Source organism: Pristiophorus japonicus, chromosome 3, assembly GCF_044704955.1.
Source record: "Pristiophorus japonicus isolate sPriJap1 chromosome 3, sPriJap1.hap1, whole genome shotgun sequence".
NCBI lineage: Eukaryota > Metazoa > Chordata > Chondrichthyes > Pristiophoridae > Pristiophorus > Pristiophorus japonicus.
The window spans coordinates 156,147,176-156,291,354 of record NC_091979.1 but is presented as its reverse complement, the minus strand read 5'-3'; the positions used below and the strand labels follow the sequence as shown (position 1 = coordinate 156,291,354).

The following is a 144,179-nucleotide window of genomic DNA, read 5'->3' as shown; positions in this document are numbered from 1 at the left end:
TGGCCCAACAGGCTGACACTCCCCTGGGGCAGGGCATCATTATCTGCAGAAATCTGGATGAGCTCAGATTCGTGCCCTGGTTCGACAAGGTTACATCCCTGTTCAACTGATGGGGTCCCAGACCAGATGTCAGCGGTCAGTGCATCTGTGAATCGATTTGCCTCTGCATTAAGAGTGTCTGTGACTGCAGTACACCAGAGAGCTGCCTCAGGACACCACGCACTGATGATATTTGAGTATGGAGGCCTACAATAGAATTGGCCTGGTGCTCAATAGCTACTGCAACATCAGCCATAGCCTGTGCCACCATGTCTGGGACCCCATGGTCATTGTTGCATCCAGCATCCATTGGTATCTACCACGGATAAATTTGGTGGGCTGCTGAGAGGCATGAGCAGCAGTTGAGGCGGACTCCTCCATCCTCACAGCTCGTGCATCAACACTCTGTGGCACCCTTGCTAGTGCACCCAGCAGATCACTGCGCAACTGCAGGGATTGTCTTGCAACAACCTCTAGTCAGGCTCATTGTCAGGGTGCTGCTGAGCATCACTCAGGCACGCACTCACCCTCTGGAGAGCTGGCCCCTGGGCTTCCCCTTCCCCGTGGCATTGCTGGAGGCCACTGGGTCCCAGAACATCACCCACCTACGACTCCCCCACCACTCCTTGGTCAGCAGCGCTGCTGGCCCCGCTCTCAGATGGCGCAGCCTCCTGCGTGAGGTCAAAGGAGGTGTTGTCTTCCTGTTCCTCCTCGTCCTCTTGGTCGTCATCACCAATTGCACCTGTGAAAGGCGCTCGAGAAGGCCCCCATGGATCTGGCCGGTCATCTGAAAGCACATACACAGAACAGCGGTTATCTGCAGGGGATGCGGCCAGGAGTGGGAAAGGCATTTGTGAATGCCAGTCTTGTGGAAATAGCTGCACATTGATGGTGTGAGAGACAAGTGTCCTGCAGGTCGCTGCAAAGGAATTCAACATACTGTCACTGTCCCGAGGGGGGTCGGCCGTACCCACCGCCATCGCATCAACTTGCACATCCATCAGTGCAGCTATCCGTTCCTCCAATGGACTGAGCAATAACTTGAAGGTCTGGCTCCCCTCCACCAGTCCGCATTTGCTCCAGTCAGTTGTGTGCGAGCTTTGCCTGTAACATTAAAGAGAAAGTCAGAGTTAGAGGCCTTCTATTAATGTGGCCCAAGTGCCTTACATACTTTACTACATTTCACTCTATGAGAGTCTTCACAGCTCAAAGTAACTACCATTTGCGGCGTGGGCTTACTGTGGCAATGCTTGAATTAAGGTGCCAGGACCTAACAGGAGGCTACCATCTTCGAGACGCTTATGAAGTCAACAACCTGAGGGGTGGGTCTGCAGAACCAAGTAGTAAGGTTAACAGCACATGCAGGCCCTTGCAGTAGGTGAGGCTGCAAATGGGAACCTTGACTGTGGCTTCTCCCACTTAGAGCATGGATTCCAAAACACTACATTGAGCAGAGAGTGCACACTGAGGTCAGAGCATAGCATGTTGAAGTTTGAAATTAAAGATACTCACCCTCACTTTCTGCGTCAGGTTGTTCCACTATTTTCTCCATTGCATCGCTGTCCTTGGCACCGTGTCACTCGCTGACACTTGCCCTGCTATCTCCCTCCATAGCCTTTGCTATGTTTGGGGTTGTGGTCTCCTCCTCAGTACCTGCTGATTCCTCTCCAGGGCATCAAGGAGTGCATCCTATTTGGCATCCGTGAACCGATGGGCACACTGACGAGCTGCTGCTAAAGGTCTGCCATGAGGCATTGAGGCACCCAATCCAAGTGGCGTAGCTCCAAATGCTGCCTAAGTCCTGGATGTTGAGCCCATGCTTAATGGCCCACTTAGCGCAGCGTAGCACATCTAGGTAAGTGTGCAACGCCATGATTTTACGGCTGCTATCAATTCTTTAGGCATCAACATTGAATTTCGCATTTGGGGACCGTGCCTGAAGCGGGACATTAAAAATTTCTCTCATGCGGTGACACCGCCTCAAAAATGGTGGTATTGAATTTCAACCCCTTTATTTTTACAGTCATAAGAAACTTTGGGTTACCTGTACTGACTTCTAATATGCCACCAAACTACATAGAGGACATCTGATGAAGCTGACACAGGCAAAACTTTGGCCGCTGATATTTAGATAATGCTCATTTTAGGTTTTATTGAATCAGAGTGCTTTCAGATCACAATACGTCAGAGAATTGATTCAGTCACTGACCTCTAAATTGATATGCAATACACACAATTTAATTGTATTTTTGCCAAGAAACATGCTTGAATCAGATGGAGAATACTTTGCTGATTAAAAAAAGACACAATGTTGCTGCTCGTGTTTGTGTCAATCTGGTCGAACCTCATGACACACAAAACACTCTGCTTATTCTATTCTGCATAAAACTCAATGGAGACAAGACCAAACAAAATGAAGGTACCTTAGAAACTAGTTATGATTTCTGGCTGAAACAAACATTGCTTACCTGATGGAAATCTTTCAGATATTTGAGAGGGTTCCTTATAATCCCGATTCCCTGTGTTGATCTGATCCTCATCTTGTTTCAGCTGATTTTGTGGTTATGAGTGGCTGACTGAGAGTTCTGTCACCTTACTACCTCGTTACAATATCCTGAAGGACCTAGAAGATATGGGTCTACATAACAATATTGGCCTAGAGGCCTTCAACTAATCGGTAGACATTTCAAAAGGGTTCTTCCAATCACAATTAGCATGGAGGTTTGTTGGTTGCAAACCCGCTCTCCCAATATACATCAAAGACCTTGCATTAGCAAGTTCAGCGAGCACCTGAAGCTGGTTCTGCTACTGGTGGCTGTGACTTGGGTGCATGTGGATCTAGTACAGCAGCAGAATGAGTTGCCTCACTGATAGGACATAAGAACATAAAGAACATAAGAAATAAGAGCAGAAGTAGGCCATTTGGCCCATCGAGCCTGCTCCACCGTTCAATAAGATCATGGCTGATCGGATCCTGGCCTCAACTCCACTTCCCTGCCTGCTCCCCATAACTATTGACATGCTTATCTTTCAAAAATCTGTCTATCTCCACCTTAAGTACATTCAATGACCCAGCCTCTTCAGCTCTCTAAGGTAGCAAATTCCATCGACTCATGACCCTCTGAGAGAATAAATTTCTCGTAATTTCCGTTTTAAATGGGCAACCCCTTATTCTGAAACTATGCCCCCTAGATTCCCCCACAAGGGGAAACATCCTCTCTGCATCTACCCTATCAAACCCCTTCTGTTATGTATGTAAACAGTACCAATGTGTAAGACTTGCCACCAGGGGGCACACCTGTGGGAGACCCAAGGGTCACCTGCACACCCTGGGCAAGCAGGTATAAAAGGCAGTCTACCATGCTGCTTCCTCACTCTGGAGTTACATTAAAAGGTCACAACAGTTTGAGCTTACAATATACAGTCTTGTGGAGTTATTCTGAACATAACACCCTCAGAATGTTATGCGTTTCAATAAGATTATCTCTAAGTCTTCTAAACTCCAATGAGTATAGGCCCAACCTGCTCAACTTTTCTTCATATGATGACTTGGACTTGAATGTTGGGGGTATGATTAAGAAGTTTGCAGATGACATTAAAACAGCTGTGTGGTTGATAATGAAGAAAAAAGCTATGGATTGCAGAAAGATATCAATGTACTGGTCAGGTGGGCGGAACAGTGGCAAATGGAATTCAATCCGGATAAGTGTGAGGTAATACATTTAGAGAGGGTTCACAAGGTAAGGAATACACATTAAATGGTACGACACTGAAAAATGTAGAGGAACAAAGGGATCTTGCAGCGCAGGTCCACAGATCCCTAAAGGTAGCAGGCCAGGTAGATAAGGTGGTTAAGAAGGCATATGGAATACTTGCCTTTATTGTCGAGGTATGGAATACAAGAGCAAGGAGGTTATGCTTGAACTGTATAAAACACTGGTTAGTCTGCAGCTGGAGTACTGTATACAGTTCTGGTCACCACATTACAGGGAAGATGTGATTGCACTGGAAAGGGTGTAGAGGAGATTTACAAGAATGTTGCCTGGACTGGAGAATTTTGGCTATGAGAAAAGATTGGAGATGCTGGGTCTATTTTCTTTGGAACAGAGGAGGCTGAGGGAAGACCTGATTGAGGTGTATAAAATTATGAAGGGCCTGGATAGAGTGGATAGGAAGGACCTCTTTCCCTTGGCAGAAGGGTCAACAACCTGGGGACATAGATTTAAAGTAATTGGGGGGAGGAATAGAGGAGATATGAGGGGAAATTTCTTCACCCAGAGGGTAGTGTGGCTCTTGAACTCACTGCCTAAAAGGGTGGGAGAGGCAGAAACCCTCATCTCATTTAAAAAATACTTGGATGTGCACTTAAATGACCCAAGTTTCGGATACCCAGTAGTACAGCGCACCTCTGAGAGGCCCGCCTATTTTCTAGAACTCAAAAAGTACCTAAAACTTACCTCGCGATTCTCTGCTATCTGTAGGCCCGTTTCCAGCTCAGCGTGGCACAGCAGGAGCTGCTGGGGGCAAAGCAAATGCTGTTCTGAGCCGGCGGGGGGGGGGGCTAGGGCCCAGCGTCAGTTTGAGAGCCGGCAGCGTTGCGCATGCGCGTTGGAGTGTGCGCGCATCCGCAATGGCACACAAACATTGGTGATCAGCCATCTTTAAAGGGACATGCGGATCATTGATTTCTGGGTGTGTGGAGCTGTGCAAAGCTTCTGACTGATTTTTTCCTGAAGGCATGCTGTTAGCAGTACTGTGGAAGAAATCAGCTGCTGGAATAAGTGAGTGCTGTTTGTTGCTGCTAAACTTCCAGAAGGAGTGCTGCATAGGTGCATGCAAAATAAGGACTGTGTGTTTTGAAAAATCACTGACTGTCAATTCAATACAGCAATGGAACAAAGTCCACCAAGAACGAAGAATTTCTTGTATGAGGAAGTGGAGACACTAGTTAATGTGATTGAGCAGAGATGGCAGGAGCTGGATACCAGCAACAGAGGTCGCACAAAAGTGCCACCCAAAGAAATGAAAAAACACTGGAACCTAGTTGCAGAAGATTACTGCGCAGTGGTGCATGCCAGGAGATCTGGAAGCCAGTGTAAAAAGAAATGGCACGACCTTGGTCAAGTAGTTAGTGTAAGTAATATTTTCATTTTTCAATGGAATCTCAGTTGTAAATGTGACCATATGTATATGTCCCACCCTGCAGAAAGATGCACTCTGTAAAAAGTTATATTTTAATTTTTGCAGAAGAAATTGGCCCACAACTAAAGGAAAAGAACTCGAACAGGAGGAGGCGTGCCAAATCTGCAGCCACTGACACCCTTGGAACAGAGGGTCGCTGCTTTGATGGGTCCTGCCTGGAGAAAAGCAATCAGTACTGCACAAGCTGGGCCCACATGCGAGGGAGAGAGTAAATCCTGAAAATGCATTGTGACCCTTCAAATCAACCTGCTGCCTGTCCTGCTATGTGTGAGACTACTCATACCACCCATTCCGTCCCCTCCTGTGCTGCTAACCATTTGACTGTTCTGTTATATTTTGCAGAAGATGATGCCAATCCTGAAGATACAGAAGAAGAACCAGAAGAACTAGATGCAGACGATCCAGACCAAGGGTGGGTGCAAGGATTGACTGAAATGTCTTCCGGGGAGACTTTTAAACTTAATATGTATCAGTCCACATTAACGGACATCAGTTTTTCAAACACTGGAAAAGGTTCTGGTCCAACATTCGCTGGTTTCACAGATTCCCTGGCCGAATGGCCGAAAGATCGCAGCTCGATGCCTGCTGCCGCTGCTTCAATGGTGAGATAGGAAAATGTAATTTTTTATTTATTGATTTATTTATCATTTATCATTGATGATGGCTCTTTATTGGTAAAAGTGAAGTGTTTAATGCTTTGTAAAACCCCTAACTTCCCTCTAACTTCCCTTCCCCACCACCCCCACCCCCGTCCCATCTCTTGCTACCTGCGCCTAATTTCTAAAGTGTAGGCAAGGTTTTTCTGAGCGTACAAAAATCGACACTTACTCCGTTCTAAGTTAGTTTGGAGTAACTTTTCGCTGCCTAAACTTGCAAAACAGTCGTAAGTGGCTAGTAATGCCCACTTTCGAAAAAAAACGTAACTAAAATGAAACTAAACTAACTCACTAGAACTGGAGCAAACTAAATGCCGAGAATTGCGATTTCTAAGATACTCCAAAGTAAACTAGTTGCTCCAAAAAAATAGGAGCAACTCCGCCTGAAACTTGGGCCCATAGTGTCGTAATCCACAGCGCTACAGACCAAGAGCTGGAAAGTGGGATTAGACTGGATAGCTCTTGGTCAGCCGGCACAGACACGATGGGCCGAAATGGCCTCCTTCCATGATGTAAATTTCTATGATTCTATGAACCCCTTCATCTCAGGAATCAACCTCGTGAACCTTCTCTGAACTGCCTCCAGTGCAAGTATATCCTTCCTTAAATAAGGAGACCAAAATTGTACTCAGCACTCCAAGTGTGGTCTTACCATTGCCCTTTACAGTTGTAGCAAAACTTCCCAACTTTTATACTCCATCACCCTTGCAATAAAGGCCAACATTCCATTTGCCTTCCCAATTACTTGCAGTACCTGCTGCTAACTTTTTGTGTTTCATGTACAAGGATCCCCAGATCCCTCTACCACCGCATTTTTTAATCACGCCCCATTTAAATAATAATTTGCTTTTTTATTTTTCCTACCAAAGTAGATAACCTTACATTTTCCCACATTATACTCCATCTGTCTAATTTTTGGCCACTCACTTAACCTATCTATATCCGTTTGTAGATTCTTTGTGTCCTCCTCACAAGTTGCTTTCCCATCTATCTTTGTATCATCAGCAAATTTGGCTACATTACACTCGGTCCCTTCATCCAAGTCATTAATATAAATTGTAAATAGTTGAGGCCCCAGCACTGATCCCTGTGGCATTCCACTAGTTACAGTTTGCCAATCTGAAAATGACCCATTTATCCCGACTCTCTGCTTTCTGTTAGTTAGCCAATCCTCTATCCATGCTAATATATTACCCCAACCCCGTGAGCTCTTATCTTGTGCAGTAACCTTTTATGTGGCACCTTATCGAATGCTTTCTGGAAATCCTAATACACGATACCTACTGGTTCCCCTTTATTTACCCTGCTCGTTACATCCTCAAAGAACTCCAGCAAATTTGTCACACATGATTTCCCTTTCATAAATCCATGCTGACCCTGCTTGACTGCATTATGATTTTCTAAATGTCCTGCTACTACTTTCTTAATGATGAACTCCAGCATTTTCCCTATGACAGATGTTAGGCTAACTGGTCTATAGTTTCCTGCTTTCTGTCTCACTCCTTTTTCTATAGGACCTTCTACAATCCAGTTAACCTTCGCAGCCACTTACCTTGACACAGACTGAGGAGCCATAACAGCAATAGCAGAAAGCACACGAGGTGATGCTTATTATCACCAAAGACATTCATACAGAGATAACAGATGCCAGAATTAGATGGTGCACCACTAGTGGAAGGCATTTCTATTATCGATGTGTCCTACCAGTTAGAGTTCTCATGGTAGTTGGATGAAAGAACTTAGAAAAGAAAACCCTCCTTTCTGGCAGAGGGGTGAGAATAAGGAAAGAAAGCCTTCCCCCATAGCACTCATGAAAAGTTTCATGATGATTGCTTTCCTTTTCACATGGTTTCCATTCTGACCACAGTACCCGCTTCCTCTGGCACACAGCAACTGGATTCACTTTGTGGCTGATAGGCATTTCTCTTAACTCCTCTAGCAAAATAACCTGAAACAATATGCCATTTATTTGTTTAGCGTTACAAGCAATATCTCTGCCAAAAGACTTTGGGTAACATGTCTCCTCCACCACCTAGCAGTATTCATGTTTTGGCAAAGAGGGGAGAACAAGGCTGAGATGCGCAGTATTTCTTGATTAAAAAAAACATTGGCTCTGAAAATCCATAGCCAGAGACGCCAACATTTACTTTGTGATTGTGCCAGCTGAGAATCTCCACCATTGATCGCAGCGAACCTTTTGGGATTATGGGAGATTATCTAACTAACCTGCAAATGCCGGGTGCCCATCTCATCAGGGTATATGTAAGATGTACATTATGTGAAAAAAGCCGGCAAGTCCGGCATAGGTGCCTGAGCTGGGGGATGGTGTTGGACCCCCCTCAACTACTTTACCCAACCCACCAGAAACAAGTCATAGATGCCTCTGTCAGCCATAACCTTGGCCTGGACCCCCCAAACCACTGGTTAGTTAGCTGATATGCCTGGTGCCGACCTTACGTCAGGTCCCCGTGAAGGCCCAGAGTACAGGGACTCTGACATTTGGAGTTCTTACCCACCCTTACAAAAATGGCCTTGTAAGGGGAAAACAGAGGCTACACCCCACAAGACCATCCTGGACACCCGAGCAAAAGAGCCAGGCCTGGTGTTTCTGGCCATTCCAGTAGACTTACACCAAAGTTATGGATTGAGTCCATGGCTTTTTGTGGACAATAACTTTTACTCTTGCTCCCGACGAATGCTTTGAATCTCATTAAGTACTCACTTAGTAAATGCACTGTTTGATGTGGAACTGGGCCATACAGGCAGGGAAGGTTCCATGTTTAGTTTCTAGTCTGTGATGAGTTAACTGATCTCAGCTAGAGTAGTGGTGCATGGCAAAAATTGACTTCGGCACTCTAAGCTAAAAATGGTAGATAATCAGGGGAAAAGGTTACTGCTATCTAATGACTTCTTTGGATAGTGTAAAGTGTCTGGATATTAGACAAGGAAATCATTCGGTTTTTTTGTGATATCCCCCATGGTTGAGCCTCAGTATCTAGGCTCAATGAAGAATGTCCTCTTAGACAAAATACCAGAGCAGTGGTGTGGTATCTGGAACAATACCCGAGCAAAGTCAGCACCTTCAGGAGGGAAAGGGGGGGGGGGGTGGTGGCGGGGGGTCGTTGGGCAGGGAGGGAATACTGTTGAGTTTGTAAATGAAATAACATAACAGTTATAAGGCAATGAGCCAAACTTAACCACTGGTGAAAATAATCATTATCTTTCCAGGCACCTTGGGCCAACTCGTTGGCTACAGCAACTTCCTGTTGCGACGTTAACTGCTTTCAGAGATTCATGCTGCTTCTCAACATTAAGTGAGCTTGAAAACCAAGAATGCACTCTGGCACCCGTGTTTCACTTTTAAGTTGAGCCACAGATGTTTATCATTCTTCATAAATATTTAACTTCCCTCTGATAAAGACTGTGATCATTTAGTTAGAATTTAAAATTAAGCTGTGATCGTATTTTTCTTAAATCATACTTTGGTATTTGATTAAACTGTCATTTTCTTGATAATTCTTTTTACAAAATAGTTACACCAAACACTAAAAGCTTTACAGTATATTCCAGGGTGCAAATCTTCCAAGCCTGTCCTGAACTCTGGGAGATACTCTAATCAGTAATAGTTATAACATAAAGAATCACTGTGTAAATCAAGAATCAATTTTGATAACCCATTTTTTTGAAAACCTCTGGAGGCACTCCAACATTCAGAACTGCAAACCATTATTGACCAACACCCTATTAATACAAAATGTAAGCCGAAGAAAACAGTTATTTAACTCTCCCTGCCAAAGAAAATCTGCTTCCCTCATCAACCACTTACATTGTTGTAGTGCTCCTCATGTACAGAAATATGCCTCCAAGTGCTTTACAGGGCAGTGACAATGACTGGATACTGAGCAGGAGGGAGAGGAGCAACAGATGGATTATTAGGAGGGGCAGGGTGGGGAAGGGGGGGAAGCACAGTCGAAGGGAAATCTTTAGGAAGTATTTGAAAGCAGTAAGAGAGGTGAAAAGGTGGAAATGCTGAGGAAGGGAGTTTCAGAAGTTGGGAAAATAGTGCTTGAAAGAGTGGCTAATGGTAGTGGAACAGAGGAAGTGAGGAATGAGAAATAGACCAGAAGAACAGAGGATGCACATAAGGACATACAACTGGAGGAGAGCGTGGAGGTAGGGAAGTTCAAGTCTATGGAAGATTTTGAAAGTTTGGATAAGATTCTCTGGGGCATGGGGAGCTAGTGGATCTCAGCAAGAATGCAGGTGCTGGAGATTTGGGTCTTAGTGTTGGTGATAATCCAGGCCATGGAATTCTGGATGGTGTTGATGGAGAGGCCAGCAAGAATAGCAGAGAAAAAGTCCAGCTTCGAGGTGATAAATGCATGAATTAGGATTTTGGCAGTAAAGAGGAACAGGTATGGATGGAGGCTGGTGATGTATCAGAGGTGAAACGAAGCAATCTTGCCAATGAATTGGATGCAGAGGAGGCAGCGGAACTCAGGATCAAGCAGGAAGCCAACATTCCTCACCTCTGGACATAATCTAAGGTGTCAGCCCATGAGGTTGGTGGGACTGAGGCTAGAGGCATCTATGTATTTCCACAAGCTAAATAGGAAGTTTTGGCTTATGTAGGTCTTAATGTTAGATAGGCATTTGCAGAAAGTGGCAATAACCCTGGGGTCAATGGAAGAGATTGAAAGGTAAAGCTGAATGTGTCAATCTACAAGTGAAAGCTTGTTCTATGTTTCTGAATGAGGTCGCTGAAGGAGCACAGATAAGTTATGAAATGGAGGGGGATAACAATGAAACCATGGTGGGGGGCACAAGAGGTGGCCAAGCAGATATGAGGAGAATCCATTGAAAGTGATAGTGTTTATGAGGCCACAGATAGGAGTGCAACCATGAGAGAGCACTGCTACAGAGCTGGACTGGAAGGAAGACATTTCAGGCAGAGGGAATGACCGACAATGTTGAAGGCAGCAGAGAGGCCAGGAAGGATGATGAAGCACAGCCAGCTGCAGTCACAGTCACACCAAATGTTGTTGGTGAGATTCATCAGTGAGGTCTCAGTGCTGTGAGTGGGGCTGAAGCCAGGTTGGAGAACCTCGACTAGAGAGAGGTGGAAGCATTATTATGAGATGACATGTTCCAGAACTTTAGAAAGAAAGGAAGGCTGGAGATGGAGTGATAGTTGGAAAGAATGGAGCAATTGAGGTTCTTTTTTTGAAGAGTTACTGATGACCACATGTCACAGGAAAGGGGCAGGTTGATAATATCAACCAGCACGGTACCGAGGAGGAAAATTGCATGGTCTACAGCTGAGATGTGAGGAGTCAAAGGAGCAGATATATTTAGTGATGGGGAGAGAGAGAATAAGAGGGACCAAGGATTTGGTGGGAAGTGGGCAAGGGGAAAGGCTGGGGAGGGATAGTGTCAGAGGAAGCAGAGGCAGCAGGTTGGATGGCTTCAATGTTGAGCACAAGATGTCTATGAGCTCCTCGGATTCGATGTGAGAGATGGGCTTGGAGGGTGCAGTAGGAAGTGGTCAGAGGAAATAGTTAATATAGTACTGGAGAAAAAGAGTTTGAAATTACTTCTGCTCTCAGTGGTGATCTTAGATCAGTATAAATACTTAGATGTAGCGAGGGAGTAATTATAGAATTTAAGGTGATGGGCCATATTTGACAAAGGACAGACAGTCCAGTCAATCACCAAGTGTACTCAAGCTTACGGCTTGCGTATCCAAGCCCACAGAGGTAGCTGTTGAACAGGTGGGAGAGATGGGATGGGAGACTTTCCAGAAACAAATGGCGACAAGGGTGTTGAAAGAGTTGATGCAGTTGTGGAGGAGATGGGCGGAGGCATTGACATCATCCTGACTGTTGGGCCAGAGATTGGAGTGTGAGCGGCCATGTGTAGGGGAGTTCATAGAATCATAGAAATTTACAGCACGGAGAGCGGCCATTTCGGCCCATTTTGTCTGCGCCGGCCGACCAAGAGCTATCCAGCCTAATCCCACTTTCCAGCTCTTGGTCCATAGTCCTGTAGGTTACGGCACTTTTAAATGCACATCCAAGAATTTTTTAAATGTGGTGAGGGTTTCTAACTCTACCAGCCTTTAAGGCAGTGAATTCCAGACCTGCATTACCTTCTGGGAGAAGAAATTTCCCCTCAAATCTCCTCTAAACCTCCCCCCCAATTACTTTACATTTATGTCCCCTGGTTGTTGACCCCTCTGCCAAGGGAAACAGGTTTTTCCTATCCACTCTATCCAGGCCCCTCATAATTTTATACACCTCAATCAGGTCTCCCCTCAGCCTCCACTGTTCCAAAGAAAACAGACCCAGTCTCCAATCTTTCCTCATAGCCAAAATTCTCCAGTCCAGGCAACATTCTTGTAAATCTCCTCTGCACCCTTTCCAGTGCAATCACATATTCCCTGTAATGTTTTGACCAGAACTACACGTAGTACTCCAGCTGTGGCCTAACCAGTGTTTTATACAGTTCAAGCTGACCTCCTTATTCTTGTCATGACTAATATAGGCAAATATTCCATATGCCTTCTTAACCACCTTATCTGCCTGGCCTGCTACCTTCAGGGATCTGTGGACCTGCACTCCAAGGTCCCTTTGTTCCTCTACATTTTCCAGTGTCGTACCATTTAATGTGTATTCCCTTACCTTGTTAACCCTCCCCAAATGCATTATTTCTCACTTATCCGGATTTAATTTTATTTGCCACTGTTCCGCCCACTTGACCAGCACATTGATATCTTCCTGCAATCTGCAGCTTTCTTCTTCATTATCAACCACACAGCCTATTTTAGTGTCATCTGCAAACTTCTTAATCATACCCCTAACATTCAAGTCCAAGTCATTGATATAAACCACAAAAAGCAATCACTGAACCCTGCGGAACCCCACTGGATACAAACTTCCAGTCGCAAAAACACCCATCAACCATTACCCTTTGCATCCTGCTTCTGAGCCAATTTTTAATTCAACTTGCCACTTTGCCCTGGATCCCATGGATTTTTACTTTCGTGAGCAGTCTGCCATGTGGGACCTTATCAAAAACTTTGCCAAAATCCATATACACTACATCATATGCACTGTCCTCAGTGACCCTAATGGTTATCTCCTCGAAAAATTCAATCAAGTTAGTCAGACACGACCTTCCCTTAACAAATCCATGCTGACTGCCCTTGATTAATCCATGTCTTTCCAAATGAAGATTTATTCTGTCCCTCAGGATTTTTTCCAATAATGTTTCCACCACCGAGGTTAGGCTGAATGGCCTGTAATTACTCGGTCTATCCCTTTCTCCCTTTTTAAACAAAGGTACAACATTTGCAGTCCTCCAGTCCTCTGGCAACACACCTGTAGCCAGAGAGGACTGGAAAATGATGGTCAGAGCCTCTGCTATTTCCTCTTTTGCTTCTCAACAGCTGGGATACATTTCATCCGGGACTGGGGATTTATCCACTTTCAAAGCTGCTAAGCCCCTTAATACGTCCTCTCTCACCATGTTTATCTCATCTAATATTTCACACTCCTCCTCCCTCATTGCAAAGTCTGCATTGCCCCTGTGAAAACAAATGCAAAGTATTCATAAGAATCATGCCCACATCTTCTGCCTCCACAGATTTCCCTTTGTGGTCTCTAATAGGCCCCACTCTTTCTCTAGTTATTTCTGGGGTAGTTATTTCTAGGACTGGAAGGTAAAAGCACAGGGATTGGCTCAACAATACAAAGAAGAAAGATAAGAAGTGACAGAGACCTCAGAAGTTTTGAGGCTATTCGTCTTGATAAGATCCAGGGAGTCAGAGTGGAGCAATCAATGTGAAGGGTGAGAGAGCTGAGAAGGTTAAAGAAGTCAGTTGTGGGTGGGGCAGGATGAGTTAACATGGAGATTGAAATGACAAAGTATAAGGAATCGCTCAGTGTAGAGACTGATGGTATACAGGACGGACGAGAATTAGGTGAGGAAGACACGAGGGGAAGGGGAGAGGTGTAGGAAGTGGGATAGATGAGAAGGATCTTGAAAGAGAGATGGGAGGGATAGAAGAAATCTAGGTGTTCAAATTTGAAAAGGTAGCTGGAGCAAAGAGGGAAAGAGACCAATGTGGGATTTGGAGATCAATGTTGTGCATATTGAATGTAGAAATGAACAAACGAGTTCAAAACATTTCTTCTGGTTCCTTTTTAGTCATCTGTCTCAGCATAGGAATGGTTATTAGAAAGCTTGCCACCCAAATCCACACTGTCTCTAAAGTAAGCCTGATAATATTGATTTAATGATCCTGCATGATTGTTTCCACTTTGGACCCCAGGAACTTTGATCAGTTAGACAAATATTTGTTGTTGTTGAAAAAAGTGAGTAATGATAAGTGATTTTTCAATAAATCCATAATTAAGCTTAAAACTGGCACTCTAACACAGGGGTATTCATCATCTCATAGTACAAAAATGTAGTTAAAGCCTCTTAGTTCAGATTGCCTAATGCTAAATGTCCCATTTATCAGATTATCCCCATTAAGAAAAGCATATCAGTACTGATTTCAGTGCTTTGTGAATCAATTCATGCCTGAAAATGCCCTGTGTTAAAAATGTATCCGTTAGCATGCCCCATTTAACAGGCATCAACTGCATAATATAAGTCTCAAGGTCTGATAATTCATTTTTTATTCACATGGATCATTAGTGCAGTTATATATCCAATAACAGTTGGATTTTAAAAAGGACATGTTTAGCTATTCTCACTTCAGGGTTCCTGAATAGATCCTAGAAATCTCTCATTTTAGGCACAGATTTAGCATTGTTGTTGCCTAGCATCAGGCATGGAGATCTCCAGAGAACGCATATGATGTTCAACACTGCGTTTGGTGGAGCTTATTTTATCTGTGGTCAGGAGTTGTTATTTTATTTTTGAGCTTCTCTCTTGATTATCAGAGAACACAATAAAACTTCTTTCTGTGTCAATGTTCCTCTTCAATTCTTAAAAAATATATTACCTTTGGAAATCGATGAAGAAATGCTAATTACAATTTTCCATGTCAAGTGCTGTTGGCTTTGAAGCATATCTATGAGTTAGAGGCTTCTGGTACATTTTCTTTAATTGAGAAATTGAAATGATAGGCTAAGATCCATTGTTCGAGATACCACCAACAAAGAGGTAGGCCAAAAAGTAGTGACCGGGTGACTAGGCAGGATTCAGTTCACAAAAGGAAAGGAACTCTAAATTCCTGGATCCTGGAGAACGCATTAGGAGACTGCACAACAATCCTTAATTTCAATGCAGTGAAGAGGAAAGGTGTGTGGGAGATGCATTTAGACTCCAGGAAGAAAAAGGAAGGAGACTTTAAAGGGGCAATGACTACAGTAGCATTGATATGATGGAGATAGACAGGAAGGTTGCAGTGGAGAAATCAGGGACTGGAGATGAGAGAAGAATAATTTGTCAGAGAACAAGCTTGTCAATGCAACCTCTCCAGGGGCATGAGAGAAGTGCTAGAACAGTCTCCTTAAACACAGGAACAATATTCAAGTCTTAGGGCGAGAACCTCCACTTTTGTGCTTATCGCCCAAAAATGGACATTATTTCCGGTGTGGGCATTAAAAAAGGGTTTTCAGATTGCCGGTTTCTCGCCCATTCTCAAAACACCTAGTTTCCATTTTTGAAAATGTGTGTTACCGCGAGCGAGATCAAATGGGCAGTAGCGTTAAATTTTTTTGACCTTCTGCCATAAAGTGTGGCCATCTTTAGCAACGGCATGGCAACGCTCAATTCCTGCGATTCAGGAGGTCAAGGGTCATCATGACATGCACAGAAGAGGAGACAGAGCGAGAGGGAGCTCAGAGGCACTGAAAGCGTGTGTGGCTGTGGTGTGTGCTTGTCTGGCTGTTGTAGGAGGCACGACAAAGATACACCAGTAGCAAAAAGCCTACTAAGCCCATAGTTGGCACTGAGTTTTTGTCCAACAAATAAGATATAACATGGAAGGGATGGAGGAGGCCCTGGAGCTGGTAGCCAGGAACACTGATGGCAGAGGGCTCCCAGTGGTCCCGGAGTGCTGCACTGCACCCCAAAGTGACACACCCCCATTGCCAACCCCATGAGAGCCAGTAGCAACATCTTGCTTCTGGCTCGGAACACGTTCCCACCTCGGGATCGTCCTCTCCCGTATCCGTTCAAGCAGCATTTCGGCCATCACACCCCCCCCCGCCCCCCCAATGAAGCATCGCCTGAGCACCTCCTTGGCCAAGCGGCTTGGAGTCAGAAGGGAAGGGGAAGGGGAAGGGGTAGAAGGAGAAGGAGAAGCTGGGGGGGGGGGGTGTGGGGGCGGTGGGAGGAGGGTTGGTTTGCACAGAAATACTGATGATTTCAGACTAGTGTTTGGTTTAAATGATTTTTATTTAACAAAACCTTGTAGCACATTGGCTCAGATAGCTGCACCATTACATGCTGGTGATTCCTTAACATCAACAGGTAAAATCACACTTAACTTCAATCAACTTAAACCTTAACTGACACCAAGGTGTATGGGCACCATTGATATCGGAGCTGCCCACACACAGCAGTGTGTCAGCGCTGTCACTCACATCAGCGCTTTTTCAGACAAATCTTTCAGATATCAGCTCCTCACGTAACAGTGGGATTTAACAAATGGTTTTTTGAGCGAGCGATATTGTGGGTGATATGTGTGCGAGGTGGTGAAATTGATGATGGCCGATCTCCATGGCTGCTAGTTTGGGTAAATATGCTCTTTACGACAAAAAACAGTGGGCAGGCGTTAATATTGAATCTCGGCATTAATTCCGTGCGGAAAGTAACGCTGGGCGATATGGGCGTTGATTTCGCCCATTCTGCTGATCCCACCCAAAAAAAGTGAACGGACGGTAATATTTTTGCTCGGCGTTAAGCACATGGGGTAAGTAACACTCGACAATAAGTTTCCTAAAAAAGCCCGTCAGTTTCCATTTTGTGCCAAAATGGGCGATCTATGTGCGTTATACGTCATTTCAGCGGTAAAATGGGCGTTAAGTGGGCGTTAAGCATGCAACAAAAGTGAAAGTTCTAGCCCTTAGACTTTATTGAGAGCTAAACGTTATTGAGAGGCCAAGAAAGGCTTGTCATCAGAGGCCGATTTAATGTTTTAGATTAGAAGAGTTAGTGAAACTAGGAATGTCAATGATATATCTAAGGGCTCAATGTTCCCCAATTACCTGCGCCGTTTTTTTGGAGTAAATAAAAATCTCCAAGTTTCCCTAAAGTTGTTGCGCCAGGGTAACTCAGTTAGTTACGATTTTTTTAGGTTATGTTTTTTTGCGTCATAAGAGGCGTAACCTGATGTCTGCTCCAGATTTTCAGACTTAAGCAAGTTTGGCCAACTTACATTTTCCCTAGGACAGTGTATGTGACTACTCTCCAAAAACCTTCTGGGCACTTAAGAAAAAGCAACGCACATTACAACATCGGCGCAGAAAGGCGCCATTGGTTTGAGCTGAAGTTTTGGAGTGAGTGACGAAGGCAGAGAATATGCATCATAAATGTTCATTTTTTCAAAGTCAAAGTTTTCATCCCCCCCTGCCCCCCCGCCCCCCGCCCCTGCCTCCCGGGCTTCTTTTGAAGCTGCTGAGGTGGAAATATTCAGGATGAAAACAGAGCTTTTAGGAATTGATGATTTATAGCCTATGGGTTCTCATAACTTTTCTAAGAAATATAAGTGGCTGGCAGTTCAGTTCGGCTTCTACCCTCTCCCACCCCCCATCTCGGGCTTCTTTTGAAGCCGAGAGCCTGTGTCTGGGCGAGGGTGTAATTCTGCCAGCCGACACTCCGACCCTCGAGCCCGGTGAGAAGAGGTTCGATGGTGGGGTGGTACTTTAAAAAAAATAATTAATTCAAGAATTGCATTAGATTTTGTTGCCCCAAATGTCTTAATTGAATGCCTAGCTTCCCATTCTAAGCAAGCCTATTGTGCATGCGCGGACCAGGGTGTGGTCCATACTAGGGCATGCACCTTGGAGAGAAAGAGGAAAGAAGGGGTGTGAGTGCTTTGTCCTGCTGTTTTGAGATTGTTGCAAAGCTACAATTTAATTATGGGGACAATATTGACAATGCCACACCTCATGCAAGCCTTCTGCATGGTGCTGCGGAGGAAAAGATTGATTAGGCAGCATCACCTGAGGAACCTCAGAGTACGTAGGATGATGGGCAGGAGGCCTTACCCACATCGGGTGTATTGAGACAGGCGTTCATATCTGCACCTGAGTGATGCAGACTGTGTGAGAAGGCTGCGTTTCCGCAAAGAAGTTGTAACTGAGATCTGTGAGTTAATAAAAGCAGACCTGCAGACCTGTCAGGAGGACTGCTTTGTCAGTTGAAGCAAAGGTTACAGCTGTACTTTCATTTTGTGCATCTGGATCATTCCAGGCCACTACTGGGGATGTGTGCGCCATTTCTCAACATGCAACACATATCTGTTTCCAGCAGGTGACTGCTGCACTAAATGCCAGGAGGAATGACTACATAAAGTTTCCCATGACTGCCCAGGCAATGTGTGACAGGGCTGTGGGCTTCTCCAGGATTGCTGGCTTCCCCAAGGTACAGCGCTGCACCTTTGGAGGATTCCGAGATGTACAGGAACAGAAAAGGCTTCCACTCCATGAACGTGCAGCTCGTCTGTGACAACATCCATCGCATCATGGCAGTCGATGAGAGATACCCTGGGAGCACCCATGATGCATTCATCCTATGCCAGAGTGCTATATCTGCCATGTTTCAGCAGGAGTCAGAAAGGCAGAGCTAGCTGCGGGGGGACAAAGGGTACGGCCTCGCCACCTGGCTCATGACACCCCTACAAGTAACCCGGACGGAAGTTGACCGGGAATACTACATGTCGCACATTGCAATGCGCAGCATAATAGAGAGGACCATTGGCATCTTGAAGCAGCACTTCCGATGCCTGGACCATTCTGGAGGCGACGTGCAATACTCCCCTGAGATTGTCGGTCAGTTTATTGTTGTGTGCTGCATGCTGCATAACTTAGTCATCATGAGGCAGCAGCAGCTGGTAGTAGAAGACCCACCTGAGGTGAGAGTGGCTGATGATGATGAGGAAGATGCAGATGACGAGGAGGAGGAGGACGAGGAAGCTATGCAACTACCTGAACCCGGAGTACAACAGCGAAGGAGGGCGGGCCGTCGTGCCCCTTTAATGATGGATCATGTTTACTGTTTGGACCTGTTCCGTATGTGTTGTGTTAATAATGGAACAAATACTGTAAATGATTCAGTTATAATTTAAAATAGATTTTATTCAAAATTTTAACAATTGTTTGTTCTTAACTTTAATAAAAAATATTCTTACATCAAACTTTAAACTATTCAGTTAAGATTACTTACAAACTTTAAGATCACTTACAAACTTTTAAACTTGTAAATTTACATCACTTACAAAAAACTTTTAAGTTGAGAACAGTTACCACAATAACAACAACAACAGCAAAGAAAGGTTGCACCCATCTCTCCTCCACCTTATTCTAAGACCGCCCGTAGCGCTTGATCTTGTTGACTCCACCCCTGCTCACAGGCGGTGGCACAGCGCTTCTCGGGTTGGGTACCAAGCTTATTCTTTCGAGCATCTTGAGTAATGCGCACTTCTTGTTGGGGGTCGTTGGCAGGCGATAATGTGGCAGGCCTGGCTTGGGCCTATTCAGAGGTTGGTCTGGGGATTGGAGTGGGAGTGGCAGTTGATTCCGTCAATGGCCGCGGGGTCTGGGCGTGTTTCGTTATTGCAGCAGCTACCTCCGACATTCCCTCCCTCATGTGCACCGACAGTGTATCAGCTACCTGCGACATTCCATCCCTCATGTTCCAGGACAGTGTTTCCATTTCTCGCAAGAGTGTTGTTACTTCTTCTGACAGTCTCAATAACTCATCATCCACCCCACTGATGGTGTCCAGGAGTGATTGCATAAGGTCAATGCTCTCTCCACTCATTGCCATCATCTGAACCACATCTGTTACATCCTGCATCTTAGGAGAGCGCTGTCACGCTCTCCTTCCTCTCCTCACCCTGGGTGTGACTCGCTGCACCCCACTGGGATCCGCAGCCTCGGACAGTGAGGCACTGGTTATGGCTTGCTGCACTCCACTGGAACCCGCAGCCTTGGACAGTGTGAAACCATAAAATATCCCAACACTCGCACCACTCAGAAAAGGAGTTGGCACCTCAATGGGTGGCACCAGCACCTCCTCCAGAGTGAGTACAACAGTGGGGGCTTCATCCTCCCCCTCCCCCTCACCCCCATGCTCTTGGTCTGGAAGGTCAGATTGGAAGATGTTCTCCTCTTCGGGCTCGTCCGCGTCTGAATCTTCTTCTGCATCGGATTCAGCCTCGTCGGGGTTGGCTTCAAGTTCAGAAGTTCAGAAAAATATAACAGAACAGACAAATGGTTAGCAGCAGAGAAGGGGGCAGGGTGGGTGGCATGAGCAGGCTCACACAGCGCAGGCAGCAGGCTCATTTGAAGGACCACGATGAATGATAGCACATTGCATCAATCGAAGCGTAGCTGACGGAGACATCCCCATGAATCGAGGCATGGCTAGCCTGTGCAGTACTTAACATTTAACAAAGCCAGACTGTGGAATTTGCAGGACTTACCCTCTCCCTCAAGTGTAGGCCCAGCTTGTGCAGTGGTGATTGCTTTTCTCCAGGCAGGACCCATCAAAGCAGCGACCCTCTCTTCCATGGGTGTGAGTGGGTGCAGATCTGCCGGGCCTCCTCCTGTTCGAGTTCTTTCCCTTTTGTTTTGCAAAGATGAAAATATAACTTTTTAGAGAGGGTGTCTTTTTGCTGGGTGGCACATACAGATGGTCACATTTACAATTGCAATTCTAGTGAATAAATGAAAATATTACTTACACTAACTGCTTGACCAAGGTCCTACCACTTCTTTTCGCACTGGACTCCGGACCTTGGGGTGGTCATCATTGCACAGTAATCTTGTGAAAGTTGGTTCTAGCATTTCTTCATTTCTTTTGGTGAAACTTTTATTTGACCTCTGTTGGTGTCCAGCTCGTGCCATCTGGCCTCAATTACCGTAACCAGGGCCTCCACTTTGTCCTGCGAGAAATTCTTGGTCCTTGAGCCACGTTGCATATTGCAGTTTTGATTTTTCCCACTCAGAATTAAAGTTCTCACACACAACTCGCTTTAAAAATGCAGACCGTGAGGTGTACTGGGCATGTGCGCCCATACCAGTCACGTAAAAAATGTCTTCTTTTTTTGGCGCATGCGCAGAAGGGGGCGCCATCCTTTTTTCGACGCAGACATTGGGCTTCACTCCTCAAAGCTAAAGGACAGGCTATGCGGCGCCAATTTCAAAAATGAAAACGGGGAAACTTTAAAGTTATTTTTGGCATAGTCGGGCCCCCAAAAAATGGGTGTAACTCTTCAAATACGCCAAAAAACATCATTGGGGAAAATTGAGCCCTAAATATGTGCAATACACTGAGAAGCAAACAATTAAGATCTGCCTTTAGAACGTCACAACTTTGTAATCAAATACTGCTGCCAGAAACAATATAATAATGTGATATTTGTGAGAGGATTTTTCCATTTTACCTCTTTCAATAACATTATTGGTTAGTAGAATTGTTCAGTTAACTCATGGGTAGTTTTCAAAATTATCTGATGTTTCCCAGTTCAAAACTGTCATGTATTTCACCAACTGTAACTCATGCACACTGTACCTGTACCCTTGAAATGCACACCCTGACCACAGGGGGTTAGATTGCGGGAGACACTCCTCACCTGGGTTTCCAGGTTTAAAAGGGGAGGTCCCATCCAAGGTCAGCACTCCTTGGTCCTGGGAATAAAGTGAAGGTCACAGAGTGACCATGTCTGATATATACATGCCTCGTGTGAGTTTGTAACAAGGTGCAGAGACACTACATTTGGCAATGAGAAACAGGAATCACCGAACCACGAGGATGGTCACCGGTGGCACAGAGGAATGCTACTGTGTGGGTGAGGACTGGGACGACTTTGTGGAAAGACTCCAGCAGAGCTTTGCCACAAAGGACTGGCTGGAAGAGACAGCGGCTGACAAGCGGAGGGCGCATCTACTGACCAGCTGTGGTCCACAGACGTATGCACTGATGAAAGACCTGCTCGCACCCCAAAAGCCAGCGGACAAGTCCTTCGAAGAGCTCAACCAGCTGATCAGTGAGCATCTCAAGCCGGCAAGTAGCGTACACATGGCCCGGCGCCGGTTCTACTCTCACCGGCGTCGGGAGGGTCAAAACGTCTCGGACTTCGTGACGGAACTGCGGCGTTTGGCCAGTCTCTGTAAGTTCTCCGATGCCTGCAGGGGGAGGAGATGTTAAGGGACTTTTTCATCGAGGGCATTAATCATGCCGGCATTTTCAGGAAGCTCATAAAGACAAAGGACTTGACTTTAGAAGGGGCGGCGTTGATAGCTCAGACCTTTATGGCAGTGGAAAAGGAGACCAAGCTAATTTACGCACGCAACCCTGGTTTTCACGTTGCGATGAACCAGGGAGTTAATGTTGTAAAAGTGATACAGAACCCCGCAGGCAGGCAAGGGCAATTCGACACTGCCCAGGCAGCAACAAGCTCCAGGGTGGGCCCGCAACAGGGACAATGGAAAGGGGATCGGCAATTCACGCCATCATGAGGAACAATGCATCCCGTGATGGGACCATTAACACCCTCCATTAGAGTGCTTAGAAACAACCAAACGGGCCATCAGAGAGGAATGCCTTTTGTTAACAGCACTCTCAGCTCATGTTGGAGGTGTGGGGGTAGACACACTGCCAAAAGCTGCAGGTTCCAGCTTTATACCTGTAGGATTTGTAATGTCAGTGGACACTTGGCCAGGATGTGCAAAAGGGCAGTAGCGAGGCTAGTCTGCGAGACAGAGGAACCAGACGATGGGTCTGTAATGCAGGATGAGGCCTGGGGAACAATCATGGATGCTGAAGTTCAGAGAGTTCATGTGGCTGACGTCCACAGCTCATACACTAAAACACCCATACTCATGATGATGAAAGTCTTACTGAATGGCATCCACATGGAGCTGGATACGGGAGCTAGCCAGTCACTCATGAGCGCCCAACAATTTGAGAGACTATGACCACAAAGAGCTAGCAGGCTCAAACTGGAACGCATTGAGATGCAGCTACGTGCGTACACCAAAGAGATAATCCCAGTGCTGGGCAGTGAAAACTTGGTAACGCACAATGGATTACAGAACCGGCTGCCACTCTGGATTGTTCCGGGAAGTGGCCCCGTGCTTTTGGGGAGGAGTTGGCTAGCTGAGATTAATTGGAAATGGGGGGATGTGCACGCCATTTCATCCGTGGAGCGAAGTTCATGCTCGCAGGTATTGCAAAAATTCGAGTCACTCTTTCAACCCGGTGTCGGAACGTTCAAGGGCACTAAAGTAGTGATACACATCACTCCGGACGCCAGACCAGTGCACCACAAAGCCAGAACGGTGCCATACGTGATGCGTGAGAAAATTGAAAGTGAACTGGACAGGCTGCTCAGAGAGGGAATAATTTTGGCCGTTGAATTCAGCGACTGACAAGCCCCTTGTTCCCGTCCTCAAAGCAGATGGCTCGGTTAGGATTTGTGACGACTACAAAGCCACCATCAACCGAGTGTCGCTGCAAGACCAATACCTGCTTCCGAGAGCGGAGGATCTCTTTGCCACGCTGGCAGGTGGAAAGCTGTTCACGAAGCTGGACCTCACTTCAGCCTACATGACTCAGAAACTGGCTGAAGATTCCAAGCTTCTGACCGCCATCACGACGCACAAAGGATTATTTGTCTACAACAGGTGCCCGTTTGGCATTCGTTTGGCAGCAGCTATCTTTCAGCGAAACATGGAAAGCTTGCTCAAGTCCATCCCTGGAACGGTCGTATTCCAAGACGACATCCTTATAACGGGTTGAGACACCGAGGAACACCTCCGCAACCTGGAAGAGATGCTATGCCGATTGGATCGGGTAGGCTTGCGGCTGAAAAAGGCCAAGTGCGTGTTTTTGGCCCCAGAGGTCGAGTTCCTGGGCAGGAGGGTTGCCGCAGATGGGAAAACTGAGGTGATTCGCCGGGCGTCCAGGCCGGGCAACACGTCGGAGTTCTGCTCATTCCTGGGACTTTTGAACTATTTTGGGAACTTTCTGCCGAACCTAAGCACATTGTTGGAGCCGTTACAAATGCTCCTCCATAAAGGGCGTGAATGGTTTTGGGGGGATTGTCAAGAACGGGCTTTCAATAAGGCGAGGAACCTGCTGTGTTCCAACAAACTGTTGACTTTGTATGACCCCTGTAAAAAACTGGTTTTAACATGCGATGCATCATCCTACGGGGTTGGGTGTGTGTTGCAGCAGGGTAATGATGACGGCTGACTCCAACCGGTGGTTTACGCCTCCAGGTCACTCTCCCAGGCAGAGCGTGGATACGGCATGGTCGAGAAGGAGGCACTCGCGTGTGTGTACGGTGTGAAAAAGATGCACCAGTACCTTTTCGGTAGACAGTTCGAGCTAGAGACAGGCCACAAGCTGTTAACATCCCTGTTGTCCGACAGCAAAGCTGTCAACGCTAACGCGTCAGCTCGCATACAGCGATGGGCCCTCACGTTGGCTGCGTATGACTACACCATACGGCACCGGCCAGGCACCGAAAATTGCGCTGACGCACTCAGCAGGCTCCCACTGGTCACTACCGAGGGGGCGTCGGAGCAGAGCACCGAGATGGTCATGGCTGTCGAGACTTTTGACACTGCGGGCTCCCCCTTCACAGCCTGACAGATTAAACTCTGGACCAACAGGAACCCCCTCCTATCCATGATAAAGAAATGTGTCCTGACTGGGAATTGGGCGCCCGCACACAGGGCGTGCCCCGAGGAAGTCAGGCCATTTCAGAGACGGATGGATGAACTCTCCATCCAAGCTGACTGCCTGTTATGGGGCAGCCGGGTAGTCATGCCCCAGAAAGGAAGGGAAGCGTTCATCAGGGAACGCCACAGCGAGCACCCTGGCATCGTGTTAATGAAGGCCATTGCCCGGTCATATGTATGGTGGCCGGGGATTGACTCAGACCTGGAACACTGGGTTCGCAGGTGCACGACGTGTGCCCAGCTGGGCAATGCCCCCAGTGAGGCTCCACTCAGCCCGTGGCCCTGGCCCACCAGGCCATGGTCACGCATTCACGTAGACTATGCGGGCCCATTCGTGGGGAAAATGTTCCTGATCGTTGTCGATGCATACTCGAAGTGGATCGAGTGCATCATATTGAACTCGTGCACGGCATCCATCACTGTGGAGAGTCTGCGTGCGGTTTTCGCGACCCACGGCTTGCCGGACATCCTGGTCAGTGACAATGGCCCGTGTTTTACCAGCCATGAATTCCAGGAGTTTATGTTGGGATCAAGCACGTCCAGACAGCGCCGTTCAAGCCGGCTTCCAATGGCCAGGTGGAACAGGTGGTCCAAGTCATAAAGCAGGGCATGCTATGCATCCAAGGACCCTCCCTTCAGTACCGCCTATCGCGCCTCCTGCTGGCCTACAGGTCCCGGCCGCACTCGCTCACGGAAGTCCGCCAGCGGAACTCCTCATGAAATGCATGCTCAAGACGCGGCTGTCCCTCATTCACCCAGCCCTGGCAGACATTGTTGAGGGCAAGCGCCAGTCCCAAACCGAGCTCCATGATCGAGGCTCAAGAGGGAGGTGTATAGAAATAGATGACCCGGTATTTGTTCTTAACCATGCTTTGGGACCCAAATGGTTTGAGGACACTGTAATCGGCAAAGAAGGAAACAGGGTCATGGTGATCAGACTAAACAATGGGCAGATATGCCGCAAACACTTGGACCAAGTAAAGACAAGGTTCAGCATAGACACAGAGGAACCGGAAGAAGAGCATGATGAGATAGCACCCACACCACTGCCAGCATATGAGCAACAAAGACAGCCCTCAGCATGCACAGTCCCGGCGGCAAGCCCGGACAGGCCGGACAGGCCGGAATCACCTCAAGTGACAGAGACGCGTGCTGAGGCTCAGCCATCAGAGCCACAACTGCGGTGCTCCATGAGAGAGCATCGTTCACCCGATAGACTTAACATCTGAAACTAAAAGACTTAAGGGGGGAGGTGATGTCATGTATTTCACCATCTTGCAATGACAATAGTTATGTAACTGTAACTCATGCACACTGTACCTGTACCCTTGAAATGCACACCCTGACCACAGGGGGTGAGCTTGCGGGAGACACTCCTCACCTGGGTTTCCAGATATAAAAGGGGAGGTCCCACCCAGGGTCAGCATTCCTTGGTCCTGGGAATAAAGTGAAGGTCACAGAGTGACCGTGTCTGATATATACATGCCTCGTGTAAGTTTGTAATAAGGTGCAGAGACACTACAAAAACCACTGTATTTTACAATTAATTTTACATGTGAAAACATTTTGTGCAATCAATTCCAGACCAATGAAACAGCAAAGCCACAAAGCTGCTTTTGTCCACTAAAGCTATTGGAATGTTGTTACCAACCGAATGTTCACAACAGAGAAATATTACACACTCCACGATAGCGTAGCAAAGCCTCGAACTGAAAAGTGAGTCATTTCAGTTACCAGTGGGCAGCATGATTAAAACCAGCTATTTGAAACAGGATCACTTTATATAGTGTTATCAAATGTTACTTAACCACTAATCATCTTACCTCATAACTTCTTGGGAGCTATATCTCAGTGGATTCCGTAAATAGTCTGACTTTCCTGGGGGAGTTTTTCTTTCAGAAACAGCAAAAGATTGTAAATTATCAACATGTTTCTTTCATTATTTGAGGTTTCTTTACCAGAATTATTAACCAGTGTGGCATCTATTGGGAGTTTTCCTGGCGCATAAGCCTAAAGAATGATATTGGAGAAATTATTAATTATTGATGGAATATTATTGCAGTAAGTTTACTTAAATATTAGCAGATCTCATGTGATGTTATAACGGTAAGTCAGATAGTACAATGGAAGTGGTATAACATGTGATATAAAATACTATTCTGCTGCAAAGCTGCAGCTGTGTTTAATTAGGTTTGTCCTGTTCAGCCCACAAAGTCTAATTTCTCTGAACAAGAGAACTTGAGGTGAACTAGAGGTTATTTGCTATTGGCGAGGTAAGTTTGCAGATCGGCACATGCTGTAAAGTTCCAGCTTCAGGTCAGAAACATAGAAACATAGAAAATTGGTGCAGGAGTAGGCCATTTGGCCCTTCGAGCCTGCACCATCATTCAATAAGATCATGGCTGATCATTCACCTCAGTAACCCCCGCCCCTCCCCTCGCCCTCTAGCACACCCCCTGATCCCTTTTGCCATAAGGGCCATATTTAACTCCCTCTTGAATATATCTAACGAACTGGCATCAACAACTCTCTGCGGTAGAGAATTCCACAGGTTATCAACTCTCTGAATGAAGAAGCCTCTCCTCATCTCGGTCCTAAATGGCTTACTCCTTATCCTTAGACTGGGACCCCTGGTTCTGGACTTCCCCAACATCGGGAACATTCTTCCTGCATCTAACCTGTCCAGTCCTGTCAGAATTTTATATGTTTCTAATAGATCCCCTCTCATTCTTCTAAACTTCAGTGAATACAGGCCCAGTCGATGCAGTCTCTCCTCATATGTCAGTCCTGCCATCCCGGGAATCAGTCTGGTGAACCTTCGCTGCAGTCCCTCAATAGCAAGAACGTTAGTCTAATACACTCCAGGAAATCCTCCTCCACCGTATTATTACCAGTTTGGTTAGCCCAATCTATATGTAGATTAAAGTCGCCCATGATAACTGCTGTACCTTTATTGCACGCATCCCTAATTTCTTGTTTGATGCTGTCCCCAACCTCACTACTACTGTTTGGTGGACTGTACACAACTCCCATTAGTATTTTCTGCCCTTTGGTATTCCGCAGCTCTACCCATACAGATTCCAGATTATTCTTTTTTATATATATACTTTTGGCACATTGAAAAAAATGTTGCAGACTATCTATCTCTCTGTGATTAAAAATGGATTTTAAAAACTTGCATTTTATATCTTAGAAGTTGCATGTAAGAAGTTAGCACACAAGGTCACACAGAGTATTTCTCAAAGAAAAGCTATCTGCTCAGAGACCAGATGGTTAGCCACAATCAGCTTCATAAGGTGTGAGTTACTAAGAAAGCACAATGGGATGTCTGAAATGTCAATTATCTAAATGGCCAAGGGCATCGCCTTCAATCTTTCTTGTCATTGTCAAACATTGGTTTTCCATTCAATATTGATAATAGAACTGCAGTCTTCTGTGTATGACTGTTTATCTAATGTAACTATGGGATACAGTCATCTATTACCTGTTGTTTCTCTATAGTTTCAAAGCGGTTGGAATTGTATGTGTGGGAAACATGTTTTACTAGAGAAAAGCAATTTTATGGCATTAGCAGAGGTTCTGTGTTTTTGTGCCTGTGCAAGTTAGCAAAAGAGCTGTGTTAGCAAAAGAGCTGGGTTAGTTTTCAGCTTGTCCCACAGCGTAGGAAATGATCTTGTGTTTCACAAGATCACAAGGTAAAACAAATGAGGAAGGCCATTTGACCAATCCTAGGTTATCCACTCAGAAGATCCTAAATTCACCTCATTTCAACATCCTATTGTTTCTTAAAAGTTTCTATGGTTTTTGCCTCTTTTTAAAAATCTGTTCATGGGATGTGGGCATCGCTGGCAAGGCCAGCATTTATTTCCCACCCCTAATTACCCTCGAGAAGGTGGTGGTGAGCTGCCTTCTTGAACCGCTGCAGAGATGTGGTGAAGGTACTCCCACAGTTTTGTTAGGGAGGGAGTTGCTGGAAATTCGATTCCATATATTAATTACTCTTTCTGTAAAGAAGACTTTCCTGATATCAATCCTAAATTTACCTTTTAGTAATTTGAATCTATGTCCCTCCTGTCTTGCTCTCACTATTTACTGTAAGTTGTATTAAGTAGTATTCCTGGTTTACCTTTCCCATTCCCTTAACTATCTTGTATACCTCTAGAAGATCACTTTTCTGACACATCATTTGTAAGCTAATAAGCCAAAGTTTCTCCAGTTTTTCCTCATAACTCAGACTTCTGCCATGTTGCTCTGCTGTGCTTTCCACACCTCTGGGGCTTAAATGTCCCTCTTGTGTCACAGCGGCAAGAATACTCCAGGTGTTGCCAGAGCATGATGATCACGAGTTCATCCGACTTGTATTCTGTTGTTATGACTTGGTTGTTCAATATTCTATTGACTTTGTGGATTGCTGCTCTACTTTGGTTGGACATGTTGAGCATCGAGTCTACTAAGCTTCCTAAGCCTCTTACAGCTGCATTCTTAGCTTTTTCAACACCATTCATGAAGTACATGCGTTGCTTTATTTCTTCTTCTTATGTACAGTACTTCACATTTGTCAGCATTAAATTTTTGTCCACTTATCTATTTTACTTAGCTCGTTCTGTAATTTCTGAGCTACCTGCTCCAATTCTACTGCACTTCATACTTTGGTATCATCTGCAAATTTGACCACTTTGCATTGAGGTTCTGAATCTAAGTAATTTATGTTAATTATGCAAATTTATGTAAAGAATAGCAGTCCCAACACTGAGCCCTGGGGAATTCCAGTGAGCACTCACCCATCACAGTTTAGTTTAGGGGCAGTTTAGCAGTCAGATCCTGCCAAATTTAAAGGCAGGTCCTGATTACTATTTTTGAAATCCATTTTCAAGCTAAAGCCAGCCAGACTGAGAGCCTACTGGCTGTGGGGCAGGTACGCCTGCGGCGCCAGACCTCAGCGTAGAGGAGGGAGTAAGAGGTCGGGCGGTAGGGATATCGATGGAAAGCTCAGAGAAATCAAAGGTTGGGGGGGACATCGATGGCAGGAGCACCCATAGAGATTGGGGGTCAGGAGGGGCATCGATGGGGGCCCAGGAGAGATCGGGGTTTGGAGGGAACATCGATGGAGGGTCAGGAGGACATGGGGGTTGGGGAATGGTGCCAGGGAGGACATCGCAGGTGTGGAGGACATCGGGAGGGCATCAGATTGCAGACTGGGGGGGGGGGGGTGGTCCAGATCGCTGGGGAGGTTAACAAGGTAGTTTGATGGGCAGGGTGGGGAAAGTATTCCTGCTTCTCCTGGCCCACAAGCAGTGCTGTAAAGGAAATTACCTGTTCCATTCAGCAGTCTGCGCCTCCCATCAGCTGTTTTGTTTCCTGAGGCCTGGGGAACCCAGCCAGCTAGCAATAAAGCTGGAAGAGAGAAAATCTGAGGCACGCAGCCTCATTAAAATATTTAAATGAGTGACCTACCTCCTGAGAGTGGGTTGGCCACCCATCCCCAGTCCTGCCTCCATTAAAACTGGAAGTGGACGGGTTTGAGCCAGGTTGGATTTGGGTCTGAAATTTTTAACATTATAATTTCCCACCCGATCCAAACCCACCCAATTTGGGGGGTTAAAATGAACTCCATTGTATCAGTTTGAAATAGAGTCTGAGCTTTGACATTCCACATTCTGGCCTGTTTGGCTTTGATAGGTATCATCAATGCTTGCAGTTTGTGACCTTTTTATAAAGCCTGTGCAAATTCCTTTTGTTTTGAAACACAGTACTTAAACATATCTGAATCGCAAAATTTCTTCAATGAAGAAAAAAATGATCAAAAATCCCAAAATATACACCTTGCCCTGACATTATGAAAGGCATCACCCAAATTTAGGACCGAGATGAGGAGAAACCTCTTCACCCAGAGAGTGGTGAACCTGTGGAATTCTCTACCACAGAAAGTTGTTGAGGCCAATTCACTAAATATATTCAAAAAGGAGTTAGATGTAGTCCTTACTACTAGGGGGATCAAGGGGTATGGCGAGAAAGCAGGAATGAGGTACTGAAGTTGCATGTTCAGCCATGAACTTATTGAATAGTGGTGCAGACTCGAAGGGCCGAATGGCCTACTCCTGCACCTATTTTCTATGTTTCTATGTTTCTATCACCCCAACATTACTCCTCAAAGTAATCATTTTCTAAACATCAGCTAATTTTTTAATTCATTCCCAAGGTTACTTTGCAACACTAATGCTTTTGAGTTTAACTGAGCCTTTACTGCAGAACTCTCAAACGCCTTTTGGAAGTCAAGGTACATCATGTCATAGGGCTCCCCATAATCCTCTTGGTTTGTCACTCCCTTGAAGATGTCAGAGGTTGGTCTGGCAAAATCTTCCCCTTCTGAATCCATTGCTATTTACAGAGGTTATAATTATACAGATAATCTCAAGTTTTTTCTGGATGATTGATTCCATTAATTTACATGAAATTGTAAGTAAGACTGTTAAGATTGCAGGTCTGTGTTTTAGTTTTGTTGCCCTTTTTTGAATATGGGCAGTACAATGGCCTGTTTTCAATCTATTGGTACCTAATGATAGGCAGTGCCTCAAAACTTCTTCCCTAATATCTTGGGTTAAATACCCTCTATCCAAATTGATTTATTTGTTTTGAGCCCTGTTAGCCTGTCTAGGACTTTCACCCTCATTTTTATTGAAGTCATTAATTTGTTATTGATTATGTCTGTTTGGGAGTGTTGCTTATGCCTTCCCTTGTGAATACTTGGAGGAACCAGTTATTCAGAACATTTACTATTTTATGTTTATCCTTAGTTATAAACCTGTTTGCCTCTTTTAGGGTTTTCATCTTTTCTCTGCATGCTCTCTTACTGCTGCAGTAGTGAAATATTTTTTTGCTGTTGTGTTTAGCCTCTCCTGCTGTGCTTTTTATCCACCAGGCTCCTCTGATCATGCTTCTAAAGTATTTCTATGTTCTCTTATTTGCATCTCATTGAGCCCCTTTTCCCTTCTCCCTGCAGGATCTGTGCAGGCTATTTATCCTCTTTATTTCATTCAATTAATTTGTTAATCCATTTAAGATCATATTTGTTTAGACTCTACTTGTTAGTTTTAGAAATGTATTTGTCCTGCATTCTAAGCATTATACTTTGAAAGGTGTTACACTTGTCCTTTATTGAAATGTTGAACAATCTTCTTCAAACCATTTGTTTTAAATGTTTCCTTATTTCTTTGAATTTAGCCCTTTTAAAGTTATATACCTGACCTACATATAGTTTAAAAAGAGGCAGCTTGAGAAGAGCAATGAGTACAGCAACAAAGAGTGGCATTCGTGAGTTTGGTAAGTGGGTGAGTTCGGGCAAGTGGGGGTGGCAGGTGCTGATTTGTCTTGTTTTTCCTACCAGTGCTGACACTAGAGCAGCTGATAAGGAGTGCGAGAGTAGGAGACGGAGGCCCAGAGACCAGCCCAACCAGCTGCAGACAAAGATAGAGGGGTGCGAAATCAAGAGGTGACATCACAGCCAAGCTGGTAAGTGGTTGGCTGTTCGACTGGTAAGTATAACTCTCTTTTAGACTGACTTTTAGATTGGTTTAATTGGCAGCGAACTACTAAGTAGCTGTTTGGTGTTTAAGTAAATTTTAGTAAGTAAGTTAATTTAAGGGTTAAATCACGGCAGGAGAGCTCGGACCCATGTCATGCTCCTCCTGTGCTATGTGGGAAGTCAGGGACACTTCCTGACTACTATGTGCGTGGGAAGTGTGTCCAGCTGTAGCTCCTGACAGACCACATGATGGCACTGGAGCTGCGGATGGACTCACTTTGGAGCATGCGCAATGCTGAGAATGTTGTGGATAGCACATTTAGTGAGTTGGTCACATCGCAGGTAAGGGTTAGGACAGATAGTGAAAGGCTGACCAAGAGACAAGGCAAGAGCAGGAAGGTAGTGCAGGAGTCTGCTGCGGTCATCTCCATCCAAAACAGATATACTTTTTGGATACTGTTGGGGGAGATAACTTACCAGGGGAAGGCACCAGCAGCCAGGTTCATGGCACCATGATCTACCAAAATTCTCTGGACTCTGGTGAGGTACCAGCAGATTGGAAAACAGCTAATGTAATGCCTCTGTTTAAAAAAGGGACAGACAAAAGGCAGGTAACTATAGGCCGGTTAGTTTAACATCTGTAGTGGGGAAGATGCTTGAAGCTATCATTAAGAAATAGCGGGACATTTCGATAGGAATAGTGCAATCAAGCGGACGCAACATGGATTCATGAAGGGGAAATCATGTTTAACTAATTTACTGGAATTCTTTGAGGATGTAACGAGCATGGTGGATAGAGGTGTACCAATGGATGTGGTGTATTTAGATTTCCAAAAGGCATTTGATAAGGTGCCACACAAAAGGTTACTGCAGAAGATAAAGGTATGCGGAGTCAGAGGAAATGTATTAGCATGGATCAAGAATTGGCTGGCTAACAGAAAGCAGAGAGTCGGGATAAATGGGTCCTTTTCGGGTTGGAAATCGGTGATTAGTGGTGTGCCACAGGGATCGGTGCTGGGACCACAACTGTTTACAATATACATAGATGACCTGGAAGAGGGGACAGAGTGTAGTGTAACAAAATTTGCAGATGACACAAAGATTACATAGAAACATAGAACCATAGAAAATAGGTGCAGGAGTAGGCCATTCGGCCCTTCTAGCCTGCACCGCCATTCAATGAGTTCATGGCTGAACATGCAACTTCAGTACCCCATTCCTGCTTTCTCACCATACCCCTTGATCCCCCTAGTAGTAAGGACTACATCTAACTCCTTTTTGAATATATTTCGTGAATAGGCCTCAACAACTTTCTGCGGTAGAGAATTCCACAGGTTCACCACTCTCTGGGTGAAGAAGTTTCTCCTCATCTCGGTCCTAAATGGCTTACCCCTTATCCTTTGACTGTGACCCCTGGTTCTGGACTTCCCCAACATTGGGAACATTCTTCCTGCATCTAACCTGTCTAAATCCATCAGAATTTAAAACGTTTCTATGAGGTCCCCTCTCATTCTTCTGAACTCCAGTGAATACAAGCCCAGTTGATCCAGTCTTTCTTGATAGGTCAGTCCCGCCATCCCGGGAATTAATCTGGTGAACCTTCGCTGCACTACCTCAATAGCAAGAATGTCCTTCCTCAGGTTAGGAGACCAAAACTGTACACAATACTCCAGGTGTGGCCTCACCAAGGCCCTGTACAACTGTAGCAACACCTTCCTGCCCCTGTACTCAAATCCCCTCGCTATGAAGGCCAACATGCCATTTGCTTTCTTAACCGCCTGCTGTACCTGCATGCCAACCTTCAATGACTGATGTACCATGACACCCAGGTCTCTTTGCACCTGCCCTTTTCCTAATCTGTCACCATTCAGATAATAGTCTGTCTCTCTTTTTTTACCACCAAAGTGAATAACCTCACATTTATCCACATTATACTTCATCTGCCATGCATTTGCCCACTCACCTAACCTATCCAAGTCGCTCTGCAGCCTCATAGCATCCTCCTCACAGCTCACACTGCCACCCAACTTAGTGTCATCCGCAAATTTTGAGATACGACATTTAATCCCCTCGTCCAAATCATTAATGTACAATGTAAACAGCTGGGGCCCCAGCACAGAACCTTGCGGTACCCCACTAGTCACTGCCTGCCATTCTGAAAAGTACCCATTTACTCCTACTCTTTGCTTCCTGTCTGACAACCAGTTCTCAATCCATGTCAGCACACTACCCCCAATCCCATGTGCTTTAACTTTGCACATTAATCTCTTGTGTGGGACCTTGTCGAAAGCCTTCTGAAAGTCCAAATATACCACATCAACTGGTTCTCCCTTGTCCACTCTACTGGAAACATCCTCAAAAAATTCCAGAAGATTTGTCAAGCATGATTTCCCTTTCACAAATCCATGCTGACTTGGACCTATCATGTCACCTCTTTCCAAATGCGCTGCTATGAAATCCTTAATAATTGATTCCATCATTTTACCCACTACCGATGTCAGACTGACTGGTCTATAATTCCCTGTTTTCTCTCTCCCTCCTTTTTTAAAAAGTGGGTTTACATTGGCTACCCTTCACTCGATAGGAACTGATCCAGAGTCAATGGAATGTTGGAAAATGATTGTCAATGCATCCGCTATTTCCAAGGCCACCCCCTTAAGTACTCTGGGATGCAGTCCATCAGGCCCTGGGGATTTATCGGCCTTCAATCCCATCAATTTCCCCAACACATTTTCCCGACTAATAAGGATTTCCCTCAGTTCCTCCCCCTTACTAGACCCTCTGACCCCTTTTATATCCGGAAGGTTGTTAGTGTCCTCCTTAGTGAATACCGAACCAAAGTACTTGTTCAATTGGTCCGCCATTTCTTTGTTCCCCGTTATGACTTCCCCTGATTCTGACTGCAGGGGACCTACGTTTGTCTTTACTAACCTTTTTCTCTTTACATATCTATGGAAACTTTTACAATCCGTCTTAATGTTCCCTGCAAGCTTCTTCTCGTACTCCATTTTCCCTGCCCTAATCAAACCTTTTGTCCTCCTCTGCTGAGTTCTAAATTTCTCCCAGTCTCCGGGTTCGCTGCTATTTCTGGCCAATTTGTATGCCACTTCCTTGGCTTTAATACTATCCCTGATTTCCCTTGATAGCCACGGTTGAGCCACCTTCCCTTTTTTATTTTTACGCCAGACAGGAATGTACAATTGTTGTAGTTCATCCATGCGGTCTCTAAATGTCTGCCATTGCCCATCCACAGTCAACCCCTTAAGTATCATTCGCCAATCTATCCGAGCCAGTTCACGCCTCATACCTTCAAAGTTACCCTTCTTTAACTGCTGGACCATGGTCTCTGAATTAACTTTTTCATTCTCCATCCTAATGCAGAATTCCACCATATTATGGTCACTCTTCCCCAAGGGGCCTCGCACAACAAGATTGCTAATTAATCCTCTCTCATTACACAACACCCAGTCTAAGATGGCCTCCCCCCTGGTTGGTTCCTCAACATATTGGTCTAGAAAACCATCCCTTATGCACTCCAGGAAATCCTCCTCCACCGTATTGCTTCCAGTTTGGTTAGCCCAATCTATGTGCATATTCAAGTCACCCATTATAACTGCTGCACCCTTATTGTATGCACCCCTAATTTCCTGTTTGATGCCCTCCCCAACATCACTGCTACTGTTTGGAAGTCTGTATACAACTCCCACTAATGTTTTTTGCCCTTTGGTGTTCTGCAGCTCTACCCATATAGATTCCACATCATGCAAGCTAATGTCCTTCCTAACTATTGCATTAATCTCCTCTTTAACCAGCAATGCTACCCCACCTCCTTTTCCTTTTATTCTATCCTTCCTGAATGTTGAATACCCCTGGATGTTGAGTTCCCAGCCCTGATCATCCTGGAGGCACGTCTCCGTAATCCCAATCACATCATATTTGTTAACATCTATTTGCACAGTTAATTCATCCACCTTATTTCGGATACTCCTTGCATTAGGACACAAAGCCTTCAGGCTTGTTTTTTTAACACCCTTTGTCCTTTTAGAATTTTGCTGTACAGTGGCCCTTTTTGTTCTTTGCCTTGGGTTTCTCTGCCCTCCACTTTTCCTCATCTCCTTTCTGTCTTTTGCTTTTGTCTCCTTTTTGTTTCCCTCTGTCTCCCTGCATTGGTTTCCATCCCCCTGCCATATTAGTTTAACTCCTCCCCAGTGGGAAAGCAGGTTGTGTAGAGGACACCGAGAGGCTGCAAAGAGAGTTAGATAGGTTAAGCGAATGGGCTAAGGTTTGGCAGATGGAATACAATGTTGGAAAATGTGAGGTCATCCACCATAGAAAAAAAAAAGGAAAAGGGAATATTATTTGAATAGGGAATAATTACAACATGCTGCGCTGCAGAGGGACCTGGGGATCCTTGTGCATGAATCCCAAAAAGTTAGTTTGCAGGTGCAGCAGGTAATCAGGAAGGCGAATGGAATGTTGGCCTTCATTGCGAGAGGGATGGAGTACAAAAGCAGGGAGGTCCTGCTGCAACTGTATAGGGTATTAGTGAGGCTGCACCTGGAGTACTGCGTGCAGTTTTGGTCACCTTACTTAAGAAAGGATATACTAGCTTTGGAGGGGGTACAGAGATGATTCACTAGGCTTATTCCGGAGATGAGAGGGTTACCTTATGATGATAGATTGAGTAGACTGGGTCTTTACTCGTTGGAGTTCAGAAGGATGAGGGGTGATCTGATAGAAACATTTAAAATAATGAAAGGGATAGACAAGTTAGAGGCAGAGAGGTTGTTTCCAATGGTTGGGGAGACTAGAACTAGGGGGCACAGCCTCAAAATACGGAGGAGCCAATTTAAAACCGAGTTGAGAAGGAATTTTTTCTCCCAGAGGGTTGTGAATCTGTGGAATTCTCTGCCCAAGGAAGCAGTTGAGACTAGCTCATTGAATGTATTCAAATCACAGATAGATAGATTTTTAACCAATAAGGGAATTTAGGGTTACGGGGAGCGGGCCGGTAAGTGGAGCTGAATCCACGGTCAGATCAGCCATGATCTTGTTGAATGGCGGAGCAGGCTCGAGGGGCTAGATGGCCTACTCCTGTTCCTAATTCTTATGTTCTTATGTTCTTATGTTCACCATGGTTGGCTCTGCTGCACAGAAGGGCGGGAAAAAGAGTTGGAGAGCTATAGTGATGGGGGACTCTATAGTAAAGGAAATAGATAGGAATTTCTGCGGCCGCAACCGAGACTCCAGGATGGTATGTTGCCTCCATGGTGCAAGGGTCAAGGATGTCTCGGACCGGCTGCAGAGCATTCTGGAGAGGGAGGTTGAACAGCCAGTTGTCGTGGTACATGTAGGTACCAACGATATAGGTAAGAAGCGGGAAGAGGTCCTACAAGCTGAATTGAGGGAGCTAGGAGTTAAATTAAAAAGTAGGACCTCAAAGGTAGTAATCTCTGGATTGCTACCAGTGCCACATGCTAATCAGAGTAGAGGGAGCAGGATAGTTAGAATAAATACGTAGGTTGAGCAGTGGTGCAAGAGGGAGAGATTCAAATTCCTGGGACTTTGGAACCAGTTCTGGGGGAAGTGGGACCTGTACAAAAGGGACAGTCTGCACTTGGGCAGGACTGGAACTGATGTTCTGGGGGTAACATTTGCTAATGCAGTTCAGGAGTATTTAAACTAATGTAGCAGGGGGATGGAAACCTATGCAGCGAGACAGGGCGAAGTAATATATAGTCAGAAACAGATGGTAGAAAGGTAAAAAGCAATAGTGGAAGCCGAGTAAACAAAGGCAAGAAACAAAAAGGGCCACACTACATCATAATTCTAAAAGGACAAAGGGCATTAAAAAAACAAGCCTTAAGGCTTTGTGTCTTAATGGAAGGAGTATCCGTAATAAGCTGGATGAATTAACTGTGCAAATAGATGTCAACAGATATGATATGATTGGGATTACAGAGACGTGGCTCCAGGATGATCAGGGCTAGGAACTCAACATCCAAGGGTATTCAACATTCAGGAAGGATAGAATAAAAGGAAAAGGAGGTGGGGTAGCATTGCTGGTTGAAGAGGAGATTAATGCAATAGTTAGGAAGGACATTAGCTTGGATGATGTGGAATCTATATGGGTAGAGCTGCAGAACACCAAAGGGCAAAACACGTTAGTGGGAGTTGTGTACAGACCTCCAAACAGTAGTAGTGATGTTCGGGAGGGCATCAAGCAGGACATTAGGGGTGCATGCAATAAAGGTGCAGCAGTTATCATGGGTGACTTTAATATGCATATAGATTGGGCTAACCAAACTGGAAGCAATACGGTGGAGGAGGATTTCCTGGAGTGCATAAGGGCTGGTTTTCTAGACCAATATGTGGAGGAACCAACTAGGGAGGAGGCCATCTTAGACTGGGTGTTGTGTAATGAGAGAGGATTAATTAGCAATCTCGTTGTGCGAGGCCCCTTGGGGAAGAGTGATCATAATATGGTAGAATTGTACATTAGGATGGAGAATGAAACAGTTAATTCAGAGACCATGGTCCAGAACTTGAAGAAGGGTAACTTTGAAGGTATGAGGCGTGAATTGGCTCGGATAGATTGGCGAGTGATACTTAAGGGGTTGACAGTGGATGGGCAATGGCAGACATTTAGAGACCGCATGGATGAACTACAACAATTGTACATCCCTGTCTGGCGTAAAAATAAAAAGGGAAGGCGGCTCAACCGTGGCTATCAAGGGAAATCAGGGATAGTAGTAAAGCCAAGGAAGTGGCATACAAATTGGCCAGAAATAGCAGCGAACTCGGGGACTGGGAGAAATTTAGAACTCAGCAGAGGAGGACAAAGGGTTTGATTAGGGCAGGGAAAATAGAGTATGAGAGGAAGCTTGCAGGGAACATTAAGACGGACTGCAAAAGCTTCTATAGATATGTAAAGAGAAAAAGGTTAGTAAAGACAAACGTAAGTCCCCTGCAGTCAGAATCAGGGGAAGTCATAACGGGGAACAAAGAAATGGCAGACCAATTGAACAAGTACTTTGGTTCGGTATTCACTAAGGAGGACACAAACAACCTTCCAGATATAAAAGGGGTCAGAGGGTCTAGTAAGAAGGAGGAACTGAGGGAAATCCTTATTAGTTGGGAAATTGTGTTGGGGAAATTGACGGGATTGAAGGCCGATAAATCCCCAGGGCCTGATGGTCTGCATCCCAGAGTACTTAAGGAGGTGGCCTTGGAAATAGCGGATGCATTGACAATCATTTTCCAACATTCCATAGACTCTGGATCAGCTCCTATGGAGTGGAGGGCAGCCAATGTAACCCCACTTTTTAAAAAAGGAGGGAGAGAGAAAATAGGGAATTATAGACCGGTCAGCCTGACCTCAGAAGTGGGTAAAATGATGGAATCAATTATTAAGGATGTCATAGCAGCCCATTTGGAAAGAGGTGACATGATAGGTCCAAGTCAGCATGGATTTGTGAAAGGGAAATCATGCTTGACAAATCTTCTGGAATTTTTTGAAGATGTTTCCAGTAGAGTGGACAAGGGAGAACCAGTTGATGTGCTGTATTTGGACTTTCAGAAGGCTTTCGACAAGGTCCCACACAAGAGATTAATGTGCAAAGTTAAAGCACATGGGATTGGGGGTAGTGTGCTGACGTGGATTGAGAACTGGTTGGCAGACAGGAAGCAAAGAGTAGGAGTAAATGGGTACTTTTCAGAATGGCAGGCAGTGACTAGTGGGGTACCGCAAGGTTCTGTGCTGGGGCCCCAGCTGTTTACATTGTACAGTAATGATTTAGATGAGGGGATTAAATAGAAACATAGAAACATAGAAAATAGGTGCAGGAGTAGGCCATTCGGCCCTTCGAGCCTGCATCACCATTCAATAAGATCATGGCTGATCATTCACCTCAGTACCCCTTTCCTGCTTTCTCTCCAAAACCCTTGATCCCCTTAGCCGTAAGGGCCATATCTAACTCCCTCTTGAATATATCCAATGAACTGGCATCAACAACTCTCTGCGGCAGGGAATTCCACAGGTTAACAACTCTCTGAGTGAAGAAGTTTCTCCTCATCTCAGTCCTAAATGGTCTACCCCTTATCCTAAGATTGTGTCCCCTGGTTCTGGACTTCCCCAACATCGGGAACAATCTACCCACATCTAACCTATCCTGTCCCGTAAATGATTGGTTGGTGAGTATTTCTCTCTTTTTCTCTAAAACTAGGGCATTGGTTTAAATTAAGAGCCGTGATTATAGAGTAAAAACTATAAATAGATAAGTGAGTGATATTTCAAAACTTAAAAAACAAATTAGTTAAATAAAATACAATAGGGATGGCAGGATAGGTGATGCATTGCAGCTGTAATATGTGGGAGCTGGTGAACACCAGTGTGATCCACAGCGACCACATCTGCAGTAAATGTAGTATCTCCAAGTTTGCGGATGACACTAAGTTGGGCGGCAGTGTGAGCTGCGAGGAGGATGCTATGAGGCTGCAGAGTGACTTGGATAGGTTCGGTGAGTGGGCAAATGCATGGCAGATGAAGTACAATGTGGATAAATGTGAGGTTATCCACTTTGGTGGTAAAAACAGAGAGACAGACTATTATCTGAATGGTGACAGATTAGGAAAAGGGGAGGTGCAACGAGATCTGGGTGTCATGGTACATCAGTCATTGAAGGTTGGCATGCAGGTACAGCAGGCGGTTAAGAAAGCAAATGGCATGTTGGCCTTCATAGCGAGGGGATTTGAGTACAGGGGCAGGGAGGTGTTACTACAGTTGTGCAGGGCGTTGGTGAGGCCACACCTGGAGTATTGTGTAGTAACTTGAGGAAAGACATTCTTGCTATTGAGGGTGTGCAGCGAAGTTTCAACAGACCGATTCCCGGGATGGCGGGACTGACATAGCAAGAAAGACTGGATCAACTGGGCTTGTATTCACTGGAGTTCAGAAGAATGAGAGAGGATCTGATATAAACGTTTAAAATTCTGACGGATTTAGACAGGTTAGATGCAGGAAGAATGTTCCCAATGTTGGGGAAGTCCAGAACCAGGGGTCACAGTCTAAGGATAAGGGGTAAGCCATTTAGGACCGAGATGAGGAGAAACTTCTTCACCCAGAGAGTGGTGAACCTGTGGAATTCCCAACCACAGAAAGTTGTTGAGGCCAATTCACTAAATATATTCAAAAAGGAGTTAGATCTAGTCCTTACGACGAGGGGGATCAAGGAGTATGGTGAGAAAGCAGGAATGGGGTACTGAAGTTGCATGTTCAGCCATGAACTCATTGAATGGCGGTGCAGGCTCGAAGGGCCGAATGGCCTAATCCTGCACCTATTTTCTATGTTTCTATGTTTCTATATACCTGACTCCCAAATCATGAAGAACAAGTTTATTCCGTGATCACTATACCCCAAGGATTGTATGACTTCCATTTTCTGTATATTGTTTGGGTCATTAAAAAATACCAGGACAAGATGAGGAACACCTCCAAAGGCTTCCTTGGTGGACTGGATCATGAAACAGTTATGCATTTGCCAACTCTGACTTTAATGCACTTTGGTTTCCAAGTTTATAATTAGTTGTTTAATGTTTCCTATTAGAACAACTTGCCTGTGCTCACATACCCTTCCTATCTTTTTCAGAGCAGAGCATGTTAGGACCTTTAGTTCTCCTTATGCTGACCTACAGATCTGTAGCATACTCTTAGTGTAAGCTTGGATGTTTTCATATTTGAGATGTCTAACTCATGTAGTTTATTTTGTAATTTTCGCACTCCCACAGGATCAACTTCATTTACCTCCCATGTGTCCATGACCACTCCATTTTGCTCACTGGATAAGAACATAAGAACATAAGAAATAGGAGCAGGAGTAGGCCACTTTCCTGCCTGTCACCACCACCACCCCGCCGCCCCCCCCCACTCCCGTAGATTATTTTTGTCCTTTTCATTTGTGCCTTCAGCTTCAAATACAGGCTCTCCTGAAGATAACAACCAGAATAATTTGTCATATCATCTGTGAAGGAAGCAAAATGGGAGGTCTCATTATTTCTAATATGTGTAAAACTAGTCCTCAAATGCCACAACGTTTTATCCTCATTTAAGTCTCTTCATAGCCCTATCTCTGTGGCTTCCACCAGCCATACAATCCCTTCCTCAAACTCTCCATTCTTCCTACTCTCAGCTTTTTTGCTTCATCATCATCATCATAGGCGGTCTCTTGTATCGAGGATGACTTGCTTCCAAGCCAAAAAGGGATGAGTTCACAGCTGTTTCAATGAAGGACCTAATATTCCAAGTCCCGAACTACATCCTGAAGGGTGGAAGATGCCTGTGCGTGGATTTTTTTAACGTGTGGTGGCCGTAGCACACCAGCCACCAGACGGGCTTGACAGAGCAAGATCTTGGTCCAGTGGCAAGGATTACCCAAGACTCCTGGAGACCAGCTCTGCTGCACGGATGTAGTGCGCACACATATCGCAGTGTAGGCTGGCCCGTGGTGCCCCTGGGCCCACACCTTTTCTGGCCCCAAAGTCACACCTCTCCTGGGCCCCGATCATGTCGCTCCATGATCACTCGCCACTGTACCTGCCCACACTCCAATCATTGACCTGGACCTTGATGATATCCAATCCAGTCGCTCTCTTCATTGCCATCGCCCTCCTGCACCAGCTCATGCTGTATCGTGCAGTGGTATGCCGCCACACTGCTCCAGGGTCCTCTCGCCGCTCGCCTTTTATGGCCCCGACCTGCCGCTGATGGTCTCTCGCTTCACCCCTACCTTTAGCCCACCATTGGCGGCCATGCCTTTGGCCGTCTCACAACCACACTCTGAAATTCCCTCCCTAAACTTCTCCACCTCCCTCTCCTCCTTTAAGGCCCTTCTGAAAACCCATTTATTTGATCAGGCATCCTCATAATATCTTACACAAAAGCAAAATACTGCGGATGCTGGAATCTGAAATAAAAACACTTCTCTTCTAGGAATGCTCACCTTCAAGAAGTTCTGCTCTTCCCTCAGACAGGATTTCCGTTTATCTCTTTTACCTTGTTCATCTTCTTTGCTTCCTGTTTCCCTTCTCATGTTTGATCAAGTATCTGCCCACTTGTCATAATATCGTATTTGTCTTGGAGATCATTTCTATCTGTTTACACTTCTGTGAAGTGCCTTGGGACATTTTTCTATTTTAAAGGCGCTATAAGAATATAAGAAATAGGAGCAGGAGTAGGCCATATGGCCCCTCAAGCCTGCTCCTCCATTCAATAAGATCATGGCTGATCTGATCTTGGTCTCAACTCCACTTCCCTGCCCGCTCCCCATAACCCTTGACTCCCCTATAGTTCAAGAATCTGTCTATCTCAGCCTTGAATATATTCAATGACTCAGCTTCCACAGCTCTCTGGGGTCGAGTATTCCAAAGATTCACGATCTCTGAGAGAAGAAATTCCTCCTTATCTCAGTCTTAAATGGGTGACTCCTTATTCTGAAACTATGCCCCCCTAGTTCTAGATTCCACCACGAGAGAAAACATCCTCTCAGCATCTACCCTGTCAAGCCCCTTGTCAGAATCTTACATTTCAATAAGATCACCTTTCGTTCTTCTAAACGCCAATGAGTACAGGCCCAACCTGCTCAATCTTTCCTCATAAGACAATCCCTTCATCCCAGAAATCAACCTAGTAAACCTTCTCTTAAATAAGGAGACCAAAACTGTACGCAGTACACCAGGTGTGGTCTCACCAATGCCCTGTACAGTTGTAGCAAGACTTCTCTACTTTTATATGCCATTCCCCTTGGAATAAAGGCCAACATTCCATTTACCTTCCTAATTACTTGCTGCACCTGTATGCTAACTTTTGATGTTTCATGTACAAGAACCCCCAGATCCCTCTGTACCACATTTTAATAATAATTTGCTTTTTTATTCTTCCTACCAAAGTGGATAACTTCACGTTTTCCCATATTATACTCCATCTGCCAAATTTTTGCCCACTCACTCAACCTATCTATATCCTTTTCCAGACTCTTTGGGCTGGATTTTCAGCTTTCTCCTTTTGGGGGCGCAAACAGAGGAGGGAAAATTATCGCCCAATTAATGCTACCGATTAATTGCCTAACTTTCGCCATTTGGGGCGCAAAGGGACGAGTTGCACTATTTTCGCAGCACAAAAACAGGATCCTCGCCAACTAAAGTGCGGGGCAGGGAGCACGCCAAGAGAGGCCTTGGGAGGGAGGGGAAAAAAATTCTAAAAAAATTCAAAAAACATTGCCAACACCCTTACCTGACAAATCGCTGCAAAATTATAAAATAAATTAAAATTTTAACTTATCTTTTTCAGTTTTTCCAACTTACCGCTGCTGGCAGGGCTGAACGGCCATGTTCTACTGGCGACCATCAGAGTGCGGGGTACGGGTCGGGTGAGTCTCGAAACTCGGACATTGTTGCAATGCGAGTCGTTACACCCCAGTGCAACTCTCCTCGGCGGTGCTTCCAAGCACCGCCACAAAAACCAAGTCGAGGATCGGGACCTGGCGCAACAGCTGAGCTCCTGATTTTTCGCCACGGATTGTCGAAACGCAGGGAAAAACCGGTCGCAAACCACCCAAAATCCAGCCATTTGTGTACTGCTCACAACTTGCTTTCCCACCTATTTTTGTATCGTCAGCAAATTTGGCTACAATACACTCACTCGGTCCCTTCATCCACATCATTAATATAGATTGTAAATAGTTGAGGGCCCAGCGCTGATCCCTGTGGCACCCCACTAGTTACTGTTTGCCAATCTGAAAATTACCCATTTATCCTGACTCTCTGTTTTCTGTTAGTTGGCCAATGCTCTCTCCATGCTAATATATTACCCCCAATCCTTTGAGCTCTTACCTTGTGTAGTAATCCTCCAAGTGGCAACTTATCAAATAAATGCCACCTGGAAATCCAAATACACCACACCCACCGGCTCACCCCCGCCCTGCTCCCCACCCACCCCCCTCCCCCGCCCATCCACCCTACTCGTTACATCTTCAAAGAACTCAAATAAACCTGTCAAACATGATTTCCTTTTCATAAAACCATGCCAACTCTGCCTGACTGCATCATGATTCTTCAAATGTCCCTCCACCATCTCCCCAATAATAGATTCCAGCATTTTCCCAATGCCAGACCAACCAGTCAGTGTCAGCTGTGGCTCAGTAGATAGCATACTCGCCTCTGGGTGTGAGAAGATTGTGGGTTGAAGTACCCTTCCAGGAACTTGAGCACATAATCTAGTTTGACACTCCGCTGCAGTGCTGAGTGAGTGCTGCACTATCGGAGGTGCCATCTTTTGGATGAGATGTTAAACCAAGGCCTCGTCTGCCCTCTCTGGTGGACGTTAAAGATCCATGGCACTATTTTGCTGAAGAGCAGGGGAGTTATCCCTGGTGTCCTGGCCAATATTTATCAAGAACAACAACAACTTGTATTTATATAGCGCATTTAACATAGTGAAATGTCCCAAGGCGCTTCACAGGAGTATTATGAGATACAAAATTTGACACAGAGCTGCATAACTTAGCGCAGGTGAAAGAGGTGTTTTTTAAGGAGCGTCTTGAAGGAGGAAAGAGAGGGAGAGAGGCGGAGAGGTTTAGCTAAGGAGTTCCAGAGCTTGGGGCCTCGGCAACAGAAGGCACAGCCACAAATGGCTGTGTGATTAAAATCAGGGATGCTCAAGAGGGCAGAATTAGAGGAGCACAAACATCTCGGGGGGTTGTGGGGCTGGAGATTACAAAGATAGTATGTTCCCTTAAAGATCATATAGCAAGTATGTTCCCTTAAAGAAAAAGGCTGTGACTAACAAATCTAGAGCCCACTGGATGTCATGGGGCACACAGGGTCGGATAAAGAAAAAAAGGAAGCTTATGACAGATACGGAAGGTACAATACTGCAGAAACCCGAGAGGAGTACAGAAAATGCAGGGGTGAAATTAAAAAGGAAATTAGGAAAGCAAAAAGAGCATAAAAAAACTTTGGCAAGTAAAATCAAGGAAAACACAATGATATTTTATAAATTCATTAAGAGCACGAGAATAACTAAAGAAAGAGTAGGGCCTATTAGAGACCATAAATCTAAACTGTGTATGGAGGTGGCAAACGTGGGTATGGTTCTTAATGAATACTTTGTGTCTATTTACACAAAAGAGAGGGGTGATGCAAACATTGCAATCAGGGAGGAAGAGTGTGAGATATTAGTTGAAATAAACGTAGTGAGAGTGGAGGTATTAAGCAGCTTTGAAAGTGGATAAATCCCCAGGCCCGGATGAAATGTATCCAAGGCTTTTAAGAGAAGCAAAAGAGGAAATAGCAGAAGCGTGACCATCATTTTCCATCATTTTCCTATCCTCTCTGGCTATAGGTGTGGTGCCAGAGGACTGGAGGACTGCTAACATTGTACCTTTGTTTAAAAAGGGAGAAAGGGATAGACCAGTCAGCCTAACCTCGGTGGTGGGAAAATTATTGGAAACATTTCTGAGGGACAGGATAAATCTTCATTTAGAAAGACACAGATTAATCAAGGACAGTCAGCATGGATTTGTTAAGGGAAGGTTTGGACTGACTAACTTGATAGAATTTTTTGAGGAGGTAACAAGGAGTGTCGATAAGGGTAGTGCAATTGATGTAGTGTATATGGATTTTAGCAAAGCTTTTGATAAGGTCCCACATGGCAGACTGGTCATGAAAGTAAAAGCCCATGGGATCCAAGGTGTTGTGTAAAGAAGAACTCCATGAGGCTGAGTACTGTGAGCTAAACTTAGTGTGACATTAGTCTTCTTTATTACAACTTCAGAGTGCCAAAACAACATGGCAGCCAACCTCTTATACTGGCCCTGCAGGTGACCATTAGGACTCCAACAGACGCACTCTCTGGTGGCAAGTATTACATAGTTACATACATAACATCACTCCCCCCAAAGTCTTCGGTACAAGTTATTTACAAGTTAAGGCGATCCAGAGCCTTTCGCTCCCTGGTTGATCGTCTAAGTTCAAACCCTGGCATGTGTGAGTTGGCCGGACTATTGCTGCACTGCACCGCGGCTGGTCTGACCGGACTGTCAGGAATGGTGGGTTCATCCTCGTGATTGACAGCAAGGTCGATTGCTGGTTAAGTGTGTGTTGGTGGATCGTCGATGGTGATGTCCTCTTCAAGTTGTTCCTGGTTGTCAGTAAATCTCAATTTGGTCTGATCTAAATGCTTTCTGCACGTTTGGCCATTTAACAGTTTGATTATAAACACCCTAGTCCCTTCCTTGGCCAAAACAGTGCCAGCATCCCACTTGGGACCATGACCGTAATTCAGGACAAACACAGGGTCGTTAACATCAATGTCACGTGAAACAGCCGCGCGATCATGGTACATGTTCTGCCGGTGTCGCCGGGTTTCCACATGATCTTAAGATCCGGGTGGAATAGGGAGAGCCTGGTTTTGAGGGCTCTCTTGCCGGGGGAACTCTGGTGAGCGAGTGGGGTCGTGTCCAGTAACTGAGCAGAATGCGAGACAAGTGGGTCTACAAGGAGCCGTCCGTCACGCATTTCATGCTCTGCTTGATTGTTTGGACTGCTCCGCTTGACCATTAGACATGGACTTAAATGGAGCAGACCTGACATGCTTGATGCCATTGCGGGTCTCAAACTCGTTGAATTTTGAGCTGGTGTAACACGCTCCATTGTCGTTGACAAGAACATCGGGCAAGCCATGGATGGCGAACATGGCCCGGAGGCTTTCAATGGTGGCTGTGGACATGCTGGATGACATAGTTACACATTAAATCGATTTGGAGTAATCATCCACAACGACTAAAAACATTTTTCCTAGAAAGGGGCCGGTGAAATCTATGTGGATCCTGGACCATGGTTTGGAGGGCCATGACCACAGACTCAGTGGAGCCTCCCTTGGTGCATTGCTCAGTTGCGAGCAGGTGTTGCACTGATGCACGCGTGACTCCAAGTCCGAGTCAATGCCGGGCCACCAAACATGTGACCTGGCAATTGCCTTCATCATGACAATGCGTGGGTGGATACTTTGTAGGTCGTGTATAAACGTTTCCCTGCCTTTTTTTTGGCAAAACCACGTGATTACCCCATAAGAGACAATCCAACTGGATGGACATTTCATTTTTGCATCGGCGAAATGGTTTAATTTCATCTTGCATTTCCCCAGGAACGGCCGGCCAGTTCCCATTTAGGACACAACTCTTTACTAATGATAGCACAGGATCCTGGCTGGTCCAGGTTCTGATCTGGTGAGCTGTGACGGGTGACCCCTCACTCTCAAAAGCATCCATGATGAGTAGCAAGTCTGCGGGTTGTGCCATTTCAACCCCAGTGGTGGGTAATGGTAGCCGTCTGAGAGCATCGGCACAGTTTTCAGTGCCTGGTCTGTGGCGGATAACATAGTCATAAACGGATAATGTTAGTGCCCATCTTTGGATACGGGACGAAGCATTGGTATTTATACCTTTGCTGTCTGAAACTAGTGAAATGAGCGATTTCTGGTCAGTTTCAAGCTCAAACCAAAGTCCAAATAGGTATTTGTGCATTTTCTTAACCCCATATACATATGCTAATACCTCTTTCTCGACCATACTATTGGCTCTCTCAGCCTTAGACAGACTTCTAGACACGTATGCAACCGGTTGGAGGTTGCCTGATACATTGGCTTGCTGTAACACACTGCCGACCCAATATGATGAAGCGTCACAAGCTAGCACTAAACGTTTACATGGGTCATAATATGCAAGTAACTTATTTGAACATAGCAGGTTCCTGGCCTTCTCAAAGGCTGTGTCTTGAGATTTGCCCCATACCCAGTCGTCATCCTTACTTAGCAATATGTGCAAAGGCTCTAACAAAGTGCTCAACCCGGGTAGAAAGTTACCAAAATAGTTGAGTCCCAGGAATGAACGCAGCTCCGTCACATTCTATGGTCTGGGTGCATTCTTGATGGCCTCTGTCTTTGAGTCCGTGGGCCTCATGCCGTCTACTGCAATCTTTCTCCCCAAAGATTCGACTTCTGGCACCAGGAAAACACACTTGGAGCATTTCAGCCTGAGTCCCACTCTGTCTAGGCGACTTCGAACCTCTTCCAGGTTGTGTAGGTGTTCGATGGTGTCACGACCGGTGATTAGGATGTCGTCTTGGAACACAACGGAGTGCGGAACAGATTTCAGCAAACTCTCCATGTTTCTCTGGAAAATGGCTGCAGCCAAGCGAATCCTGAAAGGGCACCTGTGATATATAAACAGCCCTTTGTGTGTGTTGATGCACTTCAGTCTTTTCGAAGATTCAGCCAGCTCCTGTGTCATGTAGGCGGAGGTTAGGTCCAACTTGGTGAACGACTCCCCCCCACCCCCCATCCACTCCCACCCCCCGCTAACGTTGCGAACAGGTCATCCACCTTGTGCAGTGGGTACTGGTCCTGTAGTGAGACTCGGTTAATCGTTGCCTTGTAGTGTCCGCAGATTCTGATCGTGCCATCGCTTTTCAACACCGGAACAATTGGACTGGCCCACTTGTTGAACTCGACTGGCGATATGATTCCTTCGCATTGGAGTCTGTCCAGTTCGATCTCGACTTTCTTCCTCATCATGTACGGAACCGCCCAAGCCTTGTGATGGATGGGCCGTGCATTGGGGCCGAGAATGATTTGTACCTTGGCACCTGTGAAGTTGCCAATGCCTGGTTCAAATAACGAGGGAAACTTGCTCAGTACTTGAGCACATGAGGTGTCATGCACTGAAGATAATGCTTTGATGCCGTTCCAATTCCATCTAATCTTTTCGAGCCAGCTTCTGCCGAACAGCGTTGGGCCATTGCCTGGAACAATCCACAATGATAGGTCATGCACAGCTCCATCATACGATACCTTCACTGCCGCACTTCCAATGACTGGTATGAGCTCTTTGGTGTAGGTACACAGCTTTGCATTAATCGGGCTCAGTTTGGTCCTTTGTGCTTTATTGTCCCACTGTTTTTCAAAAGCCTTCTGGCTCATTATTGACTGACTCGCACCCGTGTCCAACTCCATGGATATGGAACTCCATTTAATTTGACTTTCAGCATTATAGGAGGACTCTTGGTGGTGAAGGTATGTACCCCATACACTTCTTCCTCGGATTGAGTTGCCTGTGCTGCGTGATCCGCGCCGGATCGATCATCCTTTGCCATGTAGTGTGTCGCAGCATGTTTGCACATTCACCGGAGGTGCCCCATTGCTGCGCAGCCTTTGCACACGTAGTGCTTGAATCGACATTGATGGGCCCGATGATTACCCCTGAAACGCCAACATGGTGCTAATGGATTCACATTCACCCCCGATGGTGGACTCTAAGTCATCACAGGTCTTGCAGCCGCAGACGTATAGGCCCTGCCAAATGCAGTATGGCCTGCTAGTGACCTCATTTTATGCACAGTACTTACCGGTGAGCTTCAATGTTTGAGAAGATATCTGTTTGGTGTTATCGTCCGTGGCTATGCATGCCTGGCCCTGCTCAGGTCTAGGGTTTCGGCAGCCAGCAGCTTTCGAAGAATGACCTTGTGGCTGATGCCCAGCACGAAAAAGTCCCGTAGCATTTGCCCCAATGCAGCTCCAAAATCACAAGGTCCCAGGTCAGCGACATAATCGGCCACGTCCTGGCCCCCGGAGTGATGGTGCGTGTAAAAACAATATCTGGCTATGAGGATACGCTCCTTCGGCTTGTGGTGGTCCCGAACCAGCATGCACAACTCTGTATATTCCTTCTCCATTGGTTTAGTCGGTGCAAGCAGATTCTTGACGAGGCCGCATATTTTAGGCCACAGACGGTGAGGAGAACCGCCCTGTGCTTGGCCGCGTTAGTGTCTCCTTCCAGCTCGTTGGCCACGAAGTACTGGTCGAGACGCTCGACGAAGGCTTCCCAATCATCACCCTCTACGAATCTCTCTACTATTCCATTGGCAACCATGGTTGTGTGAAGATTCGTATTCTGTTACTCATCGCCAACTGTTGTGTATAGAAGAACTTCACGAAGTTGAGTACTGTGAACTAAACTTAGTGTGACCTTTGTCTTCTTTATTACAACTCTAGAGTGCCTAAACAACATGGCAGCCAACCTTTTATACTGGTCCTGCACATGTGTGCAGGGGACCATTAGGACTCCAACAGTCATGCCCTCTGGTGGCAAGTATTACATAGTTACATACATAACACAAGGCAAATTGACAAGTTGGATCCAGAATTGGTTGAGGCAGGAAGTAAAGGGTAATGGGTGATGGATGTTTTTATGACTGGAAGGCTATTTCCAGTGGGGTTCCGCAGGTCTCAGTACTAAGTCCCTTGCTTGTTGTGGTATATATATCAATGATTTTGGGCTAGATTTTACACTTCTCTGCAGATCACCCAAAAATGGGTGTTATTTCTGGCGGGGGTGGTAAAAATGAGTTTTGAGATCGCGGCTTGTCGCCCATTCTCAAAGCCCCTAGTCTCCATTTTTGAAATTGGGCATTACCGCGAGCGATATGAAATGGGCGGTAGTGTTAAATTTCACTGACCTTATGCCGTAAAGTGTCGTCGTCCTTACCAACATCATGGCAGGACAGTGCTGACCCCACGGAGGTTTCGTGGATGCGGCAGGTGTGTTCCACGAGCGCCACATGAGATCGAGAGATGGTACAGTTGTCCAGGAGGACTGTAGACATTGGTGACCAGATCCTTGATGCACTGGGTGGCATATCCCGACAGCTGGCCACCATGACTGAGTACATTCCGTGGATAGCGGAGGCCTTGGAGGTGAGAGCCAGGAATGTTACTAGCACAGGCCTCCCAGTGGTCCCGGAGTGCGGCACTCTACCCCTTGGTTTTGCACCACCACTGCCAACGACTGATGAGAGGCAGGACAAAGATCCTGCTTCTGGATCCGAGAATGGTCCCACCTTGGCACCCCCTGCTCCCGTACCCATGCAACCACTGCCGCTGCCTTCATCCCCCCCCCCCAATGAGGCACCGCCTGAGGAGCTCTTCGGCCAGGCGGCATGGAGCGAGGAGGGGAAGGGGTAGAGGTGCGGAGAAGAAGGTGAGGCGGGAAGGAAAGTGAGGTGTATGTCCGCAGGTGATGGCTGTGTTATATCTCCATCTGAGTGTATGCAATTTGTTGTAATGTATGGGGCAGGGGATGGGGAGGTGGGGTGGTGGCCACCCTCCTGCTTTGCATTTGTATTCTGTGTTGCTGGACATGTTGATCATTTGATTGATGTCAATGGTCGAAGAAGTGGGGTGGTGGTGGGGTGTTTTTGCCTGTGACACTTATGATTTCAGACCAATGGTCGTATAAAATGTTTTTTATTCAACATAACCTTGTTACGGATTGTCTCAGATAGCTGGACCGTTACACACTGGTGATTCCTTCACATGAAAGGGTTAATTAAAACTTAACTTGAATCAACTTAAACTTTAACTGGCACCAAGGTGATGCCCATCATTGATGTCTGAGCTGCACACACATAACAGTGTGTCAGCGTTGTTCATCATAGCAACGTTCTTTCAGGAAAATCGTTCTTCCAGGCTCCTGACATAAGAATCTTGCAGCTATATAGCCACCACAGGTCCTTTCCTGCGGTCTGGAGGGGGACATGGGTATGGTTGCATAGTCAGCCTGATTGCATGGCCCTAGGTCAGCGTCCAGACCCTCATCGTCCTCTTCCTCTCTCTCCTGAGGTGGAGCATCAGTCCCTTCTGGCAATTCTTGTCCCCTCCTGATAGCCAGATTGTGTAGCATGGAGCACACGACCACAAATTTACCTACTTGCTCAGGGTTGTATTATAGCTCCCCTCCTGAGTGCTCCAGGCATCTAAAGTGTTGCTTAAGCACAATTATTGTTTTCTGGACCACATTGTGTGTGTCTCTGTGGCTCTGGTTGTATCGCTTCTCGGCCTCGGTGTGGGTGTCACAGGGGGCGGGGGTCATCAGCCAGGTGGTTAGGCCATATTGCATATTGGTTGTTACCAAGCATCCGGCATTGTCCTTGTGGCTGACTCTTAAACATGCCAGAGATAGTGCTCTCACGCAGGATGTGAGCCTCATCGAAGCTGCCCGGACATTTCGCATTCACTGCCATTATGATCTGGTTGTCGTGACAACTAGTTGGACTTTCAGGGAGTGAAATCCTTTTCTGTTACGATAAAGCTCTGGGTCCTGAGAAGGTGCCCGCATGGCGATGTGAGTGCACTGTATTGCTCCCTGCATCCTGGGGAACGTAGCTATGCGGTAGAATGCTCCAGCCCTGTCAGTCTGAGCCTCCGTGGTCATGGGGAAGCTGATCAAGTCCATCCTATGCGCGTACAGGGCCTCTGTGATCTGTCTAATGCAGCACTGTGTGGCATGGTGAGACAGAGGGGAAATCTCGACTGCGGAGGCCCGAAAGGAACCGGATGCGTAGAAAGACACTGCCGCAGTAACCTTGACCTTGACCGATTGTGATGTCCTGATGGCAGGCTGCATATGTGGCCTGATGAGCTCGCATATTTCATTGGTCACCTCCTTGTGGAAGCACAGTCACTGAAGGCAGGTGTGCCCGGACACTTCGAGGCAAGACATCTTCTCCCTGTAAGTGCAGGGTGTGTATGGTCTGGACCTCCTCCTCATTCTGGCACGTCTTAGATTGGGCATGTAATCATGTACATTAGACGTTGTGCCATTTGTACTCTGCAGCATCTGCGTATTAATCAATGCTGGCTGAGAAATGGCTGGCCCCATTCCAATGGAAGTATAAATAGAGATTGATCAGAAGCAATAATTTGCACGCTAAAATACAGAACAGTTCCACTTTTTCTGAGCGGTGTTTTGGGGGAGCGATATTGTGGGCGAGATGGTGAAAGTGATGCTGGGTGATCTCCTGGGCACTAGTTTCGGCAAATTTGATCTTTACAACAAAATAAAGTGGGCGGTCGGTATTATTGAATCTCGGCGTTAATTACATGCCGAAAGTAATGCTGGGTGATATTATGGGCGGTTTCGCCCATTCTGATGATTCCGCCCAAAAAAAGTGGGCTGGTGGTATTATTTTTTCCCGGCATTATGTACACGGGGAAAGTAATGCTCGGCGATGTGTCCAGAAAATGGGCGCCATTTTCCATTTTGTGGCTAAATGGGCGATATCTGGGTGTTATACCTCATTTCAGCGGTAAAATGGACGTTATGCATGCAAAAATAATGGAAAATCTAGCCCGTAGACTTGAATGTAGGGATTATGATGAAAATATTTGCAGATGATACAAAAATTGGCTGTGTGGTTGATAGTGAAGAAAGCTGTAGACTGCAGGAAGATATCAATGAACTCGTCAGGTGGGCAGAACAATGGTAAATGGAATTAAATCCTGAGGTATGAGGTAATGCATTTGGGGAGGGCTAACAAAGTAAGGGAATATACATTAAATGGTAAGACACTGAGAAGTGTAGAGGAACAAAGGGACCTTGGAGTGCATGTCCACAGATCCCTGAAGGTAGGTCAGCTAGAGAAGGTGGTTAAGAAGGCATACGGAATACTTGCCTTCATTAGCTGAGGTCTAGAATACAAGAGCAGGGAGGTTATATGGTTGAACTGTATAAAACACTAAGTTAGACCACAGCTAGAGTATGCGTGCAGTTCTGGTCGCCACATTACACTGGAGAGGGTACAGAGATTTACAAGGATGTTGTGTGGACTGGAGAATTTTAGCTGTGAGGAAAGATTGGATTGGCAGGGTTTTTTTTCTTTGGAACAGAGGAGGCTGAGGGGAGACATTATTGAGGTGTATAACATTATGAGGAGCCTAGATTGAGTAGATAGGAAGGACTATTTCCCTTAGCAGAGGGGTCAACAACCAGGGGGCATAGATTTAAAGTAATCTCCTTCAGAGGGGATTTGAGGGGAAATTCTTTCATGCAGCGGTTGGTGGGCTCTGGAACTCGCTGCCTGAAAAGGTGGTAGAGGCAGAAACACTCACCACATTTAAAACGTACTTGGATGCACACTTGAAGTGCCGTAACATACAAGGATATGTACCAAGAGCTGGAAAGTGGGATTAGGCTGGATCGCTCTTTGGCAGCCGACGCGGACACGATGGGCCGAAAAGGCCTCCTTCCATGCTGTAAGTTTCTATTTCTATGATTATATGATAGGGAGGGCCGAGGCCACAGAAGGATTTGAAAATAAGGATAATAATTTTGAAATCGAAGCATTGCTTAACCGAAAACAAATGTAGGTCAGCGAGCACAGGAGGGATGAATGAGCGGGACTTGGTGCGAGTTAAGACACGGGCAGCCGAATTTTGGATCACCTCTAGTTTACGTAGGGTAGAATGTACTGAGGTCATGGCAGAGATGGGCGATGTTACTGAGGTGGAAATAGGCAGTCTTCGTTATGCTGCAAATATGTTGTCGAAAGCTCATTTCATGGTCAAATATGACAGCAAAGTTGCGAACACTCTGGTTCAGCCTCAGACAGAAGTTGGGGAGAGGGATGGAGTCAGTGGCTGGGGAACGGAGTTTCCCTCAATCAACATAACAAAAATAGATTATCAGGTCACGATCACATTGTTTGTGGGAGCTTTCTGTGCGCAAATTGACTGCCACATATCCCACATTACAACAGTGACTACAATCCAAAAGTACTTCATTGGCTGTAAAGTGCTTTGAGTCATCCGGTAGCCTTGAAAGACGCTGTATAAATGAGGGGGCTCGACAAGGTGGATGCAGAGGATATTTCCACTCATAGGGGAAACTAAAACTAGGGCTTATAGTCTTAAAATAAGGGGCCGCCCATTTAAAACTGAGATGAGGAGAAATTTCTTCTCTGAGGGTTGTAAATCTATGGAATTCTCTGCCCCAGAGAGCTGTGGAGGCTGGGTCATTGAATACATTTAAGGTGGAGATAGGCAGATTTTTGAGCAATAAGGGAGCAAAGGGTTATGGGGAGCGGGCAGGGAAGTGGAGCTGAGTCCATGATCAGATCAGTCATGATCTTATTGAATGGCGGAGCATGTTTGAGGGGCCAAATGGCCTAATCCTGCTCCTATTTCTTATGTAAGTCTTCTTATTTCATGCTCTCGGTCTCCCTCCCTTCTTGAATTGGGACATTACTTTTGCTGTTTACCAATCTGCTGGGACCATTCCAGAATCTAGGGAATTTTGGAAGATTACAACCAATGCATCCACTATCTCTGCAGCCACTTCTTTTAAGATCCTAGAATGTAGGCCATTAGGCCAAGGGAATTGTCAGCCCTTAGTCCCATTGGTTTCTCTAGTACTTTTTCTCTAGTGATAATTGTTTTAATTTCCTCCCTCCCTTTTACCCCCTGATTTTCTACTAATATTGGGATGCTTTTAGTGTAGTCTACCGTGAAGACAGATACAAAATATTTGTTCAAAATCTCTGCCGTGGCCTTCTTTCCCCTTATTAATTCCCCAGTCTCATCCTCTAAGGGAACAGCATTTACTTTAGCTACTCTCTTCCTTTTTATATACTTGTAGAAGCTCTTACTGTCTGTTTTTATAGTTCTAATTTACTCTCTATTTTCTCCTATTATATTTTTAAGTCATCCTTTGTTGGTTTCTAAAATGTTCCCAATCTCCTTGCCTTCCACTAATCTTTGCAATATTGTATGCCTTTTCTTTCAATTTGATATCATCCTTAACTGCCTCAGTTAGCCACGCATGGTTCATCCTTCTCGTAGAGTCTTTCTTTCTCAATTGAATAGATCTTTGTTGAGAATTATGAAATATCTCCTTAAATGTCTGCCACATTAAAATTTGTTTCCATCGTCTGGACTAAGTCATATTTGTTCTCACTTCATCGTAGTTTCCTACTTCTACTACAGCCTGCCGTGCTTCCAGCTTATTTCTAGTGTGTCTTATATTCATTAATATACATCTCAGATTTACATCCTTTCATATTCTTTTCTGCCTATTCCTGGTCTCCAATTCTTGTATGTCATTCTGTGTATTAAAATGTCCATAGGCATCTGTTGACTAACTTCTACCCTTTAAAAGTGTCTCATCTGAGATCCAGTTTTCTCCCTGCTCTTGCCTACTATTTACTTTAAATGATTTGCAATCGCTGTCTCAATGTTCTTCGCAAATCTCTATTCCTATTTAGTTTAGGTGCAGCCCGTCTCTCCTGTGCCCGTTCTATTTATTCTGAATGTGTTGCCAGTTATTTATGAGAGTAGCATTGTTGTTTATGCACCATGTTGTCGGTCATTCTTTCCTAAACCCAGAAATATCTCAAACATTACTTGGCGTCCCCTATCTTTAAGAGTTTGGGGGTAATCCTTGTACATGTGACTTTTAAGGCCCCTATATTATTTAACAATATCCCATCGACTTGAAACGTTAACTTTGTTTCTCTCTCCACAGATGCTGCCTGACCTGTGTATTTCCAGCATTTTCTGTTTTAATTATTTATCAATATGTTGTTTACTGTTCTGTGGACTGCTACCACCGTGCCCCTTTCTGTCTAACATTTTTTCAATATGTACGGTTCTGGCTCCAGGTAAACTATTCATCATCTGACAGATCTTTACGATGCACACAGCTATCTACTTTGAGCAAAGAATCATCTATGATTACAATTTCTCTATTTTTAAACCATGTTTCTAAGCACTACTCTTGTTTATTCTAGCTGTCTTTTCTTCTGAGACTTTGTTTCCTGCTGGCAAACAGTGAGTTCATGTAATTTCTTGGGTAGCTTCACTAACTTTACCATTTCTACCAACCTTAATCCATCCACTATCCGCATTTTCTTGGCTTCCCTCAACACTGGTCTTTATTTTATGGCAACCCTGGTCATGCTGGGTCCTAGCTCCATTCCCTGTTGGTTCAGCTCAAGGTTCAATGTTGTCCTGGCCATTTCAGACATCTATACTTGTAGCTTCCTCTCTGAAGCCATAACACTTACTTTTAGCTGATCAGGAGATGATCACATTACTTCACCCTTCCATTAAACCTGGCTTTCTCCTTGATAAATATCCTACAGCAAACACACCTTGACATCCATCTCACTTTTGTTCACCTTTCGAAACTTACTTCTCTGATTTGCCTCTTGTTTCAACTCCTCATGGGTGCTCCTGTTTTCTGCCTAACAGCTCAAGTGCTCCCTTTATTGTCTGGCAACCCTCCCATTTTGATTTAGTTCCTATTTTAATTTAGATTTGCCCTTGATTTATCTGCAAGTTTACTTGTACTTGTATTATATATTTTAAACCTCTGAGATAGCATCACTTTTGAAGTTCTATCACTCCAATTTAAACTTACCTGGTTAAGTCTAAACTCTGTTTTTAGCAGAACTTCTCCTGGAATGGCACTGTCCAATGTGTCTTTAAAAAATATATATATTCATAGCTCCTGATTAATTCTGTAATTTTTTAACGTACTTCTGTTTAGAGAGAAAGAGAGAAAGTATTGTAAAAGGTGTTTTATTACAACAACTACACTTAAAATACTTAGTTGGCTGTAAATCACTTTAGGACATCCAGAGGTTGTGAAAGGTGCTATATGAATGCAAATGTTCTCTTCCTTCTTATACTATTAAATGTTTTATTTAAAATCAGCAAGGTAAATTGTGGGTTCAAAATGAGAGTCTTGGTCTGTTAAGAGTGTATATTGAGTTTCCCTTTCAAAAAGGAGAATCACATGACACTGACAATAATATATTCTAGTAGCTGGTGTACAGAGTATAATTCTTTATAGCAATCCCCCTCGGTCTCGCCATCATTTACCTAGACATTGGGCAGAAAATGGTACACTTTGAAAAGGATGCAAGGTCCGCTTACAGGAATGGCCGGTGATCAAATCTGGTGTAAAGCCCCAAAATATGCGATCAATTCCGGCAATACATTCTTCAAATTTCCCAGGTGTGTCAGTTTTACTTGATTTAAAAAATATATATTTTATAATTGACTAGTCTCATCCCAGGGGATGGAAGATTCAGATCATGATATAACAAGGAACTGGGGAGCACGTTAACCATGCCACTGGGGTTCCCTCCCCATCTCTTTGAAATTAGCATCATGGACCATAATTGATCATCACGTTAGGGCCTTTAATTTAACATCTTATCCAATTAGTGGTTCCTTCAGCATTTTTTGGAGAACCAATATTGGAGGTTAGTCCAGATATAGTTGGAATGCCCAAAAAAGGATAAACACGTGCATTTTCAATCTGTTAGAGATGTTACTGATTAGTTTGACCTTTCTATCTATTCGATCTGGGTTAGTGCAGAAATTCATTTGTCCCACACTACCACAAAAACTACACAGCTTTTAAATGGGTTAGAACACTGAAGACACACAATTATATCCATCAATATTTTTATTACAGCAAGTCAACAAAATACAACAGAAAGGAATGCAAAATAAATGCAACTAGGACAGTACCTGCAATGACAGTACTTCAACGTACAAAAAACGGAGATTAGTCTCTATTAGAGATTGGTGGTAGGCAAAATTACATGTAATCATTTAGCCCTCAAATTATTTAACGCATTTCTCAGGTGTGTCAGTTTTACTTGTAAGCATTTTTCGACTCGGCTTCACAGAGAACAGATGAAACCCAGCATCGTGGAATAATTCCGTCACTTAGGATCCAAAGCATCTTTGAACACTTGAAGCACCCTAAAGTGATTATCCACAGAAGGGGTTTCGTTCTCAAAATGAAGTTGATTAATCACTTTTGCACCATACCCCACAAGGAGCCGGATGAATTTCTTGTGCTCTTTTCCAATCCAAGCCCTCATGCTGTCCCGCACTTGATAAGGTGTAACGTGTGCGTGCACAGGAATATTTGTTTGGGCAAACACCTTCAAGATTTCAGGACTGGTGACCCAGGTGTTGCTTCCCCCAGCGTGACCACCATCCAACCAATACATCTCTTTGATATTATTAATGAAGGCAGCTAATTCTTCATCTTTTTTTGCTTCACTCAATGCGTACAGCAGCTGATTCAAAACCACACAACCTTTGCTGAAACCAATCAATATAAATTTCAACGATGGATCGGTACATTTCAAGTCTTCACTCTCTGTGTGACCTGTAGTATTCAGATCATTCTTAACTGCCAAACCATTTTCAGTTTCACAATGTGTACTGGAGCCTTCATCATGTGCAACTGCAAATGAACCTTGCGCACTTTCACCAGGATTTGTCTGTGAATGCAGGATACTGTGGGCCTGCTTGAAAGCATTGGTCAACAGTGCAAGAAGGTGCTTGAAAACCTGACAGTCCGGGCTATGTTCAGGCACGCCAAACAGATTGCTTTGCACAAAGTTGTCGTAGCAACTGAACTTGTGGAGGTGAATCCGGGAAGCCTTTATGATCCAGATGTGACTGTCAGGGAAACGATGGAACAGCAAAGCAGCAACTTCTTCTAGACTCCAATGCTGCCAACGGACATTTTCTGGATGGTGCATCATCAGGTCATGATAGTTCTAAAAGAACAAGCAATTAAATGCATCACCAATGGTCATCATACAGCTAAAGACATTCAGACTTTGTGGTTTGAGACACAAGTGCTAGTTGTCTGTTACGGCAGAAAATTCTACCTAGAATTAAGCTGTGGAAGAATTTTTTCTTGCAATGGCGTTATAGTAGATAAAAAAAGAATTGAGTCACAATCACATGCACTTACAGCATTACACAGTCACTGCAGCTCTTTCAAGTGCACTTATTTTTATAAAATATGTAACAGGTTTAACTTCCATCAAAATCATACAATAAAAAGAAATGCTGGCTGGGCTCGAAATCGACTGGAAATCGGTGAGTATCTGAGTTTGGTAGCAATTCAAATTGGAGAAAAAGTTGCATCAATTTTCTTCTTATTCTTACACAGCACAAGCAAAACCTGCATCCAATTACAAATAAAAGCCCAAAAGGAATTTTCCATCCTTTCCGAAGCTGTTAATTTGAACTTGAAAACCTTTAGTTTACCTCTTGCAAAATTATTGGCCTCTTTCCCACTACTAATACACATTTATTCTTGCGTAAATAAACACGTTTATTGAGGTTTTTAGCACACCAGGCTAGTGGCACAATTCAAACCCACGTGTTCATAATTCACACCTCTGATGTAGGACAAGTGAGCCACATGGGATTCAAACAACCTATGGTCAATCAGAATTCTAGGGATGACTACAACTATTGTGTTTACTTCTGTATCCTTCTATGGAGCAGAGCCATACATACTAGGAAGAACATAAGAACAAAAGAAATATGAACAGGAGTAGGCCATATGACCCCTCAAGCCTGCTCAGCCATTCAAGATCATGGACTCAGCTCCACTTTCCCACCCGCTCCCCATAATCCCTTAATCCCCTTATCGTTTAAGAAACTGTCTATTTCTGCCAAATTTATTCAATGTCCCAGCTTCCACAGCTCTCTAAGGCAGCGAATTCCACAGATTTACAAACCTCTGAGAAGAAATTTCTCCTCATCTCTGTTTTAAATGGGCAGTCCCTTATTCTAAGATCATGCTCCCTAGTTCTAGTCTCCATCAGTGGAAACATCCTCTCTGCATCCACCTTGTCAAGCCCCCTCATAGTCTTATACATTTTGATAAGATCACCTCTCATTCTTCTGAATTCCAATGAGTAGAGGCCCAACCTACTCAACCTTTCCTCATAAGAAGGTAACAGGTTTGATGACCAGATGGGACTATGCTGTCTTAACTGATCTCAGCTGGGCAGCAGTAGAGGAGCCAAGAAGATAAATCCCCTGGACCTGATGGCTTGCATCCTTGGGTCTTAAGAGAAGTAGCGGCAGGGATTGTGGATGCATTGGTTGTAATTTACCAAAGTTCCCTGGATTCTGGAGACGTCCCAGCAGATTGGAAAACTGCAAATGTAACACCCCTATTTAATAAAGGAGGCAGATAAAAAGCAGGAAACTATAGACCAGTTAGCCTAACATCTGTGGTTGGGAAAATGTTGGGAGTACATTATTAAAGCAGGAGCAGGACATTTGGAAAAGCAAAATTCGATCAGGCAGAGTCAGCATGGATTTATGAAGGGGAAGTCATGTTTGACAAATTTGCTGGAGTTCTTTGAGGATGTAACGAACAGGGTGGATAAAGGGGAACCAGTGGATGTGGTGTATTTGGACTTCCAGAAGGCATTTGACAAGGTGCCACATGAAAGGTTACTGCACAAGATAAAAGTTCACGGGGTTGGGGGTAATATATCAGCATGGAGAGAGGATTGGCTAACTAACAGAGAACAGAGAGTAGGGATAAATGGTTCATTCTCTAGCTGGCAACCAGTAAGTAGTGGGGTGCCACAGGGATCAGTGCTGGGACCCCAACTACTTACAATCTATATTAACGACTTGGTAGAAGGGACTGAGTGTATCGTAGCCAAGGTTGCTGACGATACAAAGATGGGAGGAAAAGCAATGTGTGAGGAGGACACAAAAAATATGCAAAAGGACATAGACAGGCTAAGTGAGTGGGCAAAAATTTGGCAGATGGAGTATAATGTTGGCAAGTGTGAGGTCATGCATTTTGATTTTTTTCTGCCAAAAGCAAGTTATTATTTCAGTGGAGAAAGATTGCAAAGTGCTGCAGTACAGTGGGACCTGGGGGTACTTGTGCATGAAACACAAAAGGATAGTATGCAGGTGCAGGTACAGCAAGTGATCAGGAAGGCCAATGGAATCTTGGCCTTTATTGCAAAGGGGATGGAGTATAAAAGCAGGGAAGCCTTGCTACAGCTATACAGAATATTGGTGAGGCCACACCTGGAATACTGTGTGCAGTTTTGTTTCGATATTTACAAAAGGATATACTTGCTTTGGAGGCAGTTCAGAGAAGGTTCACTAGTTTGATTCCGGAGATGAGGGGGTGGACTTATGAGGAAAGGTTGAGGAGGTTGGGCCTCTACTCATTGGAATTCAGAAGAATGAGAGGTGATCTTATCGAAATGTATAAGATTATGAGGGGGCTTGACAAGGTAGATGCAGAAAGGGTGTTTACACTGATAGGGGAGACTAGAACTAGAGGGCATGATCTTAGGCTAAGGGGCCGCCCATTTAAAACTGAGATGGAGAAATTTATTCTGAGGGTTGTAAATCTGTGGAATTCGCTGCCTCAGAGAGCTGCAGAAGCTGGGACATTGAATAAATTTAAGACAGAAAGAGACAGTTTCTTAAACGATAAGGGGATAAGGGGTTTTGGGGAGCAGGCAGGGAAGTGGAGCTGAGTCCACAATCAGATCAGCCATAATCTTATTGAATGGCGGAGCAGGCTCGAGGGGCCATATGGCCTACTCCTGTTCCTATTTCTTATGTTCTTATGTTAATTAGCCTCAGTGCCTCTAGGTTGGAAGGGGTGCGGTCCGGGGTGAATGAAATAAGCCAATGCACACATGAACACAAGGTCAGAATCAAACTCGGGTGATGCCACCCACAGCGATATAGCTTGCCAACAGTGCATCATCATCATCATAGGCAGTCCCTCGGAATCGAGGAAGACTTGCTTCCACTCTTAGCATGAGTTCTTAGGTGGCTGTGCAGTCCAATAAGAGAACCACCGTCTCTGTCACAGGTGGGACAGATAGTCGTTGAGGGAAAGGGTGGGTAGGGAGCCTGGTTTGTCGCACGCTCCTTCCGCTGCCTGTGCTTGATTTCTGCATGCTCTTGGCAACGATACTCGAGGAGCTCAGCGCCCTCCCAAATGCACTTTCTCCACTTAGGGCGGTCTATAGCCAGAGACTCCCAGATGTCAGTGGGGATGTTGCACTTTATCAGGGAGGCTTTGAGGGTGTCCTTGTAATGTTTCCTCTGCCCACCTTTGGCTCGTTTGCCGTAGACGAGTTCAGAGTAGAGCGCTTGCTTTGGGAGTCTCGTGTCTGGCATGCGAAGCTGATCAACTGTGGTCAATGCTTCAATGCTGGGGATGTTGGCCTGGATGAGGATGCTAATGTTTGTGCTTCTGTCCTCCCAGGGGATTTGCATGATCTTGCGGAGACATTGCTGGTGGTATTTCTCCAGCGACTTGGTGTCTACTGTACATGGTCCACCTCTCTGAGCCATACAGGAGGGCGGGTATTACTACTGCCCTATAGACCATGAGCTTGCTGACAGTTTTGAGGGACTGGTCTTCAAACACTCTTTTCCTCAGGCAGCCGAAGGCTGCACTGGCATGCTGGAGGCGGTGTCGGATCTCGTCATCAATGCCTGCTCTTGTTGATAAGAGGCTCCCGATATCGGGGAAGTGGTCCACATTGTCCAGGGCCACGCCATGGATCTTGAGGTCTTTACTGTCGAATCGGATATCAAGAATGGCCACTTGGGCAAGATACCAGCTGATCAACTTGATCATCCCCATTAGGCAATTTATAAAATAAATCCTCACCTTTTTCACCCTCAAAACCATGCTGATCACACACAGTATAAATGTTAAAGACGCGACTGCTGCAGAGTTTCCGGTTCGTTGGCAGCAGTCATTCCAAAATGTTAATGTCCTATACAAGCAAAGAGTTAGCATATACAGCGTACTAGAAAAAAAACTGTCCCATGGTACCATAAAAGATTTATGTTATTTGCACTCTATGAGACAGACAAGAGTAAATAGCAGTGAAACTTAGTGATCACGGAATCTTAGAACGATACATCACAGAATTAGGCCATTCAGCTCATCGTGCCTGTGTTATCCAATTAGTCCCACTCCCCTTTCCCAATAGCCCTGTAAACTTTGCCCCTTCAAGTATTTATTTATCTGTCTTTTGAAAGATATTATTGAAGCTGCTTTCAGGCAGCACATATCAGATCTTAACTTGCTGCATAAAAATGTTTCTCATTATTTCGCCTATGGTTCTTTTAACAATTACCTTAAATCTGGGTCCTTTGGTTACCAACCCTTTTGCCACTGGAAACAGTCTTATTTACTCTAATCAAAACTCATGATTTTGAACACCTCTATTAAATCTCCCCATAACCTTCTCTGCTCCAAGGAGAACAATCCCAGCTTCTCTAGTCTTCACATGTAACTGAAGTCCTGCATCCCTGGTATTATTCTAATAAATCTCCATGCTATTAACCTCTTCTACAATCAGAAAACAGACTTTGCTTTGCTTAAATTTGCCTTTTCTGTCTGTTCAGTTGCATTTACAGTTTGCTAAGCTTACCAAAATTTATTTCAGTCTTCAGTTCTGATGAAAGGTACATACTCAAATCATCAATAACCTGTCTTTTCTTTTTTCAGATACTGACTGAGCTGCTGTGTATTTCCTGCAATTAGAGTTCTTCCCCCAACCCCCACCATGTCAGACTAAGTTTTTTTCACTTGCCCTCCAAAAAGGTAAGTTAAGCAAAAGTTCATTAAGAACTTTCTAACCTTACATTGTTTGGCTGAATATCTGCTTTTGAATTAAGTTTTCATGGTTCCTCAGCTTTCATATAACCATGCCCTTTGCAAGCAAACCTTTCTACTTCAAAAGATGTATGGGCTAGAAATTCCCCAGCCTGTCGTTATTTGATAAATAACATAATTTTAGTGAATAAATAAGAATAAAAATCGCCCTTTTTTAAGGGGATAAATTTGGCCACAAAATTCACCTGTCCTTAAAAACGGCATTGCACGATGATTGGCGTTAAAAACCGCGATCTCGTCAACTTTAGCCCGAGGCCTATCAACGCCAAAAATACACGCCCTGAGAGGGGGAAAACAAAACAAAAAAAATCACAAAACATTTACAAGACCCTTAACTAAGTAATTGCTGCAAAGAATTAAAAAATAAAAACTTTAACTTACCTTTTTTGCAGGTCTTCCTACAAGACACAAAAAGCAACACCTGCTTTTCTCGTGCAGTTTTTCATCCCAAAATGGTTTCGCCGAATGGCCAAACTGAGGCGGTGCGTTTTTTTCCCCCGCAATACATCACAGCGATCTGCTTTTTGTCGATATTTTCAAAACGGCATTTTAAGAACAAAAAAACACAACGCAAAAAAAAGCGTTAAAACGTGCATTAGGCTGGGGAAATTCTAGCCCGTAGAGTATTACAGCAAGGAAATATTTGCAATGATAGAGCACCAATTTCAGCTCACCTTTTTAATGTGTTGTAAATTTTAATGTATTGCAAATTAAAGTTGAATGGCCCTACATCACATAAGATAATGCAGCATTTTAAAATGAACTCTCTCTCAATCACATTAATCTGATCGGTTAATACAACAACTAGAAAATGTACATTAAATTTTCACCAAATCATATTACCATTCATATTACAATGAATCAAGTTCAGATATTCTTACCAATACAAAGAACAAGTTTACTAATTTTACTTTCTTGATGAAAAGGGCACTACAGTCCAATAATAGTTATTTGGATCTTCAAGGTCACTTCCCCACTAAAAATTTAACACAAAAATTAGTTTGCCTTTTTTGTACTAGGATCACACACAATGCTAGGGTTAATACCATTGTTATTGGAACTAAATGTAAAGCTTTTTACAGCTGATTACAGAGTGGCTCCATTCTTCATATTGACATTCCAAAAAGAATGTTAACATCTGACATCTGTGCTCCTCCAATTCTTCCCATCCCTGATTTTAATCATCATCATCATCATAGATGGTTTCTCGTATCGAGGATGACTTGCTTCCACGCCAAAAAGGGATGAGTTCACAAGTGTTTCAATGAAAGACCTAATATTCCAGGTCCTGAACTACATGTTGAAGGGTGGAAGATGCCTGTGCGTGGATTTGTTTTTAAAAACATGTGGTGACCATTGCACACCAGCCACTACATGGGCTTGACAGAGCTAGGTCTTGTCCAGTGGCAAAGATTAACCAAGACGACTGGAGACCAGCTCTGTTGCACGGACTTAGTGCTCACACATGTTGCAGCGTGGGCTGGTCCGTGTTGCCCCTGGGCCCCGACCCGAGCCGATTTTAATCACTCCACCATTGGCAGCCATGCCTTCAGCTGCCGAGGCGCTAAGCTCTAGAATTCCCTCCCTAATCCTCTCTACTCTTTGTAAGGTGCTCCTTAAAACCTACCTCTTTGACTAAGTTTTTGGTTACCTGTCCTATTATCTCATATTTTGTTTACTAAGGCTTCTGTGAAGAGCCTTGGGACGTTTTACATTAAAGGCGATATATGAATGCAAGTTGTTGTTGATACCCTTTTAGCGGTGGTCACTCAGAGACTCAAGTGATATCTATAAATACAGAACAGTTTTGGATGGCAGCAATCCTCATTTAGTCAACAGCTAGAGTAGTCTGCAGTCATCGAAATCTTCAGACGGCAACATGCAGTGAACACACACCTGGCTAAAATTTTCTGCATGCGTGACTCTTTTGTACTTTGAAAGTAAGTTTGCTACGCTGTCTGTGCTACTTCAGAACTACAGCTGAATGTTTTTTTTGTTTTTGATTCTCGAAAGCATTATATTGTGATAATGAGTCAAAAACACCGTTTCAATGATGACCAATTTAACGGTACTATAGATTGTTGCAAATCAAAATACCAATCCTTAACTTGTCAAACAAACAGTTCGTGGGTATATAACAATGCAGCCACCTCATTGATTAAATACACTGCATCCAATTGGATATTACTAGAGCCAACTGTCTGTTCTCTACGTGCAAAGCATCAAGCAAACTTTGATGTCTGACTCAAGTGTTGAGTTAGTAGAAAGCCAGCCCTTTTCAAAATTGTGTAAAATTTCTTTCCACTCTTTGAAAATTGCCATAACTCACATCTAAAGTACCATATTGCTTGCAAATCATCGATATGGTTTTTCTGACATTTTCCCCTTCCTAAAATGGCAACAAACCTCCTTTTCAAATTGGTTAGCAGATTTGACAAATATGAACTTTCGAATGGCGAAAGGTTTTAAGCTGCAATAATGATGTCAAGCTGGATAAAGATCGGAGGACACAGCGCGGGAGTCCGGGGCAGGCCAATAAAAAGGCCCAACATCAAGCAGCAGCGGGAGATCGGAGGTCAGCGGTGCAGAGAGAGAAGGCAAAAAAGTAAAAAGAAATCAAAGGGTGATGTCACAGCCAAAGGGGTATGTAGTTTTTCTTCTTTTTCTTTTCCTTTATTAGTAGGTAACCTTTGGCATTGTTGCCAAATGAAGTTAATTTAAGGGTTAAGTCATGACAGGAGAGCCCAGTCCCGTGTCATGCTCCTCCTGTGCTATGTGGGGACTCGGGGACGCTTCCAGTGTCCCTGACGACTACATGTGCAGGAAGTGTATCTAGCTGAGCTCCTGACAGACCGCATTGCGGCACTGGAGCTGTGCATGGATTCACTCTGGAGCATCCGCGATGCTGAGGATATCGTGAATAGCACGTTTAGTGAGTTGGTCACACCGCAACTAAAGGTTACTCAGATAGATAGGGAATGGGCGATTATCAGGAAGAGCAGTGGAAGGAAGGTAGTGCAGGGGTCCCCTGCGGTCATCTCCCTCCAAAACAGATATACCGCCTAGGGTGCTGTTGGGGGGTGGGGGGGGGAATGACTCATCAGGGGAGTGCAGCAGCAGCCAAGTTCATGGCACCATGGGTGGCTCTGCTGCACAGGAGGGCAAGAGAAAGAGTGGGAGAGCTATAGTGGTAGGGGATTCTATTGTAAGGGGAATACATAGACGTTTCTGTGGCCGCAATCGAGACTCCAGGATGTTTGTTGCCTCCCTGGTGCAAGGGTCAAGGGTGTCTCGGAGCGGCTGCAGGACATTTTGGAGGGGGAGGGTGAACAGCCAGTTGTCATGGTGCATATAGGTACAAAATGGGATGAGGTCCGACAAGCTGAGTTTAGGGAGCTAGGAGTTATATTAAAAAGTATGACCTCAAAAGGTAGTAATCTCAGGATTGCTACCAGTGCCACGTGCTAGTCAGAGTAGGAATTGCAGGATAGCCAAGATGAATACGTGGCTTGAGGAATGCTGCAAGAGGGAGGGATTCAAATTCCTGGGACATTGGAGCCGGTTCTGGGGGAGGTGGGACCATTACAAACCGGACGGTCTGCACCTGGGCAGGACCGGAACCAATGTCCTAGTGGGAGTGTTTGCTAGTGCTGTTGGGGAGAAGTTAAACTAATATGGCAGGGGGATGAGAACCTATGCAGGGAGACAGAGGAAAGTAGAATGGGGGTAGAAGCAAAAGATAGAAAGAAGAATAGTAAAAGCGGAGGGCAGAGAAACCCAAGGCAAAAATCAAAAAGGGCCACATTACAGCAAAATTTTAAAGGGGCCAAGTGTGTTAAAAAGACAAGCCGGAGGGCTCTGTGCCTCAATGCGAGGAGTATTCGTAATAAGGTTGATGAATTAACTGCACAGGCAGCTATTAACGAATATGATATAATTGACATTACGGAGACATGGCTCCAGGGTGACCAAGGCTGGGAACTCAACATCCAGAGGTACTCAACGTTCATAAAGGATAGAAAGGAAAAGGAGGTGGGGTAGCGTTGCTGGTTAAAGAGGAAATTAATGCAATAGTAAGGAAGGACATTAGCTTGGATGATGTGGAATCTGTATGGATAGAGCTGCAGAATACCAAAGGGCAGAAAACGCTAGTGGGAGTTGTGTACAGACCACCAAACAATAGTAGTGAGGTTGGGGACAGCATCACACAAAAAATAAGGGTACAGCAATTATCATGGGCGACTTTAATCTACAGAGATTGGGCTAACCAAACTGGTAGCAATATGGTGGAGGAAGATTTCCTGGAGTATATTAGGGATGGTTTTCTAGACCAGTATGTCGAGGAACCAACTAGAGGGCTGACCATCCTCGACTGGGTGATGTGTAATGAGAAAGGACTAATTAGCAATCTTGTTGTACGAGGCCCTTGGGAAAGAGTGACCATAATATGGTAGAATTCTTTAAGATGGAGAGTGACACAGTTAATTCAGAGACTAGGGTCCTGAACTTAAGGAAAGGTAACTTGGATGGTATGAGACGTGAATTGGCTAGAATAGACTGGCAAATGATACTTAAAGGATTGACGGTGGATAGGCAATGGCAAACATTTAAGGATACATGGATGAACTTCAACAATTGTACATTCCTGTCTGGAGTAAAAATAAAAATGGGGAAGGTGGCTCAACTGTGGCTAACAAGGGAAATTATGGATGATGTTAAATCCAAGGAAGAGGCATATAAATTGGCAGCAAACCTGGACTGGGAGAAATTTAGAATTCAGCAGAGGAGGACAAAGGGTTTAATTAGGAGGGGGAAAATAGAGTATGAGAAGAAGCTTGCTGGGAACATAAAAACTGACTGCAAAAGCTTCTGTAGATGTGTGAAGAGAAAAAGATTAGTGAAGACAAATGTAGATCCTTTACAGTCAGAATCAGGTGAATTTATAATGGGGAACAAAGAAATGGCAGACCAATTGAACAAATCCTTTGGTTCTGTCTTCCCGAAGGAAGACACAAATAAGGTTCCGGAAATACTAGGGAACAAAGGGTCTAGGGAGAAGGAGGATCTGAAGGAAATCCTTATTCGTCAGGAAATTGAGGGGGAAATTGATGGGATTGAAGGCCGATTAATCCCCGGGGCCTGATAGTCTGCATCCCAGAGTACTTAAGGAAGTAGCCCTAGAAATAATGGATGCATTGGTGATCATTTTCCAGCAGTCTATCGACTCTGGATCAGTTCCTATGGACTGGAGGGAAACTACTTTTTAAGAAAGGAGGGAAGAGAGAAAATGGGGAATTATAAACTGGTTAGCCTGACAACAGTGGTGGGGAAAATGTTGGAATCAATTATTAAAGATGAAATAGCAGCGCATTTGGAAAGCAGTGACAGGATCGGTCCAAGTCAGCATGGATTTATGAAGGGGAAATCATGCTTGACAAATCTTCTGGAATTTTTGGAGGATGTAACTAGTAGAGTGGACAAGAGAGAACCAGTGGATGTGGTGTATTTGGACTTTCAAAAGGCTTTTGACAAGGTCACACACAAGAGATTGGCGTGCAAAATCAAAGCACATGGTATTGGGGGTAATCTACTGATGTGTCTAGAGAACTGGTTGGCAGACAGGTAGCAGAGAATCGAGATAAAGGGGTCCTTTTCAGAATGGCAGGCAGTGACTAGTGGACTGCCGCAGGGCTCAGTGCCGGGCTCCCCAGCTCTTTACAATATACATTAATGATTTGGATGAAGGAATTGAGTGTAATATCTCCAAGTTTGCAGATGACACTAAACTGGGTGGCGGTGTGAGCTGTGAGGGGGATGCTAGGAAGCTGGCTTGGACAGGTTAGGTGAGTGGGCAAATGCATGGTAGATGCAATATAATGTGGATAAATGTGAGGTTATCCACCTTGGGGGCAAAAACACGAAGACAGATTATCTGAATGGCGGCAGATTAGGAAAAGGGGAGGTGCAACAAGACCTGGGTGTCATGGTTCATCAGTCATTGAAAGTTGGCATACAGGTGCAGCAGGCGGTGAAGGCGGCAAATGGTATGTTGGCCTTCATAGCTAGGGGATTTGAGTATAGGAGCAGGGAGGTCTTACTGCAGTTTTACAGGGCCTTGGTGAGGCCCCACCTGGAATATTGTGTTCAGTTTTGGTCTCCTAATCTGAGGAAGGACATTCTTGCTATTGCGGGAGTGCAGCGAAGGTTCACCAGACTGATTCCTGGGATGGCAGGACTGACATATGAGGAGAGACTGGATCAACTGGGCCTTTATACATTGGAGTTTAGAAGGATGAGAGGGGATCTCATAGAAACATAAGATTCTGACGGAACGGGACAGGTTAGATGCAGGTAGAATGTTCCCGATGTTGGGGAAGTCCAGAACCAGAGGACATAGTCTTAGGATAAGGGATAGGCCATTTAGGACTGAGATGAGGAGAAACTTCTTCACTCAGAGAGTTGTTAACCTGTGGAATTCCCTGCCGCAGAGTTGTTGATGCCAGTTCATTGGATATATTCAAGAGGGAGTTCGATATGGCTCTTGCAGCTAAAGGGATCAAGGGATATGGAGAGAAAGCAGGAAAGGGGTACTGAGGGAATGATCAGCTATGATATTATTGAATGGTGGTGCAGGCTTGAAGGGCCTTCTCCTGCACCTATTTTCTATGTTTGTATGTTTATAATAGCACGTGGGAAATGTGACCATGAAGCTATCGGATGGTCGTAAAAACCCGACTAGCTCACTAATGTCTGCACTAGCCGACAAAGAGCTATCCAGCCTAATCCCACTTTCCAGCTCTTAGTCCATAGCCTTATAGGTTACTGCACTTCCAAGTGCACATCCAAGTGCTTTTTAAATGTTGTGAGGGTTCCTGCCTCTCCCACCCTTTCAGGCAGTGAGTTCCAGACCCCACCACCCTCTGGGTGAAGAAATTTCCCCTCAAATCCCCTCTCAACCTCCTACCAATTACTTTAAATCTCTGCCCCCTGGTTGTTGACTCCTCTGCTAAGGGAAATAGGTCCTTCCTATCCACTCTATCTAGGCCTCTCATAATTTTATACACCTCAATAAGGTCTCCCCTCAGACTCCTCTGTTCCAAAGAAAACTCACCCAGCCTATCCAATCTTTCCTCATAGCTAAAATTCTCCAGTCTAAGCAACATCCTCTTAAATCTGCTCTGTACCCTCTCTAGTGCAATCATATCTTTCCTGTAATGTGGTTACCAGAACTGCACACAGTATTCTAGCTGTGGCCTAACTAGTGTTTAAACCTGCTTTTGTATTCTGTGCCTTGGCTAATAAAGGCAAGTATTCCATATGTTTTCTTAACCACCTTATCTACCTGGCCTGCTACCTTCAGGGATTTGCCTCGTTAGCCCGCTCCAAATGTACCACCTCATACTTCTCCGGATTGAATTCCATTTGCCACTGTTCTGCCCACCTGACCAGTTCATTGATATCTTCTGCAGTCCACAGCTTTGTTCTTCATTATCTCACAGCCAATTTTTGTATCATCATCAAGGAAGGAAACTTGCTGTCCTTCTGGTCTCTCTCTGACTCCAGAACTACCCTCACAACAAGACATTGTTACATTAAACCGTTACAAAAATAAACCGGATAGACCACTCAGCATCGACCCAGGCATTGGATTTGGACAGCCGAGTCCTCCTCACCATCATCTGGGGACTTGTACCAATATTGGAAGATCTGCCCCACAGACTAATCAAACAACCTGACAGTCATACCCATCAGCCAACATCCCAAACTCCTCCATCGACATTCTCAGTGATTCTCCCTGTGTAGTTTGTAAGGATCAGAAGTGGCAGTCATGAGTGTGTGGCCCTGGGAGTCCTCAACATTGATTCCAGATCCCATGAAGTCTCATTGCATCAGGTCAAACATGATTACCACCTACTGATGAATCAGTACTCCTGTATATTGAGCACCACTTGGAAGAAGTACTGAGGGGAGCAAAAGCACTTTGGGTGGGGACTTCAATGTCCATCACCAAGAGTGGCTTGGTACGACCACTACTGACCAAAGCTGGCCAAATCCTGAAGGACATACTACTAGACTAGGCTTACGGCAGGTGGTTCTCACCAATCTACCTGTCGCAGGTAACCTCAGCTTCAGACCTCAGTACAAACTTGTACAAAGGAGCGGAATTGTAGAACTAATGCCTTTGACATCAAGGCAGCATTTGACCACGGGGCCCGATTAAAATTTAAGTCAATGTTGATCAGGGGGGAAACTCTCCATTGGCTGGAGTGATACGTAGTTGTCATTATAAGCTGTTGGACACCAATCATCTTAATAATCCCAGCACATCGCTGCAGAAGTTCCCCAGGGCAGTGTCCTGAACCAATCCTGGAACTCCCTACTGTGGGAGTATATTCACCTGCAGCGGTTCAAGCATGTGGTTCACCATCACCTTGTCAATCAATGCTGGCCTTGACAGCAACACTCACATCCCCTGATTTTTTTAAAAACTCAGTATAATTATTACAGCACATACTTGCACCCATTTCTTCAGAAATAAGATCAGTCCATTCAGGTAACTGAGCTGTTTCAGTTTAGCATTTAGGTATTTCCTATTAAACTGTCGCTGAAACATTTTTTCCCCCCAGAAGTCTGGCTTATTTGCAACTTGCATTCATATTTCTTTAAAACATCCCAAGGAACTTCACAGTAGTGTAATCAGACAAAAGAAAATTGACAGAGCCAAAGAAGGAGACATCAGGACAAGTGACTAAAACCTTGGTCAACCAGATCAGCTTTAAGGAGCGTCTTAAAGCAGGAGAGCGAGGAAAAGGGCATTTCCGAGGTCCAGGCAGCTGAAGCCACGGCACCAATGCCTCTGCCCAGCATCAACAAATGATTACAGGTTAGATATTAACCGAAGTTGAGAATTATCGCCCTTGAAACTAATGAAAGTTACGTATATGAATCAGCTCAAGACAAGACTGTGCTCATACGGACTAAAACAGGCGAATTTTAATTAAACTTTCAGACGGAATAAAATAGAAAACATTTGGCGGAATCCAAAGCATGTGGTCCAGTTCACGAAAATTCTGCCAGTGGGAAGGGAGCCTGTTCACTAAGTGACCAGTCTTTAGCCAATGTAAAACAATACATCCAAGTACCATTGCAATGTGTGTGTGAAATGCATCTTTAAACCCACAGACTGCAAGCCCCTCCTTCACTCGCTGTGGTTTTTGGTGAATACTCTGGCTGGGTTATAGCAGGGGGCAGCTGGCCCATTGATCCTAGCTGTGGGAGGGTTTGTTTACTGAATCTGCGGGCACGCCGACCCAGAGAGAAAGGCCCAGAACCAGGTCCCAGACCCCAAGTCGGCTCCCCTAGACCTCCAGCCCCCCATCCAACTCCCAGCTCATCCTTGACCCCTAACCCCTCCACTCGCCGCCTCCCCCCGACTCCCAGCCCCCCAATCCCTTCCCCCAAACTCCCAGTCCCCCTCTTCAGCCCCCCAATCCCCCTCCCCCCTACCCAGCCCCCTACTCCCAGACCCCCAATCCCCTCCCCTAGACTCCCAGCCACCGACCTGCACGTCCCCCGGAAAGTAGACCACATGTTGCCGGCTCCCGCTCCGGTTGCTGTCGCCGACACCCAGCACCACGTCGTTCCTCTTGCCCGACCCCCAGCCTGACACATCGCTCAGTCTCAACACCTCAATCCCCGGCACCTTCCAAACCCGAGTGTCCGCCGGTGCCCAGCCGGGCCTGGTCATTGTCGCAATGTCCACAGCCACCGGCGGTAACAGGATCCGGAGCAGTGAGGGGAGGAAAACGGAGGCCGCTGAATGTCGCCGCCTGACGCTGGCGGCTGGGCCCATATCCCCAGTGTGCCTCCTGGCGGCCGCTGCACCCATTGCAGGCAGGCGGATCAGACTGCGCATGCTCCCTGTCCGAGCAGCCTTCAGCTCCCCCCCACAAATGACAAGTCACGAATACAATCACAACTCACAGTGCAGCCACCTTCAAAATGTACCTCAGCCTCATGAGTCTGCAAAAAGGGATTAAGTACAGCATCATCGCCATCAGGTCACCATTTAATAAATCAAGCAAAACCAAAAAAAAATCATGATAGCTATTAACATATTTATTTAGTTTATTTTTGCATATTTTCATGTAAAGTTCTATTTGAGGGAGTAAGTTTGGAAACCCAAGGCTGTGAGAGACCTGGATTAATAATGCACGTTTAATGATTAATCATAAAGCAAAAGTGAGAGCAAGAACACTTTGTGGATTTGCAGGATCTTGCGAAGGCAGCGTTGGTGGTACAACACCACCAACATCCCCAGCATTGAAGCATTGACCACGCTCAATCAGCTCCGATGGACGGGCCACATCGTCTGTATGCCCGATACTAGACTCCTCAAACAAGAGCTCTACTCAGAGTTCCGACATGGCATATGAGCCGCAGGTGGGCAGAGAAAACGCTTCAAAGACACCCTTAAAAACTCCTTAAAAAAGTGCAACTTCCTTCCCACCCCCCCCAACACCTGGGAATCCCTGGCCAAAGACCGCCATAAGTGGAGGAGAAGCATCTGGGAAGGCGCAGAACACCTCGAGTCTCTTTGCCGGAGCACGCCGGAAACCAAGCGGAAACAGTGGAAGGAGCGCACGACAACCCAAGCACCCCACCCACCCGTCCCTCCAACCACCATCTGCCCCACCTGTGACAGAGACTGTAGGTTCCGCATCGGATTCATCAGTCACCAGAGAGCTCATATTAGCGTGGAAACAAGTCATCCTCGACTCCGAGGGACTGCCTAAGAAGAAGAAGAAAACAATGGCAAAATACTGCGGAAGCTGGATATCTGAAATAAAAACAGAAAATGCTGGAAATTCTCAGCAGGTCAGGCAGCATCTGTGGAGAGAGAAATGGAGTTAAAATTTCATGTCGATGACCTTTTACCAGAACTCATGCATTTACACTGAGATCTGCAAATTGAGTGTGTAACCGGCAGCTCCTGAGTGCTTTCACAACTCTCCTCTTTTTGTATGAGCAGATCCACTAAATGATGCAATACACTGAAGAGATAACGCAGGAACAAAAGCAAAATATTGTCCTCTCTCCACAGGTGCTGCCTGACCTGCTGAGAATTTCCAGCATTTTCTGTTATTATTTCAAAATACTGTGGATGCTGGAAATCTATAGGGAGAGAAAGAGTGTTGACAAAAGTTAGCAATATAACAGGTATTAAGCAAGTACAGAGGGAAAGATGTAAGGAAAGGGAGCAGGGAGGGAAAGAACAAAAGGGAAGATCTGTGGTAGGGTGGAAGTAAAATGTGATTAAATGACAAAAGGGATGACGGTGCAAGGCAAAAGGGGGTGGTAATGGGACAATAAAAGAAACAAAAGATATATCTAAAGGAGCTGAAAATGACAAAAGTAGAATCATTACCAGTAACTGCTGTCCAAAAATATAGGAACAGTGGTTGAGTCTGAAAGGTTGTTCTTCGAGCTTCCATTGAGCTTCATTAGAACAGTGTAGGAGGCCAAGGACAGCAAGGTCAGAATGGGAGGGAACAGAGAATTTAAATGACAAGCGATTGGAAGCTCAGCGTCACATAAGAACAAGATAAAGCAGCAGGTATAAGCCATGCGGCCCCTTGAGCCTGCTCCACCATTCAATAAGATCATGGCTGAACTGATCTTGGCCTCAACTCCACTTTCCTGCCTGTTCCCCATAACCCTTGACTCCCAATAGTTCAAGAATCTGTCTATCTCAGCCTTGTATAAATTCAATGACTCAGCTTCCACAGCTCTCTGGGGGAGAGAATTCCAAAGATTCATGACTCTCTGAGAGAAGAAATTCCTCCTCATCTCTGTTTTGAAACTATGCCCCCTAGTTCTAGATTCCCCCATGAGGGGAAACATCCTGACAGCATCTACCCTGTCAAGCCCCCTCAGAATCTTATAGGTTTCAATAAGATAATGCAATAATCGTGGGGGACTTTAATCTTCATATAGACTGGACAAATCAAATTGGTAAAGGTAGTTTGGAGGACGAGTTCATGGAATGTATTCGGGACAGTTTCCGAGAACAATATGTCATGGAACCAAACAGAGAACAGGCTATTTTAGATTTTGTAATGAGTAATGAGACAGGATTAATTAGCAATCTCATAGTAAAGGATCCTCTGGGGCAGAGTGATCATAATGGGATAGAATTTCACATTGGCCCAGAAATTCCGAGGTCCTGGGCCCGTACGAAGTTTCTATGGACCCGAGAAGGCATTGGAAAAGCCGGTTTTCAGCGCGCAATGTGCATGCGCTGAAAACCGGCTTTTCCGATCTGTCAAGCTGGAGCTTGACAGATTCTAGACAGATCGGGAACGAGGACATTTGCGCGGGCAAGATTGCGGGATTTACGCATATCTTGCCCGGCAAATGTCCTCAAAACTCTTGCGCCTGATAAAATTTCTATTGTGTATTTATGTGAGGTTTTTTAAATGTTTTATGTAGTGTTTGTGTGTTTTGTGGTGTTTCTCATTCATAGTAATAGGAGTTTCGGACTTACGAAAGTCCTATTACTATGACTGAGAAAATACTTACCTGCGGACGTCCCAGTACTTACCATGCAGTCACAAGAGGCCTCTGGACCGGGATCTCGAGTGGGCCTAGCAGCTTCAGGTAAGTGCACATTTTCTGTCCATTCTTTAGTGCTTTGCCCACGGGAAGTCCTCGAGAGGAATTTCTGGGCCAATGTTTAAGAGTGACTTGACCAAGTCCGATACTAGAGTCTTAATCTCAAATAAAGCCAATTATCTAGGTATTAATTACGAGTTGGCTAAGGTAGATTGGAAAAATAGATTAAAAGATTTGGCAATAGATAAGCAGTGGCTAGCATTTAAAGAAATATTTCATAATTCTCAACAAAAATATATTCCATTGAGAAACAAAATCTCTACAGGAAAAGTAATCCATCTGTGGCTAACTAAAGAAGTTAAGGATAGCATTAGATTGAAAGCAGAAGTGTATAATGTTGCAAAGAATAGTCGTAAGCATGAGGATTGGGAGAGATTCAGAAACCAGCAAAGGGTGACCAAAAAATTGATCAATAGGGAACAAATAGACGATGAGAGAAAACTAGCAATAAATATAAAAACAGATTGTAAGAGCTTTTACAAGTATGTACAAAGGATGAGAGTAGCAAAAATAAACATTGATCCCTTAGAGACTGAGGCAGGAGAAATTATTATGAGCAATAAGGAATGGCAGAAACGTAGGTCCCCTGCAGTCAGAATCAGGGGAAGTCATAACGGGGAACAAAGAAATGGCGAACCAATTGAACAAGTACTTTAGTTCGGTATTCACTAAGGAGGACACAAACAACCTTCCGGATATAAAAGGGGTCAGAGGGTCGAGTAAGGAGGAGGAACTGAGGGAAATCCTTATTAGTCGGGAAATTGTGTTGGGGAAATTGATGGGATTGAAGGCCGATAAATCCCCAGGGCCTGATGGACTGCATCCCAGAGTACTTAAGGAGGTGGCCTTGGAAATAGCAGATGCATTGACAGTCATTTTCCAACATTCCATTGACTCTGGATCAGTTCCTATCGAGTGGAGGGTAGCCAATGTAACCCCACTTTTTAAAAAAGGAGAGAGAGAGAAAACAGGGAATTATAGACCGGTCAGCCTGACATCGGTAGTGGGTAAAATGATGGAATCAATTATTAAGGATGTCATAGCATCGCATTTGGAAAGAGGTGACATGATAAATCCAAGTCAGCATGGATTTGTGAAAGGGAAATCATGCTTGACAAATTTTCTGGAATTATTTGAGGATGTTTCCAGTAGAGTGGACAAGGGAGAACCAGTTGATGTGGTATATTTGGACTTTCAGAAGGCTTTCGACAAGGTCCCACACAAGAGATTAATGTGCAAAGTTAAAGCACATGGGATTGGGGGTAGTGTGCTGACATGGATTGAGAACCGGTTGTCAGACAGGAAGCAAAGAGTAGGAGTAAATGGGGACTTTTCAGAATGGCAAGCAGTGACTAGTGGGGTACTGCAAGGTTCTGTGCTGGGGCCCCAGCTGTTTACACTGTACATTAATGATTTAGACGAGGGGATTAAATGTAGTATCTCCAAATTTGCGGATGACACTAAGTTGGGTGGCAGTGTGAGCTGCGAGGAGGATGCTATGAGGCTGCAGAGTGACTTGGATAGGTCACGTGAGTGGGCAAATGCATGGCAGATGAAGTATAATGTGGATAAATGTGAGGTTATCCACTTTGGTGGTAAAAACAGAGAGACAGACTATTATCTGAATGGTGACAGATTAGGAAAAGGGGAGGTGCAATGAGACCTGGGTGTCATGGTACATCAGTCATTGAAGGTTGGCATGCAGGTACAGCAGGCGGTTAAGAATGCAAATGGCATGTTGGCCTTCATAGCGAGGGGATTTGAGTACAGGGGCAGGGAGGTGCTGCTACAGTTGTACAGGGACTTAGTGAGGCCACACCTGGAGTATTGTGTACAGTTTTAGTCTCATAACCTGAGGAAGGACATTCTTGCTATTGAGGGAGTGCAGCGAAGGTTCACCAGACTGATTCCCGGGATGGCGGGACTGACCTATCAAGAAAGACTGGATCAACTGGGCTTGTATTCACTGGAGTTCAGAAGAATGAGAGGGGACCTCATAGAAACGTTTAAAATTCTGATGGGTTTAGACAGGTTAGATGCAGGAAGAATGTTCCCAATGTTGGGGATGTCCAGAACCAGGGGTCACAGTCTAAGGATAAGGGATAAGCCAATTAGGACCGAGATGAGGAGAAACTTCTTCACCCAGAGAGTGGTGAACGTGTGGAATTGTCTACCACAGAAAGTTGTTGAGGCCAATTCACTAAATATATTCAAAAAGGAGTTCGATGAAGTCCTTACTACTAGGGGGATCAAGGGGTATGGCGAGAAAGCAGGAATGGGGTACTGAAGTTGCATGTTCAGCCATGAACTCATTGAATGGCGGTGCAGGCTAGAAGGGCCGAATGGCCTACTCCTGCACCTATTTTCTATGTTTCTATGTTAACCAAATATTTTGTATCTGTCTTTAAGGTAGAAGATTCAAAAAGCATATCTAAAATGGTGGGGAATCAAGGGTCTAATGAGGGTGAGGAACTTAATGGGGAGAAAATTCCAGTCGGAAGCTTCCTTCGGACATAAGAACATAAGAACATAAGAACATAAGAATTTGGAACAGGAGTAGGCCATCTAGCCCCTCGAGCCTGCTCCGCCATTCAACAAGATCATGGCTGATCTGGCCGTGGACTCAGCTCCACGACCCGCCCGCTCCCCATAACCCTTAATTCCCTTACTGATTAAAAATCTATCTATCTTTGATTTGAATACATTCAATGAGCTAGCCTCAACTGCTTCCTTGGGCAGAGAATTCCACAGATTCACAACTCTCTGGGAGAAGAAATTCCTTCTCAACTCGGTTTTAAATTGTCTCCCCAGTATTTTGAGGCTGTGCCCCCTAGTTCTAGTCTCCCTGACCATTGGAAACAACCTCTCTGCCTCTATCTTGTCTATCACTTTCATTATTTTAAATGTTTCTATAAGATCACCCCTCATCCTTCTGAACTCCAACGAGTAAAGACCTAGTATATTCAATCTGTCATCATGAGGTAACCCCCTCATCTCCGGAATCAGCCTAGTGAATCATCTCTGTACCCACTCCAAGGCTAGTATATCCTTCCTTAAGAAAGGTGACCAAAACTGCACGCAGTACTCCAGGTGCGGCCTCACCAATACCCTGTACAGTTGCAGCAGGACCTCCCTGCTTTTGTACTCCATCCCTCTCGCAATGAAGGCCAACATTCCATTCGCCTTCCTGATTACCTGCTGCACCTGCAAACTAACTTTTTGGGATTCATGCACAAGGACCCCCAGGTCCCTCTGCACCACAGCATGTTGTAATTTCTCCCCATTCAAATAATATTCCCTTTGACTGTTTTTTTTTCCAAGGTGGATGACCTCACATTTTCTGACATTGTATTCCATCTGCCAAACCTTAGCCCATTCGCTTCACCCATCTAAATCTCTTTGCAGCCTCTCTGTGTCCTCTACACAACCCGCTTTCCCACTAATCTTTGTGTCATCTGCAAATTTTGTTACACTACACTCTGTCCCCTCTTCCTAGACATCTATGTATATTGTAAACAGTTGTGGTCCCAGCACCGATCCCTGTGGAACACCACTAACCACCGATTTCCAACCCTAAAAGGATTCATTTATCCCGACTCTCTGTTTTCTGTTAGTTAGCCAATTCTCTATCCATGCTAATACATTTCCTCTGACTCCGCGTACCTTTATCTTCTGCAGTAACCTTTTGTGTGGCACCTTATCGAATGCCTTTTGGAAATCTAAATACACCACATCCATCGGTACACCTCTATCCACCATGCTCGTTATATCCTCAAAGAATTCCAGTAAATTAGTTAAACATGATTTCCCCTTCATGAATCCATGTTGCCTCTGCTTGATTGCACTATTCCTATCTAGATGTCCCGCTATTTCTTCCTTAATGATAGCTTCATGCATTTTTCACAGATGTTAAACTAACCGGTCTATAGTTACCTGCCTTTTGTCTGCCCCCTTTTTTAAACAGAGGCATTACATTAGCTGCTTTCCAATCCGATGGTACCTCTCCAGAGAATTTTGGTAGATTATAACGAATGCATCTGCTATAACTTCCGCCATCTCTTTTAATACCCTGGGATGCATTTCATCAGGACCAGGGGACTTGTCTACCTTGAGTCCCATTAGCCTGTCCAGCACTACCTCCCTAGTGATAGTGATTGTCTCAAGGTCCTCCCTTCCCACATTCCCGTGACCAGCAATTTTTGGCATGGTTTTTGTGTCTTCCACTGTGAAGACTGAAGCAAAATAATTATTTAAGGGTCTCAGCCATTTCCACATTTCCCATTATTAAATCCCCTTTCTCATCTTCTAAGGGCCAACATTTACTTTAGTCACTCTTTTCCGTTTTATATATTGGTAAAAGCTTTTATTATCTGTTTTTATGTTTTGCGCAAGTTTACTTTCTATCTTTCCTTTCTTTATTGCTTTCTTAGTCATTCTTTGCTGTCGTTTAAAATTTTCCCAATCTTCTAGTTTCCCACTAACCTTGGCCACCTTATACGCATTGGTTTTTAATTTGATACTCTTCTTTATTTCCTTGGTTATCCACGGCTGGTTATCCCTTTTCTTACCGCCCTTCTTTTTCACTGGAATATATTTTTGGATGAACGACTCCAACTCAAAATTTTTTCACGAAAATACCTGGTGGTCCCAGCAGCGCCTTCGATTCCGGTCGGAGGCCTTCATTCCATGCGTAGCGTACAGGAAGATGACTTCCCCATACATACGAAAATGCTGGAATCATGTGGGCCTGGAGCACCAATCGCTGCAGTATTCTCATTGATAATAATGGGAACTCCGTTTTTTCAAGTTCCCATTACTATCAATGAGAATAACCCTCTAAAATAAGAAACACAACATAATAAATAAAAAAACCAAAATTAATTGAAATTAAAGCTAATTAAATGTTTTAGAAAAATATATATTTTTTGGAATTTTTTAATAATGTGTTTTAATAAAGTTTAAAATAAACATACCTTAATGGACGGGGATTTTAACAAAAAATGTATGATGAAATTACATTTTTATGTGTTTTAAAACTCTTATGCTGTTAAAAGTAAGCTATACGCCTGCTTTTACCAGGCGTAAAAGTTTGAAGGACATTCGCTGGTCATGAGTTGGGCATATAGCCCCAATCTCCCCCGTGCAAATGTCCTTCTGCCAAGGATGCAGAGGATCTATCAAGAAAAATCTTGACAGATCGGCAAAACCCGTTTTCGGCGCATGAGCATCGCGCCCCGAAAACCGGCTTTTGCGAGGCCTCGCCAGGTCCGTGCTCACTTCGTACGTGTGATGTATGTAGCACTCAAATCACTGACTCCACACCAACTGAAACCGAAGGAGAGCATCCTCACGGCCAGGCACAAATTCTACCACCACTGCAGACCTGAGGGCTAGGATGTCACCAAATATGCTGCGGACATCAGGAGACTCGCGGCGCCATGTGATTTTGGCACACACCTTGGCGAGGCGTTGCGAGACGTTTTTGTTATGGGGATTGGCCATGAGGGTCTCCTTCACAAGCTGCTATCCACTGAACCCACTGTCACCCTGAAGCAAGCCATCACTATCAGCCGGGCATTTATGACCTTGACTTGCAGCATCAAGCAGATGATCCCCCACACAGTCTCGAACCCAGCAGGCACTGTCCACAGGATAGCGCCTGTCATGGATAAAACTGCAGAATGTGGCTCTGCCCAGGGCAGAGAGCATGGACCTCGGGGTCCTGGAACTCAGAGTCTGCCAAGGGGGGGGGGGCTAATCGAGTAGCACCATGCTGCCGCTGCGGAGGAAGCCATGGGGCTCACCGGTGCAGGTTTGTGGAGTATACGTGCAATATCTGCCACACGAAAGGCCACCTTCAGCGTATGTGCAAAAGAAACATGACTTACCGTGTGGCTGAGGAGCAGGCAGAAGAAGATGAGGCATTTGGACTGTATACTTGTACCGACGATTCGGCCCCAGTGATTATGGAAGTCAAGATTAACGGAGTCCCAGTGAATATGGAAGTGAACACTGGATCGGGTCAGTCGCTGATGGGTCAGGAAACTTTTGATAAACTGTGGATCAACCCAGCTGCACGACCCAAGCTGGTCCCGGTCACGGTGAAGCTGCGCAACTACACCAAGGAACTGATACTTGTTCTTGGCAAAGTGGATGTGTAGGTATCTCACGGGGGCGAGACGCACGGTTTACCTTTGTGGATCATTGCAGGCGATGGGCCGACGCTACTCGGCAGGAGGTGGATGGGGAAGGTCCGTGGGAGCTGGGAAGACTTCATTCCTCCACAGGCCACTGTTTCCCGTGTTCCCAAAGAGCAGCGCCGACCGAGCTGGAGGAGAAAGAAAGGCTTCGATGGGCTGCTCCAGCAGGCACCGTTGGCCCGCAGGCAGAGGCCGGCTCCGGAGGATGTGGCGGTGCGGGGGCCGGTGCGTTGTGGCTCCCGGGTGCAGTCGAAGTGTGGTGGGTCCCGAGAGAGAGTCGAGAGCGAACTGGTAGGCAGCAGCAGGCTAGAGTTCAGCAGGGAAACCAACCTTGCAAAAGGGTCCGGAGAAGGAAAGCTGTTCATCGGCGGTCTAAATCTCGACACAGACGAGCAGGCCCTGGAAGAAGTGTTCTCCAGGTACTGGCAGATCTCCAAGGTGCGAGTGATCAACGACCATACATTTAATGTACCTGGACAATACATAACAGTACGGACCTGGTGAGGCTGGAATTTTCAGCACAATGTAATTAATATAAGTAGAGAAAAAGTACTAGAGAAACTAATGGGACTAAGAGCTGACAAATCCCCTGGATCTGACAGCCTACATCCTAGGGTTCTAAAAGAGGTGGCTGCAGAGATAGTGGATGCATTGGTTTTGATCTTTCAAAATTCGCTAGATTCTTGAACGGTTCCAGTGGAGTGGAAGGTAGCAAATGTATCCCCACTATTCAAGAAAGGAGGGAAAGAGAAAACAGGGAACTACAGGCCAGTTAGCCTGACATCAGTCATCGTGAAAATGCTCAAATCCATTGTTAAGGAAGTGGTATCAGGGCACTTATATAATCATAACATGATTAGGCAGAGTCAACATGGTATTATGAAAGGGAAATCATGTTTAACAAATTTATTAGAGTTTGTTGAGCATGTAACTAGCAGGGTAGATAAAGGGGAACCAGTGCATTTGGATCATATATTTGGATTTCCAAAAGGCATTCGATAATGTGCCACATAAAAGTTTATTGCACAAGATAAGGGCTCATGGGGTTGGAGGTAATGTATTAGCATGGATGGAAAATTGGTTAACAGACAGAAAACAGAAAGTAGGGATAAACGGGTCTTTTTCAGGTTGGCAGGCTGTAACTAGTGGGGTGCCGCAAGGATCAGTGCTGGGCCCTCAGCTATTTACAATCTATATTAATGACATTGATGAAGGGACCGGGTGTCATGTATCCAAGTTTGCTGATGATACAAAATTAGGTGGGACAGTAAGCTGTGAGGAAAACACAACGCATCTGCAAAGGGATATAGATATAGGTAGACTACGTGAGTGGGCAGTAAGGTGGCAGATGGAGTATAATGTAGGGAAATGTGAGGTTATTCACTTTTGTAGAAAGAATAGAAAAACAGAATATTTTTAAATGGTAAGAAACTTTTAAGCGTTGGTGTTCAGAGAAATTTAGCTGTCCTTGTGCAAGAAACACAGAAAGCTAGCATGCAGGTACAGAAAGCAATACGGAAGGCAAATGACATATTGTCCTTTATTCCAAGGGGGTTGGAGTATAAGAGTAAGAAAGTCTTGCTACAATTGTACAGGGCCTTGATGAGACCACACCTGGAGTACTGTGCACAGTTTTGGTCTCCTTATCTAAGGAAGGAGATACTTGTCTTGGAGGCAGTACAACGGAGGTTCACTAGGTTGATTCCTTAGATGAGAGGGCTGTCTTATGATGAGAGATTGGGTAGAATGGGCCTATACTCTCTGGTGTTTAGAAGAATGAGAGGTGATATCATTGAAACATACAAGATTGTAAAGGGGATTGACAGGGTAGATGCTGAGAGGTTGTTTGTTTCCTCTGGCTGGAGTGTCTAGAACTAGGGGGCACCATCTCAGGTTAAGGGGAAGGCCATTTAAGACAGAGATGAGGAAGAATTTTTTCACTTAGAGGGCTGTGAATCTTTGGAATTCTCTGCCCCAGAGGACTGTGGATGCTGAGTCTCTGAATATATTCAAGGCTGATATAGATAGATTTTTGGAGTCTAGAGGAATCAAGGGATATGGAGATCAGGCGGGAAAGTGGAGTTGAGGTTGCTGATCAGCCATGATCTTATTGAATGGTGGAGCAGACTCAATGGGCCAATGAGTACAGGTCCAATCTGCTCAACCAACCTTTCCTTATAAGACAACCCCTTCATCCCAGGAATCAACCTAGTGAACCTTCTCTGAACTGCCTACAATGCAAGTATATCCCTCCTTAAATAAGGATACCAAAACTGTACGCAGTACTCTCGGTGTGGTATCATCAACGCCCTGTACAGTTGTAGCAAGACTGAAAATGACCCATTTATCCTGACTCTCTGTTTTCTGTGAGTTAGCCAATCCTCTATCTATGCTAATATATTACCCCTAACACCATGAGCTCTTATCTTGTGTATTAATCTTTTATGTGGCACCTATTGAATGCCTTTTGGAAATCCAAATACATGCCATCTACTGGTTCCCCTTTATTCACCCTGCTCGTTACATCCTCAAAGAAATCTGATAAATTTGTCAAACATGATATCCCTTTCATAAAACCATGTTGACTCTGCTTGACTACAATATCTCCTCAAATGTCTGCCACTGCTTATCTACCTTCTGACTTTTTAATCTATTTTCCCAGTCCACTTTAGTCAACTCTGTCTTCATACCTTTGTAATAGTCTTTATTTCATTTTAAGACACTAGTTTCAAACCCAAGTTTCTCACCCTTAAACTGAATCTGAAATTCTACAATGTTATGATCACTCTTCCCTAAAGGATTCTTTACTATGACATCATTAATTAATCCTGTCTCATTACACATTATCAGATCTAAAATTGCCTGTTTCCTGGTTGGTTCCACAATGTATTGTTCCAAGAAACTGTCCCGAATGAACGCTATGAATTCGTCCTCAAGGCTACTTTTGTCAATTTGATTTGTCCGATCTATATGAAGATTAAAGTCGCTCATGATAATTGCAGTACCTCTCTTACAAGCCCCCATTATTTCTTGATTTATACTCTATCATACAGTGTAGCTACTGTAAGGGGGCACTATTTCCCTTGCTATTTTTTATTTCCACACAAACTGATTCTAGATCTTGATCTTCTGAGCCAAGATCATTTCTCACTACTCTACTGATCTCATCCTTTATTAACAGAGCTACCCCACCTCCTTTTCATTTCTGCCTATCCTTCTGAAATGTCAAGTACCCTGAATATTCCATTCCCAGCCTTGGTTACCTAGCAACCACATCTCTATAATGGCTATCAGATCATATCCATTTATTTCTATTTGCTCCATCAATTCATCTTGTTACGAATGCATTCAGATAAATAGCCTTTAATTTACTCTTTTTACCATTACCATTTTTCCCTACTCTGATCCTATTTGTTTGTGCACTCTTATGTTTGTATGCTCTGTCCCTTCCTGACACACTCAAGTTTTCATTACCCATATTGCTACTCTTCACTATTGCCTTGTCCTTTTCCTTTAACTTTCTAAATTTCCCCTCATCTGACTCCTCCCCCCAACCTCCATTTTTTAGTTTAACGCCCTATCTACAGCCCTAGTTATTCGATTCACCAGGACGCTGGCCCCAGCCCGGTTTAAGTGGAACCCATCCCGATTAAACAGCTCTCTCTTTCCCCAGTACTGGTGCCAGTGCCCCATGAATTGAAACCCACACCACTCTATGAGCCACGCATTTAACTCTCTGATTTACTTGACCCTATGCCAGTCATACTTCCGTACTGAATGGAGTTGTTCTGCAAAGCGATCACCCAATCTATATTTAGTCTCCCCAATGTAGAGGAGGCTGCATCATGAGCAGCGAATACAGCATACTAAATTGAAAGAAGTACAAGTAAATCACTATTTCACCTGGAAGGAGTGTTTGGGGCCCTGGACAGTGGGAAGGGAGGAGACAAAAGGGCAGATATTTCTTCTCCTGCACTAGCACGGGAAAGTACCGTGGAATGGGAAGGGGTTGTTGGGGGTGATTGAAGGTAATTGAAGTCAAGGTCAGTTTATTAACATCATTGGTGGAAAGCAGGAGGAATAAAAAAGAAAAAAGAAAGACTTGAATTTATATAGCGCCTTTCATGAACACAGGACATCCTAAAGTGCTTTACAGCCAATTAAGTACTTTTGGAGTGTAGTCACTGTTGTAATGTAGGAAACATGGCAACCAATTTGCACACAACAAACTCCTACAAACAGCAATGTGATAATGACCTGATAATCTGTTTCAGTGATGTTGATTGAGGGATAAATATTGGCCAGGACACCAGGGATAACTACCCCCCTGCTCTTCTTCAGAATAGTGCTATGGGATCTTTTACGTCCACCCGAGAGAGCAGACAAGGCCTCAGTTTCAACATCTCACCTGAAAGACGGTACCTCCGACAGTGCAGCATCCCCTCAGTATTGCACTGGAGTGTCAATCTAGATTTTTGTACCCAGTTCTCTGGAGCTAGATTTTACACTTTTGTGCAGAGCGCCCAAAAATGGGCATTATTTCCGGTGTGGGCAGTATAAAATGGGTTTGCAGATCGCCGGCTTGTCACCCATTCTCAAAAGCCCTAGTCTCCATTTTTGAAATTGGGCGTCACCACAAGCGATATGAAATAAGCATTAGCGTTAAACTTCGCTGACCTTCTGCCGTAAAGTGTCGTCATCCTTAGCAACGGCATGGCAATGCTCGTTTCCCATGATTCAGGAGGTCGGGTGTCATCATTACAAACGCAGAAGAGGAGATAGAGAGAGAGGGAGCAGAGAGGGACTGAAAGCGTGTGTGGGTGTGGTGTGTGCTTGTTTGGCTGTTGTGGGAGGCATGAGGGACATTCACCAGCAGCAAAAAGCCTACTAAGCACCAAGAACATAGCTGGCATCAAATCTTTGTCCAACAAAGAATATATAACATGGAAGGGATGGAGGAGGCCCTGCAGCTGGTAGCCAGGTACACTGGTGGCAGAGGGCTCCCAGTGGTCCCAGAGCGCGGCAAGGTGGCACACTCCATTGCCAATGACACATCATAGCCAAGAGCAACATCTTGCTTCTGGCTCGGAGCACATTCCCACCTCAGGACCGTCCAAGCAGTGGTTCGGCCTTCATCCCCCCCCGCCCACCAATGAAGCAGCGCCTAAGGAACTCCTCACCCAGGCGGCTTGGAGTCAGGAGGGGAAGGGGAAGGGGTAGAGATGGTGATGAGAAGCCCAGAGGGGGGGGGGAAGGGTTGGTTTTTACAGCTATACTTATGATTTCAGACAAATGTTCGGTTTAAATGTTTTTTATTTAACAAAGCCTTATTGCGCATTGACTCAGATAGCTACATAATGGTGATTCTTTAATATCAAAGGGTATAATTACACTTAACTTCAATCAACTTAAACTTTAACTGTCACCAAGGTGATGCCCACCATTGATGTATGACCTGCACACCCAGCAGTGTGTCAGCCTTGTAAATACCACCAATGTTCTTTCAGGTAAAGCGCTCATTTATGAGCTCCTGACGTAAGAGTCTTGCTGCTATCATGACACCACAGGCCCTTTCATGCGGTCTACAAGGGGGTGGGGGCATGGCTTCAGCGTCAGCCTGATTGTCTGGCCTGATGTCACCTCCTCGTCCTCCTCTTCCTCTCTCTGCTGAGGTGGACTGTCAGACTCATCAGGCAATTCTTGTCCCCTCCTGATAGCTAAGTTGTGCAGCATGGAGCACATTACCATGAATTGAGCTACCTGCTCAGGGTGGTATTGGAGCTTGCCTCCTGAGTGGTCCAGGCATCTAAAGCGCTGCTTAAGCACTCCAATGGTTTTCTCCACGATATTACGAGTGGTTCTGTGGCTCTTATTGTATCGCCTCTCAGCTTCAGTGTGGGTGTCACGCAGGGGGATCATCAGCCAGGTGGCGAGGCCATATCCTTTGTCACCAAGCATCCAGCATTGACCTTGTGGCTGATTGTTAACAAGTCAGATACAGTGCTCTCACGTAGGATGTGAGCATCATGGATGCTGCCCAGAAATTTAGCATTCACTGCTATAATAATTTGCTGGTGGTCGACAACGAGTTGCACATTCAGGGAGTGGAATCCCTTGCGGTTCCTGAAAACCTCTACATCTGGAAAAGGTGCCCGCATCGCGATATGCGTACAGTCTATTGCTCCTTGCACCTTGGGGAAGTTAGCAATTCTGGAGAATCCTAGAGCCCTCTCAGTCTGAGCCTCCCTGGTCATAGGGAAGCTGATAAAGTCCATCCTGCGTGCGTACAGGGCTTCAGTTACCTGTCGAATGCAGCAATGTGTGGCATGCTGAGACAGATTGCAAATGTCGCCAGCTGAGGCCTGAAAAGAACCCGACGTGTAGAACGACAATGCCGCGGTGATTTTGACCTCAAGGGACAGTGCAGTACTGATGGTGCTGGCAGGCTGCAGATCTCCCCTTATGAGCTGGCATACCTCAGTAATAACCTCTTTGTGGAAGCGCAGTCTCCGAAGGCAGGTGGTGTCGGGCAAGTCGAGGTAAGACTGCTTCTCCCTGTACTTGTGGGGGATGTAACGTCTGGTCCTCCTCATCAGTCTGGTACATCTTACATTGGGCACATAATGCTGTGGAGCATACCTTCTGCCATCTTGAGTCTGCAGCATGTAATTGGTCATCAAGAGAGGGTGAGAAAGGACAGGCCCCATTCCAATAGCTATCTGTTTTCCATCGATTGGTCACAAAGAATGAATGTCCCGACCAAGACACCTATTCAATTCCAATCGTCCACAGTATGATAAAGATGTTTGTTCAGATGTTCACATCACCTCCAAACACCTCCAGAGTACATCCGAACTCCCCGGAGGTTGAAGCAGAGATGTGTCATGTGATTTAGAACATGGTGTCCCTATCGCTGTGAGTAGTTCCGGTTAGTTCCACTTTTTCTGAAAGTTTTTTTGGGCGAGTGATATTGTGGGCGAGCTGCGTGCAAGGTGAAAGTGATGGCTGGGCGTTAGTTTCGGCAAATGTGATCTTTATGACAAAATAAAGTGGGTAGTCGGTATTATTGAATCTCGACATTAATTACATGCGGAAAGTAACACTCGGCGATATTATGGGTGTAGGTTTCGCCCATTCTGATGATTCCGCCCAATAAAAGTGGGCGGGCAATATAATTTTTTTTCATGCGCTTTGGGGAAAGTAACGCTCAGCATTAAGTGTCCAAAAATTGGGCGTCAGTTTCCATATTGTGGCTAAATGGGCGATATCTGGGCATTATACTGCATTTCGGCGGTAAAATGGACGTTAAGTCAGCGTTATGCATGCAAAAAAAAGTGTAAAATCTAGCCCCTGGAGTGGGACTTGAACCCACAACCTTCTGATGCAGTGATGGAAGTGCGACAAACTGAGCCACGGCTGACACTAATGTAAATGTGACAACATTGACGTATGCACATGGAACTTAAATCTTGAAACATTATAATTTAAAAAAAAGAGATGCAGAAATTGATAATTAAAAAAAATCTACTGTTAGTAATTTGGATCAGGGCTTTATTTATAGCAACCCAGAATATTATAACTGTTTCTGTAGCAAATGCTGCTACAGATTGAAATTACTGAAACTATGAATTTCACATCTGGAGTTAAATACAGCATCTTTTTTCTCTAATATTAAGGCATAATTGAATGATAATAATACATATCCCAGTACTGCACCATAGAATTAAGTACAGACCTCCTCAATTAAGGATGTGACCTTTGTCTTGGATTTTAATCCTTGGCATGGTTAGTTACAACCACAATGAAAATTACTTCACTAACGCATAAGTTCATTTTACGCAATAACTGATTATTGGAATCAAATGAATGACAAAGAATGACCCTAAAGACAACATAAGTAAGTGTGAAAAAAAAGGTACTTTTAGTTATGAATAATTGTGTTCAAGGTATTAGTTCCACTTGTCCATACTGTATTTGTTGATTGGATTGTATTCATGCTGTTCATTGACAGATCCATTGAGAGGTGTGATTGGGTAATTTAGGAGCTTTCTCTCAGACAACCTGGCCAAGGGTAAGAAACTCTTACCTGAGTAAGTCCAATGCAATTGCGAGCCAAGACTGGAATTTGAATTTGGGTTTCTTAGTCAAGATACTATTACTCTACTATTTTAGTTACTGAGCTAAGCATGGATATTATTAAAATATGCTATCAGCACATTTACTGACAATTGGCAACATTGGTAATTATTTCCAAAGTACAATGCACAGGGATTCATCATTACTAAATAAACTTGTTTCACTTGTCCTTATCCTTTTTCCTCCCCTCCTTTCCTTTTATCCTTTATTTTGTCCTTTAACTGGAATGTAAGATTTTTAAGGCTGTTGGAAACCTTTCAACAGCCAATGAAGCATAATCTGCTAACAGCAACAAGCAGACTTGAGTAGCAGGCAAACATGTTACTCATACGCTCAACAATTTGGTTGGGAAGGAAATACATTGCTACACCTGGTGTCAGGTTATTGATCATAGTAACCTATCACATCTGTAACATATTAAATATCTTATTTCTGTAGGTCCTACAAATAAACTTTTTCATTATAAATTTCTATGTCCACATTATAATGGAAACTGCCTGTGCAAACTTGTCATGATGTAATTACAGCCCCCTGCCAGTGGTGGTACTATAATACTTCCATTTTCCATTAACAAGAGATGGTAACAAGAGACAATTTTACATAGGCAAAAGCAAAATACAGTACTTCTTACACTGGAAATCTGAAATAGCATTCTGATGTTCTGAAGTTCTGATGAAAGGTCATCAATCTGAAAAGTTGGCCCAGAAATCGCGGCCTCTCCGGGTGCGTATGGAGTTTCTACGGACCCAGGAAGAAATCGGTTTTCAGCGCGCAATGTGCATGCGCTGAAAACCGGCTTTTCCGATCGGTCAAGTTTCTGGCTTGACAGATCATCTGCAGGTTGGGAGTGAGGACATTTGCAAGGGCAAGATTGCGGGATTTACGCCTATCTTGCCCAGCAAATGTCCTCAAAACTCTTGTGCCTGATGAAAGCAGGCACATAGCCTACTTTTACAGGCGTAAGAGTTTTAAAATACACAAAAACATTTTAAAATAGTTATAAAAACACATTTTATTGTTAAAAACCCTCCCCACTATGGTAAGTTTATTTAAAGCATAATTAAAAAAACATTTTTAAAAATCGGGAAAATAAATATTTTTTAAATACATTAATATCTTTAATTTAAATTAATAAAAACATGTGCATTTTTTTCTATCTTTTATAAGTGTTTTGGGGGAGTTTCTCATTCATATTAATACGAGTTTCAGCCTTACGAAACTCCTATTACGATGAATGAGAATATACTATACCTGATTGGCTGCCCAGAACCATGTGACTCCAGCTCCAGGCCTGCGCACGTCCCGACATGCACGCGCTGTGACGCGCAGTCAGGAGAGGCCTCCTGACTGGGATCTCGCGTGGCTGCAGCAGCTTCAGGTAGGTAGGCATCTTTTTTCTAAAATCTAGTCGAACGCCCGCGGGAAGGAGAAACCTTCTGGACGGTTAACTTTGTTTCTCATCCACGGATGCGACTTGACCTGCTGAGTGTTACCAGAAAAAAAATCTAGGCTGGCACTCCAATGTGAGGGAGTACTGCACTGTCAAAGGTACCATCTTTCGGATGAGACGTTTAAACTGAAGCCCTGTCTGCTCCCTCAGGTGGACTTAAAACATCCCACGGCACTATTTCGAAGAAGAGCAGGGGAGTTATCCCGGTGTGCTGGCCAATATTTATCCCTCAATCAACATAATAAAAACAGATTATCAGGTCATTATTGTTATGTATGCAACCCTATGTAACCAGTATCACACCGCCACCAGAGGGCGTACCTGTTGGAGTCCCAAGGGATCCCAGCATCCCTTGGGAGCACTGTATATAAGCAGGTCTCCTATGCTGTACCAACACTCTGGAGTTAGAACAAAGGAGCTAAGGTCACACTATAGTACTCAGTTACATTACTTTATTATGAACATAACAACTGGCGCCGAGATAACGAACCATCACGCGAAAATGCAGAGAACTGTTGGTATCCTGGAGAAATTCTCAGAAGGGGACGATTGGGAAGCCTTCGTGGAGCGACTCGACCAATACTTCGTGGCCAATGAGCTGGAAGGGGATGAGAATGCTGCCAAATGAAGGGCGATCCTCCTCACCGTCTGCGGGGCAACAACCTATGGCCTCATGAAGAATCTTTTAGCTCCGGTGAAACCAACAACTAAATCGTATGAAGAACTGTGTACGCTGGTCTGGGAGCACCTAAATCCGAAGGAGAGCATTCTGATGGCAAGGTATTGATTTTACACATGTCAATGGTCTGAAGGCCAGGAAGTGGCGAGCTATGTCGCCGAACTAAGGCGCCTTGCAGGACATTGCGAATTCGATGGGTTCCTGGAGCAAATGCTAAGAAACTTCTTTGTGCTTGGCATTGGCCATGAGGCTATCCTTCAAAAACTATTGACTGTTGAAACACCGAACCTGAGCAAAGCCATAACGATAGCCCAGGCATTTATGTCCACCAGCGATAACACTAAATAAATTTTACAGCATAAAGAGGTTTCGGCAAGTACTGTACACAAAGTAACATAGTTTTCAGGCAGGAATGCATATGGCAGAACGTACCCGCCTGCAGCTGCATGACCTCAGATGACCCAGAGTCCGCCATCAAATGTTAATGCGAGGCAGTTAACAACTTGTTGGCGCTGCGGAGGTGATCATTGATCAATGCCGCTTCAAACACTGTGTGTGCAAAGGCTGTGGAACAATGGGACACCTCCAGTGAACGTGCAGACGAGCTGCAAACCCTGCAAACCACCACGTTGCAGAGGAAGATCGATCCATGGTGGATCAAACTGAACTAGAGACTCAAACCGAGGAGGCAGAAGTGTACGGGGTACACACCTTCACCACGAAATGTCCACCGATCATGTTAAAAGTTGAACTGGCTGGAATTCCAGTATCCATGGAACTGGACATGGGTGCGAGTCAGTCTATCATAAGCAAAAAGGCCTTCGACAGGCTGTGGTGCAACAAGGCACACAGGCCCAAGCTTAGCCTCATTCAGACCAAGCTGAGAACTTACACTAAAGAGCTGATCCCTGTAATTGGCAGCGCAGCAGTAAAAGTCTCCTATGATGGAGCAGTGCACGTACTCCCACTATGGATTGAACCAGGAGATGGCCCTACACTGTTCGGCAGAAGCTGGCTAGGAAAAATTCATAAGAACATAAGAACATAAGAATTAGGATCAGGAGTAGGCCATCTAGCCCCTCGAGCAAGAATTAGGATCAGGAGTAGGCCATCTAGCCCCTCGAGCCTGCTCCGCCATTCAAAAAGATCATGGCTGATCTGGCCATGGACTCAGCTCCACTTACCCACCCGCTCCCCATAACCCTTAAATCCCTTATTGGTTAAAAATCTATCTATCTGTGATTTGAATACATTCAATGAACTAGCCTCAACTGCTTCCTTGGGCAGAGAATTGCACAGATTCACAACCCTCTGGGAGAAGAAATTCCTTCTCAACTCGGTTTTAAATTGGCTCCCCCGTATTTTGAGGCTGTGCCCCCTAGTTCTAGTCTCCCTGACCATTGGAAACAACCTCTCTGCCTCTATCTTGTCTATCCCCTTCATTATTTTAAATGTTTCTATAAGATCACCCCTCATTCTTCTGAACTCCAATGAGTAAAGACCCAGTCTACTCAATCTATCATCATAAAGTAACCCCCTCATCTCCGGAATCAGCCTAGTGAATCGTCTCTGTACACCCTCCAAGGCTAGTATATCCTTCTTTAAGTAAGGTGACCAAAACTGCACGCAGTACTCCAGGTGCGGCCTCACCAATACCCTGTACAGTTGCAGCAGAAACTCTCTGCTTTTGTACTCCATCCCTCTCGCAATGAAGGCCAACATTCCGTTCGCCTTCCTGATTACCTGCTGCACCTGCAAACTAACTTTTTGGGATTCATGCACAAAGACCCCCAGATCCCTCTGCACCGCAGCATGTTGGAATTTCTCCCCATTCAAATAATATTCCCTTTTACTGTTTTTTTTCCCAAGGTGGATGACCTCACATTTTCCGACATTGCATTCCATCTGCCAAACCTTAGCCCATTCGCTTAACCTATCTAAATCTCTTTGCAGCCTCTCTGTGTCCTCTACATAACCCGCTTTCCCACTAATCTTTGTGTCATCTGCAAATTTTGTTACACTACACTCTGTCCCATCTTCCAGGTCATCTATGTATATGGTAAACAGTTGTGGTCCCAGCACCGATCCTTGTGGCACACCACTAACCACCGATTTCCAACCCGAAAAGGACCCATTTATCCCGACTCTCTGCTTTCTGTTAGCCAGCCAATTCTCGATCCATGCTAATACATTTCCTCTGACTCCGCATACCTTTATCTTCTGCAGTAACCTTTTGTGTGGCATCTTATCGAATGCCTTTTGGAAATCTAAATACACCACATCCATCGGTATACCTCTATCCACCATGCTCGTTATATCCTCAAAAAATTCCAGTAAATTAGTTAAACATGATTTCTCCTTCAAAAATCCATGTTGCGCCTGCTTGATTGCACTATTCCTATCTAGATGTCCCGCTATTTCTTCCTTAATGATAGCTTCAAGCATTTTCCCCACTACACATGTTAAACTAACCGGCCTATAGTTACCTGCCTTTTGTCTGCCCCCTTTTTTAAACAGAGGCGTTACATTAGCTGCTTTCCAATCCGCTGGTACCTCCCCAGAGTCCAGAGAATTTTGGTAGATTATAACGAATGCATCTGCTATAACTTCCGCCATCTCTTTTAATACCCAGGGATGCATTTCATCAGGATCAGGTACTTATCTACCTTGAGTCCCATTAGCCTGTCCAGCACTACCTCCCTAGTGATAGTGATTGTCTCAAGGTCCTCCCTTCCCACATTCCTGTGACCAGCAATTTTTGGCATGGTTTTTGTGTCTTCCACTGTGAAGACCGAAGCAAAGTAATTGTTTAAGGTCTCAGCCATTTCCACATTTCCCATTATTAAATCCCCCTTCTCATCTTCTAAGGGACCAACATTTACTTTAGTCACACTCTTCCATTTTGTATATCGGTAAATGCTTTTACTATCTTTTTTTATGTTTTGTGCAAGTTTACTTTCGTAATCTATCTTTCCTTTCTTTATTGCTTTCTTGGTCATTCTTTGCTGTCGTTTAAAATTTTCCCAATCTTCTAGTCTCCCACTAACCTTGGCCACCTTATACGCATTGGTTTTTAATTTGAGAGTCTCCTTTATTTCCTTGGTTATCCACGGCTGGTTATCCCTTCTCTTACCGCCCTTCTTTTTCACTGGAATATATATTTTTTAAGCATGATGAAAGAGCTCCTTAAAAGTCCTCCACTGTTCCTCAATTGTGCCACCGTTTAGTCTGTGTTCCCAGTCTACTTTAGCTAACTCTGCCCTCATCCCACTGTAGTCCCCTTTGTTTAAGCATAGTACGCTCGTTTGAGACATTACTTCCTCACCCTCAATCTGTATTACAAATTCAACCATACTGTGATCACTCATTCCGAGAGGATCTTTTAATAGGAGATTGTTTATTATTCCTGTCTCATTACACAGGACCAGATCTAAGATAGCTTGCTCCCTTGTCGGTTCTGTAACATACTGTTCTAAGAAACAATCCCGTATGCATTCTATGAATTCCTCCTCAAGACTACCCCGTGCGATTTGATTTGACCAATCGATATGTTGGTTAAAATCCCCCATGATTACTGCCGTTCCTTTTTCACATGCCTCTATTATTCCCTTGATTATTGTTCGCCCCACTGTGAAGTTATTATTTGGGGGCCTATAAACTACGCCCACCAGTGACTTTTTCCCCTTACTATCTCTAATCTCCACCCACAATGATTCAACATTTTGTTCATTAGAGCCAATATCATCTCTCACAACTGCCCTGATATCATTCTTTATTAACAGAGCTACCCCACCTCCTTTCCCTTCTTGTCTATCCTTCCAAATTGTCAGATACCCCTGTATGTTTAATTCCCAGTCATGGCCACCCTGCAACCACGTTTCTGTAATGGCCACCAAATCATACCCATTTGTAATGATTGTGCCGCCAACTCATTTACTTTCTTTCGAATGCTGCATGCGTTTCGCTAAAGTGTTTTAATACTAGCTTTTAAACCATGATTTTTAGTTTTGACCCCTCCTGCAGCCCCTTTATATTCATACATATTGTCCCTTCCTATCACCTTGTGGTTTACACTTACCCCAGTTCTACTCTGCTCTGTTGCCTCCTGCCTTTTGCATTCTTCCTTGGGGTCCTGTTCATCTGCGCTCTCACCCACTGTAACTAGCTCAGAGCCCTCTCCTGGATTCCGAATACTCCTCGCATTGAGGCACCAAGCTTTTAGGCTTGTCTTTTTATTACACTTTGACCCTTTAGAATTTTGCTGTACATTGGCCCTTTTTGTTTTTTGCCTTGGGTTTCTCTGCCCTCCACTTTTACTCATCTCCTTTCTGTCTTTTGCTTCTGTCTCCATTTTGTTTCCCTCTGTCTCCCTGCATTGGTTCCCATCCCCCTGCCATATTAGTTTAACTCCTCCCCAACAGCACGAGCAAACACTCCCCCGAGGACATTGGTTCCGGTCCTGCCCAGGTGCAGACCGTCCGGTTTGTACTGGTCCCACCTCCCCCAGAACCGGTTCCAATGCCCCAGGAATTTGAATCCCTCCCTGCTGCACCACTCCTCAAGCCACGTATTCATCTGAGCTATCCTGCGATTCCTACTCTAACTAGCACGTGGCACTGGTAGCAATACCGAGATTACTACTTTTGAGGTCCTATGTTTTAATTTAGCTCCTAGCTCCTTAAATTCGTCTCGTAGGACTTCATCCCTTTTTTTTACCTATATCGTTGGTACCAATGTGCACCACGACAACTGGCTGTTCTCCCTCCCTTTTCAGAATGTCCTGCACCCGCTCTGAGACATCCTTGACCCTTGCACCAGGGAGGCAACATACCATCCTGGAGTCTCGGTTGCGGCCGCAGAAACGCCAATCTATTCCCCTTACAATTGAATCCCCTATTACTTTCACTCTCCCACTCTTTTTCCTGCCCTCCTGTGTAACGGAGCCAGCCACGGTGCCATGAACTTGGCTGCTGCTACCCTCCCCTGATGAGTCATCCCCCTCAACAGTACTCAAAGCAGTGTACCTGTTTTGCAGGGGGATGACCGCAGGGGATCCCTGCACTACCTTCCTTGCAGTGCTCTTCCTGCTGGTCTTCCATTCCCGAGCTGGCTGTGGAATCTTCACCTGCGGTAAGACCAACTCGCTACACGAGCTACTCACGTCATTCTCAGCATCGTGGATGCTCCAGAGTGAATCCACCCTCAGCTCCAAATCCGCAACGCGGTCCGTCAGGAGCTGGAGGCGGATACACTTCCCGCACACGTAATCATCAGGAACACCGGAAGTGTCCCTGAGTTACCATATGGTACAGGAGGAGCATATCACGTGACCGAGCTCTCCTGCCATGACTTAACCCTTAGATACGCTTAATTTGGCGACAACAATGTAAACAGGTTACTTACTGATATATAAAAGAAAAAGACAACAATGTTAACGGCTTACTTACTGATATATAAAAAAAAAGAAAAGCTACTCACCAATCACCAGCCAATCACTTACCCCTTTGGCTGTGGCGTCACCTTTTGATTCCTTTCTACTTAGTTTTTGCTTTTTCTCCTGGCTGGAGCTGTACAAGCTGGGCTTTTATAAGCCTCTCCTCGCGCCCCGGACTCGCGCTGCTCGAACTGCCGCTCCTCATCCGACGTTGGGCCTCTTATAAGCCTCTCCACGCACCCCGGACTCGCGCTGCTCGAACTGCCGCTCCTCCTCTAACGTTGGGCCTCTTATAGGCCTCTCCACGCACCCTGGACTCGCTGGAACTGAGTCGACATCCAAGTGCTCGCGTCTGTTGACGATGCCTCATGTGCCCTGGTCCTGAGCAAGTTTCTGTCGTTGTTTGAACCAGGTATTGGAAATTTCTCAGGGGCGAAGGTGCAGATCCACTTGGTTCCAGGTGCACGCCCCATCCACCACAAGGCACGGGTGGTGCCATATATGATGCGAGAGAAAGTGGAAATTGAGCTGGACAGGTTGCAGCGAGAAGGCATCGTCGCGCCGGTGGAGGTCAACGAGTGGGCCAGTCCGATTGTTCCGGTTCTCAAGGGCGATGGCACGGTAAGAATTTGTGGGGACTATAAAGTAACGATTAACCATTTTTCGCTGCAGGACCAGTACCCACTACCACCCAAGGCAGACGACCTATTTGCGACTCTGGCTGGAGGGAAGACGTTCACCAAGTTGGACCTGACCTCGGCTTACATGATGCAGGAGCTGGCGGAATCTTCTAAAGGCCTCACCTGCATCAACACGCACAAAGGTCTGTTCATCTACAATAGATGCCCGTTTGGGATTCGATCAGCCGCGGCTATTCTTCAAAGGAACATGGAGAGCCTGCTAAAGTTGGTACTGCACACCGTGGTTTTCCAGGGCAACATACTGATCACAGGTCGGGACACCATCGAACACTTGAAGCATCTGGAAAAGGTTTTAAGTTGGCTAGATTGTGTGGGACTCAGGTTGAAATGCTGAAGTGTGTTTTCCTGGTGCCAGAGGTCGAGTTCTTAAGGAGAAGAATCGTGGCCATCGGCATCAGACCCACCAACGCCAAGACGGAGGCCATCAAGAATGCGCCGAGACCACAGAACATGATGGAGCTGCGGTCGTTCCTGGGACTCCTCAATTATTTTGATAATTTCCTACCTGGGTTAAGCACCTTACTAGAACCTCTACATGTGCTGCTACACAAGGGAGATGACTGGGTATGGGGGAAATCACAAGAGGCTGCTTTTGAGAAAGCCAGAAATCTGTTATGTTCCAACAAACTGCTTGTCCTGCATAACCCATGTAAACGTTTAGTGCTAGCTTGTGATGCGTCTTCTTTTGGGGTCATGTGTGTGTTACAACAAGCAAACGAACCTATGCGTCCAGGAGTTTGTCCAAGGCCGAAAGGGCCTACAGCATGATTGAAAAAGAAGCTCTGGCATGCCTTTACAGGGTGAAAAAAATGCACCAGTATCTGTTTGGTCTCAAGTTTGAGTTAGAAACTGACCATAAGCCGCTCATATCGCTATTCTCAGAGAGCAAAGGGATTAATACCAATGCCTCTGCTTGCATCCAAAGATGGGAACTCACATTGTCTGCATATAACTATGTAACCTGCCACAGACCAGGCACAGAGAACAGCGATGATGCTCTCAGGCGGCTACCATTGCCCATCACCGGGGTGGAAGTGGCACAGCCTGCAGACTTGCTCTTGATGATGGGTGCATTTGAAAACGAAAAGTCACCATTACGACCCGCCAGATCAGGACCTGGACCAGCCAGGATCCTTTACTGTCCCTTGTAAAAAACTGTGTCCTCCATGGGAGCTGGTCCAGCGTCCCAGCGGAGATGCATGAAGCGATCAAGCCGTTCCAGCGGCGCAAAGACGAAATGGCCATACATGCGGACTGTCTTTTGTGGGGCAATCGCATGGTTTTGCCGAAGAAAGTCAGTGAAACGTTCGTACGTGACCTACACAGTACCCAGGCAGGCATAGTAATGATGAAAGCTATAGCCAGATCCCATGTGTGGTGGCCCGGCATCGACTCAGATTTGGAGTCATGCGTGCGCCAATGCAACACTTGCTCTCAACTGAGCAATGCGCCCAGAGAGGCACCGCTAAGTTTGTGGTCATGGCCCTCCAAACCATGGTCTAGGATCCACATTGACTTTGCTGGCCCGTTTCTAAGCAAAATGTTTTTGGTTGTTGTGGATGCTTATTCAAAATGGATTGAGTGTGTAATAATGTCTGTAAGCACGTCCACTGCCATCATCGAAAGGCTACGAGCCATGTTCGCCATGCATGGCTTGCCGGATGTCCTTGTCAGTGACAATAGGCTGTGCTTCATCAGTGCTGAATTCAAGGAATTCATGACCCGCAATGGGATCAAGCATATCACATCTGCCCCGGTCAAGCCCGCATCCAACGGCCAGGCAGAACGGGCAGTCCAAACCATCATGCAAAGCTTGAAACGCATGTCGGAAGACTCTCTGCAGACTGTCCAGAGTCCTGCTCAGCTACCGCACCAGACCCCACTCACTCACGGGGGTTCCCCCAGCCGAGCTGCTCATGAAAAGGGCGCTCAAAACAAGGCTCTCTCTTGTCCACCCTGATCTCCATGATCACATTGAGGACAGGTGGCATCAACAAAGCATGTACCATGATCGCGCAAACTTATCATGCGATATTGAAGTTAATGACCCTGTATTTGTACTCAACTATGGACATGGTCCCAAATGGCTTGCTGGCACTGTCATAGCCAAAGAAGGGAGTAGAGTGTTTCAGGTCAAACTTGCAAATGGACTACCTTGCAGAAAGCATTTGGACCAAAACAAACTGCGATTCACAGACAGCCACGAGCAACCCGAAGAGGACACCACCAACTTCGACCCTCCGACACATACACAAGTGGCAACCGACATCACGGTTGACCATGAAGCTGAACTCACCATCCCCAGCAGCCCAGCAAGGCCAGCTGCACAGCAGCCCAGCGAAGAACCAACCAACTCACCTACACCTGCATTTCTACCGAGATGATCTACTAGGAAGCGAAAGGCCCCAGATCGTCTCACCCTGTAACTAAGAGTACTACTGACTTTGGGAGGGAGTGATGTTATGTATGCAACCCTATGTAACCAGTATCACACCACCACCAGAGAGCATACCTGTTGGAGTCCCAAGGGATCCCAGCATCCCTTGGGAGCACAAATATATGAGCAGGCCTCCCATGCTGTACCAACACTCTGGAGTTAGAACAAAGGAGCTAAGGTCACACTTACTCACGCCTACAGTACTCAGTTACATTACTTTATTATGAACATAACAATTGCAGTTTGTGGGAGCTTGCTTGCTTGCTGTGTGCAAATTGGCTGCTACGTTTCCTACATTGCAGCCAGGACAACGGGGATAACTCCCCTGCTCTTCCAATGAAATAAACCAATATGAATAAAATTACGAATCTATGGCTACATGTATATGTTAACAAGCATGAACTCTAATTGCCTGAGTCAGTAAAGAAAGTCTGAACAGGGGTCAAACAGGGCTGCATCATCGCTCCAACCCTCTTCTCAATCTTCCTGGCTGCCATGCTTCACCTCACAGTCAACAAGCTCCCCGCTGGAGTGGAACTAAACTACAGCACCAGTGGGAAGCTGTTTAACCTACGCCGCTTCCAGGCCAGGTCCAAGATCACCCCAAGCTCTGTTGTTGAGTTGCAGTACACGGAGCTGCACTTTCAAAGGTGCTATCTTTCAGATGAGACGTTTAAACTGAAGCCCCGCCTGCTCCCTCAGGTGGAATTAAAACACCCCACAGCACTATTTCGAAGAAGAGCAGGGGAGTTATCCCAGTGTCCTGGCCAATATTTATCCATCACTTAACATAAAAAAACAGATTATCAGGTCATTATCACATTGCAGTTTGCCTGCGTCTGTGCACATTCTGAGGCTGAACTCCAGGATATAGTCAATGTATTCACTGAGGCATATGAAAGCATGGGCCTTACGCTTAACATCCATCAGACAAAGCTCCTCCACCAGCCTGTCCTCACCACACAGCACTGCCCCCAGTCATCAAGATTCACGGCACGGCCTCGACAACGTGGACCACTTCCCATACCTCGGAAACCTTTTATCAACAAAGGCAGACATTGATGCGGAGATTCAACATCGCCTCCAGTGCGCCAGTACAGCCTTTGGCTACCTGCGGAAAAGAATGTTCGAAGACCAGGCCCTCAAATCTACCACCAAGCTCGTGGTCTAAAGGGCTGTAATAATTCCCGCCCTCCTGTATGGATCAGAGGCATGGACGATGTACAAAAGACAGCTCAAGTCGTTGGAAATATATCACCAACGATGTCTCCGCAAGATCCTGCAAATCCCCTGGGAGGACAGGCGCACCAACATCAGTGTCCTCGCCCAGGCTAACATCCCCAGTATTGAAGCACTGACCACACTCGATCAGCTTTGCTGGACAGGCCACATAGTTCGCATGCCAGACACGAGGCTCCCTAAGCAATTGCTCTATGCAGAGCTCCTTCGTGGCAAACGAGCCAAAGGTGGGCAGCAGAAACATTACAAGGACACCCTCAAAGCCTCCCTGGTAAAGTGCGATATCACCACTGACACCTGGGAGTCCCTGGCTGAAGACCGCCCGAGGTGGATAAAGTGCATCCGGGAAGGGCATTGAGCTCTTCGAATCTTAACGCCACGAGCGCAGGCAGTCGAAGGAGCGCGCGGCAAATCAGTCCCACTCCCCCCTTCCCCCGACGAATGTCTGTCCCACCTGTGACAGAGTCTGTGGCTCGCGCATTAGACTGCTCAGCCACCAAAAGACTCACTTTAGGAGTGGAAGCAAGTCTTCCTCGATTCCGAGGGACTGCCTATGATGATGATGAAAGAAAGTTGCACTATATGCAGACTCCAGTAATTACGAAAGTTTCATTACTGAAGCCACGGTGGTTTGCTATTCATTATGACAGAGGCTATAATAAGGGGCTATAATAAGGAAATACCTAAAGCATTTCCAGGAACATTTATGATGCTCTATAAATGACAACACGTTACTATATAAAATTATGAATTCATCAGGTAAATTGTGCGTATATGAATGCACTACTTGAGGTGATATTAAGCCATAAAGATCAGGAAGGTGTCAGCTTCACTGTTGTATTTTATTCGTAAGTATTCGGTCCATTTCACGCTTGAGCCCGGAATTTCGAAAGGCAATGCTTTATCAATGCCAGATGAGGGCACTATTTGATAAATTTTGAATTGCGCTGTTTGCCATATCCAGAGTACAGTCCATTTGTTCAAAGGTCCAGCGATCACGCACACTTGAGTAAATTTCAGTAACTGATCGGGTCCGTCTGGACTTACAGGTGAGTGCATGAAGCACACCGGAATGTGGTTAGTATCCAGTTCTCCCTGGTACTCATTTGTAATATTTCTGTGGCGCTTGCAACAAAATAAATCACCCGCTTTAAATAAAATATTAGGCATTTTAAAGTCAGCACGAACACAGCGCACCAGAAGTTAGCGCTCAACTCTCTGTGGACGAATAGCACTTAGCGAGAGACAAGTGTGAGTTGCAGCTGGGTTTGATTGACAGCTGGGACCGCGGGTGTCAGGCGGGGCAGGGCGGCGCGCGGCTGCATTCTGAACAGTTTCCAATGACGACCGTGACTGTGTGACGTCACCGGCACTCTCACTGGGCCAAGCGAGCGGGGAAGGTCGCAGCTGGCAACACTTGCAGTCAATGGAGCTGCAGTTTCCTTCAGTGCAGCAAGGTGTCCCCCCACCCCGCAATTCTCCTTTTCCTAAAATAGAAAATGCTGGGAACACACAGCAGCTGGGTCAGCATCTTTAAAGCTGTTTGATTATGTTTCAGTTCTGACCAAGAGTCTGCACAGGAACCAGTCTTTTCTCTTTGCAGCTGCTGCCAGCCCTGCTATGTATTTCTGTTTTTACTCGAGATTTTGCATACAGTCTATATATTTCCTAAATCAGACAGAGGATGTTGGCGGGGGGAAAAAAATCACGTTTAGATGTATTATATTTATTTTTAGGTATATATGAATGTAGGATTCCCATTTGCTTTTTTATTAGTCCAGCAATTACCAATCAAATAAGAAAAACAAAAACGGAAACTATCTCTGACAGTTATCACAGGGTATCTATGAGGCACAGCCTTTGAAGCTTGGACGGACATCAGCACTGGATGAGTATTCCCACCTGATGTGGGAACGCAGCAGCAGTGCTCGAGGTCTGACCTCCAAGTGACACTGCGTTAAAAACCAGCAATTCTTCTTCTCTCTTTACTAGTTCTGTTACTGCATCAGTCAGTGTCCGGCCTCCACACTCCAGTCCTTGCTTGACTTCAGGATGCATTACAAATCTTAACTGCAAATAGACATGACAGCATGCTCTTTAATTGCATTATTATTACATTCGACAGTTTATTTACTTTTTTTGCATTGGTGTAAGTTAAGAACCTGTTTATTGACCTTCTGAGTTGTTAGAGATACCAGTATTCTTTTTCCAAAGGTCATACTTAAACCCGTGTTAATCAAGGTGAAACTTTTGTGTACTCATAAAAAGTAACAACCCTATATGTTAGCGGTGTAATCTAATCATTTCATTTATAGCCATGACATTTAGTCTTAAAGAATCATTGTTACTTCTTATATGTTTGTAAACAGAGTAGTGCACACTCACTAAACGTTATTTCTGTAAAAATACAGTAGAACTGTCTTTACAGTATTGTATAGCCACAAAAGATTTAAAATGTAAAGTCTTCACACTTTCTGTTTTCTGAAGCAATGTAAGATTTTTGCTGCTTGTAGTACAGAAAGTTGCAGTATTGGCAGATTCAACTACTAAAAGCAGCAATGACTTTATATCCTTCTGTTCTGATGAAAGGTCATCGACCTGAAATGCTAACTCTGTTCCCTTCTTCACAGATGCTCCCTGTCCTGCTGAGTGTTTCTAGCATTTTCTGTTTTCATTTCATATCCTTACAGTTCATTACGTAAGAAATAGGAGCAGTAGTAGGCCATTCAAGCCTGCTCCTCCATTCATTAAGATCATGGCTGATCTTCTACCTCAACTCCACTTTCCTGCACTATCCCCATAGCCTTGGGACTTTTCACTATGTTAAAGGTACTATATAAATACAAGTTGTTGTTGTTGTCGTAGCCCTTGATTCCCTTAGTGTCCAAAAATCTATCGATCTCTGTCTTGAATGTACACTCTGAGGCACAGAATTGCAAAGATTCACAACCCTTTGACTGAGGAAATTTCTCCACATCTCAGTCCTAAATGGCCTATCCCTTATACAGGTTGAATCTCTCTGTGGTTCGGCAATAGTTTGCAGAACTGCTGCTTTGCGTGGGTGACGTCCCGGTTTCCCGTGCTTACGCAATGTTTGTTTACATCCGGCCGGCAGTCCTTTGCTTCAAGAAGATAGCACAGGAGAGCAGTGAGCAGCACTGTACAGGTACCGGTAAGCCTAGGCTAGGCGTATGCGTATGCTTATGTAGGGTGTATCGGTATAGTCATTTACTAACCTCCCGTGGTTCAGAAAATTCTCTGTTTCGGCACCGGTCAGGTCCCGAGGGTGCCGGGCCACAGAGGTCCAACCTGTACTGAGACTGTGACCTTGGTTCTAGATTCCCCAGCCAGGGAAAACATCCTCGCAGCATCTACTCTCTGTCAAGCCGTTTAAGAATTTCATATGTTTCAATGAGTTCAGCTCTGATTCTTGTTAACTCCAGGGAATATTGGCCTTGTCTACACAATCCTCCCTATAGGACAATCCCCTTATCCCATAAATCAGTCTCATGAACCTTCATTGCACTCCCTTTAAGGCAAATATATCCTTCCTTAGGTAGGGAGATCAAAACTGTACACAGTACTCTAGGTATGATCTCACCAAGGCCCTATATAATTGTACTGAGTCTTCTGTACTCTTATACTCCAATCCCTTCTTAAGATATTAAGGGGTACAGATAGGGTAAATAGAGAAAAACTATTTCTGCTAGTTGGGGAGTCGAGGACTAGGAGGCATAGTCTAAAAATTAGAGCCAGACTTTTCAGGAGTGAAATTAGGAAACACGTCTACACACAAAGTGTGGTAGAAGTTTGGAACTCTCTTCTACAAATGGCAATTGGTGCTTGGTCAATTGTTAATTTAAAATCTGAGATTGATAGATTTTTGTTAATCGAAGATTTTAAGGGATTATGGGTCAAAAGTGGGTATATGCAGTTGCGTCGCAGATTAGCCATGATCTCATTGAATGGCGGAACAGGCTCGAGGGGCTAAGTAGCCTCCTCCTATGTTTCTATGTACTGTCTGTTTTCTTGTAGTAAGTCTACACCGTGGCTTTAAGTTAGTTACATTTGTATTTATGCTTGTACTGCCTACTTTGTGAGTGTGTGCATGGCCATGTATATCCCAAACACTGTTTAAAATAAACCTGGCAGCACACTGTGTAGATGCATCTGCGCTATCCTCCACTCAGTGAATGTCCAATGTCAGCTGAGCCTTGGGAGAGAGTGCAGAGTGGAGACAAGCCAATTTCCCAGAGTCAGGACTGGACATTGCAGAGCAAATCATCTCTAATTACCTGTGTGCACCTCTGTTATAGAGCATCATTTGGAGGGGGCTGGGAGATGCCTCTCTCTTGATTTGGTATACAGGAAGGCGAATGGAATGTTGGCCTTCATTGCGAGAGGGATGGAGTACAAAAGCAGGGAGGTCCTGCTGCAACTGTATAGGGTATTGGTGAGGCCGCACCTGGAGTACTGCGTGCAGTTTTGGTCACCTTACTTAAGGAAGGATATACTAGCTTTGGAGGGGGTACAGAGATGATTCACTCGGCTGATTTCGGAGATGAGAGGGTTACCTTATGATAATAGATTGAATAGACTGGGTCTTTACTCGTTGGAGTTCAGAAGGATGAGGGGTGATCTTATAGAAACATTTAAAATAATGAAAGGGATAGACAGGATAGAGGCAGAGAGGTTGTTTCCACTGGTCGGGGAGACTAGAACTAGGGGGCTCAGCCTCAAAATACGGGGGAGCCAATTTAAAACCGAGTTGAGAAGGAATTTCTTCTCCCAGAGGGTTGTGAATCTGTGCAATTCTCTGCCCAAGGAAGCAGTTGAGGCTAGCTCATTGAATATATTCAAGTCACAGATAGATAGATTTTTAACCAATAAGGGAATTAAGGGTTTATGGGGAGCGGGCGGGTAAGTGGAGCTGAGTCCATGGCCAGATCAGCCATGATCTTGTTGAATGGCGGAGCAGGCTCGAGGGGCCAGATGGCCTACTCCTGTTCCTAATTCTTATGTTCACAATGAGAAATTAATTTACAAAGGATTTTTAAAAATGTGATAGAAACAAAGTCTTTTTTACATTTTGCAGTTCTTAGCTTCCTATTCAGAATAAAACATGGCTTCCCCAAGACTTGGTCTCCGTTTGGCTGTTTGTTTGCTGAACATTTCTGAAGCTAGAAAGCAAGACATTGTAGAAGAGGTTGCTAAAACTGCACTCTGTGATAAGCAAGGTACATTTTTTTTATTATTACAATTATGAGTAAAAATAACTACCATAAATATTTGTAAAACATTTTTGTGCCTTGATTGCAGGACAGAGGAAAACACAAACAACTGTGCTGAACATATTTTCAGATTATGACTATAACAGATCAGTCATCACTCTTGCAGCTCCCATTGAGACATTAGGTAAGATTTCACTACCAACACTATTTGCTCTTAAAATTAAAATTTTTATTAACTCCAAAAGCAATTAAATAATTTCTTGCTCAACAGGCAAAAGTTCCACTCCATTCCAAGGGCCCAAGTTGAAATTTCAGGCTTGATTAACACTCAGACTCTGTTCCTCGATGGGTACTGGATTTGGTATTTAGAGCTAGGCCACTAAGTGGAAACTTGCTAGGTTGTGGGATACTTAGTCATGTTGGTGGGATGAGTGGAGGAAAATCTGGCAGCACTAGCTGCCTTGCAGAAGCATGGTCTTGGTAAGGTGATTCTGGAGTTCATTAGTATTCCCACACAGTAAATTCCCTATCCTTGTGGGATCATCTCAGAGGAGTACTGAGGGGATATAAGGGAGGGAGGGAAAATTCATTCACAAGTCGACCTAAGTCAATGTCAGACACCTCTTACTATGAGGGTTACCACATTTTAAAGTGGATAGGGGTTGAGATGGGATGGGATGGGGTTGGGATTGTGACTGCAATTCTGGTGTTTGCTTCACTGATAATGAAAATCCATTGAAAACTCAGCATTAATAAGGAACATATTTACAACATAAAACACAGAAATAAGTGCGTAAAAATGACTTCTGTATTAAAACCAGGCTTATAGCATGCGGATCAAATTGTAAACATTTTCAAAAATGCCACTCTCTAGCTGAACTCTTTGGTTGAGAATTTAATATTGGCCAGTGACTATATTAGGAACAGGTCTTTTGGTGACCAACTTGCTGAGGGAAAGGTGTGTGTCGTGAGGTGGAAGAGTACCCAAGGTGACAGGAAGAGCTTAACTTCAAATAATTAAGGGATAGATACAGAACAAAACACAACAGGACAGAATTGTTAATAGCCACGCGCTCCCAAAATTTCATTAACAGTTGATTATGAAGGAATAAAAGGCATTCTCATGTTTTTCATTAAAAGAGTAATTTCACACCAGATAGAAAAAGATAGATTTCTTAGTTTTGGGACGGATCTTCCGTTTAATCATTTCCACAGCCTAGGCCTCCCAATGTATGAGAGCTAATGGACTTTACTTACATCATCAGAGTACATCACATCTGATCTTTTTGCCAAGTTCTAGCTTATACAGAAATTTCCAGGATCCTTAATTGACACTGTAACCAGTAAATGATGGGGGGGAGGAGGGGGGACAGTGCTTGCACACAAATCCATGGAACTGGGAGTGCAGCTGTGAAAATCTTTCAGATGTTTGCAAAGTTATTCCATGGCTGAAAGGTAGACCACATTCAAAACAAAATATATATATCTAATACGTAATTAGATATTTCTGAGTAGGATATGTGCTAATATTTAATATACTGAGCTCAATTATTATACTTTTTTTGGAGTGTTATATAGCAGCAGGCCAAGACAGTTTTTAATTTTTCAGGTAATTCTGTTGTGGCAGCATGCACTGAAGCATATGATTTGATTGACATGAAACACCATGATGGCATTCATCCTTGTCTTGGATCCGTGGATCTTGTACCCATTTACCCGCTCTCAGAGTCCGTTAGCCTGGAGGAATGTGGCAAAGTGGCTCGTGGTAGGTTAACTGCAATACTTGCTTTTTTTCAGTCGCAGCTTAGTGTCAGCTTTGGCTCAGTGGTAGCATACTTGCCTCTGAGTTAAGAGGCTGTGGGTTTAACTCCCACTCCAGAGAATTGACCAATGCTGCACTGTCGGGGGTGTCGTCTTTCGGATGAGACGTTAAACCGGGGCCTCGTCTGCCCTCGCGGGTAGATGTAAAATATTCCATGGCACTATTTTAAAGAAGAGCAAGAGAGTTCTCCCTGGGGTCTGGAAAATAATTATCCCTCAACCAAAACCTAAAAAAAAAATTATCTGGTCATTATCTCATTGCTGTTTGTGGGAGCTTGTTGTGTTCATACTAGCTGCTGCATTTCCTAAATTACAACAGCGACTACACTCCAAAAGTACTTCATTGGTTGTAAAGCACTTTGGGACATCCTGAGGTCGTGAAAGGCGCTATATAAATCATAGAATCATAGATTAGTACAGCACAGAAGGAGGCCATTCGGCCTATCGAGTCTGTGCCGGCTCTTTCGAAGAGCAGTTCAGTTAGTCCCACGTCCCCAGCTGTTTCCCCATATCCCTGAAATATTTTCTCCTGCAAGTATTTATCCAATTTCCTTTTGAAAGCTACTATTGAATCTGTATCCACCATCCTATCAGGCAGTGCATTCCAAAACCTAACCACTCGTAAAAAAAAAAGTGCTCATGTCACCTCTGGTTCTTTTGTCAATCACATTAAATCTGTGCCCACTAGTTATCGACCCTTCAGCCATTGGAAAAATGTTTTTCTGTTTATTTACTCTGTCTGAAAACTTCATGATTTTAAACTATTAATTCTCCTGTTATCCTTCTCTGCTCTAAGGAGACCAACACCAGCTTCTCCAATTTAAGAACATAAGAACGTAAGAAATAGGAGCAGGAGTAGGCCATTTGGCTCCTCGAGCCTGCTCCGCCATTTAATAAGATCATGGCTGATCTGATCATGGATCCAGTTCCACTTCCCTGCTCGTGCCCCATAATCCTTTATTCCCTTATCGCTCAAAAATCTGTCTATCCCCACCTTAAATATTTTTAATGACCCAGTTTCCACAGCTCTCTGGGGCAGAAAATTCCACAGATTTACGACACTCTGAGAGAAGAAATTCCTCCTCATCTCAGTTTTAAATGGGCGGCCCCTTATTCTGAGACTATGCTACCTAGTTTTAGTTTCCCCTATGAGTGGAAATATCCTCTCTGCATGAGCCCTCTCATTATCTTATATGTTTCGATAAGATCACCTCTCATTCTTCTGAACTCCAATGAGTATAGACCCAACCTACTCAACCTATTTTCATAAGTCAACCCCCTCATCTCCGGAATCAACCTAGTGAACCTTCTCTGAACAGCCTCCAATGCAAGTATATCCTTCCTTAAATACGGAGACCAAAACTGTACGCAATACTCTAGATGTGGCCTCACCAATACTCTGCAAAGTTGTTGCAGGACTTTTCTGCTTTCATACTCCATCCTCATTGCAATAAAGGCCAACATTCCATTTGCCTTCCTGATTAATTGCTGTACCTGCATACTATTTTTTTGTGTTTCATGTACAAGGACCCCCAGGTCCCTCTGTACTGCAGCACTTTGTAATTTTTTTCAATTTAAATTATAATTTGCTTTTCTATTTTTTCTGCCAAAGTGCATAACCTTTCATTTTCCCACATTATACTCCATCTGCTAAATTTTTGCCCACTCACTTAGCCTGTCTATAACCCTTTGCAGATTTTTTGTGTCCTCCACACAATTTGCTTTCCCACCCATCTTTGTATCATCAACAAACTTGGCTACATTACACTCAGTCCCTTCATCCAAGTCATTAATATAGATTGTAAATAGTTGAGGTCCCAGCACCAATCCCTGCGGCACCCCACTAGTTACTGTTTACCAACCGGAAAATGACCCATTTATCCCGACTCTCTGTTCTCTGTTAGTTAGCCAATCCTCTATCCATGCTAATATATTACCCCCAACCCCATGAACGATTATCTTGTGCAGTAACCTTTTATGTTGCTCCTTATCGCATGCCTTCTGGAAATCCAAATACACCACATCCACTGGTTCCCCCTTAGCCACCCTTCTCGTTACATCCTCAAAGAACTCCAGCAAATTTGTCAAATTTATCCACGTAACTGTAATCCCTCATCCCTGGAACCATACTAGTAAATCTCTTCTCTACCCTCCCCAAAGCATAACTTCCTGGCTTTTGTACTCTATGTCGCTATGTATAAAGCCCAGGTTCCATAAGCTTTATTAACTGCTTTGTTAACCTGTCTTGACACCTTCAAAGATTTGTGCACAAAACCCCCCAGGTCTCTCTGTTCCGCAACCCCCTTTAAAATTGTATCATTTAGCTTGTATAGGTTGAGCATCTGAAATCCGGAGTTCCAAATTTCGGAATGTTCCGTAATCCGGACATCATGCTGATCCGTGGAGGGGTCATCCAGAATCTGGAAAATGTTCCAAAATCGAACATTTTTTTAAACGCTGCTAGCAGTATTTTTTTCACCAAAAATACCATGAATCACTCCGCTATTTGGGGAAAACATAAAAAAAAATTCCAAAAAATAAAAACTTACAAAACATTCACAAAACCCTTGCCTACTAAATCGCTGAAAAAGAATTAAAAAATAAAAACTTTAACTTACCTTTTTTGCAGGTCTTCAACGCAGGTTTTTCCCGGCTGTCGACGCTGCCAAGTCCGGAACTGCCGACCCTACCTCCGCTACCCTGACTCTTCGCCGATGCCCCCCTCTGCCAACCCTCCATCCCAGACCCTCCGCCGACCCTATGCCGCTAATGCTCTGCTGCTGCCCCAGACCCCCCTTCGCCCCCCTCCACCGCCACCGCCCCCCTATGACCCTCTGCCGCTATCCCGTACCCTTCGCCGCCGCCCTTCCGCTGCTGACCCCTCCCCCACCCCCCGCCGACCCTCCGTCGCCCCGCCCTCTGCCACCCCCCTCCCCTCCACTGCCGCTGCACCTTTGCCTTGGCCCAGGCCTTTCTGGATTCGAGACATCGGAAAGACATTCCGAAATCCGGAAATACCTGAACCAAGGCCCGTGTGTTTCCGGATTCGGGACGTCGGAAAGACGTTCTGAAATCCGGAAATACTCGAAATCCAGAACGACCTCGGTCCCAAGGTTTCCGTATTTTAGAAATTCTACCTGTACTGTCTCTCCTCATTCTTACTGCCAAAATATATCACCTCACACTTTTCTGCGTTGAATTTCATCTACCATATGGCCACCATTCCACTATGTCCTCTTGCAGTCTATTACTATCCTCCTCACTATTTACTACACTTCCAAGTTTCTTGTCATTTGCAAATTTCGAAATTGCGCCCTGCACCCCCAAGTCCAAGCGATTAATGCATATCAAGACAGCAGTGGTCCTAGTCCTGACTGCAGGGGAACACCACTTTACTCCACTCTCCGGTCCGAAAAACATCCATTCACTCTGTTTTCTATCCCTTAGACAGTTTTGTATTTATGCTGCTCCTGTCCCTTTTATCCCATGTGCTTCAATTTTGTTGACCAGCTTAAAATGTGGTACTTTTAGCAAACACCTCCATCAACTACACTGCCCTCATTCACCCTCTCTGCTCTTTCTTTTTTTCTTAGATAAAGTATACTTTATTTTTACACCCAACTTCTTTTTTTAAACAGTCGTCTTGAAGCAGGCAACCCTGATACAAAATGGTTTTGTGAGTTACCTGCCAAACTAAGAATGCATGGTAGGAGTGAGAAAAGGCTGATTGGCCCCCCCTCAATCGTTCCATTAGTTAGGTTATTAAATGGAACTTTTTCAGACCATTCTCATCTCTTTCCCCCATTGACACAAAGCTCCTTCTACTCCATTTCAGATCAGTTGAATGAAACAAATCTGTATCCACTGTACTAATGCAACTTACTATTTAAATTCTAATTATCTTGAGGTTTCCCAGTTCTGGGCTACTCATTTTTGTTTGGATGGCACGTGATTTTGTGCTTAGTTTTCTCTCCATACAAACAAATCTCAAGGTCATCATTCTTCTCAGTTTTTCAAAATTTTTCTCTGCTGCCCCGAATCTGAGTGTTGACTATTTAATGTAAGGAAATATAGATAATTGAGCAGTTTTAGAGAATGAGGAGGCTGGAATAGTCCCCCAATTCCCAATACTGTATCCCTGAAACTCTTAACTCCAAAAACAGGAAGCAGCAATGATATCTAGTCCATAGGGCTAGGTTGGGAATTTGGAAGCTTAATTTTCAGAGTGTGGAGGCATATTGGGCTTCCAGGAGATGATGGTAAATAATATTTAGAATAGCCCTATTTTAGCTTGTCAGCGTATTCCTTACTTTTCTCTTAGTTCAGCACAAGGTGAGAAGACCTGTACAGTCAGAGCCTCCCACATTGAGATGGGAGAGGTTCAACTAGTTTTGTTGTAGTTGCCCAGGGGAATTTGGCTAGATTGGGAAATCGGGCTGACTAGTTGATATAGAGTATGTGAAGGTGATTGGTCTTCATGGATCATAAACAAGTCTTTCTTGGGCTAGAAATGGGAAAACTGGTTGCCGATAATGATGAGATTGCGGAAGGGAATAAGCACTGGGAAAATAAGCTAAATGGTAGTATTCTACAGGCATCACACAGGAGTAGTATCTGGGTGTACTGATGAATAGATAACAGAAAACATCAATATACTGTGCATCGGCAGTAAAGAGAGCAAACAAGATCTTAAATTGTACAGCCAGAAGGCTGCCATATAGATTACAGCAAATGACAATGAGTTTGTACTGAGCATTGATTCACCCCCACTTGGAGTACTATCTATAATACTGATTGCCATACTACAGTAAGGACATCTCAGCTTTGGAGAGGGTGCATGTAAGGGTGACTAAATTGATGCATGAGATTGGGATTCTTCGCAGCACCTCCCAAACCCGCAACCTCTACCACCTAGAAGGACAAGGGCAGCAGATGCTTGGGAAGACCATCACCTCAATGTTACCCTCCAAGTCACACACCATCCTGACTTGGAAATATATCGCTGTTCCTTCATCGTTGCTGGGTCAAAATCCTGGAACTCACTACCTAACAGTACTGGGGGAGTACCTTCACCTCATGGATTGCAGCGGCTCACCACCAACTTTTCAAGGGCAATTAGGGATGGGCAATAAATGCTGATCTTGCCAGCGATGGCCACATCCCATGAATGAATAAAGAAAAAGGCGCCTAACCTACAAGGAGAGACTATGGCAACTGATCATGTTTGAGAAGAGAAGACTCAGGGAGATCTTTATAAAACACTGGTTAGTCTTCAGAATATTGTGTTCAATTCTGGGCACCACACTTTAAGAAGGATGTCAAGGCCTTGGAGAGGGTGCAGAAGAGATTTACTAGAATGGTACCAGGGATGAGGGTCTTCAGTTATGTGGCGAGACTGGAGAAGCTGGGATTGTTCTCCTTAGAGCAGAGATTAAAAGGAGATTTGATAGAGGTGTTCCAAATCATGAATGGTTTTAATAGAGTAAATAAGGAGAAACTGTTTCCAGTGGCAGAAGGGTTGATAACCAGAGGTCACAGATTTAAGATGATTAGCAAAAGAACCAGAGGAGATTGGTTGGTATAGAATAGAGGCGATTTTTTTACATGGCGAATTTTTATGATCTGGAATGCACTGCCTGAAAGGGTGATTGAACAAAATTCAATAGTAACATTCAAAAGAGAATTGGATAAATACTCGAAAGAGAAACATTTACAAAGCTATGGGGAAAGAGCAGGGGAGTGTGATTAATTGGATTGCTCCACCAAAGAGCTGGCACAGGCACGATGGGCCAAATGGCTTTCTTCTGTGCTGTATCATTCTTACTTAGTGTTCAAGCTCCTAATTGGTATAGCCAAACTGAACTTTAATAGCAAGTTTGATATAGTCATGGACTCTACAACAAGGGAGCATATATTCAAGATCAGAAGAGGAAAGGTCAACAGATAGTTCCTATTTAATTATTCTGCGGAAAGGTGTGTGATATGCATGGCTGAAAGAAGCAGCCGAGACAGATTGCATTGGTAAATTCAAGAGGGAGCAGGAATGATATTTGGCAAGGGTAGTAGTTCAGGGGTGTGAGAGATAGAGTGATGTATGACATTTTATAGACTTTGGGATCGGTCTGAAGGATAGTAATTTTTTTTCAAAATGTTATATGTTCGTGTACTCTGTTGTATACTTCCTGATGGCCGAGCGTGGAATAGCATTAAGGATGATAGTCACAGTAGAGCGCAACATTTGCCTGGTCCTCTTTCTCTTCCCTAGTTGGTATAGAATAGAGGAGATTGGTCTTCATGGATCATAAAGCAAGTTTTTCTTGGACTAATGATGGGAAAAATAGTAGTGTGGATTTCCATTCTTGAATCTTGTCAAGTGCTCCTGCTGCAAAATGCGCTTGAATGGACATCATCAGGAGCGAAGAGGATCAGGGTTCCTACTGAAGTCAAATTGCCTGCTAATATACTTTGTTTATTACCTTATCACATAGAATCTCTCCTCTTGGTTAACATATGGGAGAGCTGCCCAGGCCCATGCAGTCATACCTTAGCACGAGTCAGTGTCTTCATCATTAGAGGCGAGAAAAAGTGGGTGAAAAATTGGAATCTCAAAAATCCTTTCTCAAATACTGTAATTTAAACATTTTGTTATTTTCCTTTTGGTTTTCATTTGGTGACCCACCAATGCCTGTCTTACACTAGTGGTAGAATGTATATTATATGCCCCAAACACAACTTTCTGTATCCAGAAGTAGTTGATATGAGGCACTTCTGATGTGTAATCTTTACCTTTCCTGGAACGGAAGTGTTCTACACAAGTGTAGTATGTGATAACATGTCCTGACTATCACAGGTATATGAATGTATTGTTTTATGACCATTCAATTATATTGTGTTATTAACATATTTAATAAAAAAGATTGGGGTTGTCCACTAACTCAGGTATGTTGAATGGATAATTGACAACCCGGAGGCAGTGAGGCTACAATGCATGCAGCTTTCCCCTATCCCCACCTGCTTGGTTTTTCACTCTGACAGCCTGGCTGAAATAGGACTCACTAAAAAAGGCATTGAAGATGTTATTGGTAGATCTGCCCGGGAGAAATGACTGGGCTTGACGGTCCGAGAGAGCTGATTAACTTTAGTAGGTATAGTTGTAAATTACACTCCATGTGACTGTGACAGTGGTAAACTATCCCTACTTATCCTTCTCAACCTGTCTGCAGCCGTCGACATGGTTGACCACACGATCCTCCTCCAACATTTCTCCTCGTCATCGAGCTGGGTGGTACTGCCATTACCTGGTTCTATTCTTATCTATAGTCGTAAACAGAGAATCACCTGCAATGCCTTCTCTTCCTGTTCCCACATTATTCCCTCCAGAGTCCCCCAAGGATCTATCCTTGGCCCCCTCCTGTTTCATATCTACGTGCTACTCTCAGTGAAATCATCGCCAAGTTCCACATGTACGCTGACGACACCCAGCTCTCACTACCACCTGTCTCGACCTCTCCGCTGTCTCTGATTTGTCACACTGCTTGTGACAGAGGAAACGTTACAAGGACACCCTCAAAGCCTCCCTGATAAAGTGCAGCATCCCCACTGACACCTGGGAGTCCCTGGCCATAGACCGCCCTAAGTGGAGGAAGTGCATCCGGGAGGGCGTTGAGCACCTCGAGTCTCATCGCCGAGAGCATGCAGAAATCAAGCGTAGGCAGCGGAAAGAGCGTGCGGCAAACCTGTCCCACCCTCCCTTTCCCTCAACGACTATCTGTCCCACCTGTGACAGGGATTGTAGTTCTCGTATTGGACTGTTCAGCCTCCTAAGGACTCATTTTAAGAGTGGAAGCAAGTCTTCCTCGATTCCGAGGGACTGCCTATGATGATGATGACACTGCTTGTCCTACATCCAATACAGGATGAGCAGAAATTTCCTCCAACTCAATATTAGAAAGACCAAAGCTATTGGGATGGATTTTCCGCGAGTTTGCACCTCGTTTTGCGATGCAGTGGGACGGCAAATGGTGTTTCTAGGCGTCAAACGGGGCGTCCAGGATTTAGCGCCCGGGCGGAACTTTCGGCATTGGTTTTGCGGCGGTGTTAATACTTACTGCTCCGACCTCTGTTTGGATCATCATGCTGACATCAATCGTCGTGCAAGACTGTGCTAGCACCCCGGGTGGAACTTTCGGGCTTTACGCTTGATTTAGCGGCCGCCCCAAGAACCGACGGGAAAAACCTGGATTTCCATAGTGCAGCAGGCGCATTCGCGGCATCTTTGAATGGAAGTCGAGTTGTCAGAGACTGCTATGGTTGTGCACTGAATGCTGTGTAAATAAGGACTTTCATGTGAGTTAACTCTTTGATAGCCAAATCGCAAGGGCACAGTACGCACGGCGAATGGAATTTAAAGTTCCCAATGAGCAAGGACAGCCAAACTGAGAGGGCTATAAGCTTTGACTGCTTTGCTTGAACGGGGAGGGAAAGGTTTGAGCGAAGCCTTGCACCTCAATGCCACCATGCTGGCTATTCAATCACTTACTCTGCAAATGTATAAGATTATGAGGGGGCTTGACAAGGTGGATACAGAGAGGATGTTTCCACTGACAGCGGAGACTAGAACTAGGGGACATAATCTTAGAATAAGGGGCCACCCTTTTAAAACTGAGATGAGGAGGAATTTCTCCTCTCAGAGGGTTGTAAATCTGTGGAATTCGCTGCCTCAGAGAGCTGTGGAAGCTGTGTCATTGAATAAATTTAAGACAGAGGTAGACAGTTTCTTAACCGATAAGGAAATAAGGGGTTATGGGGAGTGGGCAGGGAAGTGGACCTGAGTCCATGATCGGATCAACCATGATCGTATTAAATGACGGAACAGGCTCGAGGGGCTGTATGGCCTACTCCTGCTCCTATTTCTTATGTTCTTATGTTCTAAATGAGACACAAGACAGCACTTTTTAAGATCAAGGAAATACTTTATGAGAAATGTAACAGTATCACCCCCCCCTCCCCTCCGTTATGTATTGTCCATGTACATTAAATGTATAGTTACAATGGTGCTCCACAAGGGGCACTGTGGTGGGAGACCCGAAAGTACCTGCGAGACAGAGTATAAGAGGCTGCCCACCACACCTGAGGGGCACTCTGGAGTTACACAATAAAGGACCAAGGTCACAGCATTTACTACAACACCAGACTGTGTGGAGTCAGTGATTTGAGTTCTACATACATCACAAATTGGCGACGAGGACACGGACGAGCTCTTCACGCAACCATGGCTACTTTGGGCATGCTAAAGGATTTCACAGAGGGTAATGACTGGGATGCCTTTACGGAAAGGCTCGAGTACTATTTTATAGCAAACGATCTGACAGGGAACATGAATGCACTGATAGAGAAGCGTAAGGCGATATTGCTGTCCAGTTGTGGCGATGAAATTTACCGTCTCGATGGGATTTGCTGGCACGCAAGAGCGCCAAGGACAAGTCATATGAACAGCTGATTGAACTCGTTCGTAACCAACCGAAACCGAAGGAGAGCATCCTCACGGCCAGGCACAAATTCTACCACCACTGCAGACCTGAGGGCCAGGATGTCACAAAATATGCTGCGGACATCAGGAGACTTGCGGCGCCGTGCGATTTTGGCACACACCTTAACGAGGCATTGTGAGACGTCTTTGTTATGGGGATTGGCCATGAGGGTCTCCTTCACTATCTGCTATCTACTGAACCTACAGTCAGCCTGCAGCAAGCCATCAACATCAGCCGGGCATTTATGACCTCGACCTGCAGCACCAAGCAGATGATCCACACGGTCTCGAACCCGGCAGGTACTATTCACAGGATAGCGCCCGTCACGGACAAAACTGCAGAACGTCGCTCTCCCCAGGGCAGAGAGCACAGGCCTCAGGGTCCTGGAACTCAGAGTCCGTCGAGGGGGGCTAATCAAGTAGCACCATGCTGGCGCTGCGGAGGAAGCCATGGGGCTCACCGGTGCAGGTTTGCGGAGTATACGTGCAATACCTGCCACACGAAAGGCCACCTTCAGCGTATGTGCAAAAGAAACGCGACTCACTGTGTGGCTGAGGAGATGGGGGATGATCTGCTATCCAGCGAGGAGCATTGTGGTTTGGCTCGATGGGCATCCCAGCCCCAGGTAGAAGAAGATGATGCATTTGGACTGTATACGTGTACCGCGATTCGGCCCCAGTGATTATGGAAGTCAAGATTAACGGAGTCCCAGTGAGTTTGGAAGTGGACACGGGGTTGGGTCAGTCGCTGATGAGTCAGGAAACTTTTGATAAACTGTAGATCAACCCAGCTGCACGACCCAAGCTGGTCCCAGTTACCTACACCAAGGAACAGATACCTGTTCTTGGCAGAGCGGATGTGCAGGTATATCACGGTGGCGAGACGCACGGTCTACCTTTGTGGATCATTGCAGGCGATGGGCCAACGCTACTTGGCAGGAGATGGATGAGGAAGGTCCGTGGGAGCTGGGAAGACTTCATTCCTCCACAGACCGCTGTCCCCCGTGTTCACAGGCAGAGCAGGTCTCCAACTTCGGATAGGATGGCAGTGAAGGAAGCGTGTGTGGGGTTGGGCAGAGCAGCGGCGGCCGTTGACTCTCCTGCAAAGTCTGAGAGTGAGAAAGAGGCGCTGGAACCAGCAGCAGCGCCGACCAAGCTGGAGAAGAGAGAAGGGCTTTGATGGGCTGCTCCAGCAGGCACCATCGGCCCGCAGGCAGAGGCGGCCGTTCGCGGGGCTTGCAGCGAGAGGAGCGGTGAATCGGCAGTTTCGGGAGCGGGACTCGCTCGGCGACGTTGTGAGGGCCGGTGCTCCGAGGAGCGGGGCTCGTCCAGGATCGGCTGCGGCAGTGAGGAAGTCGGCTCCGGAGGACATGTGTGTGTGTGTGGCAGCTCCCAGGCAAAAAGGTCAGCTGCGTGGGGTGCTCCAGAGGATGCGGCGGTGCGGGGGCCGGTGCATTGTGGCTCCCGGGTGCGTTCAGAGTGTGGCGGCTCTCTCTCTCGAGAGAGAGGGAGAGCAGGCAGCAGCACAGCGAGTTCAAGATGGCGGCGAGCCTCGTGGCAGCAGAGCTCTGCAGAGAGAGGCAGGCAGGGACCAGCAGAGCACCTAAAATGGCGGCGCTCAGTAGAAACCTCGTGGGAAAAACAAAATGGCGTCTTAAAAGGGAAATATACCCGGGAGTCTTAAAGGGGCCTTATACCATTGGCGGTCCCCACAAAGAGACTTTTGTAAGGGCAAGAGTGAGTCAAAATGATTACTGTGATTTGTATGATGACGTGATTTATGACAAGAGTTAATATTTCGATGCTAAAATGATTACTGTGATTAAAATGATTGATATGATTGGTGAAAAGAGTTAATATCACAATGCACAGTTAAAAGGGTTAATGGATCTGTGACTAACATTAATGCGATTTCTGATTTTATGTGATTTATGCAATTGTTCAGCGGCTGCAGACAAGCCGCAAAGGCAACTATTTTCTGAGAACAGAGGCAACGCACTAGTTGCCATACCCTGTCTCAGCGCAGCCCATTACCTCGGGCAAAAAGGGGCAGTATGCCTCCACCATACCTCACCCAGTGGAGCTGGGATTTAATAAATGTTCACTGTACCTGTAACCTTTTGATATAACTCTTCAACGCATCTATATGTATCATACAAATGTACTGTCTACGTGTACCTGCTTTCTACTGGAGATTATGTTTGTGTACTTGTATCACCGTGTAAGGACTGCTAATACCACATGCTTGCACCGGATCACAAGCATAATCTCTACATGGGGGGGGAAGAGGGAAGTGGATGATCATGGACTCACACTCACAAATCAACCAGGATTAACAAGGCCGAGGTTACCGGCAATTTACTTTTGGAACTGGGGGTGGGGGAGTGAGATGTTATGTATTGTCCATGTACATTAAATGTATAGTTACAATGGTGCGCCACAAGGGGAACTGTGGTGGGAGACCCGAAAGTACCTGCGAGACAGAGTATAAGAGGCTGCCCACCACACCTGAGGGGCACTCTGGAGTTACACAATAAAGGACCAAGGTCACAGCAGTTACTACAACACCAGACTGTGTGGAGTCAGTGATTTGAGTGCTACATACATCACACTCCCCACCCCCCAACAAAGCCCACAATAATTCAACGGTTACAGACTTATGGACATAAAATGCATTCTCCAATGAACAGCATGGAGATAAAAATAAAAACTGCATCCTGCATTGAACAACATTAAGAAAATAAAATGCATCCTCCAGTACACAATATGCAGCATTCATTAAGAATGTATTCTGCAGTGCACTACATTGTTGTGAGGCCCTAATGTTTCTGGGTGATGCTTTCACCAACCCCCCTTGCCTTCAACCTCCTCCCATGCCTGTTGCTCCTCCTCAATGTGGTGCCATGGTGTGCAACAAAGCTGCGAGAAGGCTTAGACAATTGAAACGGCATCTGAGGACGTACTGGACCAGCTCCTGGCCTAGAAGACCATGTTTCCGACTGGTGCGCCTCTTCCTCGGCGGTATCAGTCACGGGTGGTTCGGGTGTCAACCGTCGTTGGTGCTTGGTTGGCGAGTGAGTGATGGGAGCCGGAATGCTGTCATCCTGAGGAATGACACTACCTCTCATTTTCCTGGAGCAACTCCTTCGCTGACGGGGCTGGGCCTTAGCACCCAGAGCACGATGTGAGCCATCAACTTGCTGGCTTGCTTCGGCACCATCACTTCCCTGTGGGACAGTGGGGAATGCAGAGAGTATGGAGGCAGACAGGGACTGCATCACCTGCCCAAGCTGAAGCAGAGCTTGTATCTGTGATGCACCCGAGTCTGCTACGTGATCAAGGGCACGCGCCACACTCTCTGGAGCTCCACTGTCACTGCTCGAGGCCACCAGCATCTGTGTGTGGGCAATGATGGCCTCACTGGACTCACGGCTCGCAGCGACAATCTGTGACACTACCTCCATAACTGATGCTGTGAGCTTGTTGATGCTCACGGGGATTCATCCCAATGCATCAATTATCTCACAGTGCATCATTGTGCTTTCCCTAGACATTTCCACCAGGTCCAGTTCTAGGTCTGCCTATCTGCTGCAGCCTGACTTTGCCGACTCACCCTCCGGAGAGCTGGCCTGCGGCATTTCACCCCAGCACTGCGTTGCTGTATGCCGCTGAGGCCAGGAGCCTCCAAGTCGTTGAACGCTGGGAAGTCAGCCTCGTCTCCAGATGAACTCAGCCCCAATGGGACATCTGAAATAAAATATGGTATCCAATTAAAAACAAGGGCATACAAAGTGGCCAAAACTAGTGGGAGGACAGAAGATTGGGCAGATTTAAAAACAGCAGAGGATGACAAAGGCTTTAATTAGGATGGGGAAAATAGAGTATGAGAGGAAGCTTGCCGGGAACATCAAAACTGACTGCAAAAGCTTCTATAGATATGTGAAGAGAAAAAGATTAGTGAAGACAAACGTAGGTCCTTGCAGTCAGATTTAGGTGAATTTATAATGGGCAACAAAGAAATGGCAGACCAGTTGAACAAATACTTTGGTTCTGTCTTCACGAAGGAAGACACAAATAACCTTCCGGAAATACTAGGGGAACGGGGATCTAGTGAGAAGGAGGAACTGAAGGAAATCCTTATTAGGCGGGAAATTGTGTTAGGGAAATTGATGGGATTGAAGGTCGATAAATCCCCGGGGCCAGATAGTCTGTATCCCACTGTACTTAAGGAAGTGGCCCTAGAAATAGTGAATGCATTGGTGATCATTTTCCAACAGTCTATTGACTCTGGATCAGCTCCTATGGACTGGAGGGTAGCTAATGTAACACTACTTTTTAAAAAAGGAGGGAGAGGGAAAATGGGTAATTATAGACCGGTTAGCTGACATCAGTAGTGGGGAAAATGTTGGAATCAATTATTAAAGATGAAATAGCAGCGCATTTGGAAAGCAGTGACAAAATCGGTCCAAGTCAGCATGGATTTATGAAAGGGAAATCATGCTTGACAAATCTTCTAGAATTTTTTGAGGATGTAACTAGTAGAGTGGAGAAGGGGGAACCAGTGGATGTGGTGTATTTGGACTTTCAAAAGGCTTTTGACAAGGTCTCACACAAGAGATTTGTGTGTAAAATTAAAGCACATGGTATTAGGGGTAATGTATTGATGTGGATAGAGAACTGATTGGCAGACAGGAAGCAGAGAGTTGGGATAAACGGGTCCTTTTCAGAATGGCAGGCAGTGACTAGTGGGGTGCTGCAGGGCTCAGTGCTGGGTCAGCTATTTACAATATACATCAATGATTTAGATGAAAGATTTGAGTGTAATATCTCCAAGTTTGCAGATGACACTAAGCTTGGTGGCGGTGTGAGCTGTGACGAGGATGCTAAGAGACTGCAGGGTGACTTGGACAGGTAAGGTGAGTGGGCAAATGCATGGCAGATGCAGTATAATGTGGATAAATGTGAGGTTATCCACTTTGGGGGCAAAAACATGAAGGCAAAATATTATCTGAATGGTGGCAGATTAGGAAAAGGGGAGGTGCAACGAGACCTGGGTGTCATGGTACATCAGTTATTGAAGGTTGGCATGCAGGTGCAGCAGGCGGTGAAGAAGGCAAATGGCATGTTGGCCTTCATAGCTGGGGGATTTGAGTATTGGAGCAAGGAGGTCTTACTGCAGTTGTACAGGGCCTTAGTGAGGCCTCTCCTGGAATATTGTGTTCAGTTTTGGTCTCCTAATCTGAGAAAGGATGTTCTTGCTATTGAGGGAGTGCAGCGAAGGTTCATCAGACTGATTCCCTGGATGGTAGGACCGACATATGAAGAGAAAGTGGATCGTCTGGGCCTGTATTCACTGGAGTTTAGAAGAATGAGAGGGGATCTCATAGAAACATATAAAATTCTGATGAGACTGGACAGATTAGATGCAGGAAGAATGTTCCCGATGTTGGGGAAGTCCAGAACCAGGGGTCACAGTCTAAGGATAAGGGGTAAGCTATTTAGGATCGAGATGAGGAGAAACTTCTTCACTCAGAGAATTGTGAACCTGTGGAATTCTCTACCGCAGAGAGTTGTTGATGTCAGTTCGTTAGATATATTCAAGAGGGAGTTAGATATGGCCCTTATGGCTAAAGGGATCAAGGGGTATGGAGAGAAAGCAGGAAAGGGGTACTGAGGTGAATGATCAGCCATGATCTTATTGAATGGTGGTGCAGGCTCGAAGGGCTGAATGGCCTACTCCTGCACCTATTTTCTATGTTTCTATGTTTCTATGAAAGTAAACTAGCACAAAATATAAAAACAGATAGCAAGAGTTTCTACAGGTATATAAAAAGGAAAAGACTGGCTAAAGTAAATTTTGGCCCCTTAGAGGACGAGACTGGGGAATTAGTAATGGGGAACATGGAGATGGCAGAAACTTGAACAAATATTTTGTATCAATCTTTACGGTAGAGGACACTAAACATATCCCAATAGTCAAGGGGCTATGGGGGGGAGGAACATAACTCAATCACAATCATGAAGGAGGTGGTACTTAGTAAGATAATGGGACTAAAGGCGGATAAATCCCGTGGACCTGATGGTTTGCATCCTAGGGTCTTAAGAGAAGTAGCAGCAGGGATAGTGGATTCATTGGTTGTAATTTACCAAAATTCCCTGGATTCTGGGGAGGTCCCAGCAGATTGGAAAACTGCAAATGTAACACCCCTATTTAAAAAAGAGGCAGACAAAAAGCAGGAAACTATAGACCAGTTAGCCTAACATCTGTGGTTGGGAAAAAGTTGGAGTCCATTATTAAAGAAGCAGTAGCAGGACATTTGGAAAAGCATAATTCAGTCAGGCAGAGTCAGCATGGATTTATGAAGGGGAAGTCATGTTTGAAAAATTTGCTGGAATTCTTTGAGGATGTAATGGACAGGATGGATAAAGGGGACCCAGTGGATGTGGTGTATTTGGATTTCCAGAAGGCATTTGGCAAGGTTCTACATAAAAAGGTTACTGCACAAGATAAAAGGTCACAGGGTTGGGGGTAATATATTTGCTTGGATAGAAGATTGGCTGAGTAACAGAAAACAGATGTTGAAATAAATGGTTCATTCTCGGGTTGGCAATCAGTAACTAATGGGGTGCTGCAGGGATCAGTGCTGGAACCTCAACTATTTACAATCTATATTAACGCCTTGGATGAAGAGACTGAATGTAACATAGCCAAATTTGCTGACGATACAAAGATGGGAGGAAAAGCAATGTGTGAGGAGGACACAAAAAACATGCAAAAGGATATAGACAGGCTAAGTGAGTGGGCAAAAATTTGGCAGATGGAATATAATGTTGGAAAGTGTGAGGTTATGCACTTTGGCAGAAAAAACTCGAAGAGCAAGTTATTATTTAAATGGAGAAAAATTGCAAAGTGCTGCAGTACAGCGGGACCTGGAGGTCCTGGTGCATGAAACACAAAAGGCTAGTATACAGGTGATTCGGAAGGCCAATGGAATCTTGGCCTTTATTGCAAAGGGGATGGCGTATAAAAGCAGGGAAGTCTTGCTACAGTTATACAGTGTATTGGTGAGGCCACAGCTAGAATACTGTGTACAGTTTTGGTTTCCATATTTAAGAAAGTATATACTTGCTTTGGAGGCAGTTCAGAGAAGGTTCACTAGGTTAATTCCGGAGATGAGGGGGTTGACTTATGAGGAAAGGTTGAGTAGGTTGGGTCTCCACTCATTGGAATTCAGAAGAGTGAGAGGTGATCTTATTGAAATGTATAAAATTATGAGGGGGCTTGACAAGGTGGATGCAGAGAGGATGCTTCCACTGATAGGGGAGACTAGAAGTAGAGGGCATAATCTTAGAATAAGGGGCCGCCCATTTAACACTGAAATGAGGAGGAATTTCTTCTCTCAAAGGGTTGTAAATCTATGGAATTCATTGCCCCAGAGAGCTGTGGAAGCTGCGTCATTGAATAAATTTAAGACAGAGATAAACAGTTTCTTGATAAGGAAATAAGGGGTTATGGAGAAAGGGCAGGGAAGTGGACCTGAGTCCATGATCGGATCAGCCATGATCATATTAAATGGAAGAGCAGGCTTGAGGGGCCATATGGCCTACTCCTGCTCCTATTTCTTATGTTTTTATGTTCTTATGGTGGGCTGGGATGCTCCACCCGAGCAGCATCTTCCATTTCCTTGTCCTTTTCACAATGGCATGACATGGAGTGCTCCCTTGACGGATGCCACACCGCTGGCTGGTCATCTGGATGTAGAAAGCAACAGACGAGCAGTTAGCAGCAGGGGCAGTGTGACATGAGGAATGTGGCACAGCACAGGCTCATTGGAAGGTCCGCCACTGCTCCATTATATCTCTCAATGCAGTGTTTTGAGTCGCACGATCCATTTACATCCCCTCAGTATCCGAAGGGGGTTCAGCACCATCCCCAGCAACTGTCCGACCTGGGACTCCGATAAGACTCTCTCCTCCACATAAATCAGAGGAAATGTTTGAGGCGGACCCCTGCCTGTTCGCAGTTGCTCCCTCCGGTTGTAGGAGTGCTTGGACTGAAAAGATAAAAATGGGAAGTGTTAAAAAAGGGTGCATCTGCTGTTGTGGCACAGATGCCTACCAAAGTATTTCAGGCCATACTGTGCAAATGTTCTAGAGGCCTCAGTTTAATGCGCTTGGAACTTGCATGTGCTTCGTCAGTATGTATTTAAAGGTTACAGACATCAAACATGAGGTCTGTAAGAGATCTTTCAGAAAGCGATAGGAGCAGTTGCAGTACATTGCGATGGATGATGTTAATTATGTGCATAGATCATTCAACACCAATAGGGTGCTGAAGTAAGCCTTCCTTTCTGTTATGCATTGTGAGAGGCACCCCACAGAGTGTTGGGAGGGACAAAAAGCATAAGAAACATCAGATAGTGTGTGAGATTCATCTTTGAAGTCAAGGAGGCTTGCATAGCTGTAAATGGTACTCACCCTGACGATGTTCGTGAAGTCATTAAACTTTTTTCGGCGCTGTGTGCCAGTCCTGGGCACAGTATCTGCAGCAGTGCTATGTTCCTCCAAATCCATTTGAACATTGGAGGCAGTGGTCTGGATCCCCCCTGGAAGATGGAGTGCGCCCCATCTCCTCTTCACCGTGCCACCAACACTCCATTGGCCTCATGGGTGAAGCACCTGGCATGCTGCCACCCTTTCTGCTCTTCCATCTCAGCAGAAGTGGCTGAAATGGGCCAGTTTAAATGCGCATGCGCCCTGCATTAGCGTCTGCAACCGGAAAAGAAATCAGGAGGGATGGAAAAAAAAATTGAAAGCATATGCGTAAAATGGCCACCTCCTTCAACGCCAAAAGTTTCAGCTCTGGCGCACAGAGTCTGTCATGCAATGCCTGACTTAATGCCAACAATCCTCCAGAGCATTTTGTTGGCAAAAATTCCTCGCAAGATCGCAAATCTTTTCCCGGCGCAAACTTTTGCGTTCCGTCGTGAATTGCGCCCGGAAATCCTAAAACCCGAAAACCCAGCCCATTGTCTTCATATCCTGCCACAAAATCCGTTCCCTAGACAGCAACTCCATCCCTCTCCCTGGCAACTGTCTGAAGCTGAACCAGACCGTTCACAACCTTGGTGTCATATTTGACCCCGAGATGAACTTCCGAACACATATTCGCTCCATCATCAATACTTCCACCTGCAATACTTCCACCTGCGTAACATCGCCCAACACTGCTCCTGCCTCAGCTCATCTGCTGCTGAAACCCTCATCCATGCATTTGTTCCCTCTAGACTTGACGATTCCAATGCTCCCCTTACCGGCCTCCCATCTTCCACCTTGTATAAACTTCAGCTCATCCAAAACTCTGCTGCCCATATCCTAACACGCACCACATCCCATTCACCCATCACCCCTGTGCTCGCTGACCTCCCGATTTGGCAACGCTTCGATTTTAAAATTCTCAGTTAAGACGCTCTTTAAAACGTACCTCTTTGACCAAGCTTTTGGTCATCTGTCCTAATATCTCCTTATGTGGCTCAGTGTCAAATTTTGTTTGATAATGTTTCTGTAAAGCACATTGTGACGTTTTATTACATTCAAGGTGCTATATAAATGCAAGTTGTTGTTGTGCAATAATATCATAATCAGAAGTCTTTATAACAGTTTAAATTTTAACAGAAATATTGATGAGGAGATACTCATTTTAATAACAGACACAAAAAAATTTAAATACTCTTTTGTAATTAAAATGTATTACTTTACTTTTTACCCATGTTAAGAAAATAGATTCCAGCCAAAATATATTATAAAAAACGGAGGAGTTGCCACGTTTAAAGTCTATGGGCAGACAGTTTGCTTTAATTGAGAAGCCTAGGTGAAGGCCCAAGGCTTGGTGCACAGGACAGTGCCAAAGGTGAATCAAGTAGGAGGGAAGAGAGGATTAATTAAAAATTATCGCACTGGTTTGATGTTGTAAACCACTCACTATCTAGATTTACACTAAAATATCATGATTTAGGTTTACACTTGAATAATGGTCACTTTGAGGTACCTGAAGTGGACTGCTGCTTGTGGAACTCTACCCTAGCAAGGAGTGAAAGAGAGAAAATAAATGTAGAAAAAAATATATACATAGCAAATAGGCTTGGCAGTGCAGTAAGCCTAACAAAGAGTAGCAAGTTCAGGGGGGCGCGGGGGGGTGGTGGGGGGTGAAACTGACAGAATAGTTCCTGTTCTGCTGGAGCAGACCTGCATTGTGAAGGAATCAGTTAGTGAATCTTGATGAAGTTTTCATTATCCTCTACCAATTCTGACTTCAGAATATGAAAATCAAATAATTTTTATAACATAATCTATAATGCAGTTGCACATAATCAGATTTTCTTCAATAGCTGATTCATTGATTCTAATTTACTTTGAATCTGTGCAAGAATTGTTTCTTTTCACTCAGCAAGTTAGTGTAAGAGGCAGCTAAAAGGTAGACCATGTAAGCTGAGGATTTCTTACACCTTCCCCTTTATCTCCTTTTTATAGACATTGCCGAAAAGTTAACCCATGATGTGCCGGATTGCAGCATCTTTTATTTTGGATATGCTGATCAACCTCTCAAACGAAACCTGGTCCAGCGTAGAAAAGAATTGAACTGGTTTAAGAGGAGTGGTTTGAATTCGAATGAAGTAAAACCAGATGTAGGAACTGCAATTTCTGATAGATGTGGCTTAACAGGTTGGTATTCTGTACTAGAACCTAAAATTGTATGGTCAAAATGAATGAGTCAGGATTACAGTCAGAAAATCAAGACTCTCAAATGCACCATCACTGTATTCATCTCTACCAATTTGCCTGAGCATACCATTATTGTGAATTCTGTACCTACTCACCTTTGGCCACCCAAACTCTATTTGCGTATCTTAATTGAACTCAATTACTACACGGTGACTGTTTCCACAGATCCACTTTACCTCTTCACAGGCGACCTCAGGTGTGTTTCACATTGTAATTTTTAACTATTGATCTTGAAATGCTATCCATTTATAATCGGGCCCATAGGTTTATACAAATTCAATAAATCAGAATTCCATTTTTATCACATGATATTGAGGGATTTTCCCCAGTATTCTGGATATCGTATTCTCCAATATTCCATTTTCCCATGTAAACCAAAAGATCAGTAGTCTTGAATATTATTTATTTCATGTCAGCCCAACCAAAAACCAGCCCAATCATGGAAAGAAAGTCAAGACTGAATATCTGACAATGCTGGTTTTGAGCATGGTGACCTCTGAATAGGAGCCCAATATTCCAAAGAAGAAAGTTATAATCTGCATAATTAACATTCGACACAAAACGTGTACATTGTATATTTTGATGGATAAAATCAGACACAACATTAAACCTTTTGAGAAACACTCTGGGGTAATTTGTGGAGAGCATGCAGTTTGCACTCATTTCAGTGAGTCGCAAGGTCCTTCAAAGTTGTAGCACTTCAAACACTTGCTTGGTTCAAAGGCAAATATATATGAGATGGGTTTGTAGTTTCATAACCAGCTTCTAACAGCATCTAATCATGGATTCATGAAGGGGAAATCATGTTTAACTAATTTACTAGAATTCTTTGAGGATATAACGAGCATGGTGGATAGAGGTGTGCCGATGGATGTGGTGTATTTGGATTTCCAAAAGGCATTCGATAAGGTGCCACACAAAGGGTTACTGCAGAAGATAGAGGGGGGTGGGAGTCAGAGGAAATGCATTAGCATGGATAGAGAATTGGCTGGCGAACAGAAAGCAGAGAGTCGGGATAAATGGGTCCTTTTCGGGTTGGAAATCGGTGGTTAGTGGTGTGCCACAGGGATCGGTGCTGGGACCACAACTGTTTACAATATACATAGATGATCTGGAAGAGGGGACAGAGTGCAGTGCAACAAAATTTGCAGATGACACTAAGATTAGTGGGAAAGCGGGTTGTGTAGAGGACTCAGAGAGGCTGCAAAGAGATTTGGATAGGTTAAGCGAATGGCCGAAGGTTTGGCAGATGGAATACAATGTCGGAAAGTGTGAGGTCATCCACCTTGGGGGAAAAAAACAGTAAAAGGGAATATTATTTGAATGGGGAGAAATTACAACATGCTGAGATGCAGAGGGACCTGGGGGTCCTTGTGCATGAAACTCTTTTTGGAGTTCACCTGCAAAACATAAAACATTAAACGGTGCCACCCGACCTGGGTGACACTCCAGACATTTACAAGGCCCTTTTTTTTCCCCCCTTTTTTGTTTTTTTTTGTGTTTTTTCTTTTTTTTTTTGTTTTTTTTTTGGGCACTAAAATCACATTTTTTCCCCAGTGCCCCCTATAAAAGGGAAGGGGACACTAAAAGCACCAGCAATTAAAACAAATTAACTTTAAAACGTAAAATCAAATTAAAATTTGGTTGCCGGGCGTGATGATGCACTCCAGTCCCTCCGGTGCCCACCTCTCGCGGAAGGCCGCGAGCGTACCGGTGGACACCGCGTGCTCCATCTCCAAGGACACCCTGGACCGGATGTAAGAGCGGAAGAGAGGCAGGCAGTCAGGTTGAACGACCCCCTCGACCGCCCGCTGCCTGGACCGGCTGATGGCACCCTTGGCCGTGCCCAGGAGCAGTCCTACGAGGAGGCCTTCGGACCTACCCGCTCCCCTCCGCACAGGGTGCCCAAAGATCAGGAGAGTGGGACTGAAGTGCAGCCAGAATTTCAGGAGCAGCCCCTTCAAATAATGGAACAGGGGCTGCAACCTTGTGCACTCAATAAAAACATGGAACACGGACTCCTCCAGACCGCAGAAATTGCAGGCGGCCTGGGAGTCCGTGAACCGGCTTAAAAATTTGTTGCACGGCACTGCTCCGTGCACCACCCTCCAGGCCAAGTCCCCGATGAATAGTGGGAGGACCCCTGCGTAGAGTGCCCTCCATCGGGGACCCCCGCCTCCTCCGGACGGCAAGATGGTACGCCATGGCGTGTCCGGACGGCCGGCGAGGATGGCAAAGTTGAGGGTGTGCAGGAGCAGCCCGTACAGGAAACCCCTCCGCGCGGAACTGAAAGGCACGGAGGGGATTTCCCCGAGGCGGCTCAAGTTGTGAGGCGCCGGCCCCCGAGGGAGGTTCCAGGGTTTGGCGCCGATGAGGAATTCCGTCCGGACGGGGGTCAGTTCGGACGGGATCTCCCCACGTGCTTGAGCCTCCTCGATGCACCTAACGGAGTCAGGGCCCAGAGCTGTTTTTAGCGACTCGATGGCATCGGCCGCGTGGCGGACGTTGGCAGAGTTTAGGCGCCGCGCCAGCGTGTCTGGCGCCATCCAGCCCGCTCCTCCGCCATCGAGCAGGTCCCTGACCCTGGTCACCTCACCAGCCACAGCCCTCTCTTCCGACCGCCACATGAAGCCTCGGCCGTGGAGGTACGGATTCCCGAGCAGCGGCTCCTGCAGGACGGCCGCCACTCCAGCCGGCGGAGAGCTGCGCTTGGTGGAGACTTTGTTCCAGACCCTGATGAGTTCCCTGTAAAAGACAGGCAGCTCCCGGAGGGCGGTCCTGGCACCCCCCAAGTTCACAAACAGGAGCTGCGTGTCATAATTGAGGTCGAGCTGCTGGCGGAAGAAATACCTCGCCAGAGCGCACCACCTAGGAGGGGGCTCGACGTAAAGGTATCTCTGCAGGGTCTGAAGACGGAAAGTCGCGAGCTGGGCGCTGACGCACACCAACGACTGACCGCCCTCCTCAAGCGGGAGACTCAAGACCGCGGCAGAGACCCAGTGCTTCCTGTTGTTCCAGAAGAAGTCCACCAGCTTCTTCTGTATCTTGGCGACAAACGCAGGGGGAGGGGTCAAAGTGACCAGCCGGTACCACAGCATTGCGGCCACCAGCTGGTTTATGACTAGCGCTCGACCCCTGTAGGACAGCACTCGGAGCAGTCCTGTCCAGCGCCCTAGGCGAGCGGCGACCTTGGCCTCCAGCTCCTGCCAGTTCGCCGGCCAGGCTCCCTCGTCGGGGCTAAGGTAGACTCCCAGATAGAGGAGATGGGTCGTGCTCCAGGCAAAAGGCCTGAGCTCCTCCGGCAGGGAGTCCACCCGCCACTGACCCACCAGGAGTCCGGAACATTTCTCCCAGTTGATCCTGGCGGAGGACGCGGCCGAGTAAATCTCCTTGTGCATGAATCCCAAAAAGTTAGTTTGCAGGTGCAGCAGGTAATCAGGAAGGCGAATGGAATGTTGGCCTTCATTGCGAGAGGGATGGAGTACAAAAGCAGGGAGGTCCTGCTGCAACTGTATAGGGTATTGGTAAGGCCGCACCTGGAGTACTGCGTGCAGTTTTGGTCACCTTACTTAAGGAAAGATATACTAGCCTTGGAGGGGGTACAGAGACGATTCACTCAGCTGATTCCAGAGATGAGGGGGTTACCTTATGATGATAGATTGAGTAGACTGAGTCTTTACTCGTTGGAGTTCAGAAGGATGAGGGGTGATCTTATAGAAACATTTAAAATCATGAAAGGGATAGACAAGATAGAGGCAGAGAGGTTGTTTCCACTGGTCGGGGAGACTAGAACTAGGGGGCACAGCCTCAAAATACGGGATAGCCAATTTAAAACCGAGTTGAGAAGGAATTTCTTCTCCCAGAGGGTTGTGAATCTGGAATTCTCTGCCCAAGGAAGCAGTTGAGGCTAACTCATTGAATGTATTCAAATCACAGATTTGCCTTTTGGAAATCTAAATACACCACATCCATCGTTACACCTCGATCCACCATGCTCGTTATATCCGCAAAGATTTCCAGTAAATTAGTTAAACATGATTTCCCCTTCATGAATCCATGTTGCCTCTGCTTGATTGCACTATTCCTATCTAGATGTCCCGCTCTTTTTTCCTTAAAGATAGCTTCAAGCATTTTCCCCACTACAGATGTTAAACTAACCGGCCTATAGTTACCTGCCTTTTGTCTGCCCCCTTTTTTAAACAGAGGCGTTACATTAGCTGCTTTCCAATCCGATGGTACCTCCCCAGAGTCCAGAGAATTTTGGTAGATTATAACGAATGCATCTGCTATAACTTCCGCCATCTCTTTTAATACCCTGGGATGCATTTCATCCGGACCAGGGGACTTGTCTACCTTGAGTCCCATTAGCCTGTCCAACACTACCGCCCTAGTGATAGTGATTAACTCAAGGTCCTCCCTTCCCACATTCCCGTGACCAGCAATTTTTGGCATGGTTTTTGTTTCTTCCACTGTGAAGACCGAAGCAAAATAATTGTTTAAGGTCTCAGCCATTTCCACATTTCCCATTATTAAATCACCCTTCTCATCTTCTAAGAGACCAACATTTATTTTAGTCACTCTTTTCCGTTTTATATATCGGTAAAAGCTTTTACTATCTGCTTTTATGTTTTGCGCAAGTTTACTTTCGTAATCTATCTTTCCTTTCTTTATTGCTTTCTTAGTCATTCTTTGCTGTCGTTTAAAATTTTCCCAATCTTCTAGTTTTCCACTAACCTTGGTCACCTTTTACGCAATGGTTTTTAATTTGATATTCTCCTTTATTTCCTTGGTTATCCACGGCTGGTTATCCCTTCTCTTACCGCCCTTCTTTTCACTGGAATATATTTTTGTTGAGCAATATGAAAGAGCTCCTTAAAAGTCCTCCACTGTTCCTCAATTGTGCCACCGTTTAGTCTATGTTCCCAGTCTACTTTAGCTAACTCTGCCCTCATCCCACTGTAGTACCCTTTGTTTAAGCATAGTACGCTCGTTTGAGACATTACTTCCTCACCCTCAATCTGTATTACAAATTCAACCACACTGTGATCACTCATTCCGAGAGGATCTTTTAATAGGATCTTTTATTATTCCTGTCTCATTACACAGGACCAGATCTAAGATAGCTTGCTCCCTTGTCGGACCTGTAACATACTGTTCTAAGAAACAATCCCGTATGCATTGTATGAATTCCTCCTCAAGGCTACCCCGTGCGATTTGATTTGACCAATCGATATGTAGGTTAAAATCCCCCATGATTACTGACGTTCCTTTTTCACATGCCTCTATTATTCCTTTGATTATTGTCCGCCCCACCATGAAGTTATTATTTGGGGGCCTATAAACTACGCCCACCAGTGACTTTTTCCCCTTACTATCTCTAATCTCCACCCACAATGATTCAACATTTTGTTCATTAGAGCCAATATCATCTCTCACAACTGCCCTGATATCATTCTTTATTAACAGAGCTACCCCACCTCCTTTCCCTTCTTGTCTATCCTTCCGAATTGTCAGATACCCCTGTATGTTTAATTCCCTGTCTTGGCCACCCTGCAACCACGTTTCTGTAATGGCCATCAAATCATACCCATTTGAAATGATTTGTGCCGTCAACTCATTTACTTTATTTCGAATGCTGCGTGCGTTCAGGTAAAGTGTTTTAATACTAGTTTTTAAACCATGATTTTTAGTTTTGACCCCTCCTGCAGCCCCTTTATATTCATACATATTGTCCCTTCCTATCACCTTGTGGTTTACACTTACCCCAGTGCTACTCTGCTCTGTTGCCTCCTGCCTTTTGTATTCTTCCTTGGGGTCCTGTTCATCTGTGCTCTCACCCACTCTAACTAGCTCAGAGCCCTCTCCTGGGTTCCGAATACTCCTCGCATTGAGGCACCGAGCTTTCAGGCTTGCCTTTTTATTACACTTTGACCCTTTAGAATTTTGCTGCTCATTGGCCCTTTTTGTTTTTTGCCTTGGGTTTCTTTGCCCTCCATTTTTACTCATCTCCTTTCTGTCTTTTGCTTCTGTCTCCATTTTGTTTCCCTCTGTCTCCCTGCATTGGTTCCCATCCCCCTGTCATATTAGTTTAACTCCTCCCCAACTAGCAAACACTCCCCCTAGGACATTGGTTCCGCTCCTGCCCAGGTGCAGACCGTCCGGTTTGTACTGGTCCCACCTCCCCCAGAACCGGTTCCAATGCCCCAGCAATTTGAATCCCTCCCTGCTGCACCACTGCTCAAGCCACATATTCACCTGCGCTATCCTGCGATTCCTACTCTGACTAGCACGTGGCACTGGTAGCAATCCCAAGATTACTACTTTTGAGGTCCTACTTTTTAATTTAGTTCCTAGCTCCTTAAATTCGTCTTGTAGGACCTCATCCCTTTTTTTTACCTATATCGTTGGTACCAATGTGCACCACGACAACTGGCTGTTCTCCCTCCCTTTTCAGAATGTCCTGCACCCGCTCCGAGACATCCTTGACCCTTGCACCAGGGAGGCAACATACCATCCTGGAGTCTCGGTTGCGGCCGCAGAAACGCCAATCTATTCCCTTACAATTGAATCCCATATCACTATTGCTCTCCCACTTTTTTTCCTGCCCTCCTGTGTAACGCAGCCAGCCACGGTGCCATGAACTTGGCTGCTGCTGCCCTCCCCTGATGAGTCATCCCCTTCAACAGTACTCAAAACGGTGCATCTGTTTTGCAGGGGGATGACCGCAGGGGACCCCTGCATTACCTTCCTTGCACTGCTCTTCCTGTTGGTCTTCCATTCCCTATCTGGCTGTGGACCCTTCACCTGCGGTAAGACCAACTCACTAAACGTGCTACTCATGTCATTCTCAGCATCGTGGATGCTCCAGAGTGAATCCACCCTCAGCTCCAGGGCCGCAACGCGGTCCGTCAGAAGCTGGAGGCGGATACACTTCCCGCACACGTAGTCGTCAGGGACTTCCCACATGGTACAGGAGGAGCATATCACGTGACCGAGCTCTCCTGCCATTACTTAACCCTTAGATACACTTAAATTGGCAACAACAATGTTAACAGATTACTTACTGATATAAAAAAGAAAAAGTAAAGCTACTCACCAATCACCAGCCAATCACTTACCCCTTTGGCTGTGACGTCACCTTTTGATTTCTTTCTACTTCTTTTTTGCTTTTTCTCCCGGCTGGAGCTGTACAAGCTCGCCTTTCTCGGCCTCACCACGCACCTCGAGCTCCCGCCGCCTCTCGCAGCCGCTGGGCCTTTATAGGCCTCACCACGCACCTCGAGCTTCTGCCTACGATCTGCACAGGCAGAAAACTCTTCCTATTACGACCATGGCTGATCATTCCCTCAGTACCCCTTTCCTGCTTTCTCTCCATACCCCTTGATCCCTTTAGCCGCAAGGGCCATATCTAACTCCCTCTTGAATATATCCAATGAACTGGCATCAACAACTCTGCGGCAGGGAATTCCACAGGTTAACAACTCTCTGAGTGAAGAAGTTTTTCCTCATCTCAGTCCTAAATGGCCTGCTCCATATCCTAAGACTGTGTCCCCTGGTTCTGGACTTCCCCAACATCGAGAACATTCTTCCTGCATCTAACCTGTCCAGTCCCGTCAGAACCTTATATGTTTCAATGAGATCCCCTCTCATCCTTCTAAACTCTAGTATAAAGGCCCAGTTGATCCAGTCTCTCCTCATATGTCAGTCCAGCCATCCCTGGAATCAGTCTGGTGAACCTCTGCTGCACTCCCTCAATAGCAAGAACGTCCTTCCTCAAATTAGGAGACCAAAACTGAACACAATATTCCAGGGCCTCACTAAGGCCCTGTGCAACTGCAGTAAGACTTCCCTGCTCCTATACTCAAATCCCCTTGCTATGAAGGCCAACATACCATTTGCCTTCTTCACCGCCTTGCATGCCAACTTTCAAGGACTGATGAACCATGACATCCAGGTCTCGCTGCACCTCCCCTTTTCCTAATCTGCTGCCATTCAGATAATATTCTGCCTTCGTGTTTTTGCCACCAAAGTGGATAACCTCACATTTATCCACATTATACTGCATCTGCCATGTATTTGCCCATTCGCCTAACCTGTCCAAGTCACCCTGCAGCCTCTAAGCTACATCCATGCCTTTGTTACCTCTAGATTTCACTATTGCATTTTGCTCTTCTGGCTCGCCTTCCACCTTGCACCCTCTGTTAATTTGAGCTTATCCAAAACTCTGTTGGCCATATCCGAACTTGCACCAAATCCTGTTCATCCATCACCTTTGTGCTCGCTGACCTACATTGGCTCTCGGTCTGGCAACACCTCAATTTAAATTTTTCATCCTAGCTTTCAAATTCTTCCATGTCCTTGCCCCTCCCATTCTCTGTAACCACCTCCAGCCCTACCACTCCTTGCGATATCTGCGCTCCTCCAACTCTGGCCTCTTGCGCATCTCCAATTTTCATCGCTCCACCATTGATGGCTGTGCCTTCAGCTGCCTAGACTCTAAGCTCTGGAATTCCCTCCCTAAACCTCTCTGCCTCTCTCTCCACCTTTAAAATGCTCCTTAAAACCTACCTCTTTCACCTTAATATTTCCTTATGTGGCTCAGTGTCAAAACTGGATAACCCTCCCATGAAGCACCTTGCGATGTTTTACTATGCTAAATGTGCTATAAAACTGCACATTGTTGTGGAAAACCAGGTGATGAAAACAGATTTTGTATTCATTTTCACTTTTAGTTGCTGCAGAACAGAGATTTGACTACATTTTGACTACTCAACTTACATTTGTATATAGGCTATCTGTGATGCCACCCTGTATAACACCTCCTTTACTTAAGGTTTGGTGCTTTGGGCAGATGTTCGGCTCCTCTCCACTCCGTTTTTCACCCCGGAGCGGTGGCCATGGCGGCGGTGGTGAGTTGTTCTGGCCGGACAGTCAGCCCCTGGCGCCCCGCAGCGATCCTCGGGTCCGGTTTTGCAGCGGCGCGGAGCAGCACTGCCCGAAGCGCTGAGCCGGTGTGCAACGCCCTTGGTCGCGATACTGCCGTGAGTTTTGACTCTTGCCCGACCTGTACTCCCCAAAGCATGCCCCACACTGAACGCTTGGGAAATCAGGTGGTCCAACGATACTGACAGCGGAGAGGTAAGTAGTGGACTCTTAAGGTAAATTTAATTGTTTTTCTTTTAATTTTTTTTGCAATTTGTGTTGTGGTGGCATGAGCAATGTTTTGGGAATGTTTTTGTGGCTTCTTTAAAAAGTTTCCCCCCACCCAGGCATCTCTCAGAGCGCTCCCGGCCCGGCTCTTTAGCTCGGGAGTTTCCCATGCTAGTGCCCAAGAGAAATGTACAACACCTCCCTTAGCGCTGCACCTCCTGACTCAGGGGCCAGCTGCCCAATGTTACTTACTGAGGCGCAAACTGTTCCCGGGCGCAAACTTTACCGCCCCACCGCCATTACCGCCCCGAAAACATCAAAGCCGAAAATCCAGCTAAAGGGCACAGAAGCTTTCCATAGCAAGTGACCCAGGGAAAGATAAAGATACTGGTTTTAAAAGCAAAAATAATTTTGAAATCAAACCGATCACAGTTTCTGAAAAGTGCCACCTATTTAGAACGTAATTTCCTTTTATTTTTTAGGAATTGGTGCCAGTCCATATGTTATGAACTGCAATGTGACTATAGACACGCAGGATTTGAACATTGGTCAGCAGATTGCCAGTGCTATCCGGGGAGCGAATGTTGGCGGTCTTCGAGGCATTCAGGCAATGGCCTTTCCTCATGAGGGTACTGTGGAGATAGCCTGTAACGTGGAAAGCTTTAAAGATGGCCCTTCATCATCGCTGACAGAAGAAAGCAAGAAATATATTTCTTATTACATTCAGGGGGAAGAATACTGGTACATTTCTCCAGGATCCATAGAGGGGCAGATTAAAAAATTGGCCGACAGCCATGGAGTTACAACAGTTGGTACTGCATTAATTGGTTTCACGCCTGAACGCTGCAAAAGCTTGGCAGAACAGGCTATAATGGAAGGGACTGGAATGTTCTGGAAGGAGCGCAAGATCATTACTATGTAATTGAAGCATGGGTGATTAATGCTATTAAGCAATCATGTTTAAAATAGCCATGTGTCCTACTATGTAGATGAACCTTTATACACTTCGATGAATATTTGAGTCATATAATCATATTCCAAGTAAAGCTGACCTGTTTTCTGTCATGTATGTATGCTTGGTTTTCTAGCCACCAGATGGCGCCACTGTCGGAGGTCATTGGGCTGTGCGCACGTGTGCGCAGCCCAGGTATAAAAGACCAGCCATCTTGTAATGTAATCATTTTGAGCCATAATAAAGTAGAGCCAGGTTTGTACCTGTTCGGAGTTTACAGTATTCAGTCTATTGAGTTATTGCATGCACAACATTTGGCGACGAGGTAACAAGAACCTTCGCATGCAAAAATGAGCTCAATTGGAATTCTGGAGAGATTCGTGGAGGGAGAAGATTGGGCAGACTTTGTAGCCCGTTTGAACCAGTACTTCATGGCCAACAAAATGGAGAAACCTACTGACGCAGTTCGGCGCTGGGCGATCCTCCTCACGGTTTGCGGTCTGAAAATCTATGGACTCAAAGAATCTCCTCTCGCCCTTAAGTCCAACGGACAAGGATTATGAAACATTGTGTGCTCTGGTAAGTGACCATCTCAAACCAGATGAAGGCATCATCATCTCAAGATATCGATTCTATATGCACGTTCATTCTGAGGGCCAGGATATATCGGATTTTGTTGCGGACCTAAGATGTCTAGCTGGACCGTGTAAGTTCGAAATTGCATTGGCAGACATGCTGCAGGATTTCTTTGTAATCGGCATCAACCATGAAGTGATCCTGCGTAAGCTACTGGTGGCGGAGACCCTGGATTTGAGCAAGGCCATCACGATTGCCCAATCATGCACGACGACGGACAAAAGCTTAAAGTAGATATCATTGAAAAATCGGCAAGTACTGTAAACAAGATAGTATCGTCGTTTGGCAGAGCTGCATATGGCAGGGCCTGCCCGACTGCGTACGAGAAACCTGTGGCTGCTTAAAGTACGCCAACGGGATTGAATCCGATATCACCATGTTGGCGTTGTGGGGGAAATCATCGGCATCATCAGTGTTGGTTTAAACAGTATATTTGTAAAGGCTGTTCGAGAGTGGGGCATCTCCAGCGCATGTGTCCGCAACTGAACAAGCATGCTGCGACACACCACATGGAAGATGATGACCAGTCTAGCGCGGATCCGGATATGCAATCCGAGATTCCAGAGGAGGAAATGTATGGACTGTATTCATTTCTAACAAAGAGCCAACTGATAATGATTAATGTAAAACTTAATGGTGTGCCGGTATCGATGGAATTGGACATGGGTGCGAATCAATCAATTATGAGCCAGAGGACATTCGACAGGTTGTGGGATACTAAGGCTGTGAAGCCTAAGCTGAGTCCAGTCAATGCCATGTTGCGTATGACACTAAAGAACTCATAATGGTGATTGGCAATGCAGTAATCAAGGTGTCGTATGATGGTGCGGTTCATGATTTACTGTTGTGGATTGTTCCAGGCATTGGTCCAATGCTGTTCGGCAGGAATTGGTTATAAAAAATCAAATGGAACTGGAACGAGATCAAAGCATTGTCGTCATCGGAGGATAATCCATGTGCTCAAGTACTGAGCAAGTTCCCCTCGCTGTTTGAACCAGGCATCGGCAATTTCATGGGAGCCAAGGTGCAGATCCACGTGGACGCGGTTGCAAAACCCGTCCATCATAAAGCTCGGGCAGTTCCGTATATGATGAGGGAGAAGGTCGAAATCGAACTGGACAGACTCTAGCGTGAAGGGATCATATCACCGGTTGAATTTAACGAATGGGCCAGCCCCATTGTTCCCGTGTTAAAAATTGATGGCACTGTCAGGATATATGGAGACTACAAGGTTATGATCAACCGAGTTGTGAAACAGGATCAATACCCGTTACCGAAGGCTGATGACCTGTTTGCAATGCTAGCAGGGGGGAAGTCATTCACAAAACTGGATCTGACGTTGGCCTACATGACACAGGAGCTGGTCGAC

At 45.2% G+C, this 144,179-nt stretch overlaps 2 protein-coding genes across 3 annotated transcripts; one reads left to right on the top strand and one right to left on the bottom strand.

Annotated features, from left to right (window-relative positions):
- Nucleotides 1-58,854: 58,854 nt before the first annotated feature.
- c3h2orf69 (chromosome 3 C2orf69 homolog) lies at nucleotides 58,855-75,645 on the bottom strand. Its single transcript, XM_070874829.1, has 2 exons — nucleotides 75,321-75,645; nucleotides 58,855-60,824 (listed from the first exon to the last, which is right to left on the bottom strand). Exons 1-2 carry the CDS (start codon nucleotides 75,609-75,611, stop codon nucleotides 59,973-59,975), a joined length of 1,143 nt encoding a protein of 380 aa, XP_070730930.1. The 5' UTR covers nucleotides 75,612-75,645; the 3' UTR covers nucleotides 58,855-59,972.
- On the top strand, nucleotides 74,588-142,419 carry ftcdnl1 (formiminotransferase cyclodeaminase N-terminal like 1). 2 transcript variants are annotated; one of them, XM_070874830.1, is made up of 6 exons: nucleotides 74,588-74,642; nucleotides 109,805-109,946; nucleotides 110,029-110,124; nucleotides 111,550-111,705; nucleotides 131,821-132,012; nucleotides 141,705-142,419. In XM_070874830.1, the coding sequence occupies exons 2-6, from the start codon at nucleotides 109,832-109,834 to the stop codon at nucleotides 142,142-142,144; spliced, it is 999 nt and encodes a 332-aa protein (XP_070730931.1). In that variant the 5' UTR covers nucleotides 74,588-74,642; nucleotides 109,805-109,831; the 3' UTR covers nucleotides 142,145-142,419. The 2 variants fall into 2 exon arrangements, with proteins under 2 accessions (XP_070730931.1, XP_070730932.1); XM_070874831.1 differs by lacking the exon at nucleotides 74,588-74,642 and adding an exon at nucleotides 105,690-105,758.
- Nucleotides 142,420-144,179: the final 1,760 nt, after the last annotated feature.

What these genes read in the sequence shown, in the direction of transcription:
- ftcdnl1 (XM_070874830.1), top strand. Translation starts at nt 109,832, where the DNA reads ATGGCTTCCCCAAGACTTGGTCTCCGTTTGGCTGTTTGTTTGCTGAAC. An exon ending in AGCTCCCATTGAGACATTAG is followed by an intron (nt 110,125 to 111,549) that starts GTAAGATTTCAC and finishes TTAATTTTTCAG; the next exon opens with GTAATTCTGTTGTGGCAGCA. An exon ending in ATGTGGCAAAGTGGCTCGTG is followed by an intron (nt 111,706 to 131,820) that starts GTAGGTTAACTG and finishes TCCTTTTTATAG; the next exon opens with ACATTGCCGAAAAGTTAACC.
- c3h2orf69 (XM_070874829.1), bottom strand. Translation starts at nt 75,611, where the DNA reads ATGGGCCCAGCCGCCAGCGTCAGGCGGCGACATTCAGCGGCCTCCGTT. An exon ending in ACTTTCCGGGGGACGTGCAG is followed by an intron (nt 60,825 to 75,320) that starts GTCGGTGGCTGG and finishes TTGTTCTTTTAG; the next exon opens with AACTATCATGACCTGATGAT.